The sequence below is a fragment of the Rattus rattus genome, chromosome 15, assembly GCF_011064425.1.
Source record: "Rattus rattus isolate New Zealand chromosome 15, Rrattus_CSIRO_v1, whole genome shotgun sequence".
Classification (NCBI taxonomy): Eukaryota; Metazoa; Chordata; class Mammalia; order Rodentia; family Muridae; genus Rattus; species Rattus rattus.
Genome location: NC_046168.1, coordinates 34,711,114 through 34,816,782, shown reverse-complemented (window position 1 = coordinate 34,816,782; position 105,669 = coordinate 34,711,114). Strand labels below are relative to the sequence as shown.

General features: G+C 43.5%; 4 protein-coding genes and 1 long non-coding RNA gene across 9 annotated transcripts; 3 read left to right on the top strand and 2 right to left on the bottom strand.

The window, feature by feature from the left end:
- Positions 1-27,431: 27,431 nt before the first annotated feature.
- Positions 27,432-29,921, bottom strand: LOC116884822. Its single transcript, XR_004385900.1, has 2 exons — positions 29,570-29,921; positions 27,432-27,626 (listed from the first exon to the last, which is right to left on the bottom strand). It is a non-coding gene; the product is annotated as an uncharacterized LOC116884822 (long non-coding RNA).
- Positions 29,922-31,977: 2,056 nt separating this feature from the next.
- Positions 31,978-35,400, top strand: Mtcp1 (mature T cell proliferation 1). Its single transcript, XM_032885589.1, has 4 exons — positions 31,978-32,078; positions 33,550-34,131; positions 34,237-34,407; positions 34,615-35,400. The coding sequence occupies exons 2-4, from the start codon at positions 34,027-34,029 to the stop codon at positions 34,660-34,662; spliced, it is 324 nt and encodes a 107-aa protein (XP_032741480.1). The 5' UTR covers positions 31,978-32,078; positions 33,550-34,026; the 3' UTR covers positions 34,663-35,400.
- Positions 31,984-37,829, top strand: Cmc4 (C-X9-C motif containing 4). Of its 2 annotated transcripts, none has more exons than XM_032885590.1 (3): positions 31,984-32,078; positions 35,735-35,802; positions 37,502-37,829. In XM_032885590.1, the coding sequence occupies exons 2-3, from the start codon at positions 35,745-35,747 to the stop codon at positions 37,648-37,650; spliced, it is 207 nt and encodes a 68-aa protein (XP_032741481.1). In that variant the 5' UTR covers positions 31,984-32,078; positions 35,735-35,744; the 3' UTR covers positions 37,651-37,829. The 2 variants fall into 2 exon arrangements, with proteins under 2 accessions (XP_032741481.1, XP_032741482.1); XM_032885591.1 differs by lacking the exon at positions 31,984-32,078 and adding an exon at positions 34,625-34,722.
- An 82-nt stretch (positions 37,830-37,911) lies between these two features.
- On the bottom strand, positions 37,912-43,807 carry Fundc2 (FUN14 domain containing 2). 4 transcript variants are annotated; one of them, XM_032885584.1, is made up of 6 exons: positions 43,189-43,461; positions 42,876-43,019; positions 41,494-41,644; positions 41,174-41,249; positions 39,920-40,051; positions 38,544-38,843 (listed from the first exon to the last, which is right to left on the bottom strand). In XM_032885584.1, the coding sequence occupies exons 1-6, from the start codon at positions 43,451-43,453 to the stop codon at positions 38,766-38,768; spliced, it is 846 nt and encodes a 281-aa protein (XP_032741475.1). In that variant the 5' UTR covers positions 43,454-43,461; the 3' UTR covers positions 38,544-38,765. The 4 variants fall into 4 exon arrangements, with proteins under 4 accessions (XP_032741478.1, XP_032741475.1, XP_032741476.1 ...); XM_032885585.1 differs by lacking the exons at positions 38,544-38,843; positions 43,189-43,461 and adding exons at positions 39,129-39,638; positions 43,468-43,807; XM_032885587.1 differs by lacking the exons at positions 42,876-43,019; positions 43,189-43,461 and adding an exon at positions 43,468-43,795 and having other exon boundaries at positions 37,912-38,843.
- Positions 43,808-46,538: 2,731 nt separating this feature from the next.
- F8 (coagulation factor VIII) lies at positions 46,539-77,228 on the top strand. The gene is made up of 25 exons (XM_032885481.1): positions 46,539-46,840; positions 49,582-49,694; positions 50,213-50,335; positions 51,337-51,549; positions 52,550-52,618; positions 52,873-52,968; positions 53,602-53,823; positions 53,970-54,222; positions 54,823-54,994; positions 55,111-55,204; positions 56,297-56,511; positions 58,601-58,751; positions 59,682-59,891; positions 62,513-65,438; positions 68,351-68,504; positions 69,030-69,239; positions 69,934-70,162; positions 70,489-70,671; positions 71,735-71,851; positions 72,083-72,154; positions 72,566-72,651; positions 73,460-73,615; positions 74,156-74,335; positions 74,834-75,010; positions 76,697-77,228. Exons 1-25 carry the CDS (start codon positions 46,695-46,697, stop codon positions 76,850-76,852), a joined length of 6,723 nt encoding a protein of 2,240 aa, XP_032741372.1. The 5' UTR covers positions 46,539-46,694; the 3' UTR covers positions 76,853-77,228.
- The last annotated feature ends 28,441 nt before the right edge of the window (positions 77,229-105,669 follow it).

The window sequence follows — 105,669 nt, the reverse complement described above, 5'->3', positions numbered from 1 at the left end:
TTTTGAGATTATATTGTAATTACATTATTCTCCTTTCCCTCTCACCAAACCTATCTATAAACCCTTTTTGCTTTCTTCTTTCAAATTCACAGCCTCTTTTTTTTGTTTAAATATTGCCCCATATTTAAATATACTGAGCTGACACCTCCAAATGATCCACCATCATGCTGTGACAGATGTAAGTCTCATCAAGGAGCAGATAAAAGGAATGGACCAAATATCACCAAATCAGAGCACTGAACATCGCAAGTTCTTTTAATAATATGAAAGCTGGTTAAACAACCACCCTTTCAATCCCTTTGTCACAATAAGAGTGGATAATTTTGATTGAAATTATATAGAAAATGCAAAAGAACAACAATCATATTGCAGAGGTCTCAATTTTAAATGAGGAAATTCTTTTGAGAAACTTTAGCCAAAATATCCCGGTCTGTTTTTTTCGTATAATACCATCATATATCAATGTTTCTAAATCAAAGAATTGATGATGTCAATTTTATCATCTATAAAGGGTCTCAATAACCCACGGAAACATATTAGTTTTTGGCTCTCTTGCAACCTCGTTCCAGAGACAAAATGATTTTCTCGCAAAAGCAGCCTCGCCTCATAGACAGATGGTAAAGGTCAGTGAAGGATTGGCTGTAATGGGCGCTTGCTTGGCCTAGGGAAGGTTTTCTCTGCACTGGCAAAGTATTGTTGCCATCAACGAATTCTTCATTGAAATTTCAACTACATGGTTCAGATATGTTCAGCATGACTTTTCCCTATGGCAAGCCAATAAGAGTCAAGGCTGAGAATGGGAAGCAGGTTGTCATCAACGTGGTTTTATCACCATCTTCTCCAGGGAGTGAGATCCCACTAATACTGATAAAATAATTGCCAAGCGAGTATGCTATGGAGTTTCTGTATCTTTCACCACCACAGAGAAGGGCTGTTAGCCTGCTGAAGAAAGGGGGCCAATACCATCTCACCCTTCAGCCGATGTTTGTGATGGGTGGAACTAGAGAAATATGACAACTCCTCAAGATTGTCATCAGCAATGCATCCTAAATCGCTTACGCTTCTGGCTACACAAATTCAGATAACTTTGGCAGGTGGAAGGGCTCTTATGACTACAGTCCATGCCATCACCGTTTCACCTCAGAAGACTGTGGATGGTCTTCAAAAGCTGGAGTGATGGCTTGGGCGCCTGAACAACCCTGCATTCACTGGTGCTGCTAAGCTCGACAAGGGTCATCCTTTCGAGAGCTTTTAAATGGTAATGGCCTTCTGTGTCTACCCAAAATTAAATGGGGACTGGATGCCACCTGGAGAAGTCTGCTACAAGAATACAATGCAAAGCAGGCATCCAAGGTCCACCAAAGGCATCCTGTTGTTCGAGTACTCAGGTTGTTTCCCTGCAACTTCAGCCAGCAACTCCCACTCTTCCACCTGATGCTGGAGCTGACATTGCTCTTAAATGGACAACCCTGTGTCACTTGGTATGACAATGAGTCACAGAACTGTGAATCAAAGTGGCCTTACATGGCCTGAAGAGCAAAAACACTGATCACCTGCACCCCAGGCCCAAAGCAAGGACACTGAGAAAGCAGAGAGCCTGTGTCATGATATCCATCCCAACCAGCCTCTGCACGTATAATTCCCCTCACAATTCCATCCGAAAGACTCCTTGTTAATAAATATAGGGAGAAATTGTGTCTCCCTTCTCTTAAATACCATCAATAAAAGTTCTGGCCAGCCACCCCCCAAAGTAGTTTCTTCCATAGTCCAGTGTTATATTTTTTTTTGTTTGTATTACTTTTATGTAGTTCCAATATAAAATATTAAGGCATGTGTAATAAAGTCACTATTTTTAGATAAATTTCTGTCTGCTAATAGGCCTCAAACACATTGACAGATAATCTAAAAATATCTTTAAATAGGAATATTAATCACATTTTAGGCTGCTATGAATTATATTTAATGAACCTTTTTCTATTATAATAGAATAGTCTTATTGAAAACCCATCCTCAATCTTTTATATGGTTTAGTCTCAATTTAAATGCAATTTGTTTGCATAATGTAAATGGTAAAAGAGCCCAATAAAAAATCCAACAAAACTCTTACATTATCCAGACACTGCAGAAGTACAGTGTAGGTTGCAGTTCTGCTCATAGAACATAATCCAACAAATGCAGACCACATAAATCAAGTAATGGCATCAAAAATAATCTGTTAAAAAAGCACTATGAACAAAAAATTATAGAAACAGGGAAGAAAAAAATAGCTGGCCCATCAATGAATAGCATTCCTAAAATAAAGGCTTGATATGAGATCAGCCAAGTGCTAAGAAGTTAGAGTCAATAATATCAGACAAAAGGATTATGTGAACCATATATCTAGTATACTGTATTGCTAAAACAGTATGGATTATATAAACCCATTTCAATTCATTATGAGTTTTCTGATATTTCAGAAATTATTTAAGTCAGACCCATCGTCCTTAATCACATTCTTAGTGATGAAACATCTCCGACGCACAAGAGTGTCGAATGCTTAGCCAAATATAGAGTTAAAATGAAATTCAAAAAGCCTTAACAAAATATGAAATATGGGTTTCAGCATAAGACCAGTGTCTTTAAATACTGCTAAATGTGGAAGGAGACACCACAATCAAATCAACCAGTTATAAGAGGAAGACATTTAATTTGAGCCTGTTTCCAGAGGTTTAGCTCATTACTATTTTGGGGCATGGCAATATACAGGTGGAGCTGAAGCAGTAGTTAAGAATTATTTCCCATGATCCATAGGCAGCAGAGAGAGATTCTGATTTGGTATTTTCAGAACTTAAAACCCACTCCTAGATACACCTCCAACAGGCCATACTTCTCTTAATCCTTCTAATTTTTTCAACATCATTCAGAACAATATTACAAAACATATGAGCTCATGGGGCTTATTCCATTCAGACCACCACTGGTACCACAGAAGTCCACCATTTCCTGAATTAGCTCTGATTGATAGTCTCAAAAGAAATGAAATTCCATTGTAATGCCAAGGCTGTTGAAGTTTCACACTAACTTCAAAATGTACATGTAACTAAATCTTAATCTCCATTTAGTGTTTCATGGCGAAGAGAGAAAGAGAGATCGGCAGAGAGAGAAAGAAAGAGAGGGAGAGAGTTGTCTTATAATTCTTGTTTTCATTACTATCCTATTGTTGAATATATGAATATGTCAGCCAGAGCAGCGTTGCGTCAAGCGAATACAAACGCCCAGTGTATGAGATAGAAGGGAAGTAATTTAGCTATCTGATGAGTAGCACCTTTTGCAAAGTTTCTCGATGCCCACTGGTGCCACTACTGTTCAAGCTAATTGAACAATTTCTGTCTGAAATATATCTGCCTTTGATTCTACTTTGTCTTCTCAGGTGATGTTTGATATACAGCCTTATAAATGGGCAGTATTCCTACGTCTATAAGAAATGATTGACATTCTAATAGAATAAAACAGACACGCGCTATATGAAAAAAAACATGGGTCTGTTCAAAATTAACTCTCCTATTGGCATTAAAAACAATGACAACAGAAAGACTAATCAATAACTGGATTTTTCTTTCCATTAGCCCATATGAATGCAGTCTGATATTTGAACAATTGTTCTTATATGATCTGCAAATTGCAAGAGAAAAATAATGCTAAATGAAATATACTTTATGGAATGATGTAATTATTTTCCAGAAAGATTATTTTTGGATTATAAAACTTTTGAATGTTACTCCCTTCTGGTAATGCTATTATTTAACTTAAGGGCCACTTGTGATCATTGATTTTCCCTATGAAACAAAATCACTCTCCGGCCAACCAAAAACCACTTCATGACTTCTGAATTTCCCCCGCATTTCTTTCCTCATTCTAATAGTAATGTATTGCTGCCTCAAAGAGCCAGAGCAGAAGTGTAAACAACACTTGCAGCGGTGTTTCATCCAAGACAGACTAGCTTCATTTTGAGACTTAGTTTACAGAAAAAAAAGAAAAATGAAGGAGATATTGGGGGTCTGTCCCAGTGGGAAAAGAAACTAATGCTTGCTTCAGAAAAACAGTCACATAACCGAAGGATTACATTATTTTGAAAACACCTTTATTTCATCTGCCTAGAGCCATAAGGAATGCCCTGTATTATTTATTCTTTCTCAAAATTCACTGCCTCAAATGAGCACAAAGGGGTAAAGTCTATGAACTTCTATGCACTTTTTGGTAGTTGCTAGTAAACATGACAGTTCAGTAAATAATACAATATTTAGAATTTGCAGTGATATGAAAACATAACAAAAAATAAGTAAATAAGGCATTCTACAATATCCTAGTAATTCTTGTATCTCTGGTGCCTAGTGACATGCAGAAAATGAAAGTGCGTATCTGCCAAATATATGCTGAGAAAAAACAAATAAAACAAACAAAACAAAAACAAAAAACAAAACAAAAAAATAAAGTTCAAGTCCTATAATGTATCAACAAACGAGGCCTCGAGAACAAAGAATTATTTTTTTTAAAAGAAGAAACATCTAAAGACGGAATGGCAACCTACGTAAAATTGAAGGAATTTAACTTATTGTGTTCATCCTAAGATTCTCAAGGAGAGAAACCAGTTCTAATGATTTTGATAAAATTGAAACACATTAATTAAATACTGACCAGAATAGAGTTTGGTCAGAAGACGTGACCTCTAGTATTTCAACAATGGACACCAGTTGTAGGAGCTTCTAAGGACAAAACTGACCTAACAGTATTTTCCCATGTGGCTTTATTAAGCTCCCCAGAATTATAACTCCCAGCATTTGGGGTCGCCTAGGGCTCCTTCCAGAGTAGGAAGACCTCCATGCAATTCAGGTTTCAACATTCATTAGAGTATCAAACCTGCTGTACCCCTCTAGCTTCAGGCTCTGGATTATCCTTGTGGCTCTAAAGACACCACACATGACATAAATAAGTATAGAATACACAAGGAGTGTAAAATGTTCTTGTATCAGACAAATGTCTTACATTTTCTTCATGCTTGGTGTGTTCACAAAATACCTGGTGATAGGGTGTTTCATATTTGCCATGTTTAATGCTTGTTTCAAAAGATAACAGTGGCTAAATTCTTCCACATATTGCAGTCATTGAGATTACCTTGGTAGATTTTTTTTCCTCTGTCAAGAATACTTTAGTATTTAATCTATTGTCTATATTTGCTTGAGGTCCAATATAGCTCCTTTGTGAAATACTTCATTGTCATTGTATAAAAAATATAACTCTCACCTTTATTTTTTAAAGAATCATATGGAATATTTTGGTTTTGTTTTCTGAGATTTTATTATTTTATTTATTATTTTTTTTTAACCTTTCTCTTAAATTTTTTTTTTTTTTTTTTTTTTTTTATTAACTTGAGTATTTCTTATGTACATTTCGAGTGTTATTCCCTTTCCCGGTTTCCGGGCAAACATCCCCTTCCCTCCCCCCCTTCCTTATGGGAATTCCCCTCCCCACCCTCACCCCCCTTCCCCCCCTCCCCCAACCGTCTCGTTGACTGGGGGTTCACTCTTTGCAGGGCCCAGGGCTTTCCCTTCCACCCGTGCTCTTACTAGGATATTCATTGCTACCTACGAGGTCAGAGTCCAGGGTCAGTCCATGTATAGTCTTTAGGTAGTGGCTTAGTCCCTGGAAGCTCTGGTTGCTTGGCATTGTTGTACATATGGGGTCTCAAGCCCCTTCAATCTCTTCCAGTTCTTTCTCTTGATTCCTTCAACGGGGGTCCCGCTTCTCAGTTCAGCATGGTTTGCTGCTCAGCATTCGCGCAGAAATATGCAGCTGTATTTCTGGCTGAGTCGCTCAGATCCATCTCTACATCCGCCCTGTCGGTCTGCACTTCTTTTGCTTCATCCATCTTAGGTTCAATTGCGGCCTCTATATGTATGGGGCTTGCACATGTGTGCAGGCTCTGAAATGTGCAAGCCCCTTCAGTCTCTGTTTTTAATCTCTGCCTCTCTCCCTTGCCAAGGGTATTCTTTGTTCCCTCTAGAAGAAGGAGAGTGAAGCCTCACATTTTGACTTTGTATCCGCCTTGAGTTTCATATTTGGTTTCTAGGCAACTAGGCAATTCGCCATTTGGGCTAAGAGCCACTTTATCAGCAGAGTGCATACCACGTATGGCGTTCTTCTCAGATTAGGTTAGCTCACCTCAGGGATGATATTTTCAGGTCCCAAACCATTGCTGTGCACTGATCATAAACTCGTTGTTTTGATAGCTGAGTAATATTCCATTGTGTAGATGTACCACATTTTCTCTATCCATTCTTCTAAACATAAAATCAGTTCTTTTCCAGGTTTTGCCATTATAAATAAGGTCATATGAAAATGATAGTGAGTTTTTGATTCAGCCATTCTGGTGTGAGGAAATCTCAGGTTGTTTTTGATTTGCATTTTGATGACCAAAAAGATGGAACATTTTTGTGTTTCAGCCATTCATCTTCGGAATCTTTGTTTAGCCTGAATCCCATTTTTAATCGGGTTATTTGGTCTCCCCTGCAAAGTCTAAGAACTTTCTTGTGCCTCTTTGTATATTTTGGATATAAGGCCTCTATTCGTTGTAGATTGAAAGATCTTTCTTTTCCCAATCTTTTCTATGGTCCTTGTTTCACTTAACATTTTAGCTCTGGTGCCTAGATTGCTTCTCTCCTAGCTGTGTTTTTCTTCTTTCTGTTCTAGAGCCTCACAAAGCTGTCAGTTGCTGATATATGTGAATTTCTCCTGTTTCTTCTTCGCTATTCGACCCATGAGTTTTCCTCTTAGCACAGCCAACCCAGCTGGGTTCATATAACCTTCCATTTTCATTAAATTCCCAAAGTTTGATTTCTTTATTTCTTTTCCGAACGGTGTTTATCAGTGAAGGGTATTGTTCCACTTTCCACGATATGTGGGCATTCTTTTCCTTATTGTTATTGAAGAACAAATTAAATGGGTAACCTACAGCACCATGGGATTATTTCTTATCTTTCTTGTACCTGTTGAGGCCTGCTGGTTCAATTATATGGTCAATTTTGGGAGAAAGTACTGTTATATTGTACAGTGGGGAAGATCTTCAGATTAGGCAGGGAATGTATAAATATCCGTTAAGTCCATTGGCCTACAAGGATTTCTCAGTCTCGTTCACGCCCCTGTTTTCACTTCTGCTCATGATCTGTCCAATATTTAGAGCAAGCGAAACCCCACACAGTCAGTGAGTACCGTGTGTTTTGAGTTTAGTAAGGTTTTTAATGTGATGTAGGTGCCCCTTGCATTTGGGGCATGATATTTAGGATTGAGAGTTCAATTCTTGGTGGATTTTTCGATAAAATGGCAAAGTGTCCTTCCTGTCTTTTTTATGACTTTTGCTGAAAAAATTGGATTCCTTATTTGATATTAGAATGGCTACTCCAGTCTAAGGTTTTCCGGACCATTGCCCTGGAAAGCGTTTTCCAGCCTATCACCTGAGGTAGCGTCTGTCTTGTCTCTGGAGGTGTGTGTTTCCAGGCAGGCACTTGTGTCCCTGCGTATCCAGTTTGCGTTAACGGTCTTTTATTGTAGGTTGAGGCCATTGATGCGAGAGATATTATGAACAGTGAATATTGCTCCGTTATATTCATACTTGGATGTAAGCAGGTTTGTGTGCTTTCTTTCTTTGTTTTAAGGCCAAGACGTATTAGTTTGCCCTGTCTTAAAAAGTAGCTGCCTTGCTGTGAAGATAAATATTAATCCTTAAAAATGTTCCCAAATTTCTTTGTCTATCAACATCTACAAGAAAGATGGCCCATATTCTTTATATATTAGGTCATATTCTCCGGTCTTCGTCTAATTTAATAAGTTTTCATCATGGGATTGTTTTAAATTTAACTATATTTCTCTTTTATAAATTTTGCTTTTATTTCTTCCATTGAGAATTCAATATGTACAGTGAATATATTCTTTGATGACATATTCCAGATTTCTTGACTCACTCAGCACCAACTCACCCCAGGGTTTCCCATCACATGCTCAGTCCCATTACATTAAGTCTTCCTTTTATCACTTTCGTTTCTTTTCAGCACTCACTGTGTTCATTTAGTGCTGCCTATATGCTCATGGGTGTCAATATTCACTGAAGTTACTGAACCTCACGGGCCACACACACTAAAGAAAAATAACTCCCCTTGCTCGCAGTTGGTTAATTGCCATGCTTCAGCTAGAGAGCTGCCTCAGGAGCCCCTCCTCAAGCATTGGTGCATTTTGCATTGCATATAGGATTATTAATGATTACTAATATGAATGGTTCCAAAAATTTTCTTTCTGCATCCACTGTAATCTTGTCATCACCTCAGAACTCCATACAAGGGATTGCAGCCTCCAGTCATTGTGAAGTACAGCATTTTAATTTATCAGGAAAGCTTTTACAAGTCTTCCAGATTTTTAGTGTATGCGTGTGTTTCTTGGTCCTTAATCAGTGAATGAGAATTCTTCTGAAAAAGCTGTGCCTAGAGAACCTGACTGATTAGGAAATTAGTGATGTGCAGACAGACACTCAGAATACTGCAGTGTTGCACTGATACTGGACTATCTTTAGCCTACTACAGGCCAGCCTTTTCTCCACCCACGCAGTGTTGGTTGATGCTGACAACCAGTCACTGACAGATAAGCAGTCATATGTCCTGAATATGCCAAAAGACGAAATGGCTCGTGAACGTGCCACTAGAGCTCTGGTTTTCTGCCAAAGGACTAAGAATGTCACCACATACTTTGGAAGCCTATAGGCTGAGAAGCGTTGATGTTTCTTCTTTCTTACTTTGGTTGTAACTGTCTCCCTTAATCATATAGGGAACGCTTATTTACCATGTGCCAGTATATAGATTTCTTATGTCGTACGTTACTATGCATCATGAAAGGTGCTTCTACATTGGAACATGAAATCTGAGGTAACCTAAACTTGTATTTGCAGGCCAACATCATCATATGATTTGAAGTCTAGAATCAACTTCTTTTCGGTAACCTCTTTGAAGTTGTAAATCACATGTTTCTGCATGATACCTCCAAAACTACAGTAGGATAAGACTCACAGAACTATCTGTTCGTCTTCCTACAAATCACACCCTTGACACACACAAGTAGGGATGTCACGTTGCAACTAAAAAGGACATATACTATCAATCAAACATTTAGCACCTGATGAGAATCAAAGAAATGCTAGATATTCTGAACGACCCAAATTTCTATGACAATTGTTGAACCCACCACCCATGGAATAACAGGTTGCACCCCACGCCCACTTACGCATTATGCAGATGCGCGGCTTGGTCTTCGGTGTGAGTCCCATAACAGTTTGCAGCAGTGACTGTCTCTAGATTTTTGTTACCTCCGCCACAGAATCTGCTTTCCCACTTTGAACTGTCGGTCGCCTTCAGAGAGAAGAATGTACTTGCTGGGACCAGATGTCAGGTAGTCAGGAGAGGGCTCTTCTTGGAGGAAAAAGGAGAGAGGCTACTAGAGGTAGGGATTTGGAAAGTGTGTAAGACTTGCAGTGAAAGGAGTGAGGGGGCCAGATCTTGACATAAAGCAGAACAAAAGAGTAAATTATCAAAACAATAAGAAATCTCAACCCACCATTAATAAAGCATCAATCTCAGACATTAGGGAGTTTCTGAACTGCTAGATTAAAGAAATCTAAGCAGAGAGAAAGCAAACAACAATGTGCACAGCATTTCTCTTTTGCTTTGTTTGTTTGTTTGTTTGTTTGTTTGTTTGTTGTTTGAGACAGGGTCTCTTTCTGTGTAAGTAATCCTTGGCTATTCTGGAACAAGCTCTCTAGAATGCCAGGCCTCGCCTCATACCTGCAGAGAGCCGCCTGCGTTTCTTGCTTTCTGAGTGCTTGGATTAAAAAGCATGAGCCAACATTGGCCGCATGTTTCTGCTTCTCTAACGCGATCTAACTTCTCTCCACAACAACGGACTGTAACCCGAACTGTAACTCCAAACATCTACCTTTCTCCTTTGAAGTTGCTTTTAGGGTGTTTTATCACCATAACAGCACTAAAGCCAAGGAGCTTCCTGGGAAAAGCTAGAGAGAAGCTTTCCTTTATCAAATATTTAAGCAATGGAAGCAATGAAAAATGGCAAAGGACAAAGGATGGAGGTCAAGGGCCCTTGAGACTGCCAGACAGTGACAGCACAGATTTCTCTTAGTAGCTCAGCACACTGGTGAGATTGTCTTGACAAAGCTGCGAGAAGAGCCAAGCCAAGGTAGAGTGGGGAGCCACACATGCGTATGGTTAGCCGGAAAATTGAGCTAAGTTGTTCCTTTAAGAATGTGGTCTATCATGATTCGTAGCTGTCTCAGCTATTATCTAGTTCCAAGCATTCCTGTGAAGCACAGGTTTTCACATGAAAAAGAGATATGCTTACTCCAACTGAATGATAACTCGTAGGATTTCAAAAAGGCACAGTATGAAAGCAAAAGAACCACAGAGATAGTGCTAGCAGTTTTTGAAAGATAATCACTCAGTCCAGATGATCTCTTTTAATCCACAGAACATTGAGAAGGAGATTATTGACTGGTTCTCAACTTCAGAGGGAGAGAGAAGCAAGAGAAGGATTCATCTGAAGAGGAGCTGGTACTCTACAGATGGTGGGGGATGCTGTCACCAAAGTGTGCTTGTTTCTTGTCGTGTGGTTTAAAAATCATCTCTCAGTTAGATCTGAAGTCTTTATGGCCTATTTAACAGTTGACCTAAGAAAACAAATGAATAAATTATGTGGCTACTCAATGGAAATGGATGTGTACACACTGATACTGAATATAGTTTGGTGTACTCGCAAAGAATTTATAACATCTTGAAGCTACATCACCTTTGGTTTGTAAAGTAGGTGTCAATTCACTTTGTGTGTCTAGTTGATCCACAACGAAATGTTTTAAAAGGTCACAGCTCTTCAATTGCTAAGGAGGCTGTCAAAAGTAGGTCAGATCAAGCACGTAAACTTGTAGAGACACTCGTAAACTCTTTCACAGAGAAATACATGGACCCATGTGGGTCCAATCTCCTATATTTATCAGTGAATATGGAAATGTTCACCTAGCAGCTACAACTTTACTTTCTCCATTGTCAAAACGAAGTAAACCTGCATCCTAACCGTTGTGGTGACAGCGTTAAAGCTGGGATGGTTGACATAAGACAAAGCTACTGAGAGCAAACACTGAGAGATTGCCATCCTTCCTTGTTTTAATCTTAGATTTCCTCACTTGATACTTACGGCACATATTTGGTTATAAGCCACTCTCATAAAAAGTGAGAGGCCTTGATATCATTCAACACAGGAAAATCCGAAACGATTCACTCTGCTACAATCACTCATGTCTGCACTAATTTGTCAAAGTTATAAAAATAAGTACAGAATTGGCTTCTCAAGACTTAGCTTTCTGGGGAAGTGTGGCAGATTGCTCAGCACAGAACTGAGATCTTGCCCTGAACCTGAGAGACAGAGAGGTTCTTTTGCCAGTCCTGCTTTTTAACACCTCGTGTGGAAAAATAAACTACTTCCCAGTGCATTTTATGGAGTTGTAATCAACATGGAGACATTAAGCCTCAATCTTTTTACTTTTGTATATGCTTTGTTTTAGTTCTCGGGCAAGGATCATAAAAATCATCTACGACTCAATTTCTGCTTTTAGAATCAATAGCTGCCAAACAGCATCTTCTGTGCAAAAGAAAATCCATGTTATTCTCATACCAGAGTCTCGTGCCTATGGGAAAACGAAAGGAAATTCTTAATAAATGCGATCTCATGGAAATGGCATTTGTCCCTATTACTGATGCTTTCCTATGGGCGCAACTCTTACAAGTGAAATGCCTGGTCCCTCTATTTAAACGTTGAGATTATGTGATTCCTAATAAAAGTCACAGACGACTGCTAATTGGAAATTAGAATCGTAACCTAGATACTCACTCAACATTTAATAGGATCTGCAAGTCGTTCATTTAGAAATTCCACTCTAGCTGCATTAACCGCATGAATTTTACATCACCTTCTAATTGAAATCATGTATGTGCGTTGTACATCACCACAGGCGACTCATGCCAAACGTCTTCTAGTTTTTCCACTAGATAGCAAAGACATGAGCTTAAATCAGATAATTAGTCTATGGAATATGCCCCCTCATGCCCTTGCCTCACAACCTCCATCCCCAAACACACACACACACACACACACACACACACACACACACACACACACATTTCAATAGAAGATATCCATAGATAATCAAGAGAGGCGTGAACAATTAATACAGCAACTTAAAAGCACTTTGGGAGCCATTTCATCGTATGTCTGTGAGAAAGGCCTATATGTAGGCTGGTGTACTACATAAGCAAGTGGTGCCTGATATCTCAAGCCACAGTTAAAGATAGAGCATCACCGTCCACTGAACTGGAATTACAGCTGCTGGGAGCTGCCATGGGTGCTGAGGAATTCAACCTGGGTCCTCTTGAAAGGGCAATCAGTGCTACACAGACCCACCTCTCTCCAGGCCAATTTTATGAGACTTAATACAGAAACTCCAAAAGGATATGGTGGAATTATTCTCACAAAGCACATATTCAGCTAAACACTCAAAGTTGTCTTGATAGAATATGCCAAGTGAATTGATGATGTTTAAGACCCACCTGTGTGTGCCACGGAGGGAACCTTCCAGTAGATGAAAGAGTGTACGTGAAAATAAGTAAAGGAATGACTTCAAATCTCCAGCATCCATGTGAAAACTGGTGATTGTTATACACTCCTCTAAAACCAGAGTTAGCAATTGATATGAAAATGTCAGGGAGCTCTAGCCAGCCAATGTAGTGGCAAATAGCAAGCTTTCATAGGCTGAGAAAAACCATGCTGCAAACAAACACAACAAACAGCAAACAAACAGACAACAAAATAAAGAGCAGTAGAGCAATAAAGAAAGTATCAGAGACTCCAGATACTATTTATTATTTTTCCTTCTACATACTCACACACACACACACACACACAAACACACACACACACTCTAACTCAAACTCACACGTGGGAATCGGGATCCACTTTGAGTCCACACCAGGATTGATCCACTTTGAGTCCGGGATAAGGCTGGCTTTGATTGTTGCCCACTCAGTCATGCCTCTACTACCTGGAGTTATGCCCTCAACTATTACTGTGAAATTGTCTAGGTAAATGTCATCCATGAAATCATCTGACATGAAGCACGTCACACAACTTACAAAATCCAGCAGTTTATTTTTCTTTTAAAAAAGGGAATCATTACTTTCCAAGTATTATATACTTGCATTTAGCCTTGAATGGGTAAAAGTGCGGCTAAGTGTTGAGCAGATAAAATCACCTCAACAATGCTAAAGACTAGCCATTGTGCAGTGTCCATTAAACTTTGGTTACAAGACTCCAGTGCTGCTTCCATGTTTATGTAATTATAGTGATGTATTCTCAGAGAGAAATAACCAAGGTGAGGAGCTAAAATGAAAACACTAATGACTATCCTCTCCCCATATTACTCCTCTTCCACAAAGCAGAACAAATTCTATTTAACTTTACTTTCTTATGAGGAAACCTCCTTTACTGCTAAATGGAAGGCCTGCTTTTCCTAGTTGTTTCTCACTTTTTAACTCAAGCATACTAGCATCCTATTGTGGAGATAAAGGATATACCAGATCAACTCTCTAGCTTCTCTTCCACTGGGAACAGTGGCAGCAATGGTGCCTGTGGAAAATCCCATTTTAACAGTTGCCCCAAAGCCCTCAAGAACCACTGCCTCTCCAGCCACTGTCTGTTAGTATTACATCCAAGTCAGAGGAGATGAAGAGAGATGTCTGACAGGAGGCAGAGCAAAATAAACTGTATGGGCATCCAACTCAGTCTTTTCTTTTCCTTCTCAAGATTCCTGCTGCTCCTAAGAGAAATTTGATCTCATCCCAGAAACTGTAGGTGCGGCATCTTGCTGACCACTGTGGTTCATAAACTGTTTTATCTGATGCCTCTCAGGCTGCCCTTGTCTGTGACTTACAAATGCTTTCTCCCCACACTTCTATTTCAACGTTAAGCCTTTTATTTAGATAGGGCTTACATCTCAGACCACAACTTTCTCAGACATACAAAGCTGTTACTTTCCCTAGCATTTATGCTCCACCTCTTTCTTTTGGAAACTTACTGGAGCTTCTTTCTTGGTCAATTCTGTCATGCTAATTTTTCTTTTTACTTCCGTTAACTGCTTCCAAATCTGAATTTATCTTCCTGAGAGGATTCCTCAGCTTTCTAGCAGCTCCATTTTGTATTACTTGCTTTCTGGACCCTGCTAAGCATACTTGCTGAGTCGAGTTTTCTTTCCCCTCAATTCCTGATCTCGCTCTCTGCCAGTAAATGCCATTAGCTTAGCAATTGAAGCAAAGGATATACAATTACTATCACATATTACTTTTATTTTGAGAATTTCACAAGCGTACTAGATTTACATCACTTCCACCCACCTTCTTCTTCTCACACCCTCTTCCATACCTTGTGAGAGTTGGTGGACCTCTTCTTTGATTATCATGTGCACACATATAGACATGCATATATAAGTATATCATGTTAATTCCATTAGTGTTGCTCATGTGTACGCGGCATCTCAAGGGCTGAACAATTGAGATTGAGTAACCTACTGGGGCTCATCTAGAAAAACATTACTACCTTTTTACACTGCTTTTTGAAGCTAAGTAAATCTGGAAGGAACATATATATACGTGGAAGTCCCAGTTTATCTCTGAGTATTATACCTAAGCTATTGGGCTAGCATGCTTTGACCATCCAGATCTCTTTTGGGTCAAAACTCTCTCCCTCCGAGCTTGTTTATGTAACTGTTAGTAGTAGTATTAGCTTTTCATGTCACATAGCACTGCTCACAAGCAACTGTCTTGGACCTTACAGAGGAACAAAACAATCACCTCCACCACATGAATACACAGTCACAGAATAAAATGCATATCTTCTAATCCTGAAAGTGATGACACTTTCTCCACATTCTCATAGTAGAAAGTCACTATGTCCCACCTACAAAAGAGAAAATGAAATAGCTTCTGTCTCTTAAAAACTGCATCTACGAATGAAAGTAGACACTTAACATCACCACCCACCAATCCCCTGCGGAGAAGGAGAGGGTTAAAAAGGTTCACAATAGGACTTAAGAACTGTCGAGAATCCAGACAAAGATAAAAGAGTTAATGGAGTCATAGAAGGCGATTGAATTAGAACCTGTATTATAAGAGTGGAAAGAGCTGATAGTTGCTGAGAACCCTCTGCCTTCTTTACTAGGGCATCATCCATCCTGTCTCATTGCTTACCATTAACAGTCATAAGTGTGTTCATGTTCCCACTCTTTTAGAGTCCCAAAATAAGGGTTGGCTAATGAGGATGAATTTTCTAGACATAGAATGATCAAAAGCAATGTGATAAATATTAAATTTAATAAAACTAAATTTTATCACATGTAAAGTTGTGGAAATACTGTAACTTGAACAGCAGCTCTGGTACCATGAAGTCATTGAGGGTCTAAGTTCCTTCCCTGTCTTCACTGGCCCAATCTCATGAAAAGAAGCCAAGCACTCTATATATATTCCAGGAAGCAGAATGCTAGAACTGTTGAAGAAAAAGATGCGAGCAAAGCTGGCATGTTTCGCTGCCTTGTAAGAGGACACACAAATGGAAATTACTGCAAGCATGGCTTCCAGCTGCATGCTGCTGGCCCTCTTCATTGGCTGAGAAGTTCTTGCTACTTGTGAATCACTAAAAATTAGGGATTTTATTACCATGGAAGAATAAACATGTGGAATTAAATGGTGGGTCTCTAGCTGATAGTTGCCTAGTGATTACAAGAAGCATAGCATCTCTGGAGAAATGAGCAACTTCTTAATTCCTCAGACACTGTAAAAAACCATCACTACAATTTCAGAAGACCTATTACAGGAACTAAATTTGACCAGAGTTCCCATTTCATTTTGACATACTCTCGACTTTAATTAAAACTTACATTATTATGAATGAGGGGATAGGATACCTGTCATGTCTATTGGTTTTCAACTCAGAAATCTTGTTTTTCAGATGCTTTAATGTTTGTAACCATATGCATGAACCATAAAAGTTCCCAGCCGTGCATCAGAGCTAGCAATATACCACTGGAAGGATTGAAAGTCCCCACTGTGTTCTTCTGTTTGGCAGTGCAACAGGAAAAGGCTGCATCTCAAAAATCTCTCTCAAATAATAAGACAGAGTCTGGAGCCCAAACTGAAAACGTTGCCATTATTTATTAGTATTCTTAGACGATTGCAAGGTGTGTATAAATCCGAAGTAAAGTCCTGTCCAATAACTGCTAATGAGGACAAAACATTGGCATGAGCAAGGTGAAGTCAATTTCTGAGCTCTACATTTAAAAGTGCAGATCACCAGGGAGTCTCACTACTGTCGTGTCAGTAAGATTGTCTGAGGCATATTTTATCATCTCTGAACCTCAGAGAGATTAAAACAGCATCCAAAAGCAGTCCCCCACAAGCAACTTCAGTCACCGGACCACAGGTAAAACCAACTTTTCTGCTCCAAAAGACCTGCCTGGTGGACTCAGAACACAGGCCCACAGGAACAGCTGAAGACCAGTAGACAGGAAAGACTACACGCCCGAAAGCAGAACACTCTGTTCCATAACTGGCTGAAAGGAAACAGGAAAACAGGTCTACAGCACTCCCTACACACAGGCCTATAGGACAGTCTAGCCACTGTCAGAAGTAGCAGAACAAGGTAACACCAGAGACAACCTGATGGCGAGAGGCAAGCACAGGAACCCAAGCAACAGAAACCAAGACTACATGGCATCATTGGAGCCCAATTCTCCCACCAAAGCAAACACTGAATATCCAAACACACCAGAAAAGCAAGATCTAAATTTAAAATCACATTTGATCATGATGCTGGAGGACATCAAGAAAGACATGAAGAACTCCCTTAGAGAAACGCAGGAAAACATAAATACACAGGTAGAAGCCCATAGAGAGGAATCACAAAAATTCCTGAAAGAATTCCAGGAAAACACAATCAAACAGGTGAAGGAATTAAAAATGAAAATAGAAGTAATAAAGAAAGCACAAAGGGAGACAACCCTGGATATAGAAAACCAAAGGAAGAGACAAGGAGCCGTAGATACACGCATCACCAACAGAATACAAGAGATAGAAGAGAGAATCTCAGGAGCAGAAGATTCCATAGACATCATCGACACAACAGTCAAAGATAATGTAAAACAGAAAAAGCTACTGGCCCAAAACATACAGGAAATCCAGAACTCAATGAGAAGATCAAACCTCAGGATAATAGGTATAGAAGAGAGTGAAGACTCCCAGCTCAAAGGACCAGTAAATATCTTCAACAAAATCATAGAAGAAAACTTTCCTAACCTAAAGAAAGAGATGCCCATAAGCATACAAGAAGCCTACAGAACTTTAAATAGATTGGACCAAAAAGAAACTCCTCCCATCACATAATAGTCAAAACACAAAATGCACAAAATAAAGAATATTAAAAGCAGTAAGGGAAAAAGGTCAAGTAACATATAAAGGCAGACCTATCAGAATCACACCAGACTTCTCACCAGAGACTATGAAAGCCAGAATATCCTGGACAGATGTCATACAGACCCTAAGAGTACACAAATGCCAGCCCAGGTTATTGTATCCTGCAAAACTCTCAATTAACATAGATGGAGAAACCAAGATATTCCATGACAAAACCAAATTGACACAATATCTTTCTACAAATCCAGCCCTAAAAAGGATAATAAACGGTAAAGCCCAACACAAGGAGGCAAGCTACACCCTAGAAAAAGCAAGAAACTAATCATCTTGGCAATGAAACAAAGAGAAGAAAAGCACACAAACATAATCTCACATCCAAATACGAATATAACAATAAGCAACAATCACTATTCCTTAATATCTCTCAACATCAATGGACTCAACTCCCCAATAAAAAGACAGAAATTAACAAACTGGATATGCAATGAGGACCCTGCTGCCTACAGGAAACACACCTCAGAGACAAAGACAGAGTGAAAGGCTGGAAAACAACTTTCCAAGCAAATGGTCAGAAGAAGCAAGCTGGAGTAGCCATTCTAATATCAAAATAAATCGATTTTCAACTAAAAATCATCAAAAAAGATAAGGAAGGACACTTCATATTCATCAAAGGAAAAATCTACCAAGATGAACTCTCAATCCTAAATATCTATGCTCCAAATACAAGGGCACCTACATACATAAAAGATACATTACTAAAGCTCAAAGCACACATTGAACCTCACAAAATAATAGTAGGAGATTTCAACACCCCACTCTCATCAATGGACAGATCATGGAAACAGAAAATAAACAGAGACATAGACAGACTAAGAGAAATCATGAACCAAATGGATTTAACAGATATTTATAGAACATTCTATCCTAAAGCAAAAGGATATACCTTCTTCTCAGCTCCTCATGGTACTTTCTCCAAAATGGACCATATAATTGGTCATAAAACAGGCCTCGAAAGATACAGAAAGATAAAAATAATCCCATGCGTCCTATCAGACCACCATGGGCTAAAGCTGGTCTTCAATAACAATAAGGGAAGAACGCCCACATATACATGGAAGTTGAACAATGCTCTACTCAAGGATAACCTGGTCAAGGAAGAAATAAAGAAAGAAATTAAAGACTTCTTAGAATTTAATGAAAATGAAGGTACAACACACCCAAATTTATGGGACACTATGAAAGCTGTGCTAAGAGGAAAACTCATAGCTCTGAGTGCCTGCAGAAAGAAACAGGAGAGAGCATATGTCAGCAGCTTAGCAGCACACCTTAAAGCTCTAGAACAAAAAGAAATAAATAAACCCAAGAGGAGTAGAAGGCAGGAAATAATCAAACTCAGAGCTGAAATCAACCAAGTAGAAACAAAAAGGACCATAGAAAGAATCAACAGACCCAAAAGTTGGTTCTTTGAGAAAGTCAGCAAGATAGATAAACCCTTAGCCAGACTAACAAGAGGACACAGAGAGTGTGTCCAAATTAACAAAATCAGAAATGAAAAGGTAGACATAACTACAGATTCAGAGGAAATTCAAAAAATCATCAGATCCTACTACAAAAGCGTATATTCAACAAAATTTGAAAATCTGGAGGAAATGGACAATTTCCTAGACAGATACCAGGTACCAAAGTTAAATCAGGAACAGATAAACCATTTAAACAACCCCATAACTCCTACAGAAATAGACACAGTCATTAAAGGTCTCCCAACCAAAAAGAGCCCAGGTCCAGACGGGTTCAGTGCAGAATTCTATCAGACCTTCATAGAAGACCTCATACCAATATTATCCAAACTATTCCACAAAATTGAAACAGATGGAGCACTACCGGGTTCCTTCTATGAAGCCACAATTAGTCTTATACCTAAACCACACAAAGACCCAACAAAGAAAGAGAACTTCAGACCAATTTCCCTCATGAATATTGCCTCAAAAATACTCAATAAAATTCTGGCAAACCGAATCCAAGAGCACATCAAAACAATCATCCACTATGATCAAGTAGGCTTCATCCCAGGCATGCAGGGATGGTTGAATATATGGAAAACCATCAACGTAATCCGTTATATAAACAAACTGAAAGATAAAAACCACATGATCATTTCATTAGATGCTGATAAAGCATTTGAGAAAATTCAAAACCCCTTCATGATAAAAGTCCTGGAAAGAACAGGAATTCAAGGCCCATACCTAAACATGGTAAAAACCATATTCAGCAAACCAGTAGCTAACATTAAACTAAATGGAGAGAAACTTGAAGCAATCCCACTAAAATCAGGGGCTAGACAAGGCTGCCCACTCTCTCCCTACTTATTCAATACAGTTCTTGAAGTTCTAGCCAGAGCAATCAGACAACAAAAGGAGATCAAGGGGATACAGATTGGAAAAGAAGAAGTCAAAATATCACTATTTGCAGATGATATGATAGTATATTTAAGCAATCCCAAAAGTTTCACCAGAGAACTACTAAATCTGATAAACACCTTCAGCAAAGTGTCAGGGTATAAAATTAACTCAAATAAATCAATACCCTTCCTGTACACAAAAGAGAAACAATTAGGGAAACGACACCGTTCATAATAGTTCCAAATAATATAAAATACCTCGGTGTGACTTTAACCAAGCAAATAAAAGATCTGAATGATAAGAACTTCAAGCCTCTGAAGAAAGAAATTGAAGAAGATCTCAGAAGATGGAAAGATCTCCCATGCTCATGGAAAGGCAGGATTAACATAGTAAAAATGGCCATTTTACCAAAAGCGATCTACAGATTCAATGCAATCCCCATCAAAATACCAATCCAATTCATCACAGAGTTAGAACAATTCTATCTGGAATAACAAAAAACCCAGGATAGCTAATACTATACTCAACAATAAAAGGACTTCCAGGGGAATCACTATCCCTGAACTCAAGCAGTATTACAGAGCAATAGTGATAAAAACTGCATGGTATTGGTACAGGGACAGACAGATAGATTAGTGGACTAGAACTGAAGACCCAGAAATGAACCTACACACCTATGGTCACTTGATTTTTGACAAAGGAGCCAAAACCATTCAATGGAAAAAAGATAGCATTTTCAGCAAATGGTGTTGGTTCAACTGGAGGTCAACATGTAGAAGAATGCAGATTGATCCATGCTTATCACCAAGCTTAAGTCCAAGTGGATCAAGGACCTCCACATCAAACCAGATACACTCAAACTAATAGAAGAAAAAGTGGGGAAGCGTCTCAAACACATGGGCACTGGGGAAAATTTCCTGAACAAAACACCAATGGCTTATGCTCTAAGATCAAGAATCAACAAATGGAATCTCATAAAACTGCAAAGCTTCTGTAAGGCAAAGGACACTGTTGTTAGGACAAAATGACAACCAATAGATTGGGAAGATCTTTACCAATCCTACAACTGATAGAGGCCTTATATCCAAAATATACAAAGAACTCAAGAATTTATACCGCAGGGGGACAAATAACCCTATTAAAAATGGGGTTCAGAGCTAAACAAAGAATTCACAGTTGAGGAATGCCGAATGGCTGAGAAACATCTAAAGAAATGTTCAACATCTTTAATCATAAGGGAAATGCAAATCAAATCGACCCAGAGATTTCACCTCACACCAGTGTGAATGGCTAAGATCAAAAACTCAGGTGACAGCAGATGCTGGAGAGGATTTGGAGAAAGAGGAACACTCCTCCATTGTTGGTGGGATTGCAAACTGGTACCACCATTCTGGAAATCAGTCTGGAGGTTCCTCAGAAAATTGGACAGTGAACTACCTGAGGACCCAGCTATACCTCTCTTGGGCATATACCCAAAAGATGCCCCAATATATAACAAAGACACGTGCTCCACTATGTTCATCGCAGCCTTATTTATAATAGCCAGAAGCTGGAAAGAACCCAGATGCCCTTCAATAGAGGAATGGATACAGAAAATGTGGTACATCTACACAATGGAATATTACTCAGCTATCAACAACAATGACTGCATGAAATTCATAGGCAAATGGATGGAACTGGAAGATATCATCCTGAGTGAGGTAACCCAATCACAGAAAAACACACGTTGTATGCACTCATTGATAATTGGCTATTAGCTCAAATGCTCAATTTACCCTAGATTCACAGAACACATGAAACCCAAGAAGGATGACCAAAATGCAAATGCTTCACTCCTTCTTTAAAAGGAGTACAAGAATACCTTTGGCAGGGAATAGGGAGGCAAAGTTTAGAACAGAGGCAGAAGGAACACCCATTCAGAGCCTGCCCCACATGTGGCCCATACATATACAGCCACCCAATTAGATAAGATGGATGAAGCAAAGAAGTGCAGGCTGACAGGAACTGGATGTAGATCTCTCCTGAGAGACACACCCAAAATACAGCAAATACATAGGCGAATGCCAGCAGCAATCCACTGAACTGAGAACGGGACCCCCGTTGAAGGAATCAGAGAAAGGACTGGAAAGGCTTGAAGGGGCTTGAGACCCCATATGAACAACAATGCCAACCAAGCAGAGCTTCCAGGGACTAAGCCACTACCCAAAGACTATACATGGACTGACCCTGGGCTCCACCCTCATAGGTAGCAATGAATAGCCTAGTAAGAGCACCAGTGGAAGGGGAAGCCCTTGGTCCTGGCAAGACTGAACCCCCAGTGATTGTGATTATTAGGGGGAGGGAGGTAATGGGGGAGGATGGGGTGGGGAAGCCCATATAGAAGGGGAGGCGGAGGGGTTAGGGGGATGCTGGCCCGGAAACTGGGAAGGGGAATAACAATAGAAATGTAAATAAGAAATACTCAAGTTAATAAAGATGAAAAAAAAAAAGAGAGAGATTGTTGAATCTGGGACATGGCCATTTAGGAAAACTGAGGATCAAAATCATAAATCCTACTCCTGGAAGGACCAGTTCAAGCCAACCTCCTCCACGAAGCTCCCTTAACCCTGCCCAGTACTCACTAGGCCTTCCCCAGGACCACTTCCTTTGTGTTGTTCTCCAACGTGATAGAAGGCTGGCCTCATTCTGCCTTGGTCCATTCTCTGCATGTATATGATTCTCCCTGGAGAATATGCCTACTTCTTAACCCATTAGACTCTGAAGGATATCACTCAGGCAGTCGGTTTCACCACAACACTGGTGACATCACAGAAGATTCTAGGGTTCTCCTGGATACAAGAGAATTTCCAGGGAAGACACTACCAATGATGTCACTGGGAAATGCCAGAGCCTACTTGCTAACTACCTCTACCCAGAATGACCAGTTTCTGGAGTGCCTTTTCCAGAGACTCACTTTTGAACCAAGGAACACCCATTCACACACTCTCCTTTCAGAGTTAGAAAGTTCTCATTATTTCATTACAATTCAGTTGCTGAGGATAGGGAGAGTTGGTTAAGGCCTTGATATGGGTAGAAAATCTTTGTTAACACCCAAATATCTAAAGACCTTATATGAGGGAGATTCTTCTCCCTGAAATGTATAAACCGGGTTCCATTCATGTCACATATAGTCCAATTTTCACAGTTTTTGCTATTTCCCATGGCCAATATTGTTCCTACACCTTTAAATGTATGAAAGTTGGAATATATTTTTTCATTGAGTATGCCTTGAGAGGGGGCATGGTTTCAAAATATTCACCCATGTGTTTTCATGAAATCTCTGTCTTACAATCCCATTTTATGCAATGAAAACTCCATTGTCCTGGCAACATAGGTGATCTAGTATAGGGCAAATATCAAATTGTAAACTTTCTGTCCATTCTTAAAACGTAAAATCCCACATACTCACAATCTTCCATACAACCACACAATTAAAGTAGACATCAGTGAGCAAAGTTCAACAGGCACTGTCATTTGCTGCTCTGTGGTCTCATCAACTGTCACTTCTCCAATATCTACCTTCCTGAATTCCCAGGTCCAGGCCTGAGTTAGTTGGGAGTTGGATCCTGATTCTATATTCATAATATAGCTAGGACTAACAAGAATAGATAGGGAATGAAAAAGCCTCGATTTTCATGTGTTGTTAAGTGCCTAAGGGAGTGCCTTAGACACTGTTATCTGGGCTTCTGCCTTCTTGACAAGGGTCTGCAGAATCCATGGTAAAATGCTGCCTAAGCACACAGGTGTTAGAATGGGCACATCATGTAAATCCTTTCCAAATTGATTTCATTACTTCTGCTACCCCCTTGAACAGGTAGTGTCACAAGGACAAGGCTCAAAATGGGAACTGTTGGGATGTTGGGGTAAGTAGGAAATCCAATGGATCTCTGAGATAGTTCAATGAATAGCCTTTATGGAGAACTAGAGGGCCTCGATAATGAAAAGGAATTGGTTAGAGATTTTAGCCAACTACTGATTTCTGAGCCTGAGAAACAATGAAGGAGGTATTTCAAACATGAAATTATATGGATGTATCCCTCCATGTATGGAGTAAAATAGGCCCAAGGTAAGTAGGAGGCCTATCCACTCTTTCTTGGACAACAATGAGAGTTTTGCACTGTTTCCTGTAATGTCCTTTTCTTTATTTGCACGTGACCAAAACTTTGAAGTCTGCAGGTACAATGAAGGTTTTCATCTATACATTTTTATTCGCCTTTAGTTGACAGGGTGATATGGGATGGAGCCTAGCAGGTGAGACGCTTTGTTGACAGAGATGAAAATATCCCACAGATGCCATGTGACCCTATGGTGCCAGCACTAGTGCGGGATAAAAGAAATGCCTTTATTATATATACTGCAACAGGTGGTGAAACACCGTGTTGGGCAAGAATCCACTAGTAAGTTAAGATTATCACCCTAAGAGTTGAAAGAAAGTTTTATTTTCTAAGTAAGAGGGTGCCAGTGCCATGTCGAATCACGTGATGGCCCAAACATAGTAACCTTAAACAAAGGGATAGAAGGGGTTCTGCTCACAGACTCTAGGTCACCTGGGCTGCTCCTATAAGAACTAAAAAATGGAAGCCGCCTGCTTCCTTAGCAGGTGTCGATTAGGGACATTGATAAGTCTTACAAGATACTCATTTTCTTTCTAATATGGGATCCACAGGAATTTTAGGTTAAAATTCTAATTAGACAAGCTGCCTGCTTCTTAATGACAGGTGTCATTGGAAGAAGATTAAGTTTGTTTTTAGGAGAAGAAAGTAGAATTTAACTGAATCACCTGAGGATTTTCACCCATAGTTCGAAACTTAGGGAAAATTAGTCACTGAATCCAATTAAAGACTTTGGATATTTATAAGGTAATATGGTTATTAAAAAATAGAAGTCTGTACCCCAGGCACTGTGAATATAGACATATATTATAGAAACTATTAATAAATAAAAAGAATAAAAATCTGAGGCTCCAGGTAGAGAGGTTGACAGATCAATGTATTTTGGGCTAAAGTTCTGGTTTGATAAGTTGCTTAAATGCCATAATCTCATTTGATAACTAAGCTACAATCATATTTTTACTTTGGTATACAATTTATTGGTTACAAATTTTAAAAGCACAAGGTTTGGACCCAGTCCTTTTATTGATGCCATTATAAGCTTCTGAGTTAATTAAACATATGAGTTAAGGGCCAAATAGCAAATTCATGATTCTAAGTTTATTTATAGAGTGCTTTCAAGATAATATATTAGGATAGTTAATGGACAACAGTCCAGATTACCTTATATAGATAAATGGTTTTCAAAAACATCAGAAATCCACAAAATATGACATTTAAAGTTATTTATCTTTTGTTGACACACATCTGTCCCTATCAGTTCCACCTTGGTGGATTTAATGAAGAAATTGAGCATATCTACCTTTAGGTGAAGTAGTACTTTGTGGCTAGGCAGCCACTGGGCAGAAACTGCCTATTTCATCTACAGACTAAGACTGTCCAAAAAGGGACACATACATAGTAGTTGACTGATAATCTTTGCCGAGCCAGAATTATCAGCCCTTCAAGATTTCTACATTTCAAGGGTCTGTCAGTTGATCCTAGGCTAGAAGGCTGATAGCTAGACATGCCTGGCATTTTAAGATGCTCGATTTATTCATAAGCTTCATTCTGTTTTATTTTTCAAAGATTTATTTGGTTTTATTTATATGAGTACACTCCAGCTGTCTTCAGACACAGGGCAGAAGCGTGCATGGGATCCCTTTGCAGAGGATTGTGAACCGCTATGTGGTTGCTGGGGAATGGAACTCAGGACTTCTGGAAGAGCAATTAGTGCTCTTAACCTCTGAGACATCTCTCCAGCTCTTCACAAGCTTTATTTAACTAAACACTAAACATTAATTAGAAATGCTAAATCCTGTAAATACGGTCCAGATTCAGCCTTACTTAGAAATCCCTGAGCTGGCAGGGCGAGGCTGGAAGTTGAGAGTGAGCAAAGGGAGTCTTTCTCTTTCCCTGAGGGTGTGCTATCAACTCCATTACCATTTCCAACAGCAGTGAAAAGACCACCCAACCCCGCTCAGCCAGCTCCTGTCCACCCTTCCCCTCTCCCCCACATAAGGGGAGGAGGCCTTGTGGGGGGAGAGAGGTGGAGGTATTGAGAGAGAGTTCGGGTCCCTCAAACATTTATTTATTTATTTGAGCATACCATGGAAGAGGGAAAAGGAAAAGGGAAACTAGGCCAACTGGTCGAGCTCCTTTCATCTTGTTTCAAAAAGGAAAAGCCAAAGAAACAACACTCCCTCATTTTTGTTAAAGGAACAGAATGGTAAAAGTTAAAACATCAGCTCGCCACTTAATACTTTGGCTTTTAATAAAAGGCACAACAGATCGACCTCCTATTTGATAAAAAAGAGAATAAAAAAAAAACACAAAAAAGTTCTGTTGGCCAGCCTCCTTTTAAACCTCTGTTAAACAGGAAGATTGGTCAACTTTTTTTTATAACCTCATTTTAAATATTTAAATATGTATTTGTGTATGTGTCTGTCTGTCTGTCTCTCTGTCTGTCCGTCAGCCAGTGTCTTCTGTATGGAGAGGATGTGCTGACTCTGAAGCTATGATCCAGACACTTTCTAGATCACAGTTAAAAAGTTTTTAATAACTGTGTGAAGGAGACAGGTAGGGGTGTGTGTGTGTGTGTGTGTGTGTGTGTGTGTGTGTGTGTGTGTGTGTGTGTTTGTGTGTGTGTGTGTGTGTGTGTGTGTTTGTTTGTTTGTTTGTGTGTTTCAAAACCCAGAGCCTGTCTGCAACAGATCTAAACACAGTTCTCAGAGGGGAAAATGGAGACAAGTTTATAGTATCTGGCAGTGAAGTCATCTGCCATTGACAACCACAGGAGATGGAAATATTGTTCTTTCTTCAATGGATACTCAATATCAACCAGTATTTCACAGGCAGACCTTCAGGGAGGAGCAGATTCCCCAGCCCTATCTCCCCTCCCATCCCCCCCAACACCCCCCCCCCTTATCTCCTGTCCACCCCTTGTTGTTGTTGTTCCTGGTGTGAAGAACACTGTGAGGTAGCCTTCCTCTAATAAGCCCTCTGGTCTTTAAGGATCCTTCACCCACTTACTCTCTGTCAGACTGAGTTCACAGCAGAAAACAGGCTTTTGAGAGAAGCATGTTCCTGCTCCTGTGTGCCCAGTTGAGAAAGGGATAACAGGGAAGGGAGACCTGGTGGTGGTAGGGGGCTGGGGTGGGGGCAGGGGTGGGTATCCTAGCTTGCTAATCCTCACCCGACTCCACCCAACCCCCCTCCCCCCCACACACAGGGAGACAGCCTCCCTGTGTAGTGGGGGGAGGGGTGGAGGTGTTGAGGGATAATTTCCAACAAATAAATTACTAGAGACTTGATTCATTGATTTACTTTAAATTTATTGAGTGTATCGGGGAAGAGGGAAAATGGGTCAAAAGGGAGGGAGGGAGGAAGGAAGGGAGGGAGGGAGGGAGGGCCATCTTTTCCTCCAAATCGGCTGGTACGCAGAGCTTCAAGAAAAAGATCGGTTCTGGCCTCCATTCTGATTCCCCCAAGGCAGTCTGGGCACCCTGCTGGGATAGAAAGGGAAACCACAGTCAAGTCATGGGAGCGAGCGAGCGAGCGAGCGAGCGAGCGAGCAAGCAAGCAAGCAAGCAAGCAAGCAAGCAAGCAAGCAAGCAAGCAAAATCATAAACAAAAGCAAAAACACGTCTGTTAAGTTGAGCAGAGCAGAGCAGAGCAGGGCAAAGCAATACAAGGTCACATTCCACAAAGGCTGATAGTCTGCCATCTTGGTCTACAGAGTGAAAAGTAGAAGGAGAAAATAAATATCGCTTTCTGTGTCACAAAGTTTTTAAGTTGTAAGGAACATTGCAGGGCTCAACCTTCAAATCCTCAAACCACCCAATCAATGCTTACCTCCTCCTCCTCCTCCTACTTCTCCTCCTCCTCCATGATTGCCTCCCCCACTGGTGTGGTGTGTATATGTGTGTGTGTGTGTGTGTGTGTGCGCACACGTGCATGCATTTCTTTCACTGCACAACCATCACTGGAGGACGTTTAAATAAACACGAATGAATCTGACAGACAGACAGACAGACAGACAGACAGACAGACAGACAGACAGGCCCATAATGGATCCCCACAACATGGTGGGGGGGGGCACGCCGATTTGTTGACCTCTTTATTTTAAAGAAAGGACAAGAAACAAAGAGAAATAAAAATGAAGGAATATAGACCTAGCCAAATATTATTTTATTCCCACCTTCATGGAGAGACAAGATTTACTGATCAATCTTTGTCTAGATTAAGAAATTACAAATTAAATCGAGCCATCTTACTGTAATAATCATTGATTCTGTTGAGAGAAAGGGGAATCAGATACTCGATCAATTGCTGCCCCCCCACACACAAATTGGAAAGAAAAGCAACTCCTCAAATCACTCAACTAACAAGGCTTATTTAAAACTGGAAAAAGAAAGGCCAACTGGTTGACCTCCTTTCTCTCTCTCTCTCTCTCTCTCTCTCTCTCTCTCTCTCTCTCTCTCCCCTCCCTCCCTCCACCCTCCTCCACTACTATGACCATGCACACACAAATTGAAAGGATAAGCAACTCCCAAAACCACGCAAGTGACAGGTCTTATTTTCAAAAGAAATGGAAAAAGATGCCAACTGGCTGACCTCCTTTCATATTACTTCCTTCCACACACACACACACACATTTAATATTTTAAAAAAAATATAGGCTGGAGAGATGGCTCAGCCGTTAAGAGAACTGACTGCTATTCCAGAGTTCAAATCTCAGAAACCACATGGTGGCTGACAACCATCTTGATGCCCTCTTCTCGTGTGTCTGGAGAGAGAGCAACCATGTACTAATATAATAGATAGATAGATAGATAGATAGATAGATAGATAGATAAATGGTATAGAGAGGATATAGATATAGAGGATATAGAGACTATATAGAGAGGGTATAGATATAGAGATGACATAGATATAGAAAGGGTATAGATATAGAGAAGACATATATATATAGAGAGAGAGGATATAGATATAGAGATCTTGTAGATATAGAGAGGACATAGATATAGAAAGGGTATAGATATAGAGAGGATATATAGATATAGAGGATATATAGAGAGGATATATATCTCAGGATGCAGATACAGAGAGGGGGAGGGAGGGAGGGAGAGAGAGAGAGGAGAGAGAGAGAGAGAGAGAGAGATCTTCGCATCGCGTGGGTGGGGATCTCGTAGCTATGAGGGGAAGGGCGCGGGTCACGTGTCATCCTTACAGTACCCAGCGTTCCCTGGGGTCACCTGCGAGTTGGGGAGGTCAAGGGCTTCGCAGATTGATTATTCTTTATGTTTATGTCTTACGTTTCTTATTTTATATATTTTTTCACTTATTTCTTCTATTTTTTAATTAAGCAATCAATTTATTTATTTAAGATCGTATTTTTTTTTATCTTTTAATTTTTTTAAATTAAAAATTAATTTTCTAATTTCTTCACCCATTTCCGGTGCATTGCGTTCTGATTCGCCAACATCACAAGGACCCACTCTTCTCCCAAGCGTTTGCGCCCTCGTCTTGCATGTTTACGCCCCGGGCTCGTTGGTAGCTAATTTCCATATGTGCTGTGAGCTGGGGGTCCGGCTCCACTGTCCTATATGGGTAAGTATAGCCATCAAAGTGCGACCTATAGGGGAGAATTCTCGTCCTCATGGAAAAGCAAAACCTGTGTAGGAAAAGAACTATTATCATATATCACAGTCGTCATCACACTATCTATACATGTATAGTGAATGAACTGTCATCATATATAACAGTCGTCATCACACATCTATACATCTATAGTGATATGAACTGTCATCATATTACAGTCATCATTACACTATGGACACGGTGACGCCATGGGTGTGGCCCGACACGTGCGGAGCGTGTCACGCATGATGGGCAATGTCTCCGTCCACAGAGATCTCGACGCAGTTGGTGCGGACGTGGACACCCCTGAGCGCATCCACCTAAAGGGAACGTATAGAGACGGTGACTTCCAAAGGGAAATGTATAGAAATGATGGTATCCGCGTGAAGGGAAAAGTATGTATATATGTATGTATGTACATGTGTATGTATGTGTGTGTGTATTTATATGTGTAGGTAAGTAAACCGTGCTGTGATATGAGGTTAAAATGGATCTATAGGACAGTGGATCTATAGGATGGGGGGATCTACAGGATGGGGGGATCTATAGGATGGGGAGATCTATAGGATGGGGGATCTATAGGATGGGGGATCTATAGGATGGGGATCTATAGGATGGGGGATCTATAGGATGGGAGGATCTACAGGATGGGGGGAATCTACAGGATGGGGGATCAATAGGATGGGGGAATCTACAGGATGGGGGATCTATAGAATAACGGATCTACAGGATGGGGATCTATAGGAATGGGGTGGAAGTCACATGACTGTGAGCGACCTCTATACGTGCACACTGAGGTCGCAAGTCCAGAGGTCATAAATACATATAGGTTATGCAGCGCTGTAAACAAACCTCACCTGATGTCGCTCAGTCGCAGCGGGGAAGAGAAGACAACGTCAGCGTCGCCCTCACTGAGTCACTGGAACGTGGGGTCACATGGACACCCGGCCATACATTCAGGAAGCGGAGCTGGCGCTCTAACCACTGAGCTGTCCCTCCAGCCCCTGATAAGCACAGTGTGTGTCTTAATCCCTCACAGCAGGGTGTGTATCCACCGGTCAGAGGGGGTCAGAGGGGGTCAGAGGGAAAAGCAGGAGTCAGAGGAGGTCAGAGGGGGTCAGAGGGGGTCAGCACGGGTCAGAGGGTTAGAGCCCCATCCCGACCGGAAGAACCCCACCCACCATGGCCGCCCAGAAGGACCCCACCCACCATGGCCGCCCAGAAGGACACCACCCACCATGGCCGCCAGCCTCACCTCATCCTGCTCGGTGCTCAGGGCGTGGTTCAGACAAACCAGGAAGGCGCCCGACTCAAGATGGACGGAATAGACAGCCTGCACCACCCGCGCCATCTTCTCCCCTCTCACTTCCGCCTGGGGCGTGGCCTGAGGTTAGGGGAGGGGTCTGGGGTTAGAGGTGAGGCCTGGGGTTAGGGCGTGGCCTGGGGTTAGGGGTGGGGCCTGGGGTTAGGGGCGAGCCCTGGTCTTCTTGGTGGGGCCTGGGATTAGGGGAGGGGCCTGAGGTTAGAGGTGGAGCCTGGGTTAGGGTGGAGCCTGGGCCTTAGTGGGGGGAGTCTGGAGCTTGGAATCGGAGCGGGGGATACGGGTAGAGCCTGGCTAGGGGCGTGGCCTGAGGTTAGGGGAGGGGCCTGAGATTAGATGTAGGGCCTGGGTTGGGGCGGAGCCTGGGATTAGGGGCGGGATCTGGGTCTTGGGGAAGGGGCCTGAGCGTAGGGGCGGGGCCCGCGTGTCGTCACCTGGGAGACTCCGGGGTTGGTCCCGGTAGCAAAGCCGAGAGGAGGGAGGGGAGGAGGAAGCGGAGGGCGGCGGGTAGGGCGGGCGGCTGGCTGGCTGGGCGGCGTCGCTCCGCCGTGGCGAACGTGGGCTATGATTGGATCCGGGGAGTCAGGGCAGATATCTTCCCCGTGCTGACGTCCGTTTCGCGCGCCCGCCGGCCCTCTCGCTCGTGAGAACTCGGTGCGGAGTATTGCGTCACGGACAGCAACCTCGCCGGCGCGGCGTATGTGCATCACGCCGTCGGAGGCGACGTCGCCGAGAGAAAGGGGCACCGTTTTAAACGTCAGCCCGGAAACGGTTCGGGATCGGTTTCCTTTCTACGTCACGGACCTCGGGGCACTTCCGGCTTCCGGCCTACGGCCCCCGCGTCCGGTTTTACTCCGCGGTTCGTCCCGGGATCCCTGCGCACTCGTTGCTTGAGTGTCCGGTGTGGGGCGGGGGGCGGCGGCGGTCGCGCGACCCGGAAGTTTTAGCCGCGCTGCGCCGGAGGCGGAGGAATCACTTCCGGAAACGTCGTCTTCCTGTGAGTAACCCCGGCGGAAACAGCGACCGCGGCCGCTGCGCCGTGCAGAAGGCTTTGGACATCTATCCGTTCGCGTGGGAAGACTTTAAAATATAACGTATATAAAACTGACCTTATGTTAAAGATAACGTATATAAAACTGACCTTACGTTAAGGATAACGTATATAAAACTGACCTCGTGTTAAAGATAACGTATATAAAACCGACCTCATGTTAAAAATAACGTATATAAAACCGACCTCATGTTAAAAGATAACGTATATAAAACTGACCTCATGGTAAACATAGCGTATATAAAACTGACCTTATGGTAAATATAGCGTATATAAAGCTGACCTTATGGTAAATATAGCGTATATAAAACTAGTTTTACTTTTACACACGCCGATGAACTGAGGGATAAACACACAAACCTTCCTTAGGATTTACGAGGTCACCCGGGACACGAGGGCCTAATGGTTAGGGCGCGTCTTTATGGAGAGCTCATGACGGGCTAAAGCGTTTACGTATAGATTAATATTAACGTGTATGGCGAGGTCCTGATGCGCTCGCTATATGTACTAAGACTTTGCATATGCAGTGTGTATAGACTGCATAGTCATGGGCTAAAGACTGCTAATTTACATATAATTTACATATATGGTAAACGAAACCGGCCTGTGGCCCTGACGTGTGTATGTGTATGTGTGTATGAATGTGTGTGTGTCTGTATATATGTATGTGCTCACCTGACTTACACGTGCCGCGCATGCGTCCCCTTTAGGTGGGAAGATCACGTGGGTCAATGTATGTGAACATATGTTAGACATGTGGGGAGTGTTTAATGCGTGTCAGTGCGATCCGCGTGTTTCCCGTTTTACACCTCAGAGAGGGAAGGGGAGGAAGGAAGGAGCCTAATGGTAACAGAGCTTCAAGTGGGTCAATGTGTGTGAACGTATGTTAAGAATAGGAGAAGTGTGTGTGTATGTATATGTATGTTTGTATATATGTATGTGTGTATGTATGTCTGTGTATGTATGTGTGCGTATGTGCCTATGTATGTATATATGTGTATATGTATATTTGTATGTATATATGTGAGTATGTATGTGTGTATATGTGTGGGTGTGCATGTGTGTATGTATGTGTGTGTATGTGTGCATGTGTATGTGTCTGTATGTGTGTGTATATGTATATGTGTGTATGTGTGTGTAAATATGTGTGGATGTATGTATGTGTGTGCATGTATGTGTGTATGTATGTGTATGTGTGTGCATGTGTGTATGTCTGTATACATGTATGTGTGTATGCATGTGTATGTATGTATGTGTATATGTGTGTATGTATGTATGCCTGTATGTATATGTATGTGTATGTATACGTGTATGTGTGTGTTTATGTGTGTGTGTATGTGTATGTATGTATGTGTGTATATATGTATAGCACTGTATGTTGTGACTAACTTTATCCTGAGCTGACGATGTTCCTCAGGCTGGAAAATCCTGACATGCGTGAACAAACACCGTGCGCCAGAAAACGTGTTCTGCTCACATACATGTAGGACGGGTGTGAGGATCACGTGCGCAGAGACGACGACGGTGCACCCAACGCGGGTCACAGCCTCTAGGGGTCACAGCGTCTAGGGGTCACCGTAATTCGGAATATCCGGGGTAGCAGAGGGAGTGTAGCTCAGTGGTCGGCCATGGACAGCAGAGCACCCCGCGCTGTCTGCCCCCTCTCCCACCCCAGTTTCGTTTCCCGACTCCGTAAGCTGTCACGTGATGCGCCCAGGTCACGCGATCGATGCGCGTGAGGCTTGGTTCCGCCGCGCGGTCGCCCGTCCCGGGTCGTGTGGCTCAATAGGGAGTTCAACCCGACGTCTCCCAGTCACCCCCGTGTCCCGCGCGCGCGGATGCTGCAGGCTCGGGTGCAGGAGAGCAGGGCCCGGACTCGAACCCCCAGCCCGGGATGGCCCGAGAGGACACGGGGGCCCCGCCCACCCGACTCTGGGTCCACTGTGAGGGTGTCTACCGCGACGAGCACCAGCGCACGTGGGTCGCTGCTGCAGAAGAGGTGAGGCCGCCATCTTGGTTCAGTCTAATTTTAATATTTTAATTTTTTAGTTTTTTAAAGATATTTTAATGCTTTTAATTTAATTTTAATTTTAATTCCCCTCAGGACACAGCCACCCTAAAGGCTCGGGTCCGGCGAGTTCCAGTTCCTCTGGGTGACGCTTCGAAGCCCCGTGACCTCCTGACCTCACCGCTGCCTCTCATGTGGCAGCTCTACCCCGAGGGGCGGTACATGGACAACAAGTCCCGCCTCTGGCAGATCCGGCGTCATTCAGTGGTAGACGTCCCTGTTAATCTTTTCAGCCGTGCTTGTTGATCAGTCATGTGCTTGTCAATCATTTCAGCCATGTTTGTCACTCATGTGCTTGTCAATCATTTCAGCCGTGCTTGTCAATCATTCCACAGTAGGCGTGTCTGTCCGTCATTTGCCCCGCCCTGAGGTTCTTATGTCAGAATCCCTCACGTGATTTCCTTTTCCTCACAGGTCAGGGGGGCGCAGGAGCTGCTCCTACAACTTCTGCCAGAAACCTGACCCGCTACGCGGTTCCACTTCCGCTTCCTGGAACACGCGCGATTGTACTTCCGCTTCAAGGTTCACACATGATTATACTTCCGCTTCCTTGTTTTAGTTCCCAGCCCTGGGTGTGCAGGCGAGGCGCCCCTCAGTTCCGTGCGTCACGTGACCATCGCTTTCTGCACCGCAGCCGCCGCCCACCCTCGGCCTCCGTGATGGGGGGAAGGGTTGGGGGAGGAGGGCAAGAGCGGAGCTTCGAGGGAAGGGCTGTGGAGAGCGCGGCGTCATCGTCACTGGGACAGGTTAGCGCCATGCGAGGGCAGGGGCAGAGTCAGGGCCCGGAAGTGACGCCTTTGGGAGCAGCCACCAAACCCTCGATGGACGCCGATGGCCGAACCCGCAGCACCTGGGACCCGGTCGTGATTGACAGGGAAGAGAGCGGCATCTGCAGGACCCACGCGGGTTTCCCACCCCTGGCGCCGAGCGCTCAAGGGATTCTGGGAGGGAAAGACGAGTCGCACCTCTGATTGGCACCTCTCTTTGATTGACACCTCTCTCTCGAGAGGCCGTAGCCACCAACGTTGCTGATCCCTGGGCAGCGTCCGTGCGAACTGTGAGGAATTTCGGGGGTGAAAACATGCACAGCGGTTCATGCACATCGAAGTCGGGTTTTGCTTTTTGGGATAAGTTTGGGGCCCAGAGCAATGGTGCGGACCTGAAATTCCAGCTGTGTGGGAGACCAATGTGTGCACTTTGTATGTTGTGTGCACTTTGTATGTTGTGTGTACTTTGTATGTTGTGTGCTATTTGACTACACTGAATTTTTCCATGAACGTTTACATCCTCTGCATTAATGATCCATGTAATCCGTCTGTCCAATTGGTGAGGAAAGAGTATTTTTAGCGCGTTCATTTTCCCAGATGTTGTGAGGTTAAAGGTCATTACATGAGCCCCAGAAGGAAATCCTGTGTGCACAGGCTGCAGAGTCTTTACAACTGAAACTAAAAACAAAAGATGTATACATAATGTGTATTATTATGTTACACATGTATATTTTTTTCATATATATGGTTTTTTTTTGTTGTTTTAGTCTCTTGGACATGCCGCGGAAGGATCCGTGCCAGAAATACGCCTGTGAGTTGCAAAAGTGTTTACAAGGTAGGGTGCGGATTTCTTTAAAAACACGTTTTTCCATACATTATCTTTCATTAACTTTAAATGGGACACCTCTGTGAATCACGCACGTGAGTTCACCGTTGCGGACTTCAGACACTGGAAGGCGGTGCTGGATCCCATGACACAGGACTGTGAGCCACCACGTGGGTGCTAGGTATTGAACTCTGGACCTCTGGGAGAGAGCGGTTGATGCTCTAACCACTGAGCCACCCCTCCAGCCCCCGAGCTGGTTTTAACGCACAGCTGTGGTTAAGAATCAGTGGATGAAAGAGAGGGGTAGAACGCGTGCTCAGAATGCATGGGGCTTTAGCTGCCATCCTGAATACCACGTGTGTATGTACTCGGAAAGCTGACACGCTTACGGTCCCCATACTATGGAAGAGAAGCAGGGGCAGGAAGATAAGTTCAAAGCCAGCTCAGGCTACAAAATGACAGCCTATGTCGAAAACTCAAAAATACATACTACACACACACATACATATATGCACATATATACATACATATATGCACGTATATACATACACATATACAAACATACATATACACATATATGCATACATATACATATATACACATATATATACACATATACATAAACACATGCATACGCACATATATACATACACATACATGCACATATACAAACAATGTACATTACATATATACATATGCATACATATATATACACATGCATACATATACATACACACATACATATATACACATACATACATATAGACATATGCACATATACATATATATGTACACACACATGCATACATACATACAAACATACATACATATTGGTTTTGTAAAATGAATTTGTAATTCTTTCCCTGTCTGTGGACATGTTACCTGCACATATGTACACCTACACTTCACCCGTGTGCTTGGTGCACACAGAGGCGAGAACAGGTGTCAAACCCTATAGACCGCTGCAGTCAGAGCTGTGCACGGCTCTGCAGTTTGCGCTGCAGGGAAGTGAACCTGGGTCCTTTTTCTAAGTCACAGTTTTGGCCTCGTCCCTCGCTGCTCCTTTACCCAGGGTTTTGTGCTGCAGGTTCAGACACACGGGATCCGCCCACCGCTCTTAACGTTTCCCGAAACATTCAGTGATTGCTTTGTTGGTTTTGTTGTCATGTTTTTCTGCTTCCATTTATTTTTGTCATTATTTCTTTATTTTTATTATTTTCGGTTATTATTATTGTTATTATTATTGTTGTTATTGTCCTTCCTGCTGTTATTCTCGGGATTGAACCTTTTTTTTTTTTTTTTGTACACACGACACTGAAGGAGCCCAACCCTCATCGCGTTTTAAATTTTGAGGCGGGGGGGTTGGGGATTTAGCTCAGTGGTAGAGCACTTGCCTAGCAAGCGCAAGGCCCTGGGTTCGGTCCCCAGCTCTGGAAAAAAAAAAGCATTGTTTGTAAAAAAAATTTTGAGGTGGGGTTTCGCTAAATTACCCTTCTTAGGCTTGAACTCGCTCTGTAGCGCAGGTAGGCCATGTACTCGAGACCTCCTGCTTGTGTTTCTTCAAAATTTTTTTTTCGGTTCTGTGACGTCATAAGCGAGCGACGCGCTGAAAAAAATAGGCCATGGAGTGCCCAGTCGCCCCACACTGTCTTGGCTCTCGACGTCATCACTAAGCGTCCCCATCTTTTTTTTTTTTTTTTTTTTTCAGCCAACAACTACTCGGAATCGAGGTGCCAGGCCGCCCTCCAGGAACTGCGTCGGTGCTGCGCCCGGTTCCCCAAGGGGGTGTCGCCCGTGTGCGCGGGATGGGAGAAAGAAGAGGAAGAGAAGTCGGTCATGGGGTCCGGGTCCAAGTGAAGCGGTGCCCGGACATTCACTTCCACTTCCGGTTTCCCTCGGGCTTCATTTCCTATCCTTCCTTCAAGCCTGGTAGCGGCTGAGGGCAAATTAATGTGTGGAGAATACATGTGTAATGAACGCAGAATAAATGTGTTCAATGGAGAAGGATCCGCTAAAATAAACCTGCTTTACATTGAGTTCTGGGTCTGTTACTAAATGAGTTTTAAGAGCCCACAAGATACAGAGGGTCATGAGTTGATAAAGCGCACACCACATGTGTAACATGTAAAGTGTACACAATTTATAAAGATTTACTTATATGAGTACAGTGTCCCATGCACCACAAGGGGGCGCCGGATCCCATGACACACGGTTGTGAGCCACCACGTTCAGGAGAACTCTGCTGGAGAGCTGCCCGTGCTTTAACCACTGTCCCACCCTCTCAGCGCCTCCTCTGCACAAACACAAGTGCGGCCTGCGTGGACCTCAGGGCAGACTCAGATTTTATTTCAGACGAGGGCGGGATCTGAGGCTCGACCACTCGAGATGACCACTGCTCCTGATGACCTTTGAACCTTGAGAAGAACACAGGGGATCACAACGCAGATGGTGGACGCGGTTATCAATCAACATGCGATGCACACAGGGGGAGGGGTTAACACACGGCACGTGCTCGGTGTTAAAGGTCTCTTATTGGTTCTGTAATAAGGACGATATATATATATATATATATATATAAAATACCTCAATGTACAATAATATAGTAAAATACCATAAAATATTATATATATATAATAAAATACATTAGTGTATAATAGATATAATAAAATACCATAAGTTATTATATATATATAATAAAATACCTTAGTGTAATATATATAATAAAATACCATAAAATATTATATATATATATATATATATATATATATCGCTGTAAGATTCACTATAAGGTTTGCTATGAGATTGGCTATAAGGTTTGCTATAGGATCTGCAATAGCATCTGCTATAAGATCTGCTATAGGATTCGCTATAAGATCTGCTATAGGACCTGCTATAGGATTCGCTATAGGCTCTGCTATAGAATTCGCTATAGGATCTGCTATAGGATTCGCTATAGGGGCCACGTGACACCCTCAGGACGCCAGGCCGAGCAGGAAGCCTCCAAGAAACCCTGCGGCTACTGGAACATTCTTCTTCACGAACGACAGGGCCTGGAGGACAGGAGACACTGGGTTACTGCAGCGCAGCGCATCCTGTTCACGCGAGCACACGCAGGTAGGCACCGACCGCGTCTGTTCTACCCTCAGGATGCACACATGAGATAATGTATGCGACATAAAATAACATACAATAATACACCCAGCATCCTGATCCCATTGTCTGCTCCTGTCTTTTGCATTGTGTGCTGTGTGTGCACGTGTGTGGTGTGTTTACATGTGTGGTGTATACACGTGTGTGCTGTGTATACGTGTGTGTGCTGTGGGTGCACACGTGTGTGCTGTGTGTGAACGTGTGTGGTGTGTGCACATGTGCGCACCTGTCGCACATACATATGCATGAACATGTGCACATACGTGTGAAGATTGATGGATGTCTTCCGAGTTCACAGACTTCAGATATCGAGGTAGGGTCTCGTGCTGTGCATCCCATGACCTCTCTCTGACCCCCTGACTCCCAGCTATGCATCCTGTGACCTCTGACCCCCGACCCCCAGCTATGCATCCTGTGACCTCTCTGACCCCCGACCCCCAGCTGTGCATCCTGTGACCTCTCTCTCTGACCCCCCACGTCCAGCTGTGCAGATAGGGCGGTTCATATAGGGTGGCCCACCACACTGTGGGCAGACGTGATGCCGTGTGCAAAGAGCCATGTGTTTGTCTCTGTTTTTAATGAATTCAGGTCAGGAACTTGGGCCCTGCAGTCGCATGTATGGTGGCCTGAAGCCGGGCATTGTGGGCCAGCGCCCTCTTCTGGTGGCTGCAAGCAGCACAGGTGCACACTTGGATCTGTACAGAGACATACGTGTAGTATGCACACAGATGATATACATGTAGTACTACACACAGACATACGTATAGGCAAAAGTTTTTGTCTCCCCGTCCCATGGTCATCATAAAACTTTCCATACCGCTGAGAAGATAAACACGCACACAGCTGCCCACACTTTTTCATACAGTAAGTCAGAACAGGATGAGCCTCACCTCTGCCTGCCATTTTCCATACATTAAGTGGGAACACAGCTGCCCACCCTTTTCCATACATTAAATGGGAACAGGACAAGTCTCACCTCCTCGGCTTTGCTCCCGACCTCAGTGGGCATTTGCCGACCCCTATGGATCTTCAGCTGCGCCTTGGCTTTCTTTACGTCTTTTTCCAGTCTCTGCCAGTCGACTCTGATGTACCCCGTGTGGCTCGCCAGCTATACATTCGATGGGAATGGAGAAGGGATGAGAAGCATGGTCCAAAACCAACCAACTGTGTTCAACGTTTGGGGAGATCTGCTATTTTTCGATGACCTTTGGCCAAAAAATGTATGTACTCCATATGTACAACCTCCAGTGTTCCGTGTTTGGTCATAGAGACCAACAGCCACGTTCAGTTGGTGGCGGTCATTTAATGTATACATCACTTAATGTGCAACACATACACCGAGCTCTACAGAGTTCGAAGCGAAATTTAAAAATAGGGCATTGGCAGAAAGCCGGAGTGACGTGCTCAACGTAAACGATTCTTCAGGGAAATGCGGACGGAATGAAATTGACTCGGGTGTGCCATTTTTTGATAGATTAGTGTCATCCATAGGGTTATCGATGATCATTTACCATTAACCAGTTACTGAAATAAACTGGAGAATATATATATATATATATATACACACACACACATACATATATAACTTATACATATATACATAATTTATACATACACACACACATATATATAACATGAGCACTTATAAAGAGTGAAGTTGTTATAGAAAACTGAGCAGGGGATAGGTAGGTCAGTGGTTGGGGCACTAGCGAGGATCCCTGTTTGATTCCCAGCAACCATGCAGCGACTCTTCATAGCATAGATGTGACAGGAAATGTGGCTTGGGATTAAGATTTCGCCTGGGCTGGGAATCAAACTTATAATAATGTACAATGTATATAATAATGTAGATAATACATATGATAGTAATGTATATACTTAATGTAATGTGTCGTGATATAATGTACATATTTTCTCACAATACACTAATGAGCAGGCGGAGTTCCCAGCCACCAGGGAAATGAAATATATAATGTATATAATGATAATTTATATATTTAATGTAAATCGTGGTATGTATATAATTTCTCACAATATGCTGATGGGCAAGCAGAATTTCCAAACACTAGGGAAACGACATATATAATGTATATAATAATGTATAACGATAATGTATACGATAATAATGTATATATTTAATGTAAATCATGATATAATGTATATAATTCCTCACAGCACACTCATGGGCAGGCGGAGTTCCCACACACCAGGGAGAACGTGACATACGAACCTGCAGGAGGAAGAACCCTCCTCCTAGGGCCGTGGCTGCCAGCTTTCCGACCTTCCGGAACACGAGCCCCGTGCACCTGTGAACGCAGAGCGAGGGGAGGAGAACGGGGCACAGTGTGAGTTGCCATGCGGCGGGAGAGGCCGGAAATGCATGCCAAGTCCCTGTGCACGGGGCCCTGAGGGAGCCCCGCGGACCTGAACGCACCATATGTGTCTCTCACCAGAGACGAGGGTGTGGCTTTGATTTCATCTCCGTATATCTGGGTCATTTCCGGACACTCGCACTTATGATATCCCGGGAATTGCACACACACCACTTACCATCCAGTGACACCCCCGACGGCCAGCTGCGTCGCCGCGCTGTACTTCTCAGCCGAGGGCCCAGACTCTGGCCCGAACAGCTTACGCCACCATGGTTGCCTCCGCGTGAATTCGGCGAGGTCCAGGGCCTCGCGCTTCCTGTCGGGGTCCCCTATGGAAAATGAAGACAAGTGGCTGTGAGGACTGCGACATAGCCCTGCCGGCTATGGCCCTGTTGGAATGGTGGGCATGGCTCTGTCATAGTGTGGCCCTGTCAGGGTGGGCGTGGCCCTGTTGCAGTGGGTGTGGCCAGCTGGAGTGGGTGTGGCCCTGCTGAAGTGGATGTAGCAGTAAAATGGGTTGATTTACAGCAAAAAAAAAAAACCAAAACCAAAACCAAACTCCAAGAAATTGAAAGAGGGGCTGGAGGGGTTGCGCAGTGGTTAGAGCAGCGACCACTCTCCCAGGGGTCCCGAGTCAAATCCCAGCGACCGCACGGTGGCTGCTAGCCGTCGTCTGCCACAGGATCTGACGCCCTCTTCTGCCGCGTGTGAAGACGGCGCTCATATAGGATAAATAAAGTAAAACGTACGTAACATTAAGCAGGTGATTTCTAAGTCGTCAGTGGACAAAGGAAAAAATGATGAAAACTCCACTCCCGAGGGTAAGGAGATTAAAAAAGCCGAATAAACTTTATATTATTTGTTTTATTCTACTCTGAAGTCGCCGCGAAACAATTTTATGTCTAATTTTATTTTATTTTATTAATTTTATTTACTTTGTTTCACTTATTTTATTTAATTAATTTTATTAATTTTACTTTATTTTATTTTTTAAATTTATTTTTTATTCTATTTTATTTATTCTATTTATTTTATTTTATTTCTTTTACTTTAATTATTTTATTTCATGTCCGGGGTCGCTACAACACGAGAAACTACGTCAAAGGGCCCAGCACGAGGCGGGTTCCAACACCTGGGAATTAAATGCACGGAGGACAGAGAACAGTGCTGAGGTCGCAATGGCTGCACAGCAATGGCCGCCAACACCGTGAATCACTTATCCTGCCTGTGGCTCTGTGTGCGTGGAGTTTACTCCTGCTATGCCGGCCTCTCTGTGAATCCGTGATAGAAAACTTACGGGACGGGGTGTGGAGTAATAATAACAACAATAATAATAGTAATAATAATCTACAAAGTCTACATTAATAATAATAAAAATCTAAAGAGCCTGCAGTCACAGATACTTATGGAATAATAATCTAAAAAGTATACAGTAATAATAACAACGATAATAATGTAAGAGGTCTACAGTCCCATATACTTATGGAATAATAGTAGTAGTAATAATAACAATAACGAAAAAAAGCTCTGGCCTCTAAATCTATTCAGTGTTATTTTTACCGGACTCTCTAGCGTAGCTCCCGTCCAGGCTAAAGAAGACGATAGATAATGTACACAGTATATATGTATATATCTCTCCCAATGCTTCCTGGAACGGGAATATGAGCTGCACCGAAACCGGGACGTACGCGAAAATTCGGTCTTCTACGTGATAAAAAAAAAAAAATCCATATATAATATATAAAATTTGTCTTTAATAGATATTCACTGTTTTTTAATAGATATTCGTTTTTAATAGATATTCGTTGTTTTGTGTAAAACACACACACACACACACACACACACACACTCACTCACTCACTCACTCACTCACTCCACACAGGGCTGCAGCCAAAAGGGAGGACGGGGGTCGCAGGAAGGAGGGACGGAAACGCCACCTCCGTCCCTAGGGGCGGAACCGAAGAACTCGAACTAAGCAGAAACCACATCGAACCCCAGCTGGAACGCACGACCTTGGCCGGATCCTGGAACCGCTGCAAAAACCCCTGCACGCCTCCCTTTCCCCGCGCCGCAGGGACGAACCCAGCGGGCGCTCGGCCTCTCCTCAAAGACGAGTCCAGCCTGGCACTCGCGCGCATGCTCCGGCCTTTACCTTGACCGTTGGCGGCCATTTCCGGGGAAGGAGTACCGAGAGGACACGACTTCAGATCAAGAGCTCAGGAAAGGGCGTTCGTCACCCGCCGCCGGCTTCCGGCGTGTGCGGCTGCTGTTTCCGGTCCCCTGTCAGTGGGAGCCAGCGACCTGGTTCCGTGAGGCGTCTTTCGTGTACTGGAGCCGCGCGTGGGGCTGCTGTTTCCGGTCCCCGGTGAGGTTCCGTGAGGCGTCTTTCGTGTACTGGAGCCTCTATAGCAGAGGAATGGCGGCTACGCGTGCGCAAAGTGTCCCCGCCTTTGAGATAATAGAGTCCGTGTCACCTTTGTCGATTTTATACATACGTGTGGACGTAAACAGGGAACTTGCGTCATGTCATTTCCGGTGTTCGTTTCTACGCCGTTTAAGTACTGGAAAACACTTCTTACTCGACCACTTGATAATGTGCGCTTGTGTTATAATGGCTGTTTCCGGTCCCTATGGGCGTGTTCAAGCGTGTGTGTCCGGCTCGTGTGTGTGTGTTCATGCGTGTGTCCAGCACGTATATGTGTGTGTATGTGTGTTTTCATGCGTGTATGTCCAGCACGTGTATATGTGTGTATGGGTGTGTTCGTGTTCATGCACGTGTGTCCGGCACGTGTGTGTTTACATGCATGTATATTTTGTCACGCCAGCCATTACAGTCGCTCAATAACTCCCCAAATGGTACACACGTGACCTTGCGCCACTGTGAAGCCTCCTCATTGCCTGTTCTATGATTCACGTACGTCACAGGGTCAGCAACAGGGTCTCAACCATCAACTTATATAGAATTGCCAAAAAATCGGCAATCGCCTGTAACAATAATAATGCTATAATGTTTCAGGACGTATTAATAAAAAATAATTTAACATAACGTTTGGGGCATATATAATAATAACACAATATAATGTTTCAGGGCGTATATAATAATAATATAATGTCTCGGGGCGTATATAATAATACTGTAATAATATGTTTCGGGGCAAACCCAGTCTGCAACCTCCGAAAGTGGTGACGTCTTCCTGGCACTGGGCTGTACATTTATTTGTATTCAGTAGGGACGTTGTCTCCCTGTGGTAGCAGTGACAGTATTTAAATTCTTATGTATGCATATATTATCCCCTGTACTATACGTGTATATTTCATATTTTATATTTAAATTCTCATGTATTATGTACATATACATGTATATTTCGTATTTTATAAATTCCTATGTACAAATATATTATGTGTGTATGTGTATATTTTATATTTAAATTCTTATGTACGTACGTTTTATGTACGTATGTGTACATTTCAATTCTTATATACTCATATATTCTTTATGTATACATGTTTATTTCATATCTTATAAATTCTTATGTATGTATTCTTATGTACATATGTGTATATTTCATATTTTATATTTAAATTCCTATGTACGTATATAATCTTATGTATGTATGTGTATATTTCATATTTTATATTTAATTCTTATGTACATGTTTTATATGTATGTATATACTTATATTTAAATTCTTTGTATGTATATATTATCTTCTGTACGTATACGTGTATATTTCATATTTTACATTTAAATTCTTATGTACGTATACATGTATATTTCATATTTAAGTTCTTATGTACGTATATGAGAATTCCTACCCCACTTCACTACCCCAGCTTCTCCCATCCCCTTCTCACCCGTCCCTCGACGTCCGCGTCCCCTCGCTGGCCCCTCCCTCATTTCCCGGTCGCTATGGCCGCCCTCATTTAAAATGCACACGTAAAGACCCTGGAGTTAGCGTTCGTGTGTGTGTGAGAGAGAACCTGATGGCTGGAGGGGTGGCCCAGTGGTTAGCGTGCCGACTGCTCTTCCGGACGTCCCAAGTTCGCTTCCTGGCAACGGCACAGTTATTGTGAGCTGAATGGTGATGAATATGGATATACAAGAATCCCTATAGTGGAATGAATACGTATGCCCATGGGTGACATGGCAGGGTTGTTCGCAGCCCTCTGAGAGGTAGGACGGCTCAAGGTTTCCCTTGCTGCAATGCAGCACCACGGCCCCAAGCAGCAGGGTTTTATTTCAATGTATAGTTCCATAGGACAACAGATCACTGATGGGTCAGGGCGAGAACCGGAGTGAGCTGAAGCCCAGACCACGGAGGAGCACTGGTAAGCGACCTGACCGTTAAACATTTTATATATATATATATGTATATATATATATACATATATATATATACATATGCCTGTTTTCTTATACAATTCAAGACATAATACATATAACATATTCATGTTACACATATACTACATATTACATATGTACACATATAACTCATACATATCATATGTTGCATGTGTATGTCATATATATTACACATGTACACATATAACACTGATGTTTCACATGTATATCATATACTATATTACATATGCACATATAGTAACTCATACCTACAAATTATGTGTTACACATATATACTATATATCACATATGTATAACTCATACATATGTTGTATATTATATGCTGCACATATACATATATCGTTACATGTATATTATATATGATGCATATTACATGTATATCATACACATACATACAGATACATATTACATATATGCATACCTACATATACATATCACATATATGTTATACATTTATACATACACATATATACATATTACATATATACATAAATATTAAATATATATTGTACATACATATAAACATATACATATACATGTATATTATATAGATACATATACATATATACACATATCACATATGTATATATTTAAATACAACTCGAGACCACCTGTTCCGGGATAGCTCTGCCTACCGCTACCCGGCTCTCCCCCTAGCCCCCAACCCCATCCCACCCCACCCCACCCCACCCCCGCATCCATCGTCCGTAAAGGACAGGGCCAGCGGATGTAAGGATTCGCTCAAAGGATGTGAGGATTTGAACCCCGCAGGCCGTTGCCGGCACGGAACAGGTTAAGCCCCAGCTCGCTGCCCTTCCCGTCCCAGTTTTCCTGCGCCCCTCCGCGCCCCCGCAGCCGACAGGAAGCCGCGCCCCCGGCTTAGTTTCCGGTCCCTCTCTTCCCAGGGCCGAGAAGCTTCCCCACACCCTGCGCGACCCGCTTGGGAATTTTTAAAGTTATATCTGGGCCGGGGGTTCTGTGGGTGGCGCTCGCGCCTCTCTCCGGTGGCGGGAGACATGCGCGCGGCGCGCGGCCTGTGCTTCTTCCTCAGCCTCTGCGCGCTCTGCTCCTGCGCCACCCGGAAGTACTACCTGGGCGCCGTGGAGTTGCCCTGGGACTATGTGAGCGGGGGTGCTTCCGGTGCCCAGCGCAGCGAATCCAGGTAACTGTCGTTCCTCGGGGGCGGGGCCGGGGGCCGGGCGGGGGCTATGAGGGCCGGGCCGGGGCAGGGCGGAGGCGGGACTGTGCGGGGCAGGGGCGGGGCTGTGAGGGCCGGGGCAGGGCGGGGTTGTGGGGGGCCGGGGCCGGGCTGTGAGGGCCGGGGGCGGGGCTGTGAGGACCGGGGCGGGGCTGTGAGGGCCGGGGGCGGAGCCGGTGCTTAGGTGCAGCGCTCGGATATCGCATGTTTTTGCACGGAAGACGCATGAGCTGCCCAATTGTTTCCCCGCGCTCGGGTATTTTGTGATTGTTTGCACCGCGCAATAAAATAGTTGAAGAAAATGTATAGAAGGTCCTGGATTTGAGAGTCTTCCTCACGGACCATAAAATGTTTGAAGAAAATGTATAGAACGACTATAGGGGGGAATAAACTCAAGGGCACAGGCGTGCAATGATGACGTTTTCTACATAAAGCCAAGACCAATGCTGGGAAATTTTTAGAGATCAATAATATTAGAATGTGTTTAGGTACATTCTATAGATTCTATTCATATAGAATATGCTTCTATACAACCTCCAGCAGGTGCCTTAGCTTCTATACATCCTCCAGCAGCTGCCTCAGCGTCTATACATCCTCCAGCAGCTGCCTCAGCGTCTATACATCCTCCAGCAGCTGGCTTAGCTTCTATACATTCTCCGGCAGCTGACTTAGCTTCTATACATTCTCCAGCAGCTGGCCTAGCTTCTATACATTCTCCCGCAGCTGGCTTAGCTTCTATACATTCTCCATTCCAAAGGAACTCAGTGTGGTCCTCTGTTGCTGGCATGTTAGAGGTGGCCATATAGGTCAGCCTATGTAAAGATAATCTTATATAACAGCACAGTGTGTGTGTGGTGTATATAATCTTATATAACAGCAGTGTGTGTGTGTGTGTGTGTGTGTGTCAGGCTTATATAATCTTATATAATAGCACAGTGTGTGTGTGTGTGTGTGTGTGTGGTATATATATACTCTTGTGTAACAGCACAATGTGTGTGTGTGAGGCGTATATAATCTTCCTTAACAGCACAGTGTGTGTGTGTGTGTGTGTGTGTGTTGTATATAATCTTATATAACAGCACCGTGTATGTGTGGATTTCACGCTGGCCTCAGTCACGTGTTTCTTGGGTTCTCATCCCTCACGGTTTAGGTGTGAACAGGCTATGGTGGACCCGCGTACACATACACGAGTGGCAGGGCGGGGCAGCATCTGCTTTATGTTTTGCTGAAAGAATTAACACATCATGCTTCCCATCTATCCTGCATGTCACACCTGTGAGGAACAGACACGGGGACCCTCTGAGCCACTCTGCCAAGGTCACCATTGTGTCTGCATGTTTTAGCCGTGTTGTTGTAAATATATAAAAAATGTAAAGCTGTCCTTCATCCCCCACTAAATCCATCCCTCCATCCTGTGCAATGACAGGCCTCATTCTGTCCTGTGCCTGCCTCACCTGTGACATCATCCCAAACATGTGTGCGCATTTTTCACAAATGAGGTCATGGGATTTGATTTGATTTGGTTTTGACTTCATGCATATGTGTTTTATGCCTGAACATGTATGAATTGATTTGGTTTTTATTTCATGCATATGTGTTTTTTGCCTGAACATGGATGATTTGATTTGGCTTTGACTTCATGCATATCTGTTTTTTGCCTGAACATGTATGATTTGATTTGATTTCATGCATATGTGCTTTTGGCCTGAACATGTATGATTTGATTTGGTTTTGACTTCATTCGTGTGTGTATGTAACTTACACATGTGTACAGGAGCTAGAAGAGACTTTTGCGTCCTCTGGAGCTGGGGTTGCGATAGCCAAGGGCCGTGCCATGGGTGCTGGGACGTGAACACGGGTTCTGCAACCAAGCACCAAGCACTCTGAGGACTGAGCCCCAGCCCTGTGACCGTGTTCCTTGAGTGTATGTGCGATGCGCCTGCTGACGTGAGTTTTCACGTGTGTGAGATCTCTGCCTGGGTTTAGAGTTCAGCGACTTTATCCATTTACAGCGTGTGCCCTGTGTAAAGATTATCTGTGTGTTCATGGAATGCTTATTTCTCTGCCCTGACAGCTTCATGCAATCCGATGGGGAGCATTGTAATGCATATTATATGTATGCATGCATGCATGTATGTATATAGATATGTATGCACATATGTATGTATATAGGTGTGTATGCACATATGTATGCATGTATGTATACATGTATGTATGCATGTATTTATGTATGCATGTATATATGTATGTATGAATGTATGTATGCATGCATGTATGTGTATATAGGTATGTATGCATGCATGTATGTATATAGGTATGTATGCATGCATGTATGTATGCGTGTATATATGTATGTATGCATGAATGTTTCAAGTTTGAATAACCGATGCTCACCACGTATTCTCTACCTCGTCCATAAAAGCTGTCAATCAGCTTACAGTTGGGCAGGAGAGAGCAATGGGGGAACTCCTGATATCCAGGGGTGGGTGGGGAGAACAGAGTGGGGTTCAGCTGCAGAGAGGGCGAGGGGCGCACACATGTGAAGTTCAAAGAGTGAGCCCGACACCGACATGCAAGCGCATCTGGGGTAACATGCGTGTGCGGCATCCGGGGTGGAGCCATGGGTGCGGCATCCGGGGTGGAGCCATGGGTTCGCAGCTGAATCCAAGTCCTCCGCACTGAACGACATTTTGTTTGTCACCCAGGTTCCCTCCCGGGACACCAGCGCCGTCTGAGCATGTTGTGCACACGAAGACGGTGTTTGTGGAGTACATGGACCGGTTTTTCCACACGGCAAAGCCCAGGCCGCCGTGGATGGGTAATGAAAATGATATTGATCAATCAATCAATCAATATCAGTAACTTACACATGAGTGCACCGTTGCCGTCCTCATGCGCACCGGATCCCATGACACACGGCTGGGAGGCATCACGTGGGTGCCGGGAATCGAACTCAGGGCCTACCGGGGGGAGAGCAGCCATTGCTCTAACCACTGAGCCACCTCTGTGTGTATGAATTTTCTGGTCCGTGTCCTGACGACCCTGCCCCTGTGTCTATTTGGGTCTCTCTGTAAACCCCACGTGTGTATCTCCACCTACACGTCCAATACATATGTGGCGTAACCTTATCATGAGTTCTGCGTCAGGCATGTTGGTCGTGCAACCCAGGACCCTGCACGTGTGAAGCACGTGTACGTCTATAATCTTACATATGGTGTTTCCTGTGTACGTCTATAATCTTACACACGATGTTTCCCACGTACATGTATAATCTCATTACGTTTATAGTGACCAGAATTACATGTTTTATTCTCATTTGTTTTCTCACTTTACCAGGTCTCCTAGGCCCCACCATTTGGACCGAGGTTCACGACACTGTGGTCATCACACTCAAAAACATGGCTTCTCATCCCGTCAGTCTCCACGCTGTCGGTATGTCCTTCTGGAAGGCGTCCGAGGGTAAGTCAGTGTCTCTCCCATCTGGAACACGCCATGTGATATGATGAGTGATCATACATGTAAATATCTGGATCACGCCGTGTGATATAGCATGATGAATGATCATACATGTGACTATCTGGAACACGCCATGTAATAATATAGCGTGTTGAGTGATCATACCTGTGACTATCGGGAACACGCCATGTAATAATATAGCGTGATGAGTGATCATACATGTGACTATCGGGAACACGCCATGTAATAATATAGCGTGATGAGTGATCATACACACCATGTAATAATATAGCGTGATGAGTGATCATACACGCCATGTGATATAGCGTGAGTCTAGTCCGTGTTCATTTCCGTTTTTAGATCCCAGATGGTTTTGTTCAACCCCTTCACCTGTGTGGCCATGTTTTCCCATGATTCTTTCAGAGATTTTTTGCGTTTCCTCTCTCGGGGCTTCTACCCGTGTTTACCCGTGTGGTCCTGCGTTTTTGTTTTTGTTTTTTGTTTTGTTTTGTTTTGTTTTTACATTTATTTACTTATATACGGTGGCCGTCCTCACGCACACGGGAAGTGGGCGTCGGATCCCATGACAGACGGCCGTGAGCCCCCATGCGGCTGCTGGGATCTGAACCAAGAACCCCGGGAAGGGCAGTTGGCGCTCTGACCGCTGAGCCGCTCCCCCAGTCCGTGTCCAGATGCTCTCTGACCCGGGCGGTCCGCATGTCATTCTCACAGCCCAGTGACGTCACCACGCCCTCCATGGCGACCGGCCAATCCGAGTCACGTGTTAGATTCTCACTGCGCCACCAGTCCTCAGAGCGAGGCTTTGATTAACGGATTAGGGTGCGCATTGCGCAACCGGATGACATAAATTTGCTGACAGAAAATCTGCCCCGACCCTGTGGGCACTCAGGACAACCCAGGCCCGGGGCCGCCGCCGCCACCACCGTCTTGATTCCCCTCCCGCTCGGCTCTGGCTCTCGCACTCTCACGCTCCCTTCTCCCAGGCGCGGCATACGACGACCACAGCAGCCCGGCCGAGAAGGACGACGACAAAGTCCTCCCCGGCGAGAGCCACACTTACGCGTGGCAGGTCCTGGGGGAGAGCGGCCCAATGGCTTCCGACCCCCCGTGCCTCACCTATGCCTACCTGTCTCATGTGGACCTCGTGAGGGACCTGAACTCGGGCCTCGTCGGGGCCCTGCTCGTGTGCAAAGAAGGTAAACCGACGGAGTTCGGGGGGGGGGCGGGAAGAATTAATGGGTAACACAGGAAGGATTATGGGTAACACAGGGAGAATTATGGGTGAGACAGGAGGAATTATGGGTAATAATAATAAAATAATTCCATGTCATGAGGTCCCATTTATTAATCATTGACCTCAGGGCTGGAGAGGGTGGCCAGTGGTTAGAGCACCAGCTGCTCTCCCAGAGGTCCCGAGTTCAAATCCCAGCGACCACACAGTGACCCGCACCCTCTCCTGGTGTGGTCTGAAGACAGCCACAGGGCACCCCTATAGAATAAATAAGTAAATCTTTAAAAAAAGAAATGGTCGACCTCAGCGCCCTGGCCACCCGGGTGACTTGGATTTGAGTCGTGCACAGGGCGACGGGCACGAGCCTCTTCGCTTCCTTTCACGCGCGGGCGCCGCCCGTCCGATCTCTGTTTTCTGAGATCTTTAATTTCTGTCCGCAGAACGGACACCCAGGCACACATCACCCCCACACACGTCACCCGTGCACACATCACCGGTGTACGCGTCACCCATGTACACACTTCATGGACAACGTTTACTGTTTCGATATTTACCCTGTAAAAAATTCATCAGTCCGTCCATCCATCTGTCTGTTCTCTGATTTTAAATCCCATTTCCTAGCAGCTCAGTATTTTTTGTTTTTATTTTACAAAAAAATCAATTTCTAAGAGAAATCCCAAACTCCCATCAGTGACCTTTCACCCCAAAACTCACGTCAGTGACCTTTCATCTCAAAAACTCAGGTCAGTGACCTTTCACCCCAAAACTCACATCAGTGACCTTTCACCCCGGACAATTCCCGAAACACCAGTGCAAAGACCCTGACACGGAAGACCGAGATTGACACCGGGCGACGTGTGTCATTTCTCATGCCTGAACGTCGCATGAAGAAGCCGTGCGCTCTCGGGGCGCCTTCTCGCCAGGGCATGTGTGATGCACAGTCACTGCTCTCCTCTCCCTTTCAGGCCGTCTGTCCGCAGACAGAACACGGATGCCACCCCACTTCGTGCTGCTTTTTGCTGTCTTCGATGAAGGTTGGTGAATTTCAGTTATGATATGTTACATATACGGTCATGTGATATGTTACATATACCATCATGTGATATGTTAGGTATACCGCCATGTGATATGTTGCATATACCATCATATGATATGTTATGTATACCATCATGTGATATGTTACCTATACCATCATATGAAACGGGGACAGTGACTCGGGAAAGGAGAGGAGGAAGTGATGTCATTGACTTCTGGAACGGACCCTGCTGACCTCGTTCCCCTTCCACAGGGCGGAGCTGGCACGCAGCAACACGTGACCCCACGTCCACCGTGGCCCAGCCCACGGTGCACACTGTGAATGGCTACACGAACCGGACACTGCCAGGTTCGTGCGCGGCCGTCCGACCTCCCTGGGGTCGCAGCCTTGCGTGTCGTGTGCGGGTTCCAGAGAGTTCTGGACCCGTGAACTGTACCCTGCGCATGGCTGCTGTGTGTTTGTGTGTGTGTGTGTGTGTGTGTGTGTGTGTGTGTGTGTGTGCAGGGCCGGAAGTGCAGGTGTCACACGGACACCGTAGCGCAATTGTGTGTTTGTTGTCGTGTCTGTGCACAGAAGTGTTTTTTGTTTTGTTCAGATGGGAAAGGGGAGGTGCATGTATGTGTGTATGTGTGTGTGTGTGTATGTATGTATGTATGTATCTGTCTGTGTATATATGTGTGTGTATGTATGTATCTATGTATGTATGTGTGTATGTGAGTGGCTATGTGTGTATGTATGTGTCTATGTATGTCTGTCTTTGTGTATGTATGTGTGTATACGTGTGTATGTGTCTATGTCTGTCTGTCTTATGTGTATGTGTGTATGTATATGTGTATGCATGTATATGTGTATGTATGTATGTGTCTATGCATGTAGATATGTATGTGTGTATGTATGTATGTATGTATACATGTATGTATGCATGTGCTTTGAATCCTGCTATCCTTACTTCTCTGTAGCTGTCTCACTCCCATTTCACAGGTCTGACCGGATGCCGCGGAACATCCGTGTACTGGCACGTGATGGCGGTGGGCACCACGCCCGACATACACTCCATCCTCCTCGAAGGCCACACATTCTCTGTGAGGAGCCACCGTCAGGCTTCCCTGGAGATCTCACCCATGACTCTGCTCACGGCTCAGACGTGGCTGATGGACCTGGGGCGGTTCCTGCTCTTTTGTCACATCTCTTCCCACAGACACGGTACTGACACATCACAGACACAGTACTGTCACCTCACAGACACGGTACTGTCACATCTCCTCCCACAGACATGGTACTGTCACATCACAGACATGGTACTCTGCCTCCATGTCATTGACGATCCCGTGTGCCCCATGTGCCTTCAGGTGGCATGGAAGCCTACGTCCAGGTGGACAACTGCCCCGAGGCACCCCAGGGGCAGGGAAGAAGGGACGAGGACATAGAGGACTATGATGATCTGGACTCGGAAATGGACGTCTTCACCTGGGATCGAGATGCCGCCCCCTTCGTCCAGGTCCGCTCAGCAGCCAAGAGACACCCCAAGACCTGGGTGCACTACATCGCAGCAGAGGAGGGGGACTGGGACTATGCGCCTGCGGCCGCCACCCTAGAAGACGGGTAACCATGCGGGACGCAAACTACTGCACCACCCAGCCCTGCCTTCTCCCCAGAACGCAGACCTCACATGCGTGTCAGTTACTCAGGCCAGTGGATCCAGAAGCCGGGCTTAAGAGCACGGATGTTTATGGTCATGCGCAGGCCAGAAGGGCATGGCCCGCACTGGAAACGGAGGGAGACGAAAGAGACCCAAGAGTCCAGGGCTGTGCGTGCGCTTCAGAGGGGCAGGGGGCGGGAGCTCTAGCCACTGCACTGCATGGCTTTGCTTCTTTCTCAGGGTTTCACATTTATTTCAGTTGTTCAGCAAATATCTATACACACACACACACACACACGGACACGGACACATACAGACACATGCACACTCACGCACACATGGACACACACAGACACATGCACACAGACACATGCACACTCACGCACACACACACGCATACACACAGATATACACACACACAGACACACATTCACACACAGACACACACGGACACACACACATGCACACACACAGGCACACGCACCCCTCACTGAGTAACTGTGCAAGCACCGTGTTCAGGCCCCACATCGTCTGCACCGCTCACCTCCCCGCCCATCATGCAGGAGCCTGCGGAACCGGTACCTGGGGCGCGGCCCTGGCCGCATCGGCAGCAAATATAAGAAAGTCAGGTTCGTGGCCTACACGGACGGCACCTTTCACACGCGTGAGGCCACCCCGCGTGAAGCCGGGCTCCTAGGGCCACTGCTCTACGGGGAAGTCGGAGACTCACTGTTGGTGAGAACACGGGACACACATAGGGTCGTCTCAGTGTGGGTGAGAACACGGGACACATGGGGTCCACGCCTCTCCCACAGCCAAACCCTGAATCGCCATCTCGCTTGCACTTTCAGATTGTGTTCAAGAACCGAGCGAGCCGGGCATACAACATCCACCCTCATGGGATCCGTGACGTTGGCGCTCTGCATGCAGGGAGGCTGCCACGAGGTAACAAGTGTCTCCCTGTGTGTCTGGGTGTGTGTACGTGTGGTGTGTGTGTGTGTTTGTGTGTGTCTGTGTATGTGTTTCTGTGTGTGTGTTTGTGAGTGTGTGTGTGTGTGTGTGCGTGTCTGTATGTGTATGTGTATGTGCCTACATGTGCACACATGTGTATATATATATTTATATTCGAGAGACACCTCCAGCTGCTGACACACTGCTGTCACCATAATTTCACACACTTTTTTGCACCGTGTGAGGAGCACACGGAATTTTCCCAATGTTTTTCCCGTGGAGCTCGGTCACGTGCTGCCCTTCCTTCCCTGGCCCGTTTTCATCATGCGCTGTGCGAGCCGCACGTGTCCGGCAGGCGCCTTCTCACTCTGTTTGCCGGAAGTTTGCATGCGCGTGTGCATGAGTCATTCCCATGACGAAAAAACGCTGTCATCGCTGAAACAGGAAATTTCTTTCTTTTTTTTTTCTTTTTTTTGGAGCTGGGGACCGAACCCAGGGCCTTGCGCTTGCTAGGCAAGTGCTCTACCACTGAGCTAAATCCCCAACCCCAGGAAATTTATTTCTGTTTTGTTCCAAATTGGTGTGAGAATACGCGTGTGCCACGTCAGGTTGCAGTTTCGATGTGCAGAGAACTTGAATTACATACATATATATTATATTTAATATATTAATGTATTAAATGACAATTTAAATTGTTAAATCATTAAATTATTAAATTATTATTAAACCAATATATTAAATAATAATATATTAATATATGATATATGTTAATACGATATGTATTAATATATTTTATATATTATATATAAATATATATGTACATATATATGCAGGTTATACATATATACACATATATATGCAGGTTATACATATATGTATATATACAGGTTATACATATATACCTATATGCATGTTATACAGATATATATATATATGTGTGCAGGTTATACATATATACACATATATATGTGCAGTGTGCAGGATATATATAAAATATATACAGGTTTGGACTGCACTTAATGCAACGTCACTGTATACGTCATCCACGATCCTGTAGTGACTCACTTTCTGTTTGAACCTGTGCAGGGGTGAAGCACGTGAAGGATTTGCCGATCCGCCCAGGAGAGACGTTCAAGTACAGGTGGACGCTGACCGCAGAGGATGGGCCTGCAAGGTCAGATGCGCGGTGTGTGACGCGCTACTACACGAGCGCTGTGGATCCCGAGAGAGACCTGGCTTCCGGGCTGATTGGCCCCCTCCTCATCTGCTGTAAAGAATCTGTAGATCAAAGGGGGAACCAGGTGAGATCCTTTCTTCCCAGCGACTGGACCTGAACGTAGACATATGTACATATGTACATATATACATACATAGATATAAACATGCATCACATGTACATATATACATATGTATAAACATATATTACATATATACATATGTATAAACATACATACACGTACATATATACATGTACATATATACATAGTTATAAACGTATATACATATACATACATAAATATAAACATATACACGTGTACATGTATACATACATAGGTATAAACGTATATACACATGTACATATATACATACATAGGTATAAACATATATACATAAGTATGAACATATATACATATATACATAATATAATCATATATACATATGTACATATATACATACATAGGTATAAACGTACATCTATGGCCTACAGAAAACGCAGCCCGATAAAAGTGCAGAAGCCAAGTCCCACTCGACTCTCATCAAATCTGAGTTTTCTTTTTTTTTTAACATACATTTACTTATTGATTGATTGATTGATTGATTGATTTAGTTTTATCTTTTTAAAAAATTTTTTGCCACACAGATTTCTTCATTTACATTTCTCTTCTTTAAAACATTTACGTGAGCACACGGTGGCCGTCTTCACATGCACCGGAAGAGGGCATCAGATCCCATGACACACGGCCGTGAGCCCCTGCATGACTGCTAGGAATCGAACCTGGGACCCCTGGAAGGGGACGGTGCTCTAACCACTGAGCCATCTGCCCACCCGTATTCCAATGACCATTTTTTGAGTCAGGGTTCCAGTCTTGCTCTGAGCTCTTCATGTAGCTGGCGGTGACCTTTGACCTATGGTCCTCCCACCTATACCTTACGAACCCCGCGACTGTGCCATGTGATGCCCCTCCCGGTTTGTGCAGTGCTGGGGGTGAGGCCGATTTGCTGATTTACAGGGTAATAAGGATGATTGATTAGCTATGATAAAGATGATTGATTGGCTATAATTAATCAAGACATGATGACCAAGGTCTGGTCAGGCCGTGGAGAGCGGAGTCTCTGGGCAGAGGGATGCTGGGAGAAGAAAGCACTGTACAACTAGCCGTGTTCACCGTGCACGCCGTCGGCCGCACTACAGGGTGAACTGAGTTGGGTTGGTTTCTTCCAGGCCAGCCTGGCCTATGAGCAAAGCCTGTCCGAAAACAAAAGTAATAATAATCAATAATAATGATCAATTGGTCATAATGATAAGTATATTATTTATTATGATAATAGTGATAGTAGTCATTACCTGAGTAAGAAAAATTTAGTTCTTTGCAAAAGTAAATCTCACTGCTCGGGTGCGGAGGAACCAATAGCCGTGTTGTGAAGCTTGGTGGTGAATTCCTGCCAGTTACATGGCATTCTGTGGGTTTGATGCACGCAGCACACGGTCTTGGATGCAGGCGTGACGTATGGCATACAAATGTAGAGTAGCCGGGCTTTGAACTCATACTCAGACGTGAGCAGATGCCACACCTGAGCATGTTTCCTAATCATACTTTCCACATTCATCTTTCGGAAGCCTGTGGAAAAGTATGTATATATATGTATATATGTATAATATAAGTATATATAATATAATAAATATACATATAATAATATATGACGATATATGTGTTATATAATATATAAGTATATATAAATATATATTGTATATGTATGATGTAATAAATATACATATGATAATATATGTGACATATATAATAAATATATACAAGTATATAATGTATATACATATACATACATATATATATTCTCTAATTTCCTCTTCAGCAACTTGGCTTCTGTAACTCTGGGTCATATAAAACCAAATTTACACACATGACGTTTATATCTATGGAAAGCGCCATTCCAAGATGTCCTGGGGCTTTTTTTGAACAAAATCTTTTGCTCCGCCGCCATTCAGCATCCACCCCATCACATGCGATCCCCGCTTTATGTGTTCTAATCTCCAGTAGGCCTTACCTAGTGACGTGTGTGCGGGCCGCCGGCTCCTGCCTACGGCATGAGTGACGTCTCCTGCACTTTACTGTACACGTCATTAGTGACGTCTCCTTCATACATCATTCACAGATGATGTCAGACGAGAGGAACGTCATCCTGTTCTCCGTGTTTGATGAGAACCGGAGCTGGTACATCGCGGAGAACATGCGACGCTTCCTCCCCGACGAGGCACATGTGCAGCTGCAGGACCCCGAGTTCGAGGCCTCCAACCTCATGCACAGTGAGTGAGGAGTGACAGGCGCTCTGTGCTACCCTGACCTTCGAATCTGCACTTTACGTCATCGCTCCCTGTGCCCAGTGATGACGCACCGCGTAGCTCGCTTTGAAATATCTTATTATGATGTCATCACGTGCCATGCACACGTCATCCGCCCTCTCTATATCTTTTCACTTCAACCCGCTTTTGTTCACGTTTAATGTAGGGGTGGGTCATTAAACTTGCTTTTCCTGTCCCTGCCTCCTAGGGGTCTGTTCTACAGGACAGCCTTCTATAGGGATGTATGGGAATATATATATTTATATTTACATTTATATTTATGTATATTTATTTATAGATATTTGGTGTATATTTATAAAATATAGGACTATATTCCCTGGGGATATTTGAATGACACGTGCCATGGGCGTCCCATTGGTCTATCTCACTGACCATGTCGCATTGAAATACTTTTCATCTCCTTATGAAATAAAACAATCAGTGGGATCCCTTGTCCACTTTCTCCTCCCGTAAAATTCACTCCACTCGTTTTCCGGTGAGGCCTCTGTTCACGTGTAAATGCCATGACAGTTAACGGCGACTGAATATGTCACCTGTCCTCACGTGACCCCGCCCCGCACCTGTCACCTGTCCTCTCGTGACCTCGCCCTGCACCTGTCACCTGTCCTCTCGTGACCCCGCCCTGGAGTTTCATCTCTATGGCTCCCACACTGTGTGAATCTCCCCACTTTGGGTTTGCGGCCTGGCTATTAGATATTGATCTTCTCCCTGATTGCTCACGGTTCTCCATGGTAAGGTAACAGGTGTGGTTGCTGGGAAACGAAGTCAGCATGTCTGGGAGAGCATTCCGCGCTCTAACCACTGAGCATCCCCCCCAGCCCGTAACAATAACTTCTCATCGTTTCCTAACAATCGCATCCATCGGCTTCACAGGCATTAATGGCTACGTCTTCGACGGCCTGGAGCTGCGCGTTTGCCTGAACGAGGTGGCTGCCTGGCACGTGCTCAACGTCGGCGCGCAGACCGACTTCCTGTCTGTCTTCTTCTCTGGACACACGTTCAGACACAGGGCGGTGTACGCAGACACACTCACGGTGTTCCCGCACTCGGGGGTCACCGTCTTCATGTCCATGGATAACCCAGGTTGGCTGTCGGTGTCGGTTATTGATATCAGTTATTGATATTAGTCATTGATATTGGTTACTGATATCAGTTATCTATATCAGTTATCAATATCAGTTATTGGTATCACTTATCGATATCAGTTATCGATATTTATAATCTATATTAGTCATCGATATTAGTTATTGATATCAGTTATTGATAGATGTTATTGATATTAGTTATTGGTATTAGTTATGTACATTACTTATCGATATTAGTTATTGATATTCATTATCTATATTAGTTATTGATATTAGTTACCGATACTGGTTATTGACATCCATTATCAATATTATTGATAGCTGTCATTGGTATTAGTTATGGATATTCATTATCTATATTAGTTATTGATAGCAGTTATTGGTATTAGTTATGGATATTAGTTATCAATATCAGTTATTGATAGCAGTTATTGGTATTAGTCATCGGTATTAATTATGAATATTGCTTATAAATATGACTTATCAATATTAGTTATAGGTATTAGTTATAGATATCAGTTATTGATATTAGTTATCGATATTGGTTATCGATATTAGTTATTGATATTAGTTACTGATAACAGTTATTGATAGTAGCTATCAATATCAGTTATCGATAGCAGTTATTGGTATTAGTTATTGGTATTAATTATAGATATTAATTATAGATATTACTTATTGATATTATCAATATTAGTTACCAATAACAGTTATTGCTATTAGTTACTGGTAGCATTTATAGATAGTAGTTACCAATATTCATTATTAATATTCATTATCTATATTAGTTATGGATGTTATTGATGTTAGCTATCGATATTAGTTATTGATATTAGTTATTGATATCAGTTATTGATACTAGTTATTGGTATTGGTTATGGACATTAGTTATCGATATTAGTTATCGATATTATTCTTTCGCCGACAACTGTGATCATTTCATGCTTCTTTTGCCCACTCCGTCACATTCAGGCAGACGGGTTTGATCCGTGGCTTTGGTCATGGCAAAGTATTCTAATGAGGAACAAATTGCTTAGACATGATTGTGATTGTGATATCGACAACCAAGGCACACACACGTGAACGGATACGATATTTCTTCCAAATTTTATCCGTGTGTTGTGCCCAAGCCTGTTTAGCGTCGCACATTCCAATGCAACCATTCCGTTTATTCCTGTGAAACATTTACCCATTGTCTTCTTTTTTTTTTAAACAGAATTAACTCCATGGTGAAAATATCTGAGTTACGAACACATGTGTGCACATATGTGCTGTTTTCTTATACATATTATTTCCAGCCGTTATATTCTTTTTTATTTCACATTTTTTCAATTTATTCTTTTTTTTCACTTTTACTAAATCGGGTTTTTCTTATTTACATTTCAAATGTTATCCCATTTCCAGTTTTCTGTATGTCTTCTTATATTTTTTTCTCTGTACTTTTCTCATTTTTTATTTATATATTTATTTTTTCCCCATTTTTAGTAAATCAGGGATTTCTTACTTACATTTCAAACATTATTCCCTTTCCTGGTTGCCTGTCCATCAGCCCCATCCCCTCCCCTTCTATATGGGTGTCCCTCTCCATCCACCTCCTTCCTGCCCCCCCACATTCCCCTGCACTGGGGGTCTAGCCTTGGCAGGACCAAGGGCTTCCCCTACCACTGGTACCCACTAGGCTATCCTCTGCTACGTAGTATGCAGTCGGAGCTCTGGGTCAGTCCATGTGTGCCCTTTGGGTAGTGGTTTAGTCCCTGGGAGCACCAATTACCTTCTCTATGCCAGGCATGATAGAGAGTGGCGACATAAAGATAACAGTACCCACTCGGTATGGCAGGTCAGTGCCACAGGGCTTGCCTACCACATATACATTCCCAGATCAAGTTTTGAAAAACAGATAGAAGCCTCGAACCTGCCTTTTATATAGAGACAGACAAAGTCTTTGTGTGACGTGACCCCCACCGATGGGGTCGGGGAGATCGCTGATGGGGTCAGGGAGAGCACCAATGGGGTCAGGGTCAGGGTTTAGTTTAGGGTTAGGGCTTAGGGTCAGGGTTAGGGCTTGAGTCAGGGTCAGAGTCAGGGTCAGGGTCAGGCTTAGGGCTTAGGGTCAGGGTCAGGGTTAGGGTTAGGGCTTAGGGTTAGGGTCAGGGTCAGAGTCAGAGTCAGGGTTAGATGCAGAGACACAATTGTCGCATAGTTGAACGTTCCACATGTTTTTGTCATGTCTATCACTCTACCATGTGTTTGTACTTGTGTGGGCACCCATGCTGTAGCGCAAGGTCAGAGATTAAAGGGCAACTATGAGACACGTTCCTTTTCCCCTACGACATGGATTCTAAGGATCGCATTGAGGTCGTCAGACAGCTCTACCCGCTGAGCCCTCTTCCGCGGCCTTGCGACTGGCCATGCGCAGGGCACGCCGGCGGCAACGCCACGGTGAACCTTACCTAGCATCAGTGAACCCATGTCGGGGATTTAACTGCGTCACCCGTGCATAACAGGACAGACTTCTCTGCCGTGTCTTCGTCCATCTGGAAGTGGGCGAGAACCTCCAATGTGAAACAGACTTGGGGAGTGGGGTTATGTGTGACTGGTTTTACCCTTTCTCATTCCCAGGTGTGTGGGTGCTGGGGTGCCACAACCCGGACTTCCGGAAGAGCGGGATGACCGCACTGCTGAAGGTTTCCAGTTGTGACGAGGGCGTGAGTGATTACTACGGAGAGACCTATGAGGGCGTTCTGGCCCCGTTGGCCAATGACAACGCCGTGGACCCCGGGAGCTTCTCCCAGAATTCAAATCGTCTGCACAGCAGGAAAAAGAAAAGCAACACGCCGATGCGCTTCCCACTGAGCCATCCTACCCAGCATGGCTCGTTTTGGTCGGACAGCCAGGGAGATGTCCATGACGCTGTTCATAGAGTCCATTCACCCGCTGCAGCACACAGCAATGAAGGCCCAGCCGAAGCAGCCCAGCTCAAGCCCAAACCCCATCCCGGTGAGAAAATGGCACTTCCTCCTTCTTGGTTAAGAGCAAAGAGAAGTCTGGTGACAACCATGGAAGCCAAGCGGAAGAAACTGGATCTCCAGGTCCAGGTTTCTGGTTTGCCCGATGACAGAACAACCACAGTGGTTGCGCCGGACGATTCGATGGCAGCTTGTAAGAAGGCGGGTTCTTCAGGGTTTCCAGATGAATCGAGTCCCGCTGCATTGGGTAAGAAAATGTATCCCCGTATCAGGCCCCACGGACCTTTAAGCATCATTGAAGGAAACAGGGATTCCAACTCGTCGGACTCGACTTTAATGTATAGGCTGGGAAGTCCACCAGGAGACGCCACATCATGGACGGAGAACCGCAGAGGACTCGGCGAGAAGAGGTCTCACAGGGTCGCTTTCCTGGCCAGAGGTAACACTTTACTCAGTGACGTTGATGAAAAGTCGCACGCCCCCGGCCCAACATCAGTTGGGAACAGCACAGCAGCCGTGCAGGACACCATATTAGAGATCCACAGTGAGATTCTCGAGGTCACACCTCCGATTCATGACAGGATACTTTCAGACAAAAGTGCTACATATTTGAGACCGCACCGTACGCCCGACAGAATCACCTCGACGGAAAGGAAAGACATACGTCACGAAAAAGATGGAGATCCTGTTCCGCAGGATCCAGATGACACAAGCGCGCCATTCTCGGAGGCGCCTTTCCTGTCAGAATCCACAGATTGGTTAAAAGAGGCCAATGGGGATAACTCTGCAAAACCTGAGCAAGAACCCAGTCCAGAGCAATTAGTGTATTTAATGTATATAAAGTGTATGGAAAATCAGAGTTTCTCGTCAGAGAAGAATAAAATGATAGCAGGGCAGGGTGGATTTACCAAGAACACAGGACTTGAAGACACGTTTTTTCCCAGAAAGACGAGTATGTTTCTCACCACTGTGGCTAAGAGACAAGAAAGTGGGAGGCACAACCAAGAAAACAATCCTCAGGAAGTGACAGAGAAGGAAGCGCCAATCGAAGAGAAGGGAGCTCTGCCCCAGGTGCACATAGCGACTGGCTCTAAGAACTTCCTGAGAGACGTGTTTGTACTCGGTACTGGGCAAAATCTAAATCTCCACGAAGAGACATATGTACCAGTTCACAAAAACGTCCCATGGACAAGGAACCCAACAGACACAAGACAGATTCCCATGGTTCATTTCTTTAAGAAAAGGAAGGAGGAGGAAACCAATTCAGGAGGCTTGGTAAACAAAACGAGAGAAACGGTGAGAAACTACCCAAGCCAGAAGAATAGCGTTGCTCGACGTAGGGAACAGGCTTCGGGACGAATCAAAGCATCCGCTCGTTGGCTTCCAGACGTAAACCGTTCAATGCAGAGTCTCCTTAAACAGATTGACCACCGCAAGGAAAGGAAAAAGTTCATTATAGAATCCCGCTCCGCAGATCGTTCTGGGACTAAAAGTCCCACTCAGACCAATCATTCTCCCTCACACGTTGTGAAAACGTCAGCATTCCCACCTAGAGACATCCGAAGGATCGAGTCGCGAGACAGTTCTCCTCAGGTCTGGGTGTCGTCCTACGCTTACGACTTTGAGACAGGAAGTTCTACAATTCGAGAGAGCAGTCCTTTTCTGAATGAAACTGAGACGGATAACCCTTCTCTCGCCGTGCCGCCGCGGGAGATGTTCGTGCGTCGAGGAAGGTTCGCCTCCCCGGGAAAAGTGAACACACACTCAGTGCCGTTCATGCGTCGAGGAAGGTTCACCTCCCCAGAAAAAGTGAACACACACTCAGTGCCGTGTGACAAACCCGAAAACGTTGTCTCCTCGGAACCAGTGTCGCCTGGCGAAGCTGTCACAGTCGCACTCTCTCCTCACGTCTCCACTCAGGAGGAGGAACCTTTGCCTGCAGGAAGTAGCTGTGAGCGTCGCGGACATGTGGATCTCTTTCTCGAAATCTCTCTCCAGAGAACACGGGGGCCCGTTGAACGGAGTAGAGGAAGGAGGCCTGGGGGAGACATGGAAGGTCACACAGAGAACCCCGGAAAGACTCCCTCCCCACTGGCACAGATGCCGAAAGATCAGCGTGGGTCTGAAGCGGGGTACCCAAAAATCTGCCGCTGGAGAGACGGCACTGTTTCGCCCCCGAGGCCTCACAACCTTTCCCTAGGAGCAAAGAAAAAACCAAATCTGCCCCGAAGAGAAGCCACACGGGTGGAGCAAGGCGAGGCTCCGAGGCTGGTCTCTCCAGAGCCCCCGGTGCTGAGACGACGTCCAAGGGAAGCTGGCACCCTTCTGCCAGGAGGAGAGATGCGAGAGGACGACGGTGATGGTGTCACGGCGGAGTACGACGACGATGATGACGTCATGGCAGAGTACGACGACGATGCTGTCACGGTGGACACGCCCGAGGATTTCGACATCTATGGCGAGGAGGCAGGGCAGGGACCCCGCGGCTTTCAGCAGAAAACGCGGCACTATTTCATCGCGGCGGTGGAGGAGCTTTGGGACTACGGGGTGCGTGTGTCGCCTGGAGCTCCAGGAGACAGGTTTGTGTTGTTGTTTGTTGTTGTCGCTTTTTATTACACTGTTGTTTGTTGTCATCGCTTTTTATTGCGTTGTTTGTTGTGATCGCTTTTTTTTTTCCATCTTTATTAACTTGAGTATTTCTTATTTACATTTCAATTGTTACTCCCTTTTCCTGTTTCCGGGCCAGTACTCCCCCCCCTTCTGTATGGGTGTTCCCCTCCCCACCCTCCCCCCATTAGCACCCTCCCCCCGAACAATCACTTCACTGGGGGTTCAGTCTTGGCAGGACCAAGGACTTCCCCTTCCACTGGTGGTCTTACTAGGCTATTCATTGCTACCTATGAGGTTGGAGCCTAGGGTCAGTCCATGTATAGTCTTTGGGTAGTGGCTTAGTTCCTGGAAGCTCTGCTTGGTTGGCATTGTTGTTCATATGGGGTCTCAAGCCCCTTCAAGCTCTTTCAGGCCTTTCCAAGATTCCTTCAACGGGGGTCCCATTCTCAGTTCAGTGGTTTGCTGCTGGCACGCCTATGTATTTGCTGTATTCTGGCTGTGTCTCTCAGGAGAGATCTACATCTGATTCCTGTGAGCCTGCACTTCTTTGCTTCATCCATCTTATCTAATTGGGTGGCTGTATATGTATGGGCCACATGTGGGGCAGGCTCTGAATGGGTGTTCCTTCTGCCTCTGTTCTAAACTTTGCCTCCCTATTCCCTCCCAAGGGTATTCTTGTTCCCCTTTTAAAGAAGGAGTGAAGCATTCACATTTTGATCATCCTTCTTGAGTTTCATGTGTTCTGTGCATCTAGGGTAATTCAAGCATTTGGGCTAATAGCCACGTATCAATGAGTGCATACCATGTGTGTTTCTCTGTGATTGGGTTACCTCACTCAGGATGATATTTTCCAGTTCCATCCATTTGCCTGTGAATTTCATAAAGGCATTGTTGTTGATAGCTGAGTAATATTCCATTGTGTAGATGTACCACATTTTCTGTATCCATTCCTCTGTTGAAGGGCATCTGGGTTCTTTCCAGCTTCTGGCTATTATAAATAAGGCTGCTATGAACATAATGGAGCATGTGTCTTTGTTATATGTTGGGGCATCTTTTGGGTATATGCCCAAGAGAGGTATAGCTGGGTCCTCAGGTAGTTCAATGTCCAATTTTCTGAGGAATTTCCATAATGGTTGTACCAGTCTGCAATCCCACCAACAATGGAGGAGTGTTCTTCTTTCTCCACATCCTCGCCAGCATTTGCTGTCACCTGAGTTTTTGATCTTAGCCATTCTCACTGGTGTGAGGCGAAATCTCAGGGTTGTTTTGATTTGCATTTCCCTTATGACTAAAGATGTTGAACATTTCTCTAGGTGTTTCTCAGTCATTCGGCATTCCTCAGCTGTGAATTCTTTGTTTAGCTCTGAACCCCATCTTTTAATAGGGTTATTTGTCTCCCTGCGGTCTAAATTCTTGAGTTCTTTGTATATTTTGGATATAAGCCCTCTAACAGTTGTAGGATTGGTAAAGATCTTTTTCCAATCTGTTGGTTGTCATTTTGTCCTAACAACAGTGTCCTTTGTCTTATAGAAGCTTTGCAGTTTCATTAGATCCCATTTGTCGATTCTTGATCTTAGAGCGTAAGCCATTGGTGTTTTGTTCAGGAAATTTTCTCCAGTGCCCATGTGTTTGAGACGCTTCCCCACTTTTTCTTCTATTAGTTTGAGTGTATCTGGTTTGATGTGGAGGTCCTTGATCCACTTGGACTTAAGCTTTGTACAGGGTGATAAGAATGGATTGATCTGCATTCTTCTACATGCTGACCTTCAGTTGAACCAGCACCATTTGCTGAAAATGCTATCTTTTTTCCATTGGATGGTTTTGGCTCCTTTGTCAAAAATCAAGTGACCATAGGTGTGTGGGTTCATTTCTGGGTCTTCAATTCTATTCCACTGCTTCATCTGTCTGTCTCTGCACCAATACCTTGCAGTTTTTATCTTGTGATCGCTTTTTATTGCGTTTATTCCCTTTACAACCCCATGTCAGCCCTTCCTCTGCCCCACCCCGTGTCTCCCTCACAGATTCCCCCCCCATGCTCCCCTCCCCTTTGGAAAAAGGGAAGCCCTCCTCTGGGTGTCAGAACCCCCATCTGCCCCACCCATCCCACCCCCCATCTGCCCCAGCCCCCACCTGTCCCTTCTGCCCCAACCATCACACCCCCATCCACCCCAACCCCCATCTGCCCCATCTACCCCATCTGTCCCAACCCCTATGTGCTCCCTGCTCCATCCGCCCCAAGCCCCCTCTGCCCCACCCATCCTACTCCCCACTTTTGCACATCAAGTTACTTCAAGACTAGGCCCAAATGAAGGCCAAACCGCTCATCAGCCACACATGTGCAGAGGTCCAGCCTGTGCTCACTCCTTGGCTCAGAGGAAAGCGTCCTCTATCAGTGTCCCTGCGTGTCATGCAGACAGAACACATTTTGGGTTGAAGGTTTTGTGTGTGCATGTGTGTGTGTGTGTGTGATTATGTGTGTATGAGTGTGTGCATGTGTGTGTGCATGTGTGTTTGTGCGAGTGTGTGTGTGTGTGCATATGAGTGTGAGTATGTGTCACCCAAACCAAAACCTACAACTCTCTCGTCTCCTCGACTCTCTCTCCCTCCTCCCTTGCCATAGTCACCGACGCTGCCGCCATCATCGATTTATGCTGCACTAGAAATGTGACCCCGAGACCCCTTGCGCGTTGGCCAGCGCTGCTCACTGAGCCGCACGCCCCACTCCTGAGAATCCCCTTTCGTCTCTGTCCCTCTCCTGCCCACGCAGTCACATTCGCTGTGAATCTTGGACCCTGCCCAAGTGTGACCTCACACACGGGGGGAAGAAAAGCACGAGGCGCTGTTCTCTGCGGGTCGGCAAAACACAGATTTTTCTCTCCAGGGCGTGGAGTGGGGACGCAGCTCGGTTCCGGAAAGTGGTTTTCCGTGAGTTCACGGACGGGTCGTTCACGCAGCGTGTGCACCGTGGGGAGCTGGACGCACACCTGGGGCTACTGGGGCCATACATACGGGCGGAAGTGGAGGACAACATCGTGGTGAGTCGCGGACGCGCTGGTCACGGACATGATTCTATATGTTCAGTCGCCTCCTGGTTGTGGGACTGACATATGTGCGTGGGAATGAGGTACCTGCGTGCGTAGGGTGGAAGTAGGAGTCACGTTGTCCAGGCCGGCGTGTCTCGACCTGTAGGTGAGGATGCCTTTGGGTGATCACGTGACCCACATGTCAGGTATCCTATACATCGGCTATTTACATTAACTTCTGCCCAGTACCGCGGGTCCGCACAACGTGAGGGTCGCGGTATCAGGAAGTGCAAACGGTGTGCGACCGAGTCCGTGTGTCCGTGCGACCCTGTCCGTGTGTCCTTTTGAACGATGCCCATCCCCTAACCCGCCTCCCTCTGAGCGTTTAAGGATTTTTCACGTTGTGAACTCGGAATTTGAATTAAATTTAAAGCGAATGAATGAATTTTCCTGGTAACTTTCTCCTCTAAGTCTGCATTTTTTCTCCTTAGGTTTTTATTACTCTGATAAAAATTACTCGTCTGCGTCTTTCCCCAGGTGACCTTCCGGAACCAGGCCTCCCGCCCCTACTCCTTCTACTCCAGCCTGGTGTCCTACCCGGAAGCCGACGGTGGAGCTGCACCGAGGAGCAACTTTGTGCGGCCCAACGAGACCAAAACTTACTTCTGGAGAGTCCGGCCGCACATGGCGCCCACGGACGGCGAGTTTGACTGCAAGGCCTGGGCCTATTTCTCCGACGTGGACCTCGTAAGCTGCGGGCTACGGGGGTGGCCGGGCTGGGTAGGGGGTTTTGTTCTTTATCTCTGCGACCTCTTGATGCGCGTGGGGATTTCGCCGGTGCTCGAGTGTGTGCGCCGTATGCAATCCCAACGCACACACGGGAGACCCCGGGGAGACTTCAGGTTCCCTGGGACTGGAGTCAAAAAATAGTCGTGAGCCGCCATGCCGGTACTAGGAATGAGACAGATAATTCTGGAAGAGCGGCCAGCGGTCCTGACCATTTGGCTACCCTTTCCAGGCTGGTTTTTACGTCCTGACCACTGGGCTAAACGTCTCAGTGTTCACGCTCAGCACAGCGGGACGTTTTAGGCCAGGGCGTTGGCGTCACTGTTCTGTGTCAGAAATGTCGCTCTGGAATGTTCTAGGGAGAACGAATAGTGCAATTGATGCACCTGAGAGGACTTTAATGCAATCAATACAACTAATACAGTTATTACAATTAATTAATGAAATTAACGCGATGAATACAATTGATACAATTAATTAGTGCAATTAATGCGATCGATACGATTAATGCAATTACTGCGATTGATAAAATTAATTATTGCGATTAATGCACATGAGAGACAATTAATGCGATCACTGTGATCGATGCGATCGATGGAACGCGGCCGGCCAACACACACGAGCGGACGCTGATGCAGCTGCCGCGTCACTCTAGGAGCGAGACCTGCACTCGGGGCTGATTGGGCCACTGCTCGTGTGCCACGCCTCCACCCTGCACCCCTCGCACGCGCGGCCGCTCGCAGTGCAGGAGTTCGCGCTGCTCTTCGCGGTGTTCGATGAGACCAAGAGCTGGTACTGCGCTGAGAACCTGGACCGGAAGTGCAGGCCGCCCCGCGGCACCCCCGCGGGAGACCCCGCCTGGAGAGAAGAGTACCGCTTCCATGGTAAAGAAGAACGGTGCATACGTCATCCATACGTAAATATTACTCAGTGTGCACGTCATCCATACGTAAATATTACTCAGCGTGATTACTCAGCGTGACTGTCATCCATACGTAAATATTACTCAGCCTGCATACGCCATCCATACGTAAATATTACTCAGCGTGCGCGTCATCCATAAGTAAATATTACTCAGCATGCACGTCGTCCATACATAAATATTACTCAGTGTGCATGTCATCCATACGTAAAGCGTTATTTTCTGGGGAGAGACAGGAAGTTGTCAGAGCCGGGGGTGATGACTTTCTGTGCATCACTTCCTCCTCAGCCGTGAATGGTTACGTCGCAGATGCTCTGCTTGGCCTGGTGATGGCGGAAGGTCGGAGGACGAGGTGGCATCTGCTCAGCATGGGCGACCCCGGGCACGCACAGTCCGTGCATTTCAGCGCGCACAGCGTCACCGTGCGGGACGGGGGCGAGCACAGGACAGCGGTGTGCAACCTGTACCCAGGTGCGCGCGGCTGTGAGCTGTACCCTATATGTTCACGGGGGTCCATGTGATGCTGTGCTGTATACATTCTGTTCTCTATACATACATTCTGTTCTCTATACATTCTGTGCTCTATACGTTCTGTGCTCTATACATTCTGTTCGCTACACATTCTGTGCTCTATACATTCTGTGCTCTATACATTCTGTTCTCTATACATTCTGCTCTCTATACATTCTGTGTTTTATACATTCATGGGGACGCGCACTTTATCCCAGACACAGAGATAAATGAATCAGCAAACGAATGATGTAATTCCAGGAACATAAAGAATACTTGGAATCAATAATTCACACCGGGCAGTGCTTTCCTCTCGAACCCCACAGTGTATGTGCAGCTGTCGACACTGATTGCTGGGGACTGGGGAGGTAGCTCAGTGGTTAGAGCGCCGACCGCTCTCCCAGACGTCCAGAGTTCAATTCCCGGCGGCCACACAGTGGCTCAAAGCCGTGTGTCATGGGATCCGATGCCCCTCTGCTGGCACGTGTGAAGATGGCGGTCACATAGAACAGGGAGAGCCTGACAGACGTTCACAGATGTGAACAACGCATGGAGGAAGCACTGATGACCTCATGGATCGACGCACACTTTCATGTCAGTTTCTACTTGTCCCTCTAAGTAGTGTGACTCCGCCCCGTTTCTGAGTACGTGTGTGTGTGTGTGCATGTGTGTGTTGTGTGTGTCTCTTTGTGTGTCTGCGTGTGTGTGTGTGTGTGTGCATGTGTGCGTGTGTGTACCTGTGTCTGTGTGTGTCTATGTGTGCGTGTGTGTACCTGTGTCTGTGTGTGTGTGTGCGTGTGTGTGTGTGAGAGAGAGAGAGGTTGGAGGTTTCCTGTCACGAGGGGTGAATGACCGGTGGGTTCAGACACCCGAAGACGGCATCGGACCCCGTCACATACTGTCGTGAGCCACCGCGTGGTCACCGGGAACCAAACTCGGACGCTCTAACCAGTGAGCCGCCCTCCCCAACTCCCCATCCTTACTTTTCCCAGGAAATAATCCTTGTTCCTTCCGGTCCCCCAAGGCGTGTTCACAACCGTGGAGATGTTGCCGTCCAGAGCAGGGATCTGGCGGGTGGAGAGCCTGGTGGGCGAGCACCTACGGGCTGGGATGAGCGCCCTCTTCCTGGTGTACAGCACGCGTGAGTAACCGGACTGGGACTCGCTAACCATTCGGCCTCCTTCCCTACGGCTGCCGTCCTCCCTGACGCGGCCGCATTTGTCAAAGAGCAGACAATTGGTGTGGCCCTGGGGCGTGGGCGTGGCCCTACCAGAGTGGATGTGGAGAATGGGTGTGTCCCTCGCAGAGCAGGAGAGACTAAGAGGTGGTTGTGTCTGTGCGTCCAGCTGACCTCGCGTCCATGTGGTTCCAGGCTGCCAGGTACCGCTCGGCATGGCTTCCGGTTACATCCGGGACTCGCAGATCACGGCTTCCGGCTACCACGGTAAGCGTTGGGACCCCGGGGCTGGGATTCGCGTCCCGCCTGCCTCTCCTCTCGGGTGTCGGGGGTCGAACCTGTGTCCTCGGGCGGAGCAGAGTTGGTGGTGGGGGAGCCTCGGCTCTGACCGTGGCCATCTTGGTTCCGGCCACACCCATAGCCCCACCCCTGCCTGATGTCCTGCCCTTCTGCGGGAGGGGGCACTGCGGGTCCCCCCTCCCCACTGTGGGGAAACTCATCAACCCCTCCTCTCTCCTCCCTCACCCATCTCATCCTCCCCTCCCCTCCCTCACCCATTTCATCCGCCCCCTATATATGTGTATTACAATAATATAACGTATAGATTGAAAGTCACTGTAACAATATGGCCTCTCTCTCTCTCTCTCTCTCTCTCTCTCTCTCGCCCCTGCGGTGAAGGGCTGTGGAGCCCGCAGCTCGCGAGACTTCACAACGCGGGATCCGTGAATGCCTGGAGTGCCAAGGAGCCATTCGCGTGGATCAAGGTCAGGACGTATGGTGGGGGCGGCACCGCGTGTGCCGTGAGACAGCGCTTAACATATGCAGAGCACGTGCCATAGGATGACGTGTTATAGCCGCGATCATGTTATGTCCATGATTATATGTTATAGTATGTAATAATATATGATATAGTGATCTATTAACACAGTATATCATATATTATATAATGATTTTATAATATATTCATAATTATATTGTTATATCCATAACTATATATCATGCTATATGATAGTACATTATCATATATTAATACAATATATATTATATATTATTATCTATTAATACAATGTCATATTAATATAATAATATAATGTATTTTATTTTAATTATATTAAATTATATTCATGATTATGTTATATAGCATTATAATAGTATATAATAATCTATTAACACAGTATATCATATAACATTCATACAATGATATATGTTTTATTCATAATTATATCTGTAATGAATGACTCACATGTAACAGCGTGAAGGACACAGACCCCTCCCATTTCCTGCTACTTGGAGTCCAGCCTCTGGAACGCTTTCCATGACCACGGGTGGTGGTTACTGCAGGCTGAACCCCCGTAGATCGGTGGGTCACATGCTCAGCCACAGGGGTAGCTCCATTAGGAGGTGTGGCCTCATTGGAGGAATTGAGTCACTGTGGGGTGGGCTTTGAGGACATATGTGGTCAGACCATCACATGTATGTCCCATGGTCTTCCATACATATACGGTCAAACTGTCACACATATGCCCCATGGTCTTTAACATACATTAAAATGCGTGTCCTTCTAATTGGCAGGTGGATCTCCTGGCGCCCATGATTCTTCACGGCATCGAGACGCAGGGCGCCCGCCACAGACTTTCCAGCCTTTATGTGTCTCAGTTCATCATCATGTACAGCCTGGATGGGAAGCAGTGGCTGAGCTACCGAGGAAACTCCACGGGAAGCCTGATGGTATGTGATGGGTTCTCCCATGTATCGGGTTCTCCCATGTATCAGGTTCTCCCATGTAATGTGTTCTCCCATGTAACAGGTTCTCCCATGTGACGGGTTCTCTCGTGTAATGTGTTCTCCCATGCAACGGGTTCTCCCGTGTGATGGGTTCTCCCGTGTTATGTGTTCTTCCATGTAACGGGTTCTCCCGTGTGCGTGTGCTTGGTTGGTGCTGTTGTGGGGTTGGTGCTGTGCTTTATGGGCTGGAGAGGTGGTTCAGTGGTTAGAGCACCGACTGCTCTCCCAGAGGTCCTGAGTTCAGTTCCCAGCAAGCACACAGCGACGCCCAGACATGCGTCATGGGATGCGAGGCCCTCTTCCAGTGCGTCCAGGACAGTGAGGTCATACATGTAAAATAAATGAATAAGTCTTCACATGTGCCGTGCCCTGCCTCCGCACAGGCTCTGTGTTTTTCGTCTGCGGAATTCATGAGGCCGTCATTTTTCACGGCTGTGTAGTACTCCACTGTACACATGTGTTTCCCGTGATCCCTCCCCGTAGGTTTTCTTCGGCAACGTGGACGCGTCCACTGTGAGGCACAACCGCTTCGACCCCCCGATCGTTGCCCGCTACATCCGTGTGCACCCCACACATGCCAGCATCCGTACCGCCCTGCGCATGGAGCTGCTCGGCTGCGACCTGAATAGTGAGGAGGAAGTGAGGGGAGAAAGTGAGGGGGAGTGAGGAGGAAGTGAGGGGGAAGTGAGGAGGAAGTGAGGCGACAACCCGCCACTCTTGTCTCTCCGAGGGCTGCAGCGCGCCTGGGCATGGAGAGGGACGGATCTCGACACGCAGGTCACTGCCTCGCCCCACCTCAGCACCGCTTTTCTGCTTGGCCGCCTGCGCCGCCGGCTTCACCTCCGGGTGGGGGCCAATGCCTGGCTAATTTAGGTGAGTGGCGCGATTCACCCCCTGCAAGACCTGAAGAGGATGGGAAATGGGGAGATGCCCTTGTGTTTCCTATGTGTAAGCGCTGTCCACCGTGAAGCGCAGTGGTTAGCGCTGTGAACCGTGATCCGCAATGGTAAGTGCTGTCCACCGTGATGTGCAGTGGTAAGCGCTGTCCAACATGGTGCGCAGAGGTTAGCGCTGTCACGTGGTCACAAAGACGGTTGTGGGGTCCTCCCCGCCTCAGCAAACAGTCACGGAGGAGATTGTATTCGAATTTCTGCCCTCCAGGTGAATGATCCCACACAGTGGCTGCAGGTGGACTTGCAGAGGACTGTGAAAGTCACCGGCGTCGTCACCCAGGGCGCGCGGTCTCTCCTCACTGCCATGTTCGTGAAAAAGTTCCTCGTCTCCACCAGCCAAGATGGCCGCCACTGGACTCACGTCTTGCACGACGGCAAGGTCAAGGTATTTCTCCTGGAAAGGGTGTGGTGCTCACAGTAACTCCGTCCCGTCACCAGGCCGGGCTAACCTAGACTCTGCAGCGTGCGCAGGCTAACCTGGACTGTGTAATGCTTGTCATATCTCCCACTCTGTGACCTTGCCCTGCTTGGGTTGCGGGGTCGTGGTTTCCCATCGACTTTGATATCAGGACTCGGTAGAACCGAGCGAGGGCCTAGGTGTGACCCGCACTGCACACGTGACCCCTCACCTCCCTCCACACGTGACCCCTTCACCTGCACGGTGGACACGCAACCTGACCCCCGTGGCAGCGCGGGTCTGTCACCCCTCCTCACGCCGCTCTTCCCATGTTACCCCATCGCCCCCGGGGCATTAGGAGCCCAGAATGAACAGGGAGGAGTCTGAGCAGGGCGGGGTCTGAGCAGGGCGGAGGTGCACTTCCTGTTCCAGACCCAAAACTCCTCACTTAGTGGAACCTGGGAGCATGGGCACTGGAAGCTAAAACTTTCCAAAAGGTCACCAGGGGCGATGGTGGGCGGGGCTAATCCTTCTCCACCCTCCACCCCCTGGACCCATGCATCCTGGGTATGGGGGAAATCGTACTGCCCTCTGATTGGTCACTGACCCACATTCTGCCCCAGCCCTCCATGTTCCTGCCCCCCGCATTGGCGCCGTCACTGCGTCTTCTCAGGGCCGATAACGGGACCGCGGTGTGACCACTGAGTTCCATGACCGTGTGCCCATGGTCACACTCCTTGGGCTGTGAAATAAGTCCCTTCATGTGACGTAACAGTGCAGGATACCATGGAGGACGTAGCCCGATGTGGACAGGTTGCTCAGTGGTCATCTCACCAGGTGGCTCAGTGGTCATTTCACCAGGTAGCTCAGTAGTTATCTCAGGAATGGCGCCCAACCCGGGGCTCAGGGTTGGTCCCTGCCGTTGGCACATCTGGCTCTCGGCAGCAGCTGTGGCCAGGTCAGTCTTGGTGACCGGAAGTCCGTGTTGTTGAGCCACCGTCGCTGCCACCGTAGCCGCCCTGTCTGTGCCCACGGAGTCATGACGGGGATGGAATCAGAGGCAGAGCCATGATGGGGGCGGGGTCAGAGGGATGACAGGGGTGGGGTCAGAGGCAGAGCCACGACCCAGGCGGCGTCATCCCCTCAGCGGAAGTCGCCTTTTACAAGGGAACGCCCGGCGAGGCCATAGGTGCATCCCATGGCGTCCCATGTAACGGAGTGGAAACCAACAGGCATTCGAGCAGCTTCATGTAACTTGGTTGGGCCTTCGGGATCTGCCCGGTTACGTATGTACTGCTTGCATGTGACAACACGCTGCTGCCGTGCGCGTCCTACCTCACGAGTCGTGGGGTCCGATGGCATGCAGCCTCACATGCGTGTGTATCTGTACCCCAGCCTCACATGCATGTGTACAGGAAGCGCTTCATGTCCTCGCCGCCCTGACTTAGATTTAAGGCGATTTCAGGCAAGGAACGCGATGCATGGTGTGGTCTTTTATCAGAGTTTTTTTAATCGTGCATTTATTTTTCCCTTTATTTATAAGCGTCGTGCCACACTCCCCCATGTGTTGTGCAAAGCGGAAGTGACACATGCACTCGTGTGTTGTGCTAGCCGTTGTGACACACTCACTTGTGTGTTGTGGGGAGTAGAAGTGACTCCTGTGTCCTCCTGCAGGTTTTTCAGGGTAACCGGGATGCGTCCACGCCCGTGGTGAACTCTCTGCACCCCCCGCGCTTCACTCGATACCTTCGGATTCACCCCCAAGTGTGGGAGCGGCAAATCGCTCTGCGGCTCGAGATCCTGGGGTGTGAGGCTCAGCAGCTGGACTGAGGTTGCCTTCGCACCTGCGCCTGTCACCCCTCCTCAGTTCGAGGGTTGTGTCACTGCTGTAAAGGGAAGCATGGCAGCGCATAAGCAGATGTGGCGCTGGAGGAGTGACCGAGATTCCACATCTGGACCCACGGGCAGCAGGAGGACAGAGACGCGCCACCACCATTTTATTTAAGACCATACATGATGTATAACCATATATGATCACACACGACCCCACTCTGATACTCTCCAAATTATTCATCCTGAATTTCCTGAAGACTTAACTTTCGACGTTCGAAGTGGAAGCCGGGAAGCGATGCACTAGGTTTTACACGTTCAGTGTATATGGTGTATATATGATGTATATTGTGCATGGCCAACACCAAAAAAAAAATCCGTGATAGAATGAGAACTGGAAAAAATGATTCTTTTTATTCCTTCTCATCCGTGAACTTCATTCACTCATTCCTGACCCCACTATATGTAGCCTTCCATGTTCTCTTTTCTTCATGTTATACTCTATCTAAATGTACGTTTGTTTACATATATAATATATAAAACTATATAACTATATAACTGTATATAACTATACATAGGTATATATAAGTATATATAAGTATATAACTATGTAACTATAATGCTATATATATAACTATAAGTACATATAACTACATAACTATATAACTATATATATAAACTCTATATAACTGTATATAACTATATAAGTATATATAACTATATATAACTATATATATAACTATATGTAAATATATATCATCAGCTAGATTATACATATGAGAGAAAACATATAGATCTTTTCTTTCTGACATTGCGTGACCTCATTTAATAACATACATTCTAAGGCTATCTATGTTCCTGAAAGTTTTATCTTCATTTAAACTTTAATTGAAAACCTGAAACACTGAAACTTTTAGGAAAAAAAGAAAAAGAAACCCACAGGATATATATATATATATATATATATATATTCACCCTTGAAAAAATATATATATTTTTTCTTCACCCTTGAAGATCTCAGTCTAGGCAGGAACTTTCAAATGGAGCATAAACTCGACAGGAACTGACCCCAAGTATCAACATGTGAAAAACATGCGCAGCAAGAGAAACGACCATCAGTTCACACACCGTCCAGAGGATAAGAGACAAATCTTTACCAGCTACACTTCACAAAAGGGCTAATTAATATCCGGGGGCTGGAGGGATGGCTCAGTGGTTAGAGCACCGGCCGTTCTCCCAGAGGTCCCGAGTTCAATTCCCAGTGACTGCACGGTGGCTCGCAACCCTCTGTCATGGGATCCGTGTCCACGCACACGGAGCGGTCTCTGCCCTGACACGCACACAGAGTGCTACTATCTTCAATAAATGAATAATTCTTAAAAAGGGCTGATATCCAGGATTTACAGAGAACTGCGGAAATTAAACACCAATGAGATTAAATTGTTAAGCCACAAATGGGCAAATGCACAGAACGCAGTCTTCTAAACAAACACACACAAAAGTGAGCCACAAATGGTAAATAACTTTCTTAATGTCCGTAGCCATGGCCATAAGAGAAACACAAATCCAACCATTTTAAGACACCGCCTCACCCCAGTCATGATAGCCGTCAGCACATCTGATGGGAAAAGTCGGAGGCGATGCGGAGAGGAAGGAGCCTGGAATCACGGTTGGCGGTGGCATAAATTAATGCACCTGTCATGGAAGTCAGTTTGGAATTTTTTCAAAAATTAAAAAATAATACGGTAATGTGACCTGACTGTTTCACTCCTGGGCGTATACTCGGGAAACCCCACACCCTACCCTGAAAATACGTGTTCATCTCACTTCGTTCGCTATAACAAAGAATTAGAACCAACGGGTAAATGTATAATAAAAATTTGGTCTATACATACATGTCTGTAAGGGACGCTACTTAGCTCTAATGTTAACAGTCGATATTTCTATCAGAAAATATAAACTTTAAAGTTACATTAAAGGGTTTTACCCCCCCCCCCAAATCCCTTGTGTTTCACTCGTTCCGTTACCGATTTCCTGCTGAAACAGAAAATGCAACGGGAAATTTTATACAACCGACAAAGTTAGAGAATATTATTATTATTATTATTTTTTATTATTTCTGTAGTCGGAATATCAAGGAATCCTGAGAAAACAGCACTGTTGCACACATCGTAGTAGCCATGGCCATCAACTGAGCTGTCCGAGGATGCGTTCAAAACTTGCAGCCCGAAGATGATTTGAAAAAAAAAATATATATATATAATATAATAAAAATAAGAGAAAAATTTGTCCTGGTCTCAGAAAAGGCAGAGGAAGAATGCGTTCATTTCACGCTGGTGCTGGTTCAGGGATCCTGCTCGCCTCTTCATTTATCAGAGTCCACGACCAACAAAGCTATAGACAGTGTCATTTCCTATAGAATTCTAACCAAGCCTAACTCAGTGATGCGACATTGACTGTCTTTTCCCGTGAGTGATGCGGCCCCATTTCTCAGATGGAATCAACTATTTTGTCTTCAATTCTGAATTAAAACAAAACGTGGGTGCATGTGAATGAAAGTCTTCAAGAATTATTTGAACACTATTTAATAGTATTTTAATACTATAGAAAGATGACACATGGACGGATCCAGGGCTCCAACTGCATATGTAGCAGAAGATAGTCTAGTGGGCACCAATGGGAGGAGAGGCCCTTGGTCCTGCCAAGTTTGGACCCCCCCCAGTGTAGGGCATTGTTGGGGGGACGGTAATGGGGGGAGGATGGGAAGGGGAACATCCTTATATAAGGAGAGGGGGAGGGGATGGGGGCCGATGGACAGAAAACTGGGAAAGGGAATAACATTTGAAATGTAAATTAATAAAATTAAAAAAAAATTTAATTTAATAAAATTTAATAAAAGTGAAAAGAAAGAAAAATATGAGTAATGAATGATACCTTAATAGATAAGTATTGTCTTCTACAATGCATGTACATTAATATTTATAGATCAATAGAGGAGACATGGAGTTCGGAAGTGATAAGAGGGTACGGGACTGTGGGACGTGACTGAAATACGTTGTCTGCGTCATGAAATTCTCAAAAGAATTAATAAAAATGTTACATGTGGAAACAGAGACACTCACTGGTAGAAAACTCGGTGTGTGCATGGTGACATCAGACTGCACTGAATCCAGAATAAGACGGGATATATGTCTCTGTCTCAGCACATGTCTCTGCCTCAGCACATGTCTCTGCCCCAGCACATGTCTTTATTGCAGCACATGTCTCTGTCTCAGCACGTGTTATATGGAATACAGTTTTATTCATCAAAGCTTGACGTACTAATTATTATAAGACGTAGCAAATACCGTGTAGTAAAAAATACTTTTGCGTTCTTCATACCTGAGAGAGCACTTGTGTGAGAACAGGTTTAAGCATCGGCATGCATGTGCACTCTTGGGTGGAAAAACACTCTGTGTTTAACTAACAGCAAGAGTCCACATGTGTGTCAAGGGTGGTCAATGATGTCACAGAATGGTGATGTTGTTACCAATCCGATGGCTCGGGTGTTTTCTGTTCTACTCGGATGGAAACTGCGGACCTGCGAGGAAAAAGCTGTGTCAGGCCCTTGAGGATGTGTGAGGAAAAAAGCTGTGTGGGGCCCTTGAGTGTGCAAAGCTCGTGGGCTGGGGCGACCGAATGAACCAAAGATCTCTGACGCCAAGGTGAGATAACCAGAGACTGATGACCTTTGACCTTAGAAACCAGAAACCTATAGCTTATAACTTATAACTCTCCCGGGCGTGGTAGGACTCCGGAACTTTTCTGAAGACCGGGGCTTGTGGTTGTCATTGGGAAAGTTCTGCTGTCTCTAATCTTCTGCTTCCACTGCCATCCCCTGTGCTGTCGCTTCCAACCCTTTGCTGCTGCTCCCCTGCCACTAGCTCTTTCAGTTTCACTGAATTTTAGAAAGAAAGGTCACCGAAACAATGGCATTCCAGAAAACCTTTTATTAAATCGATCTAATACCGCACCCCTGGGGAATGGGAGTGTGAACTAGGAGGGTTCCTCCCTGCTCAATCCAAAATGGCTAAAATATGAAAATGAATGGTTATAGTTGTAACTAAAATATGCAAATGAATAGTTATAGTCATAGCTAAAATATGCAAATGAATGGTTATAGTTGTGCCACCGACAGGGCGGCTTCCAGTCCCACCCGACGGCTGACCGGCTGACTTCTTGCTGAGTTACCGGGAACCTGTGGCTTCTCCCATCTTGAGTAAGGTGAGCCGTCACGTTATGTCATCTAAAGGTCATTAAGGCTTTTCTTGCCAGGAATGACGCCTTCCGAGGCCAACACGGGTCTTTTTGGCTACTTGGGAGAGATGGGGTTTCAGGCTTTCCAGCCTTTTGCCTGCCGGATATTGAAATGAAGAGCGAGTGACCATTATATAATTGATGATCACGACTGTCCCTCGCGCGTCAGAGATGCCCACCATTCGTTTACTCAAAAAAAAAAAAATTGATTGGCAAGATGGCTCTGCCAATGAAAGCTCACAAGACGAACAACCTGGGTTCAATCCCTGGATGCCGAAATAAAAGGAGGAATGGGTTCATTCCCAAAAGTTGGCCTTTTTGTGCACGTGATGGTGTAGAGGTTCCTAAACACACATGATGGCAAACGATTAAAATAAAAATATTAAAAACCTGAGTGTGTCATAGTTAATGTTAAACAGGAGCACCTTACACACGTGACGTAGGAAGACGTGAGCATCCGTGTCTGGGTTGGGGAGACTTCTTCGAGGCAGGGATAGCAAGCGAAACAAGGCATGGGCCCGGGTCACGGTGACCGAGGAAAGCCTAGTGGGAAGCGAGATCAGAGACCTAATGTGACTTCGACTCACTGGAGAGAAAGCTGAGGGGAAGCAAAAACCAAGATGGTGGCAAGGGCTTGCATGGAGTTCCCAGAGCTCACGGGACGATGCTGACCGATGAGCTGCAGTGTCCAAAAGAGAAAAGACGGACTTCAGAGTTACCCAATGAGCACGCAGTTTTATGAGAGTTTTATCGTTTTTTTGAAAAAGTCACGGACCGGGTTCGAGACTCACTGGCGCAAACCAATGAACTACCTTTGTGTGTGCAGACTGGTGAACCCTCCTGTCTCAGTTAGTTTCACTGCTGCGGACAGACAGACAGCGTGACCCAGGCAGCTCCCACAGGGACAACATCATGTGACCAGGGCCAGCTGACAGGGTCAGAGGTTTAGTCTGTCATCATCATGGCAGGCGCAGGGCAGCGTCCAGGCAGGATGGTGCAGAAGGAGGTGAGAGTTCTCAGTCCTCATCTGAAGGCTGTTAGCAGAGTACTAAGAGACTTAAAACCCACGCCCACAGGGCCACGCCCACTCTATCAGGGCCACACCCACTCCCGTAGGGCCACGCCCACTCCGAGGCCACACCCACTCCAACAGGGCCACACCCTCTAATAGTGCCACTCCCTGGGCCAACCGTGTACAAACTACCACACCTCCGAACTTCATATTGTAGAAAGTTTTGTTTTCTCTGTCCTGTTGGCATCACATCCAATCCCCAGCCTCAGATATTCTAAAGGGAGGACTCAACACCTCTCGTCTCGTGTTGATCGGCAGGCTTTCCCAAAAGTTCTTCCCCCCAATCGTCTTCACCCCTTCCTCTTCTACACACTTCTGTACCTTCAGATATTTAAGGTGAACGAAATGTTTCCCATCTGACTGATGGACGCAAAATGACATTCACGTTAGAACACTTTCCAAAATAATGTGGCTTTTTTTTTTTAGCTTAAGGCAGCACAGCAAGTCCACATGTAAATTTTGGGCAATCCCAAGATCATATTAATAAATTAAGTAAGTATTGATTACCTTGACTTCTCCTCAATAAACACACACCTTCTTTCTCCAGAACTCCATCTCTGTACCTCCAGCAGTTATGTTCGCTCTTTTTGTCACCGTGGCCCTCACGGGTGTCCTCTGTGGCCCCACGTAAGCTACTGTCCATCAAACTTGCAAACCAGAAGAAGAAAATGAGCCCAAATGAAGGCACGATCACCAGAGACCCACGCGTTCACACATTCAGGAGTCCCGTAAAATATAAACTTGAAGACGTAATATATTCACAGAGGACCTGGCGAAGACCCACACATGTCGGTCCTGTACATGTGTGTGCGTGCCGCTCAGTCTCTGTGAGTTTTTATGGGCTTTGTTCTGTTGTTGTGTTCATGTCTTATGTGCCCTATGGCTCTCAGATGCTTTCTGTGTCTTCTTCCAGTATGGTTCCCTGAGCTATGTCAAGTAAAATATTGACAACATGAAAGCCATATATTTTTGTCATTGTTATATACTGACCTCGTATTGAATAATTCCGAAATGGACCATCGGTTGCTAAAGTGTTTTTTATTTGTGGCAGGTCCGATATCATTGTTCTTTACAAAACACTCCATCATCTTAGTAAGAGAAAATTCTAAACACTGCAATACAATAAAAGGTAAGCGTATACACTCCAAATTTTACCCGTGTGTACATTTTCCCTCCCTATATTCTTTCCTATCCTCTAGAGCTCTTTCTGTGTCCATTCTTTCTGCTTTCATGTCACCTGTATGCAACCGTTCTCCACTTTCCAAAACACTTCCTTTTATGACTCTCACATTCGCCATATTTTTTTCAGACAGAATTTCTTACCGAACACAGTGCTTACCCATTAGGCTACGCTGCCTAGCAAGCAAAGCTCCAGGATACTCCTTCCAACTTCCTAGCACTTTTATTTTTACATAAGTGCTAGGCATCCTAACTTAGGCTCTCATACTTGTGAGAATTTTCTGTGCCGCAATCACAGCTTCTGTTATGGAGATGACATTTCTTGAATGTTCCCATACACGGATCATCTTTTCCCTCTTGTGAGCGGCTTTGTGTGTCATTGGCAGATTCATCCACACAAACATCAGACAAGTTCCACAAAAAAACCTAGACAACAGATACTTAGGTATCTCTATTGGTGCTACTGAGCTTCAAGCATTGGAGGATGAAAATAACGATAGTTAAAAAGTAAGTGAATAAATGTGTCTGTATTATAATCAAATTTTTTTTTCGGAGCTGGGGACTGAACCCAGGGCCTTGCGGTTGCTAGGCAAGCGCTCTACCACTGAGCCAAATCCCCAACCCCTATAATCAAATTTTATCTGCAAGAGAGACACGCCACATGTGGCCCGTGTATTGAAATATACTTGTACTCAACCACAATAATAAACAAATTTAGCTTAATGGGAAAAAACCTGACATCGAGGACTAGTGCTGAGAATTGGAGTGGAAGTCGGCTACAATGAAAAGGTACATGTTATATAATGTAACATGTTCAGGAATTAATAAATACAACAGAGAAAGGCATAAAACATATAATGTAGTAAGATATTAAATCCCATAGAGTGATATTATTTTCTCTATTTGGATTGTATTTTAAAATGTTAGTGTAGTGATGACATTGTACAAAATGGACATTCTGTATGTGTTGCACATGTTTCTATATGAGCGGGCAATTACATGTACATGGAACAAAGCAAGCCAGCTACTTTACTACAATTAGAAAAGATGGCACCACTTATCCTCAAATATAATAGTAAAAAAGAAGTGTTTGTTTCTGTATGTGTTTGTGTGTGTTTATATGTGTGACTGTGTGTTTCTATGTGTCTCTTTGTATGTGTGTTTGTGTGTGTCTGTGTGAATTAGTATGTGTTTGTGTATATGTTTATGTCTGTGCATTTGTGTGTGTGTTTGTATATTTGTATGTGCTTATGATTTTGTGTGTGTGTGTGTGTGTGTGTGTGTGTTGTGTACATGTAGACAGGAGAGAAATTTCGGTCTATGTCTGTTTTGGAGAAGCAGAAACTTCTGAGGCTGAATTTTAAAACAACGAAGCCTCCAGAGGATAACAGGTTAAAAAGCATGAGGAGTGTGTGTGCGCATGTGCGTGTGGAGTCTTTGTCAAAACCGAAGTGTCTATAGGTATGAGGTTTTATTTCTGGATCTTCAAATAGATTACTGAACAACTGCAACTGAAGAACGGATATAGAAAATGTGGTTAACCAACCAGAGCTCCCAGGGTCTAAACCACTACCCAAAGGGCACACATGGACTGACCCAGGGTTCCACCTGCACATGTAGCACAGGATAGCCTAGTGGGTACCAATAGAAGAAGAAGTCCTTAGTCCTGCCAAGGTTGGACCTCCAGTGCAGGGGAATGTTGGGTGGGGGTAAGGGTGATGAGGGAGGTGTATGGGGGGAACATGCGTGTGGGGGAGGGTGTGGGGAGGTGATGGGGGCTTACGGAGAGGAAACTGGGAAAGGGAATAACCTTTGAAATGTAAGTAAAGAAATAGATCTAATAAAAGAAAGAAAGGAAAGAAAATGTGATTAATTTTCCCAATGAAGTACTATACAGCTATGAAAAGTAGATTGGGAATTTTGTAGATTGGAGCTAGAAAATGTCATCCTGAGTGAGGTGACCTAGACTCAAAGAACATGTGTGGTGTGTACTCAGTGATAAGTGGGTATTAGACATAAATACAGGATACCCATGATTCACCCCCCGAAACCCGAAGAAGCAGAACAATCAGGAATGCCTAAGCAAGGATGTTTTAACCTCACGGGGAAGGGAGAATAAAATAATCATGGAAGGCAGACAGAGTGAGGGCACAGGGTGGTAGAGCGGATAGTGCAATGGGGAGTGAGGGTGAAGTATGGGGAAAGACAGGGCTTGAGGGCCAGAATGGAAATCTGAAGCTGTGGAGAGAGGGAGGAGGCCAGGGTCATAAGTCCCAGGGACCAGGGATAGGGAATGCTCCAGGGGGTCAATGCCAGTGACCTTAGCAGAGTTGCCCAATGGTGGGGACATTGAACCTAAAGAGGCCACCCACATCCTATGGCTAGGCAGGACCCCTCAGTGGGAGGATAAGGACACCAACCATTTGATTACCCACTCACAAAACATTTGATCCAAATTCTGTCCAAAAGCAATGCAGGGACGAACAGGAAGCAAAGACGGAAGGGACGGCTAAGGAACAACCATTCAAACTTTAGACCCATCCCATGGGCAGGTACCTATGCCTGACGCTGTTAATGACACTCTGCTGTGCTTGCACACGGGAGCTTAGCATGACTGCCCTCTCGGAGATTCCACCCAACAGCTGACTGACACACATACAGATACTCACAGCCAAACACTGGATGGATGGATGGATGGATGGATGGATGGATGGATGGATGGATGGATGGATAGGTGAGTGGGTGGATGGATGGGTGGGTGGGTGGGTGGGGATGGATGGATGGATGGATGGATGGATGGATGGGTGGATGGATGGATGGGTGGATGGATGGGTGGATGGGTGGATGGATGGATGGGGATGGGTGGATGGATGGATGGGTGGGTGGGTGGGTGGGTAGATGGATGGGTGGGTGAGTGGATGGATGGATGGGTGGATGGATGGGTGGATGGGTGAATGGATGGGTGGACAGATGGGTGGGTGGGTGGGTGGATGGATGGATGGATGGATGGGTGGATGGGACTCTGATGGAAGAATTGCCTTGGAGTTCTCAGAGACTGAGTCACAAACCAAAGGGCATACACAGGCTGGACTGAGACCCCAGGCACACATGCAGCAGACGTTCGTCTTAGTCTCCATAAGGGTCCCCCACAACTGGAGTAAGGACTGCCCCTCAACCTGTACCTGCCTGTAAAATCTGTTTCCCAGCAAGGCTGCCTGTGTATGTGGATGCTGTATCATGGGAGGTGGCTACCGATTCTCAGCAGGAATAAACAAGTAATGATATCAAAAACAATAACACTGCTACACAAATGCAGAAGAAAACAGGCGAAGCGGTTATCAACATCATAAATTCACAATGGTTGATGTTATCTTTGCAAGAAGATCAACCCAGAAAAACATCTTACATAGGTGTGGTTGGTGATCTCCTGTCCCCGCTACTTAATGAGAAGCTCTGGGCAGTAGATACATTACATAGGATGGAGAATTATAGCTTTTTAAGGATTTAGCCACTGATAAGATTCCCATGCTCTAAGTGGATGGCCCCAACTATGCACACTTGGGCAGCAACAGCTGGGTTCGGTAAGTTCACACATAAAAAAAAAGATATGATTGTTACAGGGTATTTTGGAGCATAAGAAAAATATATGATAAATTTAGGGTATATGTTGTCATATATCATTGTATGTATAATGAAGTTTTAAAAAAAATGTTTCTGGAAAGATTCCTCTAACAGCAATATAAGGGCCATAATAACAAGGGAGATATTGAAGATCGAGAATATATTCATGAAGTCTGAAAAGACACCGTGAGATGAGATTGAAATTCTTGCAAAGGAAATATTAATGGAAATGGGAAGGAAAAAGAAAAAAGTCATCTAAGTCAGGACAAGAAAATACGAAATGTAGAACGTTGCCAAATACATAGCAATAAAAAAAGACTGCTAATGATATTCCTCCATACTAATTGATCACTGTCTTGCTCAGTCATCAGCAGAGCAGCTTCCTCCTGTAGGAGGCAAGAATAACCCACCCAACAAATGTGCAGAGAATAAACAATCTTGGAACATTATGCTCTAAATGCTCCAACAAATCACTCCTTTCGGGGCTCAGGGAACTCTCTGGAAAAGAAGATAGAAAGATTGTAAAAGGCAAAGGGAATGGAAGACATCAAGAATTCAATGCCTAAGATCTGGAGAATATTACTGAAGGAGATGCCAAAAAATTGTAAAGAGAGATCTCACAAGGCTCCAGACGTAATTGGAGTGCTATAGTCACTCAATACCTACTGAGAGAAGGAGAATTAGTCTTCCCCAGGGAGGAAGCCACTAAATTGTTATCCTATACCACATGGCCAACCCTAAACACATATACATATGAACAAAGCTAAGTGAACTAGGTAGGCTATATTTCTGTATTTGTATGCATATGACAGTAATAATTAAACAAAATGGAAGCAATGAAGAATATACGTGAAAGGAGCAGGAGGCATTAGAGGTAGAGGTTAAGGAGATGAGTAAATTGTACAATGACAAGGTTAATCCGCATATGGAGGAAAAGCCTCATATGGAAGACAACCTGCATACAGCAAAATCATATTTTTTCCATTGAGATAAATAACAACATTCAGTTGAAATAAATAATCAGAAATAAACTCACTCCTGTCCCTACATGCAAAAGAAGCATGAAAGAATAATACAAGAATGATTCTATGTTTTAGAAAAGTCTGAGACCACAAGACTTGTGTCTGGTTTCTTGTAATTATGTTTGTATGCTGTTTTAAATCTATTGCTAGATTTTCATTTCTTTACTTTTTCAATCTTTTACTTCATTCTAAAACCTATCGTATGGGGGAGTATTAGAATCCAAGTTCAAGTCAAACTAATATTTTTATGAACTTAAGCTATATTTCTCTCTCCAATGCAAAGTTTTCGATTATTTGACTACGTGCAGAGAATATATTTATTCCAGTCAGACACATGACCTGTGTTGTTATCCTAAAATTCAAAAGAAAGAAAACAAGATAGACAAATTAATGAGTTGCAATGAATCATACAGAAGACTCGGGCTCAGTTTGGAGCACACACATGGTGCTTATAACCATCTGTAAGTCCAGTTCCAGAATGTCTGACTCCTTCTTTCCTCCATAGGACTCTATATGGTGCACATATATGAATGCAGGCACAGCACACACACAGACACACACACACACACACATAAATAAACACACAAGAAATAAATATAAACACGTACATGAAAACAAGGAAGGTAAGGAAGGCCAATGCTCTCGGTTTGTAAATTGCAAAGAGATGAGAATATAAAATCTTGGTTAGTATTTGAAATATAGCATGTTCTGGGGATGCACAGCCTTTAAAAACATATTTCCCTTTCCCTCAACCATTCTCACTCTTTCTGTGTAACTATTGCTGAACATGCTTCCAAAACATTTTTATGAATGCTTGCTTTTGAGTTTTTCTCTATGAGGGTACACAGATATTAACATTGATTATGGAATCTGAAAATTAAAGCCCAAAAAGAGAATTTAGGATAAAGAATTTTTTATTCTGTGGTTGAGAATAAAAGAAGTTTCCATTCTGGGACTTGTTCTTCCCTCTGTATCTTTCAAATGTTAGCTAGCTGTGATGCTACATGTGATGCTAGGCCAAACGATTCTGGAAGCTGAGGGAGAAGGATCACAAGATTCAGATCAACTTGAAGAATATGATAAGACCCTGGCTTAAAACCTAAAATACAAAAATAAGTGTAGCTTGTCAGTCATGTGCATGCTTATCATGAGGAAATACCAAGAGTACTCGTCAGTTTCTGTTTTAGTCCTCACATAGGAACATCTGTCATGGGATCATCTGCAATCTCATGGCTGGGTAGTGTAGTGGCAGATCTGTCCTATCTAAGCATGCAGTTTGTATTCATATTAATTGACTTGTGTTTTCATTGCACGGGCTTATTTGGGTTGGAGAGGTTACCGCAACAGGTATGGAATCTGAAAAGTAAAGCTCAAAAAGAGAATTTAGAATAAAGAATTTTTTATTCTGTGGTTGAGAATAAAAGAAGTTTCCATTCTGGGACTTGGATATTCCAAGTCCCTAACAATAAGAAAAATTTAATTTCATGTAATGAAAAATGTCTCATTCTTGATGTCACAGCCATGCATTTTCAGCAAATGGTGCTGGTTCAACTGGAGGTCAGCATGTAGAAGAATGCAGATTGATCCATTCTTATCGCCCTGTACAAAGCTTAAGTCCAAGTGGATCAAGGACCTCCACATCAAACCAGATACACTCAAACTAATAGAAGAAAAAGTGGGGAAGAGTCTCGAACACATGAGCACTGGGAAAAATTTCCTGAACAAAACACCAATGGCTTATGCTCTAAGATCGAGAATCGACAAATGGAATCTCATAAAACTGCAAAGCTTCTGTAAGGCAAAGGACACTGCTGTTAGGACAAAACAGCAACCAACAGATTGGGAAAAGATCTTTACCAATCCTATATCTGATAGAGGGCTTATATCCAAAGTATACAAAGAACTCAAGAAGTTAGACTCCAGAGAGCCAAATCACCCTATTAAAAAATGGGCTACAGAGCTAAACAAAACATTCTCAGCTGAGGATTATCAAATGGTCAAAAAACACCTAAAGAAATGTTCAACATCTTTAGTCATAAGGGAAATGCAAATCAAAACAACCCTGAGATTTCACCTCACACCAGTGAGAATGGCTAAGATCAAAAACTCAGGTGACAGCAGATGCTGGTGAGGATGTGGAGAAAGAGGAACACTCCTCCATTGTTGGTGGGATTGCAGACTGGTACAACCTCTCTGGAAATCAGTCTGAAGGTTCCTCAGAAAATTGGACATTGAACTACCTGAGGACTATACCTCTCTTGGGTCCCCAAAAGATGGTCCAATATATAACAAAGACACATGCTCCACTATGTTCATAGCAGCCTTATTTATAATAGCCAGAAGCTGGAAAGAACCCAGATTCCCTTCAACAGATGAATGGATACAGAAAATGTGGTACATCTACACAATGGAATATTACTCAGCTATTAGAAACAATGACTTCATGAAATTCATAGTCAAATGGAATGAACTAGAAAATTTCATCCTGAGTGAGGTAACCCAATCACAGAAAAACACACTTGGTATGCACTCATTGATAAGTGGATATTAGCCAAAAAGCTCGAATTACCCAAGATGCACAGAACACATGAAACTCAAGAAGAAGGATGACCAGAAGACCCACAAATATATATATATATATATATATATATATATATATATAATATATATATATATATATTATAACTCAGGAGCAACCTAATACTGATGCAAATAATAGTATTATTAAAAGGATAATTGCTCTTGGGTTGGTTGTAAATAGGTCTAAATGCTATTTGATTTTCATTCATTTATCAAATGAGTAGTATATACTTATGATGCATAAGGTATGGCTGTTGTTTTATAAGCTTCATTGGGTAATGTTGTAGACTCATACCTTTATAACTGAAGGGCAGCGATGTGTGTGTGTGTGTGTGTGTGTGTGTGTGTGTGTTTATAATCACAAGAAAGTGTAAATAGCATATTATGGTAAAAGCACCAACAAATTTAGGCCTAGAGAAGGCTTTGAAAATATTTTTCTGAGGTGTTCATGTTTTTGTTTCTACGCCATTACTTACAGACTAAATGATGCATTTTACCATTTTGCTTTAAAAAGTAGTAGAAATGGTTGATTTCTTCCTACATAAATAAAATGTCATAAAAGCAGAGCTTTTCTTCCTGCAAAAAAAACTTTCCTATATCAAACTTAATTAGCATTTGGAACAATGTTTTTTTTTTAAGATTTATTTATTTTATTTATAGGAGTACATTGTAGCAGTTTTCAGACACACCAGAAGAGGGCATCAGATCCCATTACAGATGGTTGTGAGCCACCATGTGTTTGCTGGGAATTGAACTCAGGACCTCTGGAAGAGCAGTTAGTGCTCTTAACGGCTGAGCCATCTCTCCAGCCCCAGTCACTGGATCAATGTTAATGACAGAGTCCAATTAACTCCAAGAACAGCAGAAACTGAAACAAAGTAAAACTCTTGAAGCTAAAATAGTTATTTTGTACCAGGAATGGACTAAAATTACTAAACATTTAGGTATACATTTCGCTAAATGTAAAATCTACTATAATAAAATGCCATCCATTAAATAGGAGGAGGCAGAAGATCAGGAGTTCAAGGCCAGCCTTGACTGCCTTCTGAGTTGAGACTACATGGAGCCTTCAATCAAACAGCAAAAACAAAACAAACAAACAAAAACTTTGAAGCAATCATTAGAGCACTATAATTAAAATAAAATAACCTAATAATGGAAGAAAATACTCTAATTCCCATAAAGTATAAAAAAAGATAACAAAATTTTTATGTTTTAAAACTAGGAACAGACAGATATAGGCAATATATTTCATGAGAACAACATTTCATGAGAAAGGTATATATCCAAATCATACTTACCATGATTTTCATAAAGGAAATGCAGATAAAAACCACAGATAGACCTTTCAGTCTGAACCAGCGCCCAGAGCAGATATTGTGTGCTGCCTTTGCAACTAGTCCCATGACACTGAGAGGAATCCAGACTCCCAGGTAATCTAACATCCCTGGGATCAGAGGTGAGAAGGGATCCCATGTGCTCTAACATACCCAGGATCGTGGTTTCTCTGAAGTTTCAGAATCACAAAGAAACAGGATTGCAGAGGAAGCTCTCATCCCAGGAGTTTCAACATAAGTGGGATCACAGGATGATAGGATCACAGGATGATAGGATCACAGGATCACAGGATCACAGAGGCAGCTGGACTCTGAGGATTTCTGACAAAAGCACTATCCCAAGAGGGACAGGATGCAGCCAGAGACAGCAAGGGCAGGCAGAAGTATAGATAAAAAGATGGTAATAGCCAAGTGCAAGGTCTGTGCAACAGAAACCAAGACTACTTGGCATCATCGGAGTCTACTTCTGCCACCAAAGCAATTACTGGATTTCCAAACACAACAGAAAAGCAAGATTTGGATTTGGATTTAAAATCACATCTCATGATGATGATAGAGGCCTTTAGTAAGGATGTAAATAACTCACTTAAAGAAATACAGGACAACAGAGATGAACAAGTAGAAGCCCTTAAGGAGGAAAGGCAAAAATCCCCTAAGGAATTACAGGAAAACACAACCGAACAGGTAAGAAGGAATTCAACAAATCCATCCAGGATATAGAAATAGAAAGAGAAACAATAAAGAAATGGCAAAGGGAGACAACCCTGGAGATAGAAAACCTAGGAAAGAGATCAGGAGTTGTAGACACAAGCGTCACCAACAGAACACAAGAGATTGAAGAGAGAATGTTAGGAGCAGAAGATACCATAGAAAACATTGAAACAACAGTCAAAGAATACAGAAAATGCACAGAGCTCCTAACCAGAAATATCCAGGAAACATAAGACACAATGAGAAGACCAAACCTAAGAATAATAAAAATTGAAGAGACCAAATATCCCCACCTTAAAGGGCCAGTAAATATCATCAATAAAATTATAGAAGAAAACTTCCCTAGTCTGAAGGAAGGGATGCCCATGAACTTACAAGTAGCTTAGAGAACATGAAATAAATGGGGCCAGAAACAAAACTCCTTACTCTACACAAAAATAAAAACATCCCATGCATAGAACAAAACAAAAAATATTAAAAGCAGTAAGGGAAAGAGGTCAAGTAACACATAAATGCAGACGTATTAGAATTACACCTGTCTTCTCACCGGAGACTATAAAAGATCCTGGGCGAATGTCATAGAGGCTCAAATATAGCAAAATGACAGCCCAGGCTATTATATCCAGCAAATTAACATAGATGGTGAAACCAAGTTATTTTGTGACAAATGTAAACGTACACAAACTCAGTTCTACACATCAAAATAGATGGAAAATTACAACACAAGGAGGAAAACAACAAGCAAAAACAGCACAAGATGCACAAAAGGATATAGCCACACAAACACAATTCAAAGTCTCAGAACATAAATAACAGGAAGCAACATTCACTATCGCTTAATATCTCTTAACATCGATGGACTCGATTCCCCAATAAAAAGACTTGACTGACTGGATACGTAAACGGGACCCACCATTTTGCCGAATACAGGAAATATGCCTCTGTGGAACATAAACTACCTCAGAGTAAAAGATGGGGAAAAAAGAATTCCAAGCCAATGGTCCCAAGAGACAAACTGGAGTGGCCATTCTAATATCGAATAACATCGACTTTTAACCAAAAATTATCAAAAACAAACAACAACAACAAAAAACAAAAAAAAAAAAAACAAAAAAAAAACCAAAAAACAACCTAAGGAAGAACAAACGCTCTGTACTTATCAGAGGAAAAAATCTACCAAGATGAACTTTCAACTCTGAAGACCTATGCAGGGGCACCCATATTCATAAAATACATTTTCCTAAAGCTTAAAGCACACACTGCACCTCACACAATAACAGTGGGACACTTCCGCACCCCATTCTCATCAATGAACAGATCACGGAAACAGAAACATGACAAATCTAAATGTACACAAGCCCAGCCCTACAAATTAAAATAGATTGAAAATCACAACACAAGGAGGAAAACAAGAAGCAAAAACAGCACAAGACGCACAAAAGAATATAGCGAAACTAACAGTACGGAGTATGAACCAAATGGATTTAGCATTTGACCCTAAAACAAAAGGATACACCTTCTTCCTAGCGCTCATGGTCCCTTCTCCAAAAACGACCATGCAATGGGTCGAAAAACCGGCCTTAACAGGTATAAGAAGATTGACTTAATCCTTAAATCCTGTTATATCACCGTAGACTAAGGTTCGTCTTCAATAACAACAAAAACAACAGAAAGCGCACACGCGCATTGAAGCTGAACAACGCTCCACTCAACGAAAACTTGGTCAATTAAATAATAAAGAAATTAAATAATAATTAAATGTTAAAGAAATTAAATAACAAATAATAAAGAAATTAAATAATAACTAAATAATAAAGAAATTAATGCCACCCAACCCAGACACTATTGCCCCATCTGGGGATCCAGCCTGTATACACACAGTCACCCAACCCAGACAATATGGCTGACGCCAAGAAGTGCATGCTGACAGGAGTATGATGTCTGCTCACAGTCAACCATTGAACTGAGAACAGGGTCCACACTGGAGGAATTTGGGAAAGGATCAAAGGACCTGAAGGGTTTTTCAACCCCATAGGAACAACACCACCAACCAGAACTGCTAAGGACTAAACCAATACCCAAAGGGTGCACATTGACCGACCCAAGACTTCAGTTGCATACGGAGTAAAGAATGTCTTTGTGGGGCACCAAAGGCAGGATAAGGCCTTGGTTCAACCAAGGCTTGACCCTCCAGCCCGCAGTGTAGAATAATGTCGGGGCAGGGAGGTATTTATTTATTTTATGTATATGAGTACACAGTAGCTGTCATCAGACACACCAGAAGGGGGCATCGGATCCCATGACAGACGGGATTTGATGAGCCACCATGCGGTTGCTGGGATTTGAACTCAGGACCTCTGGGAGAGGAGTCGGTGCTCTAACCACTGAGCCACCTCTCCAGCCCCTCTTCCATGGTTTCTGATTCAGTTTCTGCCTCAGCTTCCAAAGTACAAACTACAAACTGTAAGCCAAGTAAGACTGTCTGCTCTCAAGTGACTTTTCATTAAATTACATGGAAAGGTAAATTTTATCTATTTCCTATTAGGCTTGATGAGTTTAGAACTATCCACCTTTTCAACATTTTTGTTGAGACAGTGTCTCACTGTTTAGCCTGGTCGCCCTTAAAATTGCTTGGTAGATATGATTGGCTTGAAACTCATAGCAATCCCCCTGCCTGTGCCTCATGAGTGCTCGTGTTAAAGGAGTGTGTCGCCACATCTGGCTATTTATATGATCTTTACATAACTTACTACTTGATGTGATCTTTTGCCAAGTTTTTAACCACTTGGTCTCAGATTCCTTTTCTGAATAATTAGGGGTTCCTAATTTCCAAATTGTGTCCTCCTTAGGATGGTAAATATCGTTCCAGGATGGTCATCATTGGATAAAATAAAATCATGTCTTTTTAACTAGAACATCTGAAAATAATTTCCCAAACATAACACCTATTAAAAGAGAATCTTAGGCCAAAAATTCCCAATAGTATTTCTATTTAGTAATGTGAACTCATGTTATAATATAGTTCACATTTTTTGTATGACACACATATATGTGTCTATATATGTACTATACATTTCTCTTAGATATTTATTTGTTCATGTCACAAATATTATTGAATACAGTGCAACAAGCGCACATAGAGAAATGTTGATGGAAAGCATAACACACAAACACACACACAATATATATATATATATTGTATGTGTGCATGGGTATATATGAAACTTGAATTTATTACATATTAATGGTGAAACATACATACAAAAACAAATTCAAACCTTCTGCTCGTGTTACTGTGCCTATATTTACTTCCTGTTTCCACAATCAACCATCTTGGCAGATTTTTTTTCCCATTGATGAGCATGAACTGTCCTTTCTTATCTTTTGTGATCAATTTTGGTTGAAAGACAATTTTTATTGGACATTAGATTTGGTTCTCCAGATCGTTTCATGGGGCCATTTGCTTGCGCAATTGTTTTAAGCATTTTACTACAAGGTGGTTTCTGTCTTTGTCACCGAGGTCTTTTCCTGCATGGAGCAAAATGCCGAGCCCTGTTTTCATAACACATGTGTTAGTCCATGTCCTGTAATTGGGGAATTGAGTCCATTGATGTTAAAAGATATTAAAAAATAGTGATAGTTGCTTCCTGTTGCTTTCATCGATAGAGGCAGAATTATGTCTGCACGCAAGTCTTCTTTTGCGTTAGTTGAAAGAAGATGAATTTCTTGCCTTTTCTAGAGTGCAGTTTCCCTCCTTGTGTTGGAGTTTTTCAACTCTTTCCTTTGTACGGTCAGGTTTGTTCTAAGATATCATGTAAATTTGTGTTTCTCTGGAATATCTTAGTTTCTCCGTCAATGATAATTGAGAGTTTTGCTATGACACACATATACGTGTCTATATATAAATACATGTACTATACATTTCTGTTAGATATTTATTTGTTCATATAGCAAATATTATTGACTACAGTATAACAAGCAACAAGCACATATAGAGAAATGTTGATGGAAAACATAATACACAAACACACACAATATCTATATCTATATCTATATAGATAGATATGGTGCGTATGTATGAGTATATATGATTGGGTTGGCATTTGTGTGGTCTTCTCTTAGACTCCGTGTGACATCTGCCCTGGATCTTCTCTCTTTCATAGCCTCAGTTGTGAATTTTACTTTAATTTTGATAGGTCTGCCTTAATGTGTTACCTGACTTGTTTTTCTGTTACTGCTTTTAATATTCGCTTTCCTTGTTTTGTGCTTTGGGGGTTTTGACTACTATGTGATGGGGGATTTCTATTCTGGCCCAAACTGTTTGGAGTCCTGTAGGCTTCCCATAGCTTACTTTAGATTTTATTTTATTTTATAAAAGTTTTCTTTTATAAATTTGTTGATGATATTTCCTGGCCCTTTAGGTTGAGACTCTTCATTATCTCCTCTAACTCTTATTCTTAGGTTTGGGCGACTCATTTTGTTCTGGATTTCATGCGTGGTTTATAATAATAGGATTTTTTCCCACATTTTGCATTTTCTTTGACAATTGTGTGTGTGTGTGTGTGTCTTTGTATATGTGTGTGTGCACGTGTATGTATGTGTGTGTGCGTGTGTGTCTCTGTGTGTATGTGCATCTCTGTGTGTGTCTTTTTATATGTGTGTGCGTGTGTGTATGTGTATGTATGTGTGTGTGCATGTGTGTCTCTGTGTGTGTGTGCATCTCTGTGTGTGTGTATCTCTCTCTCTCTCTGTGTGTGTGTGTGTGTGTGTGTGTGTGTGTGTTTGTGGGTGTTTTCCTGTAATTCTTAAAGATTTTTGTTTTCCTTTAAGGAGGTATACTTGTTTACTTATCTTCTGCTGTATTTCTGCTGTATTGTTTTTTATGTCTTTCTTAAAGTCTTCTATCTTCATGAGATGTGTTTTTAAATCCAAATCTTGCTTTTCTGGTGTGTTGGGGTATCTAGTATCTGCTGTGTTGAAGATGTGAATCTGCTGATTCAAATTAGACTTGGTTTTCATTGCCTGATACTTGTGTTTTCCTCTCACCATGCAGTTGTCTTGGTGTTAGTTCGTCTTGCTGTCTCTGACTAACACATGTCTCTCTTATCGTCACGTAAGCCTGTGTACTTAGGACTCAATCGTTCCTGTTCCCTGTGTGCAACTAGTGGGTCCCACTTCGGACAGTTATTGGGGTGAAAGTGTGGTCTAAAGGGTAGTTCCTCCATAGTCTTCCATATCTGGGGATCCATCCCAAACACAGTTGCCAAAGCAGACAGCATTGTGCATGTCAAGAAGAGCATGCTACAGGAGCCTGATATACCTGTCTCGTGAGGGCCTCTGTCTGAGCCTGATAAATATACAGGTGGATGCTCAGTGCTAACCATTGGACTGAAAACAGGGTCCCCAGTGGAGGAGTTAGAGGGAGGACTGAAGTAGTTGAAGAGGTTTACAGTCCCATAGGAAGAACAACAATATCAAACAACAAGACACCCCTGAGCTTCCAGGGAGTAAATCACTGAAGAAAGAGCACAAATGGAATGACCCACGGCTCCACTAGGATAAGGATCAGAGGATGGCCTTTTCAGGCCTTGATAGGATGAGAAGCCCTTGGTCCTATGAAGGAATGATGCCCCAGGGTAGCAGGATGATGCCCCAGGGCAGGATTGTGGGAGATAGTGGGTTGGCAAGCACACTCACTGAAGCACTGGGAGAGTCGAAGGGATATTGTGCTTCAGGTTAAAGGGATAGCATTTGAAATATAAATAAAGTAAATGGGGAGGATGGGGAGAGGGAGAGGTTAGGGGGATTTTGGCCTGGAGACTGGGAAAGGGAATAACATTTGAAATCTAAATAAGAAATACCCAATTGAATAAAGATGGTGAAAAAATAAAAAAAATTTAAAAAGTTAAAAAAATAATAAAAAGCAAATGAAATCTAAATATTTTGACAAGATGTTAAATCATTTGATTTCTTTTTTGTCCTGCTGAAGACTTCATCTTGGGCATTGAAAGGCAGAGTGCTAGGATTTGCTAGTACTTTTCTGGGTAAGTGCCCTGCCTCAATGTTCACTGGCTGAATTAAAGTCTGAAATAGATAGTAGAAGCTGAGTTTGGCAGCTTTTATTTATAATCCCAGCACTTAGGGGGCTAAGGAGGGAAGAGGGTTATTGTGAGTTTAAGGTTAGTAACCTCAGCTACTGAGCTTAGAACATAGAAACTCTGTATTGATTAATAAAACAAAATGATAGCAAGGAATTTACTATGTGATTGAAACATTTCGGTGTGTTCAAAGACAATCCCAATTTAGCCCTGCCATTCTGAAACTAAATATAGTCTTAAATTTTGAAATGTGCATGAATTTTCTATGCAATTACTTTAAATTTCACAAAGTCAATTTTAAACATTAAATCATGTATCATTCACACTAATATTTGGTTATAAATGAGTGCATTTGGACCTGTCTACCATAAACAACAATCAGATGGAAGAAACATGTATTATAACTGAATTATCACAACATGAGTGTTATGTTACTGGATTTTGAGTGCTGTTCCCATATTATTTTATGTGGTTTGTTAACTATCTTCCTACTTATGGCAAACTGAAGCTTGTAGATGTTAAAGCACCTGTAAGTTCCTTCAGAAAGCTGCAATCTTCATACAGCATAAAGTTCAGGCACATGGTAGGTTCATCATGAACATTGTTAAATGAATAAATTAATAAACAATAGTTAGGAATCTAGCAACTATATTTCAAGTTCAAGAAGCATGTGCATTTTACCTATGGTACTTAATTAAAATCACATGTATGGTGACCACGATTTTCTTCCCAGCCGTCTTACTCCTTAAGTCATCCTGTCATATCTTTGCTTTCGCTGTTTGTAGTTTCAGTTTACAGTCGTCGACAGTAGTCTGCATATAGAAACCATTGTCTTGACTTTCCTCAATGAGACTACAGTCCCTTGGCTTTTTATCACGGTATAGAGTTTAATTTTTTGCTTGTTATCAGTCGTCATTAATATCTAGTATATTAACTAATATACAGCACAGAGTTTGGGCACATGGTAGGTTCACCATGTACAGTTATTAAATGAATAAATTAATAAACCATAGACAGGAATCAGGAAATAGTATTTTCACTTAAAGTAGCATGTTCATTGTACCTATGCAGAAACTAAACTTTATCGTACACATGTACACATAAACTAAAATCAGTATATAAATGGTTTGAGTTTCTGAAAAGCAGTGGAGATCCTAGAATGCTTCCATTGATCATGGATGGAACTTAAGGTGACAGAATAAGAAGGAAAAAACACCTAAAATGTAAGATCGTGTCATAAGCAATGACTTACTCGCCATCTGGAAGCAAAGTTCATTTTAGTAATCAGAAATGTGAATGTACCCTGTGCTTAAAAGGTTTGTCCTGAAATATCACGAAGATGTTTTTATGGCAAACATTCTCCCTTGGAGCAATTTGTCAAGTGTTATAGAAAAATTCCTAAGAAAGGATAGTTTTAAAAGGATTTTTTTCCTACAATATTTGAAAAATTGCTTGGAGCCATCAACCAGGTAGCCTACAAAGAATAGCATGAGGCCTCTGACATACATACAGCACAGGACTACCCAGTCTGGCCTCAGAGAGAAGAGGCATTTAACCCTCCAAATACTTGAGGTCCCAAGGAATGGGGAGGTCTAGTGAGGTAGGGGAGGGGAGTGCAGGCACCCTATTGAGTATGGGACAGGTGAGGTATGGGATAGGGAGTGGTCTGGGAGTGTAGACCAAGAGGGGAATGACCGTAGTGTAAAAAAAAAATTAAAGAATACAAAAATCATAAAAAAGTGGTTTCACTTAAAGTCAGGAAAAATATAATATCACTTCATGTTTGTCTTACATATTCTGAGTTGTAAATATAGTAGATTATGCACGTAATCGATGAGGGACTTCATATCCATAGAACTAGCTTAAAAATATACTAAGTACATACCTTAAACTCACCAAGAGAATCCTAGTCATGAATATAATGGCTACACCACTATGAATTTGGGACATTTATATTTCAGAAAATAATCTGGGCATATCTCTTTTATGTATGTAGTGGGGAGACGGGGTCCCAGGAGGGCCCTGAAGCACAAAATACTAATGATTATTACTGGCAGATTAAACAGATCATTTGAAAAAAAAGTCACAAATAAGATAAAATACACCGATTTGACTCTAACCAAACAAATAATAGATATGTATGAAAACCTCAATCCTCAACATAAGAAATTGAAGATCTCAGAAAGATGGAAATGTCTCACTTTACACGAATTGACAAGATTCGTATAGTAAAAACGCCCATCTCACCTGAAGCAGTCAGCTGATTCAATGCAATTCCCATCAAAATGTCAACTCAATTCTTTTTGCAAATTCATATTGAATAACAAAAGTGAAAACTCTTCTCAAAAATAAAAGAACTTGTGGGGGGAATCACCGTCCCTGACCTAAAGCTGCATTACAGAACAACATGGATAAGCAATTGCATCGTATAGGCATAGAGAGAGGCAGGTACATCCGTAAAATAAAATCAATCATTCAGAATTGAACTGAGACACCTATGGACACTTGACCTTTGACAAAGGAACCGAAACCATCCAGTGAAGAAAATGAAAACATTTTTAACAAATGGTTTGCTTCTAAACCTTGGAAAGAAACCTCAACCATTTGTCTGAGATTTGAATCTTTAATGTATTCCTTAGTATGCTGGTGTTTTAACCACGATATTGATATAATATGCGCACTTATGCTTACATGGTTAAAGAAGTTACAGTGAAGTTTTAGACTCCCTTTTCTCCACTGCTTAAAATTCAACCACAAAGGTGTGGGATTCTGACCACTTAAGTGCACTCCCACAAATGAATCTCCTTTTAAACAGATAAAGTTTCGAACAGCTCTTTTTGTCTGTGATAAATTGAAGAGTCATGCCACTATCATTAAGGAAGAAATTTGGAACTGAATTCAAAATATCATGTATGCATCAAACACGACAAATACAAAAGACAAACTTTCACAGCCCTCGTTGACATCTTATGTTCTCTACAGTCTTGCCTACATTAAAGACTTGCACTCTCCCAGGCACTTAATCCTAGAATATAATTTAAACCCAAGATAGCTCAAGCTAAATTTCTTGGAACAAGATATTAATTTTAATGCACGAGTTTGGACCATGAAGGGAAGAAAGTCACCCAACCACAAGAGTCATTGGGAAAGAAAGGATACCGATGTTGTAGACCTGTTTAGGATTTTGTTATGTCTTTTTCTAAAAATTAAACCCCTTCTCTGTTGTCAGGGCATCAGAAGTTCAGTTCAGAGGTCAGCCAAGACGAGTGATGCACTCGCAAACACTTTACTGCTGCACAAGCCATTCAGGCCAATGGAGTCAGGAGAGCAAACAAGAATCAGCTCTTGCGGAATTAATGACCACAGATACCGGTAAACCTTGCACACTAGCTCTATAAGCAATCATGGTTAAGTATTAGTGACTATCCATTGAGTCCTTCTTATTGTCCCTTTAAATGTCACCTGTTCTGCACATGTTTGCCTTACCTCAGCATGGGAGCCTGACTGAAATGACATCATTGCTGATCAGCCCCAATAGGCTAATTCAGAAAGAAACATGGTACTCTACCAGAAGCATGTTTTAGTGTATTTTTCATTATGGATTCCCTACAAATGCATCTCAATTATGCAATGTAAGGAGGGCCAATGCATGCATTTCATTTGTAAGAATCATTCATCACCTGCTTGGTTTAGCCAAACATCATTTTGCTTCTGTCTGCTTTAGAAAAAAAATGTCCCTTCATGTGTTTGCCGTAAGAAAGCACCGTGCAATAAAACTGATCTTCCAAAGGAGCATCGATTTTCCATTTCAGTGCTTTAAAATACAAATATTGAATAATGCAGTGTTTTAGGGTTGCCTTTTCATCACTAATTTTCTTTTTCATCTTTCCAGAGTTGTAGTTGAAAGATAAGATTTGAATCAACATACCCCTGTGAGTGAACATTAGATCAGTTGTGCAACATTATATTCATATATTGAGAACACCCAATCAGATCACATGAATTCATTTCTCAAAGAGCTGTACATCATATATTTTATCCAATTTTTTTTATAGAATTGAGAAAAACAGAAGAGAACTTCCCTTGCACAATTTATACAGCTTAATCAAATTTGTATCCGAATTGTATCCAACTCACTGAATTGTTTTCTAGGCCCATGGTGATTGCACAAATGGCATTAATTATGCTAATGAGTAAAAATTAAAATGCCATAAAAATAAAATTTTATTTCCATATCACTCCAAAATGTAATTTAAAAAATAATATGAATGTGTACAAATTAGGTAAATACCGTGTAATGTAAGGTGAGTCAACGACATCATGCATTCATATTTACTTATAAGTGAAACAGAAACATACATGACTGTTGACATATGTTGGTGATATTATGTACAAATATTAAAATATTGTAATCTCATCATATTATTTATCTTTTTTCTTTAAAATTCATAACTGTGACACATAATCAGCATATTGACAGGACCTCTGTGGGCATTCAAGAAGCAGTTAAGAGAGTTGATTTTTTTTTCTTTTTTCTTTTTTTCGGAGCTGGGGACCGAACCCAGGGCCTTGCGCTTGCTAGGCAAGCGCTCTACCACTGAGCTAAATCCCCAACCCCAAGAGAGTTGATTTTGTCATCTCCATTCTTTTTCTGATTCTCCAGACACGGAGCACTGTAGTAGCTGGATAGACTCTGCAATGAGTACACATTTAAGTAATTCTTTCATTGTGTGACTTTGAATCATTGATAGTGATCAGTTTTCATCCTGTTAGCTTGTTTTTAGTTCATCTTGCATGAAGTTCAATGTTTGAGTATGTTTGACATTTTGGCATTATAAAAGACTCTGATAGTATGTGAAAATTAATATGATGAAATGCATGCCATTATGTACAAATACTAAAATATTTTAAGCTCAGCATTTTTATTTATATTTATGTCTTTTATCATCTAATGAAAGAAATAGTGGGAAAGAAATTATGGGAAAACAACATTCCCAGTGACTCTTTTCACCATGTGCACATTTTCCTAAGTTAACAATTTAAAATGAATAGAGCCCATAGCTTAATATGACAATTAATTGAATACCATGTGCTTAGAATACCAATCTATCTTGAAGAACAATAGATATTAATAATTTGTAAAATATGTCATCATAACACATTTTCTGCATTTTATTTTCAATGATAATCATTCTCTAGGTTCTTGGTACGGATTCAGTTTTTCCTAAATTTTAGACATATTGAGATATGCTAAAATTGTATCCTTATTCTCGCCTAATAGCTGAAAGCATCTTGATGTCTAACACTGAAGTTCAGATCCAGGTTTATGACTCAGTTAAAAACTAGCATCTGTGGGCAATCTTGCTTGGTGTACTTCTCTACCAACACTGTACTGATAGTGGTATTTCATACAGCCACGCCCAGTGATGATAAGGAATATCCTCTTTCTTAAAGCCATTTAGTAAATCAAGAAGTTGAATATACAAGATAAATGTAAACTATGAATTGAGGTGTGGCTATTTGCTCAAGTGTAATATTCAAGTTTTTTTCCCCTGAAAAACAAGGTTTTACCATCAGTCAGTTAGTCAATTGGTTACTATTATCATTTTACTCTACTCTTTATTTTATAGACAGTATCATAGTAACTTTGAACTCACTATTTTGTATTGATCTGGTAACTTTTCTGTTTCTGTTTTCAAAAGAAAAAAAATAGAAAGAAAAGGATGTTGTAAGAAAGTTCATCAAGGCCAACTAGCCTAAGATAGCCTCAGAGTCATTTAACTTGTAGGACACGATATCTCCTTCCAGACATTCTATTTAAAATACTAGGTTTGATGATGTCACAGACATATCAGAGAATAAAATGTTCATCTTAAAGAACTGATACTCATTTTAATTAGAACTCAATCATTCATGGCAACTAAAGAAAGGCAGAATAATTTATTTAACAGAGAGTTTGAAGTAATCTCAAGAACGATAAATCCATATCAAGATCCATATCGTTCGGCCTTTCTCATTTGCTTATATTGGCTTGTCTAAATATCAGATTGGATACTTCCGTCTACATTTTTCTCTGAAACATATGGTTAAATGTTTTAGATCATCACTCTATTTGATAATCATTGATCACTCACTAGAGTTTGGAAACTTAAAAAATAATAAACAACCAGGTACAGATTAGAAAATATGCAAGATGAACATATTTAATGACAGTAGAATCCTAGTCAGGAGGTTATGTTTAAGGTTTGGGGTCATGAAACATATGCATTTGGCAATGTTTTCTTCTTATTGTTCTCTAATAGTTAAGGCATTAGCAGAATTCATGTTTTTCTCTACCAAAGTTATGTATAATACCATCAAAGAACTGGAGTCAAATTTCATCTGTAGCGGGGATTGGATTATCTAGAATAGTATGGAAATTTTGATTCTCCTTTTCATAACACATTTTCTCTGGACTTTAAACAAGAGCACCGGTGCACTGTTTTTTCTCTTGTCCCTAAAGAAGTTGTAGAACAGGACCTCAGAGTTTACTTAAAAGACTCACCTGGTAAAAGAATGTTAAACTACAAATTACCAAGTATAACGGTAATTTTGTAATGTCTTATATTCAATTTTACAAATCTAGAACTAATGAAAATTATCCTTTCAAACTGCACTTTCATTTTATTTTTAGTTTTGTTTAAAATATGACACTATCACTACCCTTCTTCCTTTCCTTGCTTCTTTCCACAACCTGACAACACAACGTGGACAAAATCAATGTTTTCATGGGTGAATATGAGATTTAATTGTGAGAAAGAGTACTAGAGATATCATTAAATGTCATTAGATTTGTCAATGTTTGCCGTGAATATTTTCTTACAATCTGTAAATTATATTACAATTTAATTAGAATTAAATT

Coding starts and splice junctions, on each gene's coding strand:
- F8 (XM_032885481.1), top strand. CDS start 46,695: ATGCGCGCGGCGCGCGGCCTGTGCTTCTTCCTCAGCCTCTGCGCGCTC. Junction 55,205..56,296: donor TGCAGGGAGGCTGCCACGAG/GTAACAAGTGTC, acceptor GAACCTGTGCAG/GGGTGAAGCACGTGAAGGAT. Junction 75,011..76,696: donor TGCACGACGGCAAGGTCAAG/GTATTTCTCCTG, acceptor GTCCTCCTGCAG/GTTTTTCAGGGTAACCGGGA.
- Fundc2 (XM_032885584.1), bottom strand. CDS start 43,453: ATGCGCGCGAGTGCCAGGCTGGACTCGTCTTTGAGGAGAGGCCGAGCG. Junction 41,645..42,875: donor GAGCTACGCTAGAGAGTCCG/GTAAAAATAACA, acceptor CATTTTCCATAG/GGGACCCCGACAGGAAGCGC. Junction 41,250..41,493: donor GTCGGGGGTGTCACTGGATG/GTAAGTGGTGTG, acceptor CTGCGTTCACAG/GTGCACGGGGCTCGTGTTCC.
- Mtcp1 (XM_032885589.1), top strand. CDS start 34,027: ATGGCCCGAGAGGACACGGGGGCCCCGCCCACCCGACTCTGGGTCCAC. Junction 34,132..34,236: donor GGGTCGCTGCTGCAGAAGAG/GTGAGGCCGCCA, acceptor AATTCCCCTCAG/GACACAGCCACCCTAAAGGC. Junction 34,408..34,614: donor AGATCCGGCGTCATTCAGTG/GTAGACGTCCCT, acceptor TTTTCCTCACAG/GTCAGGGGGGCGCAGGAGCT.
- Cmc4 (XM_032885590.1), top strand. CDS start 35,745: ATGCCGCGGAAGGATCCGTGCCAGAAATACGCCTGTGAGTTGCAAAAG. Junction 35,803..37,501: donor GTTGCAAAAGTGTTTACAAG/GTAGGGTGCGGA, acceptor TTTTTTTTTCAG/CCAACAACTACTCGGAATCG.